Below are 121639 nucleotides of genomic sequence, written 5' to 3' on the forward strand. Positions count from 1 at the left end.
CCCAGCTCTCTTACTTGGTTCCCTTAGTGTCCAACAATTTATCAACCTCAGTTTTGAAAATATTCAACGACTGAGCAGCCGCCGCCCTCCGGGGTAGAGAATTCCAAAGATAAGCACAGTGATGTGCCACCCAGTGTATGCTGGTCACTGGAGGAATGCTGGGGAGGCACAATGCTAGCTTATTGAACATCAGTTGGACAATGCCACCAAGTGAAAGAATCTGTGCACTGCAGATTGACCAATATTGCTGCAGCCCTGACAGCAGCCTGAACTACAATCTGCATTGATATGGCACCGCTAGCATAAAGCAACAAAAAATATCCCTGGACTTCGCAGATCAACATTGAGCCAATGAAAATGATGCTAGAGTGGCTGGATGTAAGCTTGATCAAAGAGCTAGCACCGGGACATTGAGGTTGATTTTCCTGGTGTGCTTCAGGGCGCACTGACTGTCATCAGCGCCAAGCTGCACTGCATCACCCTCAATGGAGCTCACGGGCAAGTCTCTACAACCAGACCAGTGGTAAAGTGGAGTGGCCTTTGAATAGCTGCAGGATTAAAGCTTGCTTGGGGAAGGGGAAAAGTGGTCAAAGGCAAGGGAAGAGGCTGCAGGGTGAGGATTGCATAGGAGAAGGTACATACCCAGGGTATATGTGTGGGGCACATGTTGATCTGTGCAAGTGGCCTCAAGATGGTGAGGGTGGGCAGCACGGTGGCCTAGTGGTTAGCACAACCGCTTCACGGTGCTGAGGTCCCAGGTTCGATCCCGGCTCTGGGTCACTGTCCGTTTGGAGTTTGCACATTCTCCCCGTGTCTGCGTGGGTTTCGCCCCCACAACCCAAAAATGTGCAGAGTAGGTGGATTGGCCACGCTAAATTGCCCCTTAATTGGAAAAAATAATTGGGTAATCTAAATTTATTTTTAAAAAAAGATGGTGAGGGTTGAGACGGCAGTCTCTAGAGAAGATGAGGCCAGCTGGCAATGTGAGGGTGTGTGTAAGAGAGTAAATGGTGATGTGCCTTGAGCTGGCAGTGGAATGTGATGCCAGTGAATGCGTGATGGGATTTCGAGTGATAAGATAGTTGCCTTACACTGGCGGTAAGTTGCCTTACCCTGACCTCATCTGTGTAGCATTAGCACTGACCATCACTGCCACCGCCTCCCAAGCCGGAGTGGTGTGATTGCTAAACCTCCTACACCACTGCAGGAGTAGAACTTATTGCGACTGGCATCCACTGCATCCAGAAGATGTCCCTGGGATGTGTCACTGAAACAAGGGTCTACACGTTTTGTCTGTGAGGGGCCATGTTTTCATTGGAGTAGTCCTGGGCTGGAAACACTGAGAGGAGCATGCACTGCTGCAGTTCAAGTATAACTCCTGGCATGAGGAATAAACAAGGTGATGGCATGGCAGGTAAATCAAAATCCCTCTACCAGTATTGTTCTTTGTTCTTTCGGGTTTTGGCCAAGGGTGGTATCTGTTAGACGTATTAAATGCTGTGGTATGAAGAGACAAAAGTTCTGTTCCTTTTTCATCAACACACTTTTATTTCTTCCAACAGACTCTGCACAAAACTCGACACATCACCAGACCCAGAGGCCACCTGAAGCCCCTTTACATATCAGTGTCAATTATTGGACACTTAACATAAATGAGACAACTAATTGCAATGTCTCTTAGCCCATTACTTAACATTATCATGACCGGTACAGGCATGGAGGGCCGAAGAGCCTGTTCTTGTGCTGTATTGTTCTTTGTTCTTGTTCAGTGAGATGGTGTTTTTCCTGTGGCTGCATAATTAATGAGGCAGGATAAAATGTAAAAATCTACCATTATTTTTTTAAATATAAATTTAGAGTACCCAATTATTTTTTCCAATTAAGGGGCAATTTTGCATGACCAATCCATCTACCCTGCACATCTTTGGGTTGTGGGGGCGAAACCCTCGCAAACACGGGAGAATATGCAAACTCCATATGGACAGTGATCCAGAGCCGGGATCGAACCTGGGACCTCGACGCCGTGATGCAGCAGTGCTAACCACTGCGCCACCGTGCTGCCCGGAAAATCCGCCATGATGACCGTTGGGTAAATTTACAGTTTTCTCGCCCGCTATCGCACTAAGAGCAATTCTGCAACAATTCCGCCCTTGGTTCATAGATAGAATTTACAGTGCAGAAGGAGGCCATTCAGCCCAACGAATCTGCACCGGCTCTTTGAAAGAGCACCCTACCCAAGGTCAACAACTCCACCCTATCCCCATAACCCAATAACCCCACCCAACACTAAGGGCAATTTTGGACACTAAGGGCAATTTATCACGGCCAATCCACCTAACCTGCACATCTTTGGACTGTAGGAGGAAACCGGAGCACCCGGAGGAAACCCACGCACACACGGGGAGGATGTGCAGACTCCGCACAGACAGTGACCCAAGCCGGAATCGAACCTGGGACCCTGGAGCTGTGAAGCGATTGTGCTATCCACAATGCTACTGTGCTTTCCAATCTCGGTCTGGGTTTACTCGGAGACTGAGGGGAGCAGTTTCCTTTCTCAGTTTCCATTTTCATTTTGGGCGTGTCTCAAAAAATACAAGTTTTGAAAACACATATCCATCACACCAAAGATTTTGAGCCATCACGATCACCTCCTCTTTCCGGTTCACCTCGCTCACCTCCTCTTCCCAACTTACCCTCCCTCTCCATTGCCCCCTTCATTTGACGGTCCCTCACCTGCCACACGAGGGACAAAAGCTGTCACTGGAGGTAATGTTTTGAGTCCTTTTGGAAGTAGCAATGCTGTTAGTAGTGAACATGAATAAACACCAATGCTGGCATCATTCCTTCTGGTCATACTATGGTTGGCCATTAGAAAGGGCAGACAGCGAGTATGAAATATTTTTTTAGATTTCATTTGCTTTTACTTTTTTTTGTCTACTCAATTGTGCTAAGGTTCTATGCCAATTTCATTTTGTGTCCTCATGAAAATTGGCCAATGGGGGATGCGATTCTCCCAGCCCCTCGCCGGGCTGGAGAATCGGTGCAACCGTGCCATGCCGCCCCGGCGCGCGATTCTCCGAGGTGCGGAGAATCGGCGGCATTTGCGCCGGTCACGGGCCGCTGTCTGCGGCCGGGCCGCCGATTCTCCGACCCGGATGGGCCAAGCAGCCGCGCTAAAAAGGCAGAGTCCTGCCGGCGCCGTTCACACCTGGTCGCTGCCGGCGGGAACTCTGCGCGGAGGGTCGGGGGGGGGGCGGCCTATGGGGCGAGGAAGAGCGCTCCTTCACCGGGGAGGGGGGGGGGCCTCCAATGGGGTCTGGCCCGTGATCGGGGCCCACCAATCGGCGGGCCGGTCTCTCCCTCCCCGGGCCTACTTTGTTGCGTGGCCGGCCCCTGAATCCCCACGCCATGTTGCATCGGGGCCGGCGCGCTGAAGAAATCCTCCGCGCATGCGCGGTTTGGCGCGGCCCAACTTTGCATGCGCAGGTTGGCTCAGTGGCCATTTGGCACCAGGAAGGGAGGCTGGAGCGGCGTGAACCGGTAGTCCCTGCACCCGTTTCGCGGCGTCGTGAAATGCGACGGCGTTCACGACAGCGCGAACACTCTGTCTCCATTTTGGAGAATCGCGCCCGGGATTTCCCATTGGAAATCTTTCCATACCTGGAGGAAAAAGAGAAATATTTGAGGGGCTCTTTGGCATTGCCTCCAAATTGTATATATGGGAGCACTCTTACCGCTCAAAGCCAGTATTTTCTCATTGCTTCTCTGTCCAAACTTTCTCCAAACATTGAAGAAGCTTCATGGTTAGAAATGAACCTCACAATTGCAGTTTGAAACAACTAGGCATTGATAGTGGTTTCTTCATTGCCGCCTGTCCTCTGGTACCTCCCCTCCCCCTGCTCCCCCCACCCACCCACCCCCTACAATATAAATAAAGTGTGGCTTGCACCCCTGGGGGCACCAGAAAAGAATTCAGAACTAAATCAAGCAGAAACCTTTATTTTTTTTACACCATTGTTCATGGGTTGTGGGGGATTACTGGCAAAGCCAGCATTTAGTTCTCAACCCTAATTTCCCTTGAGAACATCTGCAATGCAAAAGGGCACAATGGGGGCACTCCCATTCTGTCAAGTCTGGCTGATGAGGCGCAAGGCTAAAAACAGAAATATTTTTAAGCGCGTTTACACCGGGTTAGGTAGATTGGCCATGATAAATTGCCCGTAGTGTCCTAAAAAGTAAGGTTAGGGGGGGGGGGGGGGTTGTTGGGTTACGGGTATAGGGTGGATACGTGGGTTTGAGTAGGGTGATCATTGCTCGGCACAACATCGAGGGCCGAAGGGCCTGCTGTGTGCTATACTGTTCTATGTTCTATTACTGGTGGAGAATTTCATTTTCAGTTCCTGAGGAGCACAGAGCTAGGGCAACAATTGTTCTCCCATTATTCACTCCATCCCATTTTCACATGAGGACCACACAATAAAACATTTGGGCACGGTGTGAAGGATGCAGCTGGTCAATCGCTTCCCACCCGTTGAAGTTGTGTAAAATACTTCTTCAGGACGGAAAAATTATGACCACAAGAGGGAGCCAATGCTCTAGTTGACAATCTAACAATCGCCACAATAGCCTTGGGCTGCCTCCTCCATTATTGAGACTATGTCCCCACGCTGGCGTCAAAACCGTGGAGTTTTGCTCCTGAAATTCTTGCAAAAAAGTGAAACAAATCCATAGCCCTGCAGGAGGCTAGCAGGGACCCGGAGTGAAACTCGCAGTTATTGCTGCAATTAAGGGCCCCCCACACTTCCGGGTCAGAGGCCACACATGCGCACGTCGACGGCCTCCAACAACTGCGCCATGCTCCATGGCAGACTCAGACCGCGGAGCCGGACCCAAGAAACAGACCTCCTGATCGGCCACGCGTCTGACCCTCAAACCCCGCACATTAATACCCCGGCTGCCTAGAAAGCCCTCCCTGGTCTCCGATCCGCCCGCCCCTGACCAGGGCAGCCGCTGACTGAGTCTGCAGCCGCCAAGCGAGAATCCCGACCGGCAATAGCAGGTTAGTTCCACGCCGTCGGGAACTCGGCCAGTCGGGGGCGGAGGATTGCTGATCGGACCTCTGGCAATGGCTCCCTGGTGGCACGGCTTACTCCCAGATGATGACGAATTTCGGTGCACGGAGAATCGCGAACAGGCGCTGGGCCCGATTATGGCGTCAAACTGGATTCTCCGCCCCGGCGCCGGCCGCGATTTCGGTGTTGGGGTGCGGAGAATTCATCCCCTTTTCCTATATTCTTCATCAAAATAGCATAGAATACAACATTTTGTCCACGCAAAGGTGGAAATTTGTCTTTGGGTTCATCTTAAATATAACAAAGAATCATACATTGATTGGTTAAAAACAGTAAATATTTCATGTATACCCCCAATCACACATTTGTGCACCTATAACACACGTCCAAGCCATGCAAACGTAACACATCGCACTCTGCCGTTAAATCACTTACTGCAGTTAAAATCAATAAAAACGGCAAGTTAAATTTACATTGGGTGGAATTCTCCTAAAAAACATCAAAATGTCATTTTGGGCAGTAAATCTGCGGCAGCATTCTCTGTCCTGCCGCACCCGTTTTCTGGTACGGGGCACCCTTGCTGGCAACTGGATTCTCCATCCCGGCAGCCGGCCAATGGGGTTTCTCATTGTGGGCTCCCCCACGCCGCTGGGAAATCCACGGGCGAAATAAAAGATCCCGCCAACGGAGAATCCAGCTCCTGAAGTGAGGAGCCGGTGTAAACCCCATCACAATCCGTCAACACGTAGTCATTTGTTTTGGAGCCAGAGGTGAAACACGCTGAAAAAGTGGTGGGTGGGACCCAAAGTGCACCAGCAAGCCCAGCTTCACAGAGATCGGATCCCCTTTTTAAAATGATGCCCTGATCTCAATGTGATAGCGCAGGCTTCCCTGCTCCCTGCCAACATCGCAGGCATCAGGGCTTCAGTGGCCCCACTCTACCTCACCGGCATCAAACTCCTCTGCCATCCTCCCCCCCCCCCCCCCCCCCCCCCACCCTCCAAGACTTCCTTCAGGCCCTGCCCCCTTCTCACAGACAAAGATTCCTCCCCCTTCTAGCCGGCACAATGCACCTCACACCTTCAATTGCCAGTACCAATGTGTGGTGAATGTCACTTAGTAATTCACACTGTATTTACCAATACTATTGTAAGCGCAGTAGCGTTATCCGACCACTAGGGGGAGTAGCTCTGGGAATGCTCAGGAGTTTGTACAGGGCTCCACCCTTGGCTCCGCCCACGACTCCTTCCCCTAGACTGCTGTATAAATATCCGTGTCCAGAGCCAGCCTGAGTTCATCGAGAGTTCAACGGGTAACAGGCTGGCTCTGAAGTAAGTAGATTAAAACCACTGTTCATATGTGAAAGCACGTGTCTCGTGAATTGATGGTTCCATCACAATGACCCACCCCCATGTGAGCGGCACCATGCTATTGGGCCGCCAAATGCTCCCCCTTCTTGCCTCCCCCCTTTATGCCCCCCATTTCATGCCCCCCCCCCCAACCTCTCCCCTTCATGGCCCTGCCTCTGCATAGCTCTACCCCTACATGGCCCATCCCTTTCAAGCCCCCTTGGCAGTGCCCCTTTAAAGTGCCAAACGCTGGGTGTCAGGAAGTAGAGTCAGGGTACTGTCCTGTCATGTTCTTGACCATCCGGGGAGGGGGCTCCAATGGCCTCTGAGCTCCCCAAGGTGGTCACCATGCCTGGTCCCCAGTGGTGAAGACCAGTAATGATTCCCACTGGCCTCATGCTGCGTTGGCAAGAGGAGGAGGATACCGGGAACTGGGAGAATCCAACTTGTAACTGACCAAGCATGTTTAAATATGCTAATCTGGTTATCGCCCAGTGAGGACGTGAACCAGATTAGGTCAGCTGCAGCGGGCCGGGAGCATTGTGCACTATTCAGTATGCCAGCGTAGCAGGATGTGGACCGGACACAATGCGGCCAAAGAATCGGCCCCATTATGTTATTTAGTAAGTTCATACAAAGCTTCGATCTGAATCAGGTGTATTTTGTGTTCAGTGGTGATGGGTTAAAAGAATACAAATTCTGTGGAATTCCCTGCCCTGGGCATCAGATAATGCTCTTTGATCCGATTCCCTTAAACGTTTGCTGACAATTATACAGAAACTCTGGATCCAAGGACAAACTGGCCATATGGGAAATCATGGACGTGCTCCATGATTGGTTCACAACATTGCATTATGGGAGACCCCTTCCATGAAAATCCCAAGAACCCTGTGCCCTTCCAGAGAATCAGCTTGCCATACCAGTTAAATTACAAGGATTTGGTCAGCTGAAAACACTTCATACACACAGTTTAATTTTCAGATCTATAATTCTGTGCCCACTGGATTGTTGCTCATCAAATAATATACAACCACCTAAAGTAAAGTTTAAAAGCATACTGATAAACATTAAGAAATGCAATGTTCACACAGAGATCAAAGGATACCAAGCAGAAGTCGCCAAGACCTTAGGCCAAGAACTTGGGTCAAAAGCTTAGGCCATGCTCTCATGCTCATCCAATTTCCAGACGTTACCTAGGGACATCACCGTCTGCAAGTTTCCCTCCGAGCCACACATCATCCTGACTTGGAAATATTTTGCCGTTCCTTCACTGTCGCTGGATCAAAATCCAGGAACTCCTTCCCAGACAGAACAGTGCTCTGGGTGTATCTACACCACATGGGCTGCAGCACTTCAAGAAGGCAGATAACCATGTCCTTCTCATGGGCAATTAGGGATGGGCAATAAATGCTCTCCTGGCCAGTGACATCCACATCCCATGAATTAATTATAAAAAGGATTTGCAAAGACCCAACGGAATGTGGGTCATACAGACCCATATCTCTGCTGAACGCAGACGCCAAAATACTGGCCAAAATCCTAGCCAAAAGGCTAGAAGACTGTGTACCTGAGGTGGTCACAGAGGACCAGACGGGCTTCGTCAAAGGTAGACAGCTTACCGCGAACATCAGGCGCCTGCTGAACGTGATAATGACCCCCTCCGGGGAGAGAACACAAGAGGTGATCGTCTCCCTGGACGCAGAAAAGGCCTTCGACAGAGTCGAATGGAAATACCTCATAGAGGTACTGGAGCGGTTCGGGCTTGGAACAGGGTTCACCGCTTGGGTAAAGCTCCTATACAACGCTCCCATGGCGAGTGTACGGACCAACAATACCAACTCCCAATACTTCCAGCTGCACAGGGGCACCAGACAAGGATGCCCACTGTCCCCGCTGCTGTTCGCACTAGCAATCGAACCGCTAGCAATCGCGCTCAGGGCAGCAAAAAATTGGAGGGGGATCCGAAGGGGAGGTAGAGAGCACAGAGTCTCACTCTATGCGGATGATCTGCTCCTCTATATCTCGGACCCACAAAGCAGCATGGACGGAATCATTGCGCTCCTGAAAGAGTTTGGAGCCTTCTCGGGCTACAAACTCAACATGAGCAAAAGTGAGATCTTCCCAGTACACCCGCAAGGGGGGGGGGGGGGGGGGGGGGGGGGGGGGGCAGCACTAAAGGGGCTGCCGTTCAAACAAGCCCAAAATAAATTCCGCTACCTGGGGATCCAAATAGCCCATGACTGGAAAGGGATCCACAAATGGAACCTCACCAGCCTGACGGAGGAAGTTAAAAGGACCTGCAAAGATGGAACACACTCCCGCTCTCCCTCGCGGGGAGAGTCCAGACGATCAAAATGAACGTACTGCCCAGGTTCCTTTTCCTGTTTAGATCCATTCCGATCTACATCCCCAAGGCCTTTTTCAAAGCGCTGGACAAACATATCATGGCGTTCGTATGGGGGGGTAAAAATGCTAGGATCCCAAAGAAGGTCATACAAAAAACAAAATCCAGGGGGGGGCTAGCCCTCCCGAATCTACAATTCTACCACTGGGCGGCAACAGCCGAGCGAGTAAGGGGATGGATCCAGGAGCCAGAAGCCGAGTGGGTGCGTGCGGAGGAGGCCGGCCTCCTGCATGGGAACCTCCCTCCGGGCCCTCGCCACGGCAGCACTCCCATCCCCACCCAAAAAACACTCCACCAGCCCAGTGGTGACAGCCACCCTCCAATCCTGGAACCAACTGCGGCAGCAATTTGGCCTGTACAAAATGTCGGACAAGGCTCCCATCTGCAACAACCATAGGTTCAAACCAGCACTGACCGACGCCACCTTCAAAAGGTGGAGGCAGGACGGGGGGACACTGACAGTCAGGGACCTATACACGGACGACAGGATCGCAACACTGGACGAACTGACAGAGAAATTTCAGCTAGCTGGGGGGAACGAGCTACGATACCTGCAGCTCAAAAACTTCCTACGAAAGGAGACAAGGACGTACCCACAACCGCCACGACAGACACTATTGGAAGACCTACTGGACGCAAGTATCCTAGAGAAAGGGAACTGTAGTGACATGTATGACCGACTGGTAGATAGGGACGACACCGTACTGGACGCAACAAGAAGGAAATGGGAGGACGACCTGGGGATGGAGATAGGGTGGGGACTCTGGAGCGAAGCACTGCATAGGGTCAACTCCACCTCCACGTGCGCAAGGCTCAGCCTGACGCAACTAAAAGTGGTACATAGAGCCCACTTAACGAGAAACCGTATGAGTAGGTTCTTCCCGGAGGTGGAGGACAAATGTGAGCGGTGCCAGAGAGGCCCGGCCAACCACGCCCACATGTTCTGGTCTTGCCCCAGACTTGTGGAGTACTGGACAGCCTTCTTCGAGGCTATGTCCAAAGTGGTGGGGGTGAGGGTGGAGCCATGCCCGATAGTGGCGGTCTTCGGGGTTTCAGACCAGCCAGATCTATTCCTGGGGAGGAGGGCGGACGCCCTTGCCTTTGCCTCCCTGATTGCCCGCTGTAGAATCCTGTTTGGCTGGCGGTCAGCAGCACCACCCAGAGCTGCAGACTGGCTGTCCGACCTCTCGGAATCTCTCCAAATGGAGAAAATCAAATTCGCCATCCGAGGGTCGGACGACGGCTTCCACAGAATGTGGGAGCCATTCATGCAACTGTTCCGGGACCTGTATGTGGCCAACGTACATGTGGAAGAATAGTCGGGTGGCCAAGAACCAGGGGAAAATGGACGGGAATCGGGGGAAGGTAGCCGGGGGGAGGGGGGGGGGGGGGGGCTACGGGCTCGGTATGGGGGTTTGATGGCAAGCCAAGGCCCAAAACCAAACTATAAATAAATGCCTATAAACATGTGCCTCGGCCATATTGGGGAATGTAAAATATGTATGCTGGCTAAAGGGGGCGGCCACAATTATTGTTATGAAGATGCTTACCTGTAAATATTCATGTTAAAAATTTTTGTGTTTTCCTTTTTTTTTTTTCTCTCTCTCTAATAACTTGTAATTTGTCATATATAAAATATGAAAACTCAATAAAAAAACATTTATAAAAAGGATTTGAGCATGTTGCACAATGGTTCCCTACCTTTTATATGTCATGGCACATCTCTGCAAAAACCACACCTCCTATTTTCTCTGTCTTCTTCCCTTAACGTGAACTTTGTTATTAACTTCTCCCCCTCCTCGTTCCTGATTTTTTTCACCTCTCCCTGTCTCTTATGCTTCTCCCGAGGCTTTTGCGCCTTTTTTGAGTTTTCGCTTTTTGTGCAGGTGCTTGGGACCTTTGTCTTCAGCTCCAAATACCAATGATCATCCGCATGGGCCTGACCAACATCAAAAATCTAAACCATGCCTGCGTGACTCTTTCCCAATCAGCGCATGCACGGGAGGCCTACGATTCTTCAGGTCTTGGAGATGCCAACCACAGAGCTAAAGATGAGGGTTAGTTTTAGTTTAATTACTTGAATTTTGAATCATTTTGAATCCTTTTTCATGGAACACTTCGGGGGGGGGGGGGGTGGGGGGGGGGGTCTTCACAGCACAACAGTGTGCTGGACCATTGATGTAGCCATCGAAGAAAATCCCTAAAACAAGAGTTTGGACTTAAACATGGGTAACCTTTATTCACATCGGTTTTACTTTCAATAAGACACAGCTGTTAACAATTTAGAGAGTGGGGCAGCACGGTGGCCTAGTGGTTAGCACAACCGCCTCACGGCGCTGAGGTCCCAGGTTCGATCCCGGCTCTGGGTCACTGTCCGTGTGGAGTTTGCACATTCTCCCCGTGTCTGCGTGGGTTTCGCCCCCACAACCCAAAAATGTGCAGAGTAGGTGGATTGGCCATGCTAAATTGCCCCTTAATTGGAAAAAATAATTGGGTAATCTAAATTAAAAAAAAACAATTTAGAGAGTTTTCCTTCAGCTCAGTCTGCCCAGGTTTTGGAGGTGGGGGTCTTTATACAGAAAAAAGGCAAGCACAATACATTGGCTTCATCTAATTTCCTATGTAAATGCAGTAACATTGATACTGATAAGGAAACTGAGTAAATTTCTTATCCTACAAAAATACATGGCGGTGTCATAATTTTACATAACTAATAATTAGAACCCAGGATGGATGGACGCATCAGTAATCAGTCAACAGATTTCAAGTCGCCACAAGAGGCATTGCATAGCAAAGGCGCTATTATACAAACGGCTTTGATCCTAGGAAGCTTGGCTTAAGACAGTGAGTTTCCCTTGCCACAGGGTTGAGTTTTGTCTAGTAAGGTCAACAATTTTGAGATTTCTTTAATCCTTTTATTGATGAATATTCTTTCTTATAGTGAGTGAGTTTACCTGGTATTGTTCTGTGAAGGAAATACATGAATAAAGAGATAGAATTCATACGTATAAGGGGCGAAATTCTCCGACCCCCAGCAGGGTCGGAGAATTGTCTGGGGCCGCCGAAAATCCGGCCCCCGCCGTGGCAGAGATTCTCCGCCACCCGGGAAGTGGCGGCGGCGGAATCTCGCCACTCTGATCGGCGAGGCCCGTGCGGCGATTCACGGCCCGGATAGGCCGAAGTCCCGCCGCTGGGAGGCCTCTCCCGCCGCCGAGGTTTGAACCACCTCTGTAACGGCAGGATCAGCGGCGCGAGCGGGTCCCCTGGGTCCTGGGGGGGGGGCGATCGGACCCCGGGGGTGCCCCGTCGGTGGCCAGGCCCGCGATCGGGGCCCCCCGCTCAGACTCCGGGCCAGTGCCCTGGGTGCACTATTTCTCTTCCGCGGCCGCCACGGCCTCCGCCATGGTGGAAGCAGAAGAGAAACCCACATCGCGCATGCACCGGTGGTGACGTCAGCGGCAGCTGGCCGCTGATATCACCGCCGGCGCATGCGCCGACCGGCGAAAGCCTTTCGGCCAGCCCCGCTGCCGGGGGCCCCGGTTTTTTGCGCCAGTTTTCTGGTGCCAACCGCTCCGGCGCGGGGCTGGCGCCCAAAGGTGGGGAGAATTCCCCACCTTTGGGGTGGCCCGACCCCTGAGTGGTTGGCGCCACTCCCCTACGCCGGGACCCTCCGTCACGCCGGGTAGGGGAGAATTCAGCCCAAGGATTATACTCCAGAGTTGAGAATGTGGGCACATATTCATGTTCAGCCATTTTTACCCTGAGGCCTTAAAGCATACACACGGGTAACACAAGCGGACAGCTTCGGTTTCAACAGGTGTTAAACAGATGTCGTCTGCACCACACATGAAGTAACACCCGGGCCTTTCAAATTTTCTTCACACTAAGGAAAGTTAAGAAAAAGCTCTAAAGTCATTTCCAAAGGAACATTAAAAGCCTGTATGGTAGTATTGTCTCTCCATATCTATTCAGACGACATTCTTAGAACTTACCTCAGCAAATTAGAAAAACAAACTTTAACAAACTATTCCTCTATTAAAAGTTTAAAATTACTTCTTTATAAAAAAGGAAACATTGGAGGTAAACAGGAAGGATATTAAGGACATGTTTAAGAACATAATGACCATGCGAGACTCTTTCCCAATCAGCGCATGCACGTGAGGTCTATGATTCAGGAAGAGGAGGAGGAGAAGTGCTTGCGGCTGAGGGCCTTATTTGCCCAGGTTTTCAGGGAACAATTTTACTACCTGACATCCAGATAGGAACAGTGTGTTGGACTCGCTGCGTCGCTAAGTATGTCCTCAGTTAAACCCACCAGAACGGCAACCCCACGCCACATCAATGTGATTGATTGTGCTAAGAACTTTGCACATTGAATTCCATCCAGGCTGGAGCTGGAGATATTTGCAACATCTCCACTGTTGTGTAAGGGAGGTCATTGCGACTCTACTCAAACAGAGATAACCACATTTCACTCTTTCTTGTCGAAGAACAAGAGACAAAGAGAATCAGCAGCTTTACAAGGACTGCAACTTTCCCCATGGTGCAGTGTGTCATTGATTGGGTACATGTTTCTGAATTGGCGTCATATGTCCAAGACAGGGATGAACCTCAAATTAAAAGGATTCTGCTCCCTCAATGTTTAGCTGATGCTCTGATGTGCATAGATAATCCCTTCTGTTGTTGGGGCTATTGTGTCAAAAATAGGTGCATGCACAATTTTTCTTTCGAGCAAAGGTCTTTTTATCTAGAGTCCAGAGCCTACATAGCAATATTAGCCTAAGACTTTGAATAGGATTCAATAAGATGCCACACAAAAGATTACTGCTCAAGATAAGAGTTCACGGTATTGCGATGATATAGTAGCTTAGACAGAGGATTGGTTAACGAATAGGAAATGGAGAATTGGGATAAATGGATTATTTTCAGGTTAGCAAACTGCAACGAGAGTAGTGGAGTGTCTTAGCAATTACAACTACTTATAATCTATGTTAATGTCCTGGATGAAGAACTCAACTGTAAGACAACCTAATTCACAGACAACTCTGTTGTATTATAGTATAATGATATAAAGGCACCAATCGATCGTAAGGGGTTGTGCAAACACATTGTGGACTCATTTATTAAGATTCGGTACATGAGAACATATATACATGGGTATAACGTTTGAAGACATCAGAGCTGTCTTTGTGTGTTCAGCTGAAAACAAATAATAAACTAAAACTGGATTGCATGACATACTTCCTTTCTAGTGATGCAATCCCATAAAAGCATTTTACAACACCCACTTTTCTTTTTGAAGGTATCCCCCTAACTTTCCAAAATGTATAACAATTTACAATACATGTTCACGTTTAGTTACCATAAAAAGGTGCATAGGCTGATGAATCTATGAGCCTCTAAAGCATAAAGATAATCTACTGGTACACCTTATCTTGCAATGGTAACGTTGCCTGGAGGTTTCTTCATTGCTCACAGTGATCTGTCAGATTGTTATTCTTGGATTTTGCTCCTGATTACATTTGGGATCTAGTCCTTGCTGCAATGGCACGGAGCGATGGTTGAGGAGCAGGAATGGGCCTGATTCGTCCATGGCTATTCTTCACTGTTCTGCCACTGTGGACAGGAGCGTTGGTTCTGAGGAGCGTTGGTTCTGAAGAAATCACTGTCTATGTGCATAAATCACTAAAGCTGGTGGGACAGGTTGAGAGTGTGGTTAATAAATCATGCACTATCCTGGGTGTTATTAATAGGGGCATAAAGTACAAGAGCAAGGAGGTTGTGTGGAGCTTGGATAAGCTTGTTAGACCTCAGTTGTAGTATTGTGCACAGTCTGGGCACGGCATTTAAGAAAGATATGAAGGCATTGGTGAGATTGCAGACGAGAATTACAAAAGTGATTCCAGGGATGAGTATCTTCAATTATGAACTAGGTTGGAGAAGTTGGGACTATTTTCCTTGGAGAAAAAAGGCCGAGAGGAGATGTGATGAATGTATTCAAAATCATGAGGGGCCTGAATACGATCAATAGGAAAAAACTGTTCCATTGACAAAAGGATCGTGAATCAGAGGGTACAGATTTAAGGTAATTGGTAAAAGAAGCAAAAGCAATATGAGAGAAAGCTTTTTCACACAGCGAGTGGTGAAGGTCTGGAATGCACAGTCTGAGAGTGTAGTAGAGGCAGGTTTAATTAAGGCATTCACAAAGGCATTCAATGATGATTTGAAAATAAACAATGTGCAGGGGTACAGGGAGAAGGCTAGAGAATGGCACGAGATGAAATGCTTATTCAGAAAGCTAGTGCAGGCACGATGGACTGAATGGCCTCTTTCTGCTTTGCAATAATTCTGTGACTTTGTGAAATCATTGTCACCTCAGCTGTCTGCCACAAGCATTCCGTGTGATCCTGGGTGCAAACTTGCAGTCCAAACTGTAAACTTGGAAATTCTATACCATCATTTTTATCATGCATGTTGGTTATCTCCTCGCGAGGTTTTAAACATTACTGTGTAGTTTCTGAGAGAGTAGAATTGATTAGACAAGGTAAATTGGTATATACTGGTTTGACAAACATGAACTGTGCCGGTGATGGAATAGTTCCACTGGAAGGTGTCACTCTCAGATGTATTATTGCAATGTCGAGATTTTGCCTGGCCATCTACATTTGAGAATTCTTAATTTCACCATGTGAGACATTAATTCAGCTTGGCCATTAGGAGAATGAGGAGAAGATGTAGAGTGATTGATATTCCACTTCATGCACATAAGCTGAAATCGCTTACCATTTTAAAAAATTTGTTCATGGGACATGGGCGTGGCAGGGCCTGCCAGCATTCATTTGTGGACCATTATCCATAATTATCACTCTAGGTACACCAAATAAACTTAAATTGGCACTCGCAACAGTTGTACTTGATGTATTGTGCAATTGTTGAATAATAGGCTAGGCTGGATTTCCGAGTCTCCGCACCGAAATCGCATTTGGCGCGGGGGTGGAGAATGGGCGTTTATCCGGAAATCGGGACAGCCGCTGCTTCCACTATTCTCCGGTTGCCGGAAAATCGCTCGGGAGTCTCTTGTGCGCGAACTACGCGGCGCGGGCAGGGGGCCATTGACAGAGGCCCCTCCCGCGATTCTCCACGCAAATCTGGCCGAGTTCCCAATGGCATGGTTCTAACCACCAATCGGCCGCCGGGAACGTCGGCTGGTGGCTGCGGACCTGGTGGTGGATTGATCACCGGGGGAGGCCTCATGGACGGTCAGGGGAGTGATTAGGCATCACGGACCCGCGGGCCTGCGTGATATCGGGGTGGCCTACAGTTATGATGCCGCTCCACGGTCCGTGTCCGCAATGCTGCCACCGTGCGCATGCGCGGACTCCCAACTTAAGGAAAGTCCAGAGTGAAACGCCAGCGTGGGGACATAGCCCCATTATTGGAGAATCCAGCCCAGGATATGTGGAAAAGTGGTCGATAATCAGGGTTAAATTAATTGGATACAATGGTTGTGCAAGGTTGGGTACGAAGTTCACATGGAATCAATGGTGCTTTCTGCTGATTTGGCAAATGCTCTTGATTTGCCTCAAACTTATTGACAATGACTAGACCTCAGCCTCCCAGACCCCGACTCAAACCCAGTCCTCTGGGCCCCGACTCGAACTCAGCCTCAGCAAACCCCAACCCAATCTCAACCTCCCCGGACCCAGCCTCAACCTCCCGGTCCTGATTCGACTTCCCAGTCCCCGACTCAGCCTCCCAGTCCCCGACTCAACCTCAGCCTCCCAGGCCCCAACTAGGCCTCAGCATCCCAACCTCAACTTGAGCTCAACCTCCTGGGTCCCGAATTGACCTCCCAGGGCCTGAATCAACCTCAGACTCCCACCCAAACTCCACCTCTGCCTCACAGTCCCTGACTTGACCTCAGCCTCCCAGGCCCCAATGACCTCAGCCTCATAGACCCCGACTTGACCTCAGCTTCACAGGTCCTGTCTTGACTTCTGCCTCCCGGCCCTGACTTGACCTTGACCTCCCGGGCTCCTGACGTGACCTTGCCCTCTTGGCCCCAACAGGACCTCGGCCTTCAAGTCCCGACTTGACCTCGGCCTCCCGGTCCTGACTTGACCTCAGCCACCCAGGCCCTGACTTGATCTCGGCCTCCCAGCCCCAACTTGACTTTGGCCTCCTGGCCCTGACTTCACATCAGCCTCCCAGGCCCCAAGTCAAGCTTAGCCACCCATCCCCGAGTTGACCTCAGCCTCCCAGGCTCTGACTTGACCTCGGCCTCCCGGTCCTGACTTGACCTGAGCCTCCCAGGCGCGATTCCGTAGCCCCGGCATTCTGGTAGGCGCGGGTTACTGTATGTACCGGTCCGCGATGTCATGCAGGGTGTCAGTCACTGCATGGATGCACCTGTGCACCGATGGCTGGGAGATGCCGGATAGGTCCGCACTCGGCGACTGGAACGACCCCGTGGCATATAAGATCAGGGCCACTGTCACCTTGACGACCACCGGGTGAGCATGTCCTCCCCCAGTGCCACGCAGTGCCAGGTATGCCATCAGGTGGCAGATATGTGCGACCGTTTCCCGACTCATCCTGAGTCTCCTCCTGCATGCTCTGTCCGGCAGGTCCTCGAAGGACATGCGGCGCCGGTAGACACATGGCCTCATCGGGAGCTTCCGGTGCCTTGGCACCACCACCAACTGCTCCTTCTCCTGCTCCCCCTGCTCCTCATCCACATCGTCATCCTGTGCATCCCCCTCGTGTTCTGGTCGTCGTCCGCTTCGGCCTCCTCCTGTGCCTGTCGGGCTGGCGTCCCTGCAGCCTGAGCGGGTGCCACCTGGCCTGTTGCATCCCGTCCCTCTGCTGCAGCCACTGCTGTAGCATTCGCTCTGAGCAGCATGCGCCGACACTGCCACAGGGCCACATGCAGGGCAGCGGCTCCCGCCATGGTGGCCAACATCACTGGCTGGTGCCCAAACATTATCATCTGCAGGGGGTAGGGGGTATACAAGATGTTTAGGGATGGCGCATGGGCTACATGTCTGCCCAAGTTGGCTGATTGCGCCATAGCTACGCATGCACCCAGAGCTCTGGCCACACCCTCAGTGCTCCGCCCAGTATTGCCCGTCCCTCCTGATAGCGCCATCGTTGGATGACTATGGCCTCCCTGGGGGCTGCTGTGGGTGCGGACCCGCCCCTTCCTGCCGATGGTTGCTGGCTGCTGAGAGATCTTCCCCTGGGGGGTCCGGCACCCATGGGCAAGGCCCGGGGCCATGCGGGCAGACAGCGCCCGGGGCTGGTGCCCATCAGCCTGGCCGCCGTACTGGCGACAGTAGCTCTGGCAACGCCCTGCCCTGGCAGGCCGGCTGGCATGTCATCCCGACGCACCCCCCCCCCGAACATGGAGGACCCATATCCAACACCACCCTCCTCCCCCCCCCCGAACATGGAGGACCCTTACCCAACACCACCCTCCTCCCCCCCCCCGACCATGGTGCCACGCTCCCCCCAACATAGAGGCCCGCCCCCCCCCGAACATGGAGGCCACGCCCCCAACATGAAGGCCCCCTATCCAACCCCCACGAACATGGAGGCCACGCCCCCAACATAGAGGCCTGCCCCTCAAACATGGAGGCACCCCCTGCCCCCTCACCCGCAGCCCCGTCTGTGTCCGTCCTGAAGTCTCAGAAGCGCAATACGCCTGCCGCTCACTTCCTCTCCCACATCATCTGCCGGCACGACTGGCTGACGATTTTAATTTGCAGAATCCACGGGACCCCGGAGAATCGCGAGACTTTCCCTCTCGGCTGAATCCCGGGATGTGCGATGCCGTTCACGATGACGCCGTTCACACCAGGTGAGGGAATAGCGGAACGGCGTCGGACCGGCGTCGCGTAAAAAATCGGCGCGATCGCTGATTGTCTGACCCGGTGCGGTCTGAGAGAATCCTGCCCATATTCTCAGTAACCTTTAGCTTGTATGGCACTTTATTTAAATGTCTGTACCTAATTCATTGTTGTGACAACTCATCAGGACACTTCGCAAACATATAAAGGAAACCACATACATACTGTACGACAAGAAAGTGCTGATTGGTTGTCAAGTAGATTCTGATTAGTAGTTGTGTTGCCATGGAGGAAGTGTTGTATTTTATATTTTCCCCGCGTCTTGACTGTGATAGAGAAATTCAAACAGCATTCATTAGGTAAGCAAAACTGAACTTTATTTCCGAATTTAGAACTGACTGCTAGCAGTATGGCTGAGATTTGAAGTCGGAAAGCAGTCAATTACAAACTGCAGAGTCCGTCCCAAGTCTGCGATAGTACAGAAAAGAAGGCGATTCTTATACATTATAGGATCAAGATAACATGAATACAGCTTGGTCAGGAATTTGATTGAAAGTAAAACATAAGTAATAATCGTTACAATGGCGTCACCTTCTGACCTTTAGGGGACTTGAGTTTCATATTATTATCTTGTCTTTGTTTTAAGAAAGGGAAGAAGTTGTTTAGGAACAGGAAGAGATAGTTGTTCAGCTTGTTATGTATTAAGACTACTTCTAGCTCCAAGCCTTATCTAGACTCTCAGAGTCACCCGGTTCCCATAGACAGGCTGTCTCGGTGTATTCTGTGCCTTATATGACATCAGTTTAAATTCACTTGTACCAAGAAGACTTGACTAGTTTTCCCATCATGCCATTATTTGCTTCACACAATACCACAGAAGCACCAGGGGACTAACAGTTAACTGTCATGTGTTGTTTCAAATTTAAACCAGGATTGGTCAAGGTAATGCCCTGAGGAATGAATCAGTGAATGGCTTTCACTTATTTTGTTTACAGGCGCAACGTTTATACTTCTGAGCAATTGCCATGCAAACCCTTACCTGTAAAGTTCTGAAGTTCCAAGAGGGGTTACCCAGTGCAGTTTTGGGGTGCCCCACTTCTCCAATCCCTGTTTGGGGGCTCAGACCTTACTGCCCAACATCAGGAGATATTAAGTCAGATGAACAAAAGCTTGATCATAGAAATTACAGTGCAGGAAGCCATTCGGCCCATTGAGTCTGCACCAGCTCTTGTAAAGAGCTCCCTACTTAAGCCCACGGCTCCACCGAGACCCGTAATCCAGTAACCCCACCTAACCTTTTTCTGGACACTAAGGGTAATTTTTTATGGCCACACCACCTAACCTACACATCTTTGGACTGTGGGAGGAAACCGGAGCTCCCGGAGGAAATCCACACAGACACAGGGAGGACATGCATACTCCGCACAGACAGTGACCCAAGCCGGGAATTGAACCAGGGACCCTGGAGCTGTGAAGCAACTGTGCTACCACTGTGCTACCGTGCCGGCCATTGATCAAAGAGTTAGGTTTAAAAAGTGTTTTAGTGAGGAAAGATTACAAGAGAGGTGAAGTGGTTTTCGGAGGACTTCAAGAGCTGAATTGCTACGCAACAGAAGGCATAGTCGCCAATGGTGGAATTAATAAAATCAGGGATGCTGAAGGGACCAGAATTGTAGGAGTACAGATAGTTCAGAGAGATGTAGTGCTGGAGGAGATTACAGAGCTAGGGAATGTCGTGTTAATCACCCTGGGATAACACAGACTGCAACTGGATGCAGTTGTACTTGTAAGTAGACTCCAAACATTGATGTTGGTTCAATACACTTTATTGAACTTGTTACTTTGACACTCTACTAATCTAAGCGTGCTTACTATAACTAACTAGACCAGACTAGCTCTGAGCCACGTCTAGAAGGTGCTGACTGATATATACACCCTGACTGTCACTACAGTTGTCACCAGTGGAAAGAGGCAGAGTGTTGATGTCTCGTGTATTTTATAGTGGGAGACCACCTTCTATTGTTCTGCCTGGTGATTGGTTGTGTTCTGTCCTGTGTGTTGATTGGCTGTACGGGGTGTCTGTCACTGCCTGTCTGTATCTCATTATGTGCATGAGTGCATATCATGACATCCCCCTTTAAAAAAATGTTTGTTGCTTGGAGCATATGCGACTGTATTTACATGTATAACTATTTACATTAAATGGCGAGTGGATGAATATATACATAAGAGGCGTCTAGCGTGCAGATGCATAACAAAATTTACCAGATAAATGTCTATAAGTCCAATCTTTGGGGCTTGCGTCTGATCCTTGTCGACCGCCTAAGAGGTGGAGGTGGGGATGACGGCGCCTTGACAGGCGGGATTGCTGCCAGATTGGTGGCCTTGTGGTGCGAGGTGTCCAGAGGAGGCATAACAACATATGGAAAAGTAGGATCTGGTGGTGGGCAGGCCCTTCTTTTTTTCTATAAATTTAGAGTACCCAATTAATTTTTTCCAATTAAGGGGCAATTTAGCGTGTTCAATCCACCTACCTTACACATCTTTGGGTTGTGGGGGCGAAACCCACTTAAACACGGGGAGAATGTGCAAACTCCACACGGACAGTGACCCAGAGCCAGGATCGAACCTGGGATCTCAGCGCCATGAGACTGCAGTGTTAACCTACTGAGCCACCATGCTGCCCTTGCAGTGCCCTTCTGTTGCACCTGACAATGAAGCCATCAGCCATACGAACTACAAGCAATCTGGGAACAGCCTGTTGAACAACAACAGCTGGAGCTGACCAGCCTCCATCGGGTAGCTTGATCCGAACAGCATCTTCCGGAGATAGCACAGGCAAATCGGTAGCATGAGCATCGTATGGCAGCTTTTGCCGGTTCTTGAGTTGCTGCACCTTTTGTGGCACTGGGAGGCGATCCAGGTCTGGTGAGTGTATGGCCGGAACAGTCGTTCGCAGGTCTCTATTCATGAGGAGTTGCGCCGGAGGCATACTGGTGGACCGGTGGGTTGCTCTGTACACCAACAGCGCAAGGTTGAAGTCAGAAGCAGAGTCCACAGCCTTGCAGAGCAGTTGCTTCACTATATGGACCCGTTTCTCAACCTTCCTGTTGGACTGCGGGTAGTGTGGGCTTGAGGTAATGTGGTTCAATTGGTCCGGCTTGGTGAAATTGGACCATTCTTGGCTTTGGGAGCAGGGACCATTGTCATTCATAACAGTGGGTGCAATACCATGCCTGGCAAATGTCTCCTTGCAGGGCTTGATGACTGTCCTTGATGTGAGGTCTGACAGCTTCACAACTTCCGGGTACTTTGAGATGTAATCTATGATGAGCACATAGTCACGCCCATTGGCGTGACAAAGGTCGATTCCCACTGCAACTGGATGCAGTTGCACTTGACAGTAGACTCCAAACTTTGATGTTGGTTCAATACGCTTTATTGAACTTGTTAAGCAGTGCACACAGTTCGCTTTAGGTTTGACACTCTACTAATCTAAGCGTCCTTGCTATAACTAACTAGCTCTGAGCCACGTGTAGTAGGTGTTGACTGATATATACACCCTGACTGTCACTACAGTTGTCACCAATGGAAAGAGGCAGAGTGTTAATGCCTCCTGGTGTTTTATAGTGGGAGACCACCTTCTAGTGTTCTGCCTGGTAATTGGTTGTGTTCTGTCCTGTGTGTTGATTGGCTGTTCTGGCTGTCTGTCACTGCCTGTCTGTATCTCATTATGTGCATGAGTGCATATCATGACAGGGAGGGGCAAGGCCATGGACTAATGCTAAATCAATGGTGATCCTTTTAAAATTGAGGCATTGCTCAACCAATAAAGGACAGTGAGTGCAGGAATGATGAAAAGAATTTGGTGCCAATTAGGATAGGCAGCATAGTTTTGGAGGAACTGAAGTCTTGGAGTGAAGGAAATGTCTGGAGTGCCTTGGATTAGCCAGATCTGGAGGTGCTAGGAGCATGGGTGAGAGTTTCAGCAACAGGAATGCTGAGGCAAGGACAGAGTTGGTGTTATGGTGGTGGTAATTATGTGTGGTTAGGGGCTTAGCTCAGGATCAGATATGACACAAACAGTCCAGTTCAGCCTCAGAATTTGATGACATTCTTAGATATTGATGAAACATATTCTAATGGAGCTTTCTAATTCTGTACGTCCTTTTGTTCGAACAACTGCCTTAACTAAATGCAATGTGATGGGGGTGGAGGGGGGGGGGGGGGGTGAGTGGGGTGAGAGGTGTGTGTGAAGGGTTTTTTTTTAAACAAGAAAATTAGTTGCTTTGGTAACAGGGTATTTCATTGTATAACAATGATGTCCAAATACCTGTGGCACGTACAATTAATTGCATTACTGTAAATAATCTATTTTCAGGTCGGCAGCTTTTAAAAAAAAAACTTTTGACATGTATTTCAATTTTGGATTTGTTGTCTCAAACTAAAAGCACGTGCCTTCACCAGAATCGAAACTGAAGCTTGTTCCCCATAATCAAAACTATGACATTTTTTTTGGAATGAGGCCAGATTTGCTGTATATAAAAACCCACAGTCCCTGATCACAAACAGACCTCAGCCAAAACTACGGTAAGGTATTTCAGTACTTTTGATGAAGGATTTGCAATAACCTATGAATAATTGGTGAGTGCAACGCATCTCTAATTTTCTCACTTCATTTGGGGTGCAAGCATAGGGGTCTTTGTTGTTTATTTTGGAGTGCCACGTGTATTGATGCTTTTTGAAATATCTCTGCAATTCTCCTCTTTTCTTTCTCTGCCAGTTATACCCCCATTTTCCTTCAGAGTGTCCTAAAACAACCAATGCCTTACTGAGCATGATCCAGCAGGGTGTCAGCTGTGCACTACTCTTACACTTCTTCATTATTTGTTAACTCAGATAGGATCACCAGATTGTTTAAACACAAGGAACATCCAGTCTTGTGTGACCCTCATCCAGGGTAAGATTTTCATTGTGTGCTCTTTATAAGAAAGTCTTAAAAGGTGTTCTTCAGGTTCATGTCCTCGCTGCACAATGCATGGAAGGGAAACTCTCTCTTCCACCCACCACCACCTCAGCCACCCCGGTAACCTCCAGGCATGTGAACCTCCAGGATGAGACATTGGATAGAGGTCTGGGGCTCAGAACCCCGTCTGACTACCCACCCCCCCCCCCCCCCTTCCCAGCCCGCAAGTGATATTGAGGTTGATTGAAGTAGCATAGAATAGAAACCCTACAGTGTAGAAGGAGGTCATTCAGCCCATCGAGTCTGCACCGACCCTCTGAAAGAGCACTCTATCTAGGTCCATTCCTCATCGCGGCATAGCCCCCTACCTAGGTCCATTCCTACATCCTATCCCTTCACACCACCCTCCTGGGAGGAGGCTCATGTGGAACAGAAACATCGGTGTGGGCTGACTGAGCAGGATAATCTCTTACTGTGCAGTATATCCAATGTAATCGGATCCTATGTGGTCGATCACTTGGCCTTCTCCTCAACAACATTTTCACTGTGTCTAAGCCATTCACATTTGTAACATTATCTCTGATTAAAAAACTCAGAGATATGCAACCCCTTTTGTCAGAGTGCATTATTTCTTAATGAAGCTTTCTGTTGCTGTTGGCTGATCTCGTTGCAACAGAAACAAAATCTAGTGCTTGTGTGCAATGCCATCTGCTCCCTGATGTGAAGTTATTTGAGAAAAACAGAAGATAAAATTCTTGACAATTCAAAGGAAAAAGTGGATGGAACATTTTTATTAAGAGAGTCCTTGTGTATATGCAAATGTAAAAATGTTAATTCTTGATGGCTCTGTGGTTAAATGACACCCAAATTATGAACTTGCCCAGAAGAGATAAACAGTAAAATGGGGAAATAAGAATACTGGTCCAAACTGAGTTTTTTTCTGGCTTCCAAGATCTGGGGCTGGATTCTCCGTCCCACCACACCTCATTTCAGGTTCACCCCACTGGTGGGATGCTCCATTACGCCGGCTGGTCAATGGGGTTTCCCATTGTGAGGCACCCCCACTCCGTCGGGAAACCCCTGGGCTGCCGGCAAAACGGAGAATCACGCCGGAGGAGAAACCAGCCTCTGATTTGATCAAATTGACTGAATATAGTTGAGGGGCACTAGAGATGGCGTCCCATGGACTGGTAGGCACAGTTCAGCCAGCATTTCTGCTCATTATCTTAATAATAATAATAATAATGATCTTTATTGTCACAAGTAGGCTTACATTAACAAAGCAATGAAGTTACTGTGAAAAACCACCTGTTCGGGTATATAGAGGGAGAATTCGGAACGTCCAAATTACCTAACAACACATATTTCAAAATTTGTGGGAAGAAACCAGAGCACCCGGAGGAAACCCACGCAGACACAGGGAGAACGCGCAGACTCCACACAGACAGTGACCTACGCGGGAATCGAACCTGGGATCCTTGAGCTGTGAAGCAATGGTGCTAACCACTGTGCTACTGTGCCACCCACTCCAAGGAGTGATAGCCATGGCTGAGGGCCTTGGTAGAATGTCCGACTCACTGGGGGATGTGACCCAGTACCAGGCTGATCTTGATGAGGTGCTATGGTACATGTCCCACTCACAGATGGTAATGGCTGAGGCATGGCTTGTCCCTGTTGCAGGTGGGCATTGCCCAAGCGCTGCAGAGCATAACCCAGTCACGGAGAAACATCCCCAACGGCATCAACACCTTGGTGCAGACATTGGGGAGCCACCACGGCTGGCAGAGCCAAATGATGCAGGACCAACTGAGGCTTGAACCAGCTGCCCCTCTGTCCCAAGGTGAACCCTGGGGCCCTATGGGCAACGAGCGGAATGCCAACCAGAACCCATCCCATGGAGTGGGGTTGGTGGCCACAAGCTCCCCCGAGTTCCAACCCTCTGATGAGGCCGCATCTCGAGGTCAGCACATGGGACAGGATAGCATGTTGACAAGTGAGCAGGCAGCCCGCCGGCCCCAGAGACGCCCACACGGACAGTGACCTAGAGCCGTGATCGAACCTGGGACCTCGGCGCCGTGAGACAGCAGTGCTAACCACTGTGCCACTGTGCCGCCCCTTAAAGTGTATTCTTTCAAGAGATATGAGTGCCGCTGGCAAGGTCAGAATTTGTTGCCCTTCCCTGATTGCTCTCGATCTGGGTGACTTACCAGGTCATTTCAGAGGGCAGCTAAGAACCAACCATATTGCCACAGGACTGGAGTCACACCAAGGTCAGATGAGGTAAGGTCAGCAGATTTCCTTCTCTGATTGGTGAAACAAATTGGGTCTCAGATCAATCAATGGCAGTTTCGTGGCCACCATTACTGATAACCGTTTTCAATTCCAGATTACTGCCACATAACTGCAGCTATGTTTCGTGGAACACTCAGTTTCTTCATTACCTACCTGCTATTTTCAAGCACATTTGCAACCACAGGTGAGTTCTCAATCACTGCCACAAATTACACCTTATCGCAACATAATTAGCCAATGGAGACTTTAACTTCTCGACCTTTTGATGTTATAAATGTACAATTGGACACACAGTCTGTCTATCACACTTCCTCACAAATCCTGTGTCACACACCACTAGTGTTATATTTCTGATAGGCGAATTTCATGTCACTTAGGCACCTGTTATTGGGTTATGTATTATGCAATTAGATACTGTACCGTCCTCAACTTGTTTTTGATTAACCTTGGGATTGGAAAGGAATTTCCCAGAATTTTGTTTCTCCCTATTGACCTGATTTTTTAAAAAATCTGTTTCTTTTCAATGCTCTACCCACCTGTTGGAAGGTGTGGAGCATTCAGAAATATGCTGTGTTGTTGCACCACATTTGAATAGAGGTGATGCTCATCTTCAATACATCTTTTCTGAATGGTTATGCCCTTCCTTATAATAGTAATGATGAGTCATTCCTCGATCCCAGAATTCCAGCAAGCAGTGCTCAAGTAAGAAACATGTCAGCATTTACCCTCCATGTGAGAAAATGGTCCTAATTGCATTTACTTGCATGTTTTCAAATCTCTTTACTGTCCACATTCACCTCTCCAATCACATTTTGAGCGTTGGCACAATTTATCTCAATCGTTAACTTTGGAAAATGGAGAACTATGAGCAGACAGAGCAATTTAAACTTTTAAAAACTCTTTCCTCTTCCTCAGATCCTCCCTTGGATGAAGATGACTCCTGTGGATTCATTGATGCACTCCCATACATTGTTACTGGTGGAGGTATGAACATCAGTTAATATTTCCAGCTCAGAGAAGCCTTGTCTCAATAATATTGAGAATCCATGAATATACAATCCATCCACCAAATGTATTGGATAGAATAGTGAACAGGTAATGCAATTATAAGGGACGGTTTTCTGGCACCGTTATGACCAGGTGCAAATCCAGTTATGGCCGGGAACTCTTGCGAGAGGGCGGAACAGGATTTGCAATGGAGAGATCTCAGAATGAGATCTTCCCATGCATCCGCCCCCCTCACCAGCGATGTACGGGCTGTGAACCTGATTACCATACATTTGAATATATTACAATATTCAAAATCGCTTTAACAATGAATCTTCTGGAAATGTCAGATGTTCCCACCCGCCGGAGTGACATAACACCAGTGGGAATTACTAATCATCTCCAAACAAGAGGCCAGACATGATGACCACATTATGGGCATGGTGGCCAGTCTAGCCCTTAGGTTGTCAGGGACATGGCAGAGAAATGCCCTGGAACTGTCCTCTGGCAGTGCCAACCTGAAGGGGGTGGGGCCTGAAGGGGGTTGTATCAGGGGCAGGGCCTATAGGGAGACCCATTGGGAGGGCTCCAATGCCTTGATGCCAATGATCCTTGGGGAGAGGGTAGAGTTGATGCCAGTGAACTTTGGGGTGGGGGGGTGGTTGATGTCGGTGATCATTGATGGGTGGTAACCTGATGTCCTTGATGGAGGAGGGGGTATTCAACTTAATTTTGAGATGGGGCACCCTTTAAAAATGCCACCTCAATCTTTGTGGAGCCCGGCTTGCCTGTGTCTTTAGGCCCCACCCCTCACAATGACAGCGCAAAACACTCACCCCTTCCGAAAAATGGGAAGATCTCTGGGGAGAAACATGCTGGTTTTCAGTCAGAACCTGGGAAAATTGCCCCCATAGTGTATTCTGAAAAAATGAGAAGGTAGCATGCTATACAACGTCAGCATTTAATTCATTTGTATAAAATTCTAATGGACCTAGCACTTGTGAAAAAGGAAGAATTATGTTATTTTTTTATAGGGAGATGTACCTTTTTATACAAGCACACACACCCTCTTTGTTGATCACCCTCCTTCAGAGTGCATACCTATTGTGCTCAATAGAATGAGCAATCTTGTTTAATGCAGCTGCACTTCATTCTTAGTTGCCATTCAAGATGCATGTGAGAATGGTTTGATATAGGCGTCGCAATCATTGCTTTGCTCTGTTGCCTCTGGGGAAATGTCTGGCTTTATTCATCTTCTTGTCAAAGCAAGGCAGTCGTCAAGAGTTCATTGGAGTTGTGAGCTGAACTGGCAACCCTTCCTATTCTGGCTGGTGTAAGTGAAAATTTGTTTGGATCCAGTTTTGCTCATTTTCAGGCTTGACCAGTGCAAGTCAATATGTGAGTTCACACTGGTTGCTTGCCTTATATGTGTATATGTATGGAAAATGGAAACAGTACACAAGCATAAATGCATGTATTCCATTTACATAAATTCTGCAAATTAGTTTTTGTGCGTTCTGCAGTAATATTATTTGCCCAGCAGCTGTTTGCCAACAAAGACAATTTATTGTTAATGCAATCGTTTTCAATTGTTCTCTCGGATTTTCCCTAACTTCTCTTCTCCATTCATCCTGAAATCCGTACCTCTAATTGGAGTCGGTTTTGTGGTGATATGCATTACTGTAAATACACAAGGGGTTAATGTAAATACACTACAACTAAGTAAACACAAGAGGGAGCACCAGAGACGTCAAGACATGCAGACATACAGCCAATGAATACATAGAATAGGACCAATGGGCAGTCAGGACACCCAGAGGTGACACTACCACAAGGGGGCATTACACAACCCATATATAAGGACAGGGCACACATGCTCTGCCTCTTTCCACAGGCGACATTTAGAGAGTAGGACAGGGGCAGATCAGAAGCATCACACCCACCACGTGGCTTAGAGCAGGCTGGTTAGTTAGACTGAGTTACTATAGCAAGATTAGCAAGAGTGTCGAACTCATAGAGAACTTTGCTAATGGTTCAATAAATCACATTGAACTTACTTCAAAGTCTGGAGTACCTTTTGGTCAAAGCTGCATCGAGTTGCAGCCTGTGTTATCCCAGAGTACATAACACAACAGGTTTCACAGCTGAAATTCAAATCTAACATCCAGATGCTCCACCTCAGCCTCACAGACCAGCAATAATGCCAGCCTCACACTCACATTTCATTGGCCCCACATACATCCAGGTACTCAACCATGGGAGGCACAGCATCCAAACACAGTGCAGATACATTACTCACATTCTGTCCTCTCTGCTGCATGCCTAAGTAACAGATAGTAGAAGGGAGCAGAGTGAAGCAATGGTTCATAATGAAGCCTGTTGTGCTGAGCCCTCCTGAGGAGATGCTGGCCCACAACATGGAGGCCAGCTGTGAAGGAGGATCTAGCTTGGCTGAGAATACTGAGGGTGATGGCTTTTGCCCCTTCTCAACTTCTGGCACATCTTCATCCTGCTATCTGGCAAAATGAGCAAGCTGCCGATGATGTGACCATGAACCTTTTACTTTGTACCCCAATGCCACCCCCCCCCCCCCCACCCCTCACCATCCCCTCTCCCACCCCCACTTAATTCCTTCACAGCAACCATGCTTCCTTCTGAATTGCTGCTTTTAAAGACTCAGGGACTGCTATCTAGCCAGACACAGCAGCCACAAGACAGAGGAGAGAGAGAGAGTGAGCAACAGCACAGCGCTACTGAAGAGGCCCTGTCACTTGGTCTGACACTCACAGCTCACATACTCAAATTGTATGAGTCTTAGAGTTTAGAATAGAGTTAAGAACATAATGTGGTGAGTGATCCGGGCACAAGTAGGCTCAAGTAGGCTATAAGCAGGCCAGTAGAAAAGAGTTGTTCATGTTCATCTGTCTGGAGGGTAAGGCAGCAGACATGTGTCAATCTGGCAATGCTAACCTGTGCTGGGGCAGTGCCGGCGAAGACCCTCTGGGGAGCCCAATTGGTAGGGTTCCTGCTATGTGAGGTAGGGGAGAAGGCCGAGGCCTTTGAAGGCGGACTTGGTAGTGACAAGGGGAGCAGGCAGTGAGGGGGTGCTGGCACTGAGGGGTGGGACCTGTCGGTCAGTTGCGGGGAAACCTGGCAGTGAGGGGGAATCTGGCATTGAGGGTCGGGCCTGGCTGTGAGGGAGGAAGCAATCACAATACTACCACATTGGTTTTGGATGAGGGGGGGGGGAGCCCCCCAATAATGGTGCACTAGAGGAGAGGGGGAAAGACACAGATAATTTTGCAATGGGGAGGGAGAGCCCCCAATAATGGTGCGGTAGGCGAGGGGGAGAGACCCCAATACCATTGGGGTGAGAGTGGTCAGCGAAATGGGGGCAGCTTAACCTCAGAGCTGATGGGGGCACCCTTTAAAGATGGCATCCGAGCTCTGTGGAACTGGCCCTGCTGGCTCTATCAGGCCCTGTCGTGCCAGACCAATGGTTAAATCATGGCACAGGAACCAGTGAGGGCAATGGTGGGGCTGCTGCATCGTTCCCTCAACACGGAGAAGATACTGAGGTTAGTGAAGGAAACAAGAAAGTGCACCTGGGGAGGAAACATGTTGAGGATTTACCATGACCTGGGTGCAGAGTTGGCCAAGTCGCGGACGGTTTCAATCGGATCAAGGTGGCCCTCTTCAAGAAAGAAGTGAAGTTTGGGGTGCTGTATCCTGCTCATCTGTGGGTCACTCACTGGAATCAAGAGTTTTATTTTGACACACCGGAGGAGGCGAGTGAATGTATGGGAGACTATGGGCTGGGAGGTGTGTGAGGACATTGAACTTCGGAGCTGCTAATGTTGAGGAAGTGGGTCTGCATTCCAGGCAGACCATTGTATTTAGTATGTCTGGGTGTGGAGTAGGTAAGTGTGTTTTACTGTTTTGGGGGAATCGCAGGTGAAAGGTGGCTAAAGGGAAGGGGATAGACAGTGGTCGCGAATGGGGGAAACCATGCTAACTGGTTGGCTAGTTAACATGGGTGAAGTTGGGGGGGGGGGGCTGATGTGTGGAAGGAGTGGGTGGGTTTGAGTTTTCTTTTTCTTTGTTTATGGGGAGCGACAGCAGTGGGGGAGGGGGATGCTGATGTGGGTGGAGTTGGTGTGGCGCAGTTGCTTAAGGGGAGATGGCGACGGACATCTCGGGGAGGGCCCAAAGGTGAACGAGGTGTGGACCTGGGGAGCTGGTTAAAGAGGGGCTATGGCTAATCATGTGGGGGGAGGGGAGGGGGGGGGGGGGCACACAACCCGGTTGATTACGTTGAATGTTGGGGTTTGAATGGCCCGGTTAAAATGTCTTGCGTTTCCGTGCATTCATTTAAGGGGTTTGAAGGCGGACGTTGTGTTTCTTCAGGCGATGCACCTGAAGCTGGGGGACCAGATGAGGCTGAGGAAGGGTTGGGTGGGGCAGGTATTTCATTTGGGTTTGGATATGAATACGACAAGGATGGCGGTCTTGATTAATAAGAGGATGGCTGTTGAAGTGGGATGTATTGTAAATGACTCAGTAGGTTTGTGATGGTAAGTGGAAATCTGGAGGAGAGGCCAATGGTGCTGGAGAATGTATATGCCCCAGATTGGGACGATGTGGATTTTCTGAGGCGGGTTTTAGCTAAGATTCCGAACTTGGGCACACACCAGCTGATTATGGGGGTGGATTTTAATACGGTGCTGGATCCTAGGTTAAACCTAGGTTCCTGAAGGTTCCCGCCATAACAAAGGAATTGTTGGGGATTCTGGAGCATATGGGGGGCCAGGCTGAGAGGCCGAAGTGAAGGAGTTTTAGTATTTCTCACAGGTGACCCTGTGCACTCCCGGATTGATTTCTTTGTTTTAGATAAGACGTTGGCGAGGGTGGTTGGATTGGAGTATTCAGCAATTGCTGTCTCTGACCACGCGTCACATTGGGTGGACTTGTGGGAAACGAAGGGGAGGCTCAGCAGCTGTAGTGGAGGTTAGATGTGGGGTCATTGGCAGAATGGTATTTCTGCCTTCCAATCCAAAATGCTACCTTTACTGGTTCCAGACTCTCAGTGCTGATACCACCACCACACATGTGGGGCGCGATTCTCCACTCCCCACGCCGGGTGGGAGAATCGCAGGAGGGCCGGGCGACTCACGACACCCGCCCCGCGATTCTCCCATCCCCCGCTCGGAAGAATCGGCGCTCGCCGTTTTTCACGTCGACCGGCGATTCTCCGGCCCGGATGGGCCGAGCAGCCTGACGTTCCCGACCAGTTCACGACGGCGGCAACAACACCTGGGCGCTGCCATCGTGAACATGGCGCCAAAGGCTCATTTGAAGCTTGTGGGGGGTGGAGAGGGGAGTGTGCACCACGGCTGTGCTCGGGAGGGGACTGGCCCGCGATCGGTGCCCACCAATCATCGGGCCGGCGTCTCAAAGCGACGCACTCTTTCCCCTCCGCCGCCCCGCAAGATCAAGCCACCACGTCTTGCGGGGCAGCGGAGGGGAAGACGGCAACCGCGCATGCGCGGGTTGGAGCCGGCCAACCTGCGCATGTGCGGCTGACGTCACATAGGCACCGCCGTCGCGTCATTCTCGGCGTGCCGCCTTGACGCAAGCGTCAAGGCCCGGCGGCCGACAGTTATGGAGCGCCGCTCCTAGCCCCCCAGGTGGGGGTGAATTAGGTGCGAGGAGCAGCCTCCAAGGCCGTCATGAAAATCGGCCGAATTCACGACGGCCTACCCGATTTATCACGGGAGCAGAGAATTCTGCCCGTGGAGTACCTGAACGTCGAGAACAGAAGGGGTGCCTACAACAGTGCCCTCAAGCTGGTCCCCTTACACGAGGCCACCTGCCACAAACCGACCGTAATGGTATTATCGCTGGACTAGTGAGGCCCAGAGTCATGTGCTGGGGACCCAGGTCGAATCCCACCACAGCAGATGGTAAAATTTGAATTCAATAAACATCTGGAATTAAAAGGTGACCATGGGCGGGATTCTCCGACCCCCCCCTGCCGGGTCGGAGAATTGCCGGGGGCCGGCGTCAATCCTGCCCCCGCTGTGTCCCGAATTCTCTGGCACCGGAGATTCGGCGGGGGCGGGAATCGCTCCGCGCCGGTCGGCGTGCCCCCCCCCCGGCGATTCTCCAGCCCGTGATGGGCCGAAGTCCTGCTGCTGTCATGCCTCTCCCGCCGCCGTGGATCAAACCACCTACCTTACCGGCGGGAGCAGGCGGCGCGAGCGGGCTCCGGGGTCCTGGGGTGGGGGGGGGGCGGGGCGATCTGGCCCCGGGGGGTCCCCCTACGGTGGCCTGGCCTGCAATCGGGGCCCACCGATCGGCGGGCGGGCCTGTGCTGTGGGGGCACTCTTTTCCATCCGCCTTCGCCATAGTCTTCACCGTGGAGGAGGCGGAAGAATCTCGGCCCATGAAACCGGTGTTGATTGTTGTAAAAACCCATCTGGTTCACTAATGTCCTTTAGGAAAGGAAATTTGCCATCCTTACCTGGTCTGGCCTACATGTGACGCCAGACCCACAACAATGTGCTTGATTCTTGAATGCCCTCAGATATGGGCAATGAATGCTGGCCCAGCCAGCGATGGCCACATCCCATGAACAAAATGTTTTAAAAGGGTAAAGGGGTTGCCGAAGTTTTTGTTTGTGCTCCAGAACCTCCCGCTTATTGTGCTCAAGTCCTTTTTAGGAAGGTTAATGGGATGATTTTGAGGTTTGTGTGGACGGGGAAGGCTGTTTCAGAAGAGGGATCGACGGGGGTGGGGTGGGGGGCGCAGTTAGCGCTGCAGAGCTTGTTAAACGACTACTGGCAGCAAAATTGCAATGGTTAGGAACTGGGAGGTGGAGTAGCGGTCAATTTGTGGCAGATGGAGGTGGCCTCGTGTAAGGGGACCAGCTTGAGGGCACTGTTGTAGGCACCCCTTCCGTTCTCGACATTCAGGTACTCCACATGTCCGGTGGTGGTATCAGCATTGAGGGTCTGGAACCAGTATAGGAAGCACTTTGGATTGGTAGGCACGTTTTTGTGGGCGCCGATTTGCAATAATCATAGGTTTGCGTCAGCGATGTTGGATGTGAGGATCTGGGGGTAGCGGCTGATGGGATAGACTATTTTAGGGATTTGTTTGTTGGAGAGATGTTTGGAGGCCTGGAGGAGCTGTAGGGTGAATGGGTACCAGTTGCCTAAGGAGGATGGGCTCAGTTATCCGCAGATTAGAGACTTCATGAGGAAGGAGGTGCTGTTGTTTCCCATGCTGCTGCCCCCGGTATTGCAGGATAAGCTTCTGTCCAAGGATGCAGGGTCACAGACATGTATGGAAAGTTGATGAAGAGGGAGAGTGCTCCCATGGAGGAGGTTAAGTGTACGTGGGAGGAGGAGTTGAGCGGGGCTTTGGGGGCCGGAGTGTGGAGTAATGTTCTGCAGAAGGTGAATGCCTCCTCATTGTGTGCAAGGCGAGGCTTCATCCAGTTTAAAGTGGTGCACAAGGCCCACAGTATCCAGAATGAGTCCGTTCTTTCCAGGGGTGGAGGATAGGTGCGGACAGTGTGCAGGGGGCTGACGAGTCATGTGCATATGTTTTGGGCGTGCCCGAGGTTGAGGGGATTTTGGAAGGGATCTTTAGACGTACTGTCAAACATTTTGGGTGTGGTGATAACCACTGTAGATATGCATACTTGCATTAGGGGGATGTATGGCTGTACCTGTAATACAGGTTCCTCCGGTAAGCCCCTACAGGCTAGCTCTGTCCACAGGGAGCTTGTGTATAAATATGCGTGTGAGTCACTCAGACTCTAGTCTTCAGTTGCAGCCAGAGGAATAGCATCACACAGCAATAAAGCCTTGATTGAACTTGTCTCTCGTCTTTGACTATAATTGTTAGCGCCACAATTTATTGCTGTGTGATTTTCCATACACCATGGACATCAGAATCAAGCCTGACCGTCTGCAGCTGGATCCGCAGTCGCCTCACGCCAGGAAAGACTTTGTTCACTGGCTTGCAGTTTTCGAGGCCTCTTCAGTGGACCCTCCCCTGACGGATGCTCACAAAAAGCAACTCCTGTACTCGAGACGTAGCTCCAGTGTCTTTCCGCTAATTCGAGATGCGCCTGACTACACCAGAGCAATGGGACTGCTCAAGGAGAACTATGCACAGTCGACGAACACCCTGTTTGCGAGACATCTACTCTCTACTCGCGTCCAGCAGCCGGGTGAGTCGATTGAGGACTTCTGGAGGGCCCTTATACCTCTAGTACGAGACTGCGACTGCCAGGCCCTCACAGCCACGGAACATTCCGATTTACTCATGCGGGATGCCTTTGTCACAGGCATTGCATCGGACCCCATCCGGCAACGACTGCTGGAAGGGGCCGCCCTCGACCTCGCGGCCACAAAGACTCTGGCGCTTTCCATGACGGCCACCTCCCGTAGTGGGCGAACTTACTCCGCTTGCCGCTCGGCCCACCCGTCCTACCTCTTGTGGACCCCGCAAACGGCCCCCCAGGCTAACCCGTCCTACCCCTCGTGGACCCCGCAACCGGCCCCCCCAGCAGCCGCCCCCGTGCACTACGCCTGCGCTGCCCGCCGTACCGCACTCCCTGGGGGTCCCCACTGTTACTTCTGCGGTCAGCAGAAGCACCCCCGCCAACGCTACCCGGCCCGCACCGCGACCTGCAAAGCTTGTGGCAAGAAAGGCCACTTTGCAGTGGTGTATCAGTCCCGGATGGTTGCCGCTATCATGCCCCCGTTCCCCGCGCCTCAGCCGATCGCACAATGGGCCCTGCCGTCCGCTTCCCCCGACCCCACTTGCGATCAGTGGGCGCCGGCATCTTTCGCCCCCCCCCACCACGTGCGCTCCATGGGCGCCGCCATCTTCATCCCCCACCGCCATGTGCGTTCCATGGGCACAGCCATTTTGTCCCGACCCCACAACGTGCGCTCCATGGGCGCCGCCATTTTGTCCACCGCCATCTTCTCCCACACAGGTACTCCAGACGCCGCCATTTTGTCCTCCTGGGATGGGGCCACGGGACACGGGTCACTACCGCTCCTCGTCGGACTCATCTGACTCAACTGCTGATTGCCCGCTACTCGCCTCCGTTACGCTCGACCAGTCGCGTCCTCGCAACCTGGCACCCTCTTGCACATCGGTGCTGGTCAATGGCCACGTGACCTCCTGCCTCATCGACTCCAGGAGCACCGAGAGCTTCATCCACCCGGACACGGTAAGGCGCTATTCCCTTGCGGTCCATCCCGCCAACCGGCAGATCTCTCTCGCCTCCGGTTCCTACTCTGTCCCGATCCGGGGTTTCTGCCTGGTTAAACTTACTGTACAGGGCGTGGAATTCGACCGTTTCCGTCTGTACATTCTCCCCAACCTCTGCGCGTCACTCTTACTAGGCCTGGATTTCCAGTGCAATCTCCAGAGCCTCACCCTCAAATTCGGTGGACCCCTACCTCCCCTCACCGTTTGCGGCCTCACGACCCTCAAGGTCGAGCCTCCCTCACTCTTTGCCAATCTGACCGCAGATTGCAAGCCCGTCGCCACCAGGAGCAGGCGGTACAGCACCCAGGACAAGGCCTTCATCAGGTCCGAAGTCCAGCGGATGCTTCGGGAGGGTATCATCGAGGCCAGCAACAGCCCTTGGAGAGCCCAGGTGGTAGTGGTTAAGACCGGGGAGAAGCACAGGATGGTCGTGGACTACAGCCAGACCATCAACCGGTACACGCAGCTCAACGCGTACCCCCTCCCCCGCATTTCTGATATGGTCAATCAGATTGCACAGTACCGGGTCTTCTCTACTATTGACCTGAAATCCGCCTACCACCAGCTCCCCATCCGTAAATCGGACCCTCCCTACGCTGCCTTCGAGGCAGACGGTCGTCTGTACCAATTTCTTAGAGTCCCCTACGGCGTCACGAATGGAGTCTCGGTATTTCAACGAGAAATGGACCGAATGGTTGACCGGTACGGACTGCAGGCCACCTTCCCGTACCTCGACAATGTCACCATCTGCAGCCATGACCAGCAGGACCATGACGCCAACCTTTCTAAATTCCTCCACACCGCATCTCTCCTTAATCTCACGTACAACAAGGAGAAGTGCATGTTCCGCACAGACCGCTTAGCCATCCTCGGCTACATAGTCCAAAACGGACTACTGGGGCCCGACCCCGACCGCATGCGCCCCCTCATGGAGCTCCCAATCCCCCACTGCCCCAATGCCCTCAAACGCTGCCTTGGGTTCTTTTCTTATTACGCCCAGTGGGTCCCACAATACGCGGACATGGCCCGCCCACTTATCCAGTCCACACATTTTCCCCTCTCGGCCGAGGCACAACAGGCCTTCGCCCGCATTCGATCTGACATAGCCAGGGCCGGGATGCACGCAGTAGACGAGACACTGCCTTTCCAAGTAGAAAGCGACGCTTCAGAAGTCGCACTTGCCGCCACGCTGAATCAGGCAGGCAGACTCATGGCATTCTTTTCCCGCACCCGCCACGCCTCCAAAATTCAACATTCCTCTGTTGAAAAGGAGGCCTAGGCAATCGTTGAAGTGGTGCATCACTGGAGACATTACCTGGCCGGCAGGAGATTCACTCTCCTCACTGACCAACGGTCGGTAGCCTTCATGTTCAACAACACGCAGTGGGGCAAGATCATAGAACATAGAACATAGAACAGTACAGCACAGAACAGGCCCTTCGGCCCTCGATGTTGTGCCGAGCAATGATCACCCCACTTAAACCCACGTAACCCGTATACCCGTAACCCAACAATCCCCCCATTAATCTTACACTACGGGCAATTTAGCATGGCCAATCCACCTAACCCGCACATCTTTGGACTGTGGGAGGAAACCAGAGCACCCGGAGGAAACCCACGCACACACGGGGAGGACGTGCAGACTCCACACAGACAGTGACCCAGCCGGGAATCAAACCTGGGACCCTGGAGCTGTGAAGCATTGATGCTAACCACCATGCTACCGTGAGGCCCCCTGCTACCGTGAGGCTTTTGTCAAGAATGACAAAATCTTGCGGTGGAGAATCGAACTCTCCATCTTTAACTACGAGATCTTGTATCGCCCCGGCAAGCTCAACAAGCCCCCAGACGCCCTCTCCCGAGGTACATGTGCCAGCGCACAAGTGAACCAGCTCCGTGCCTTTGCCATCCAGGGATCACTCGCTTGTACCATCTAATCAAAGCCCGCAATCTGCCCTACTCCATCGAGGAAGTACGGACAGTCACCAGAGACTGCCAGGTCTGTGCCGAGTGCAAGCCGCACTACTACCGACAAAATCGCGCGCGCCTGGTGAAAGCGTCCCGCCCCTTTGAACGCCTCAGCGTGGACTTCAAAGGGCCCCTCCCCTCCACCGACCGCAACACCTACATCCTTAGTGTGGTCGATGAATTTTCTAGGTTCCCCTTCGCCATCCCATGCCCGGATATGACGTCTGCCACCGTCATCAAGGCCCTGTTTGGTTTCCCCGACTACATCCACAGTGACAGGGGATCCTCGTTCATGAGCGATGAGCTGCGTCATTTCCTGCTCAGCAGGGGTATCGCCCCCAGCAGGACGACCAGCTACAACCCCTGGGGAAACGGGCAGGTAGAGAGGGAGAACGGGACGGTATGGAGGGATGTCCAGCTGGCCCTATGGTCCAGGAACCTCCCAGCCACTCGCTGGCAGCAGGTCCTCCCTGACGCGCTCCATTCCATTCGGTCGCTACTGTGCACCGCAACTAACAGTACACCCCATGAACGTGTTTTTGCCTTCCCTAGGAAGTCTACATCTGGGGTGTCGTTCCTGACGTGGCTCACGACTCCGAGCCCAGTCCTTCTCCGTAGGCATGTACGGCATCACAAGGCGGAACCCCTGGTGGACAAAGTACTCCTTCTCCACGCCAATCCTCAGTATGCCTACGTGGAGTTCCCCGACGGCCGCCACGACACAGTCTCGCTCCGGGACCTGGCTCCCTCAGGTGCCGATCCCATGCCCACGCCCCTTTTTTCCCCCGCGCCACCCTCTTTTTCCCCGGCGCGCCCCTATTCGTCCCCACCAGGTCCATCCCTCGTCCCCCTGCCCACACTGGAGGACACGGAAGATTTCGACTCGCTCTCGGAGTCATCCCGCCAGCAGCCAGCACCAACACCGCCAACACCTGCACCGACGTCGCAACTACAGCTACGCCGATCACAGCGGAACATTCGACCGCCGGTTCACCTCATCCTGTAACCTGCTGACCGGATGGACTCTTGGTTTTCTTTGTTTGGACCCTGTTGTAAATATTTCATCCTTTGTATCATAGTTATACATCACCCCCGCCGGACACATTTTTTACAGGGGGTGAATGTGGGATAACCAGTGTAGATATGCATACTTTAGTCTTCAGTTGCAGCCGGAGGAATAACATCACACAGCAATAAAGCCTCGATTGAACTTGTCTTTCATCTTTGACTATAATTGTTAGCGCCACATCGGGGGTGGAGGGAACCTCCGAGTCTGGAGGTGATGATATTTGGAGGATGGGAGTACAGGTGGGAAGAGAGGCCAACGTGTTGGCCTTTCACTCTCTGATAGCCCAGAGATGGATTTTGTTGTGTGGCGGGACTCGGAGCCGCCAAAGGCAGGGTTGTGGGTGAGCGATTTGGCAGAGTTGCTGGATTTGGAAAAGATCAAGTTCGCCATTCGAGGGGCAGACGACGTTTCACCTCGAGGTGGAAGTTGTTCATTGACTACATCAAGGAGTATTGAGTCATCAGCGACGGGGAGGGGGGCGCGGTTCGCTTTATTTCCTGTGTGGATGTGGGGTAGGGGTGAAAAACCGAAAAAGGGGAGGGCGGGGGGGGGAGGCGGGTGCCGGGTGGTAATGGGGTGGGTGGGGTTTGTTTCCTGTTGCTGCAGTTGGCTTTTGTATTTCTTGGTTATGTTTCTATTGAAAATGCCTTCAACAAAATGTCTCAGGACAGCACGGTGGCGCAGTGAGTTAGCCCTGCAGCCTCACGGCGCCGAGGTCCCAGGTTCAATCCCGGCTCTGGGTCACTGTCCATGTGGAGTTTGCACATTCTCCTCGTGTTTGCATGGATTTCACCCCTACAACCCAAAGATGTGCAGGGTAGGTGGATTGGCCACGGTAAATTGCCTCTTAATTGGAAAAAATGAATTGGGTACTCTAAATTTAAAAAGAACATTTAAAAAAATTAAATGTTTTAAACAAAAGAGTGGCTCAAGATCTGGTCTGAAAACCTGGAGCGAAACATACCAGTTTCAGTCAGAGCCTGACACTCTGACAAATTATGGGAAAATTCCACCCTGTATGACTTTAGGATAATGCTGCTTCTTGGGCTCCGAGTCACCCATGTGGGCACCATTTTGGTCATGTCTCATTGCACACCGAAAGCCATGGTGCCACTGTTTGTCCCTGGAAAAAGATTGCTGGGACTCAATAGCGCAGCCTTGTGTGACGCTACCGAACTGAACCTCTTATGTTTTAAAAACCCATAATTCCATCTGGTACTGTTACCATTTTAGCTGATCCACTGCTATCAACAACAATCAGTGTGTGCTCCATAGTATCCTTACAGTGCAGAAGGAGGCCATTCAGCCCATCGAGTCTATACCGGTCTTTGGAAAGAGCAGCCTACTTAAGCTTAAGCCACGTCTCCACCTTATCCTCGTAAATCCAGTAACGCCACTTAACCTTTTTGGACACTAAGGGGCAATTTAGCATGGCCAATCCACCGAACTTGCACATCTTTGGACTGTGGGAGGAAACCGGAGCACCCGGAGAAAACCCGAAATACTCAAGGAGAAAGTGCAAACTCTACTGTAAAGATAATTTACTGAGACTCTGAGGTGAATATGCGTAAAAGGTACATATAATTGAAGAATGACTGAACACAAATATATTATCTTTCCACTGGACATAGGAGTAGCTGCCTTCGCTGGTCCTGCATTTCTTGCAGCTCTTGGATTTACTCCACAGGGGATAGCAGCAACATCTATTGGGGCTTCAATGATGAAAATCGGTGCATGGTGGAATGGTGGAGGGGTGGTTGCAGGAGGTGTGGTGGCAACATTTCAAAGTCTTGGTAAGTTAGATAATTATTTGTTGCACAAAATTAATATCCTTTGTCTTCATCCAAAAATCCTCAATTGTGCTACACTATACACATGTGGGGCGGGACTCTCCGACCCCCCCCCCCCCCCGCCGGGTCGGAGAATCGGCGGGGGGGGGGGGGGGGCGGCGTGAATCCCGCCCCCACCAGCTGCTAAATTCTCCGACGCCGGAGTTTTGGCAAGTAAAGACCCCCCCTGCCCACGGATCAGCCCTCCCCCATCTGTAGCAGCTCTGGACTGAGTCTGCAGCCGCCATGCCGAATTTCCGACGGGTGAGACCATACGTGGCCGACGTCAATATGTGGCGCGGAGTACTCTCCGCGTATGCTGCTCTGGAGGGGGCAAAGCATCGAGAAAGCGGCGCCGTCCCCGATTGGTCGGGAACTGTGATTCTCCGATTGCCGAACGCGATGCCGGCGACCGAAGAGTCCAGCCCAATATTCCCAATTTTTACATTAATTCTTCAAGGAAATATCTGAGCATCAACTAAATAACTGTGCTTTCACCTAACAGGGGCAAAAGCTGGGACCACTACCTTGAGTTGGCTTGGAGCTAAAGCTGGATATAATTTCCATAAATATTTTGTGTGTGAAAAAAAGCAAAAATCATCTTCAACAGATGCACATTGAAGAGCATGGAATGTGCTGTTGCGGTAGATACTCATGATTTTATGATAAATAAAATAAATTGTGGATTTCAAACAGTTTGCATAGCTACCAGAGTAAGAGTATAATAACTGGTCTTCTTCCGATTCATTTTCTGACGTAGAATGTCTATTTTCGGATTACTGTTCGGTTTGGTGAACTGCTTTACTTTTTGCTGTCCTAACTGGTGAGCCTAACACACTTCACGTAACACGTGTCCAGTGCTGTCTGAAAACTTCAGCACGAGAATAAAATAATTGAACCTGAAAAAAGAATAAATTTATTAAGTTGATGCTGGTTCACTGGAATGGAACATGATTGCATTTCCAATCACACACAATCCACACAAGCAATGTACTGCATTTCAAAGGAGGAAACACTGTAAACAATAAAGAAGGAATTTCAACCACAAAAAAACATGTTGGGTTCAGGTTGGATAGGATCCAAATATTTAAAAATCTGAAACCTGAATGCAATACAAAGTGAACCCGCCCACTCCTATTTTTAATAGCGTCTGGACAAGGAGCAGACAACTAACCCCCTCCCATGAAGCAGATACTTCACTTAAATATTTTAGTTGGGCTGGACATCTCAGATTTTAATTCTCTTCCAGGATTGACACTTTTAGGCAGGCAATTAAATGACTTTCTAGCACTTCTTGTGAGCCAGAAAGACCTGGCGTGTTTCTTCAAGCTCCAAAGTTAGCCTGGATCACAGCCTCTGCATCACCGCACCTGGATTTGTAATCGTGCCCAACCCTTCACAAACTTGGGCCACCCCACTGCTTTTAGCAAACTCTTACTGGAATTAGAACTCTCCACCCCTCAGCCTCCCACAATCAGAACACCACTGTCCCTTCATCTGTCTCAGGACCACTTAGATAACCCCTCGACCCTACAATCCACGCTTTCCACTCACCCCATTTCAGGGTCTGTTCCCAGCAGCTCAAGTTTACCTGCTCCCTGGGTGTGGCCTCATCTGGGATATTCCCCACATGACCAGGAAATCATTCAGTCAATCAGCCTGGCTTCCTGGCAGAGCTCCTGTTGATTCTGCCTGGATACTTGCCCTGGCATTGATCATGCTATGTGGAGGTCAATTTTGACTTACGCATTGTCATGGCTTCTGCTATGAATTTATTCACTGTTAAAGTACTGTTACCTGGACGTCTTTGTTGTTGGTCAAACAGCTTGGGCTGGATTCTCTGATCGGCGGCGCTGAAAACACATTCGGCGATCGGCTGGAGAATCCCCGTTTACGCCGGAATCAGAGGCAGCGCCATTTTTACGATGCTCCACCCTTTCAAAAATGGCATACTCAGGGAGAATGCTGCACGCTGTATGGCCGGCCTCAGGACGTCACCTGGGACACGTGTGCTCACACCGTTCGGGGATCTCGAATGGCGGCTGCGGACTGTGTCCAGTGCCACCACAGTTGCTGGGGAGAGCCATTCCACTGGTTGGGGGGGCTTCAGCGGGGACTGAGGGGACTGGTGGAGGGTGGTCCAGGGGTGACGAGGCTGGTTACAGGGGGGGCAATTTTTGGCAGGCTGTATTGCACGGCACAGCCGCTGCAGGACGCCACCATGCGATGCGCAGCCATGGACCTGGCCATTCTCCAGCCGTATCCACATGCATATCCGGGGGCTTTACGCAGACGGAGGATCGGTGTGGGGGCGGCGCCGACTTTCTGATTGTCAGACCAGACAGATCCTGCGGACTTGATAAGGTGAACAATTATGTAGCACGTCATCAAAACGGTACTTCTTTCCGCTCAAACGTTGTAACCATTATAAAATTATTAATGCACCTGGAAGCAAAGGGGGATTACGCATAATATTCCACGATATTTTGAATGCACAGGTTATCAGAAATAAAGTTTTATTTTCTCTTAATGCGGGTACGTGACTTGCGAAGAGAGTGTTCGTCTTCTGAACGTAGTTCTCTTTAAGGAGTGCCATGGCGTCTGTGTAATTCGGGACATCCTGGATCAGCGGAAACACGCTGGAGCTCAACCTGGAGTATAGAACTTGGATCTTCTGAGCTTCCGTCGGCGCGGGGGTCGCAGCGTTGATGTAGGCCTCAAAGCAAGCCAGCCAGTGATTAAAGTCCTTTCTGGCGTCTGGCGAGTGCAGATCCCGCTGCAAGCGATCTGGTTTGATTCTGATGTCCATAATGCAGAAAATCTGACTGTAATAAATTGATGCACCATCAATTGTATGAAAGACTCGGATTGGTACAACAGAGGCTTTATTACAGTCAGATGAGTGGCCTCCTACTGCAGCTGGCAGAATGGCTGATCAGGAGGAGTCATGCATATTTATACGGCTCCTTGTGGGCGGAGCTAGCCGGCAGGGGCTACCGGCGAACCTGTAGTATAGGTACTACCATACATCGTCTAATACAGGTGCACACAGTTAACACAGTGGATCACCACACTCATGAATCCTGCCCCAGTGTCAACATTTAGTCTCAGGAATGTAAAAATCCGCTGTATGTTCTTGGATGAAATTCTTCAATTTGGGCTACTTACAAGGTTCATCAGGAGATACGAGGCAGGGTGACTTCCGGTCGGCGAGCGAAGCGGTCGCAGGCAGAGGGGCTCCCCCAAGCGGCAGAGAGCAGGGAAGGGACCCCCCCGGGCAGGCCGGTCGGCGGAGGATCATCGGCGGCGGCGGCGGCGGGGCTTGGTGGCGGCTGCGGCGGGGCTTGACGGCGGCAGGTCCAACCCGGTCCAACCAACCCCCCCCCCCCCCCCAACGCAGGCCAGGAGCGGTGCGGCAGCGGCAGGCCCTCCCTCCCCCCATCCCCCCCCAACGCAGGCCAGGAGCGGTGCGGCAGCGGCAGGCCCTCCCTCCCCCCTCCCCCCCAACGCAGGCCAGGAGCGGTGCGGGACCGAAGGGGGGGCCAAGCCGGAGGCAGCGACCAGGAGGTCGCGGGGTGCAAAGTGCGGCAGAGGGGACCCCCCCCCCTAACCGGCAGCGGGGACCCCCCCCCCCAACCGGCAGCGGGGACCCCCCCCGCAACCGGCAGCGACCACCGGCCCACCCCCCCCCCCCCCCAACCGGCAGCGACCACCGGCCCACCCCCCCCCCAACCGGCAGCGACCACCACGTGGCAAGAACAAAGGGACTGGGCAAAAGCCTCTCTCTCTCTCTCTCTCCTGGGTGAGTGAGGAGAAAGGAGAGAAAACAAAAAAAAGACTTATATTTCCGTTTTTAAAAAAAACCCAAAAGAAAACTGGTAAAGAGAAAGGGGGGAGTATATACTATTTTCTCTCTTTTTACACTCGCTCCCAGCAAAAGTAAGCCCATCGGAGAGGAGTTGCATAAAAGCGGGGAGGAGGAGAGAAAATAATTAAGAAATAAATAAATAAAATAAAGGGGTAAAGGAAAGAAGAGGGGGGGAAAAATAAATTTAAAAAAAGAATAATAATAAATAAAATAAAAATAGGGCGCGGAAAAGGGGGGAAAAGAAAAACAAGGGGAGAAGAAAAGATGAAAGGGAAGGGGGAGAAAAAAATGCCAGAAGGGAGCCAAGAGAAAGGGGGCACCAGAAGTAGACGGGGCAAAGGGCAAGCCAGCTCGGGCGAACGAATCAGCACACGAAGCGGCGGGAAGGATGTATCGCCGCATCAAAAAGAGCTGGACAGACAGGTACCCTCTCCCCTGGGGTTAGAGGGGGGCGTGAATTGGAAGGCAGCCTTTGCCGAGGTGGTGAGGGAGCAGCTGCAGGCAATCAAGGCAGAGTTGAAAGCGGACGGAGAGGCCGCAGTACAGACAGCAGTGGCCAGGGCCATGTCAGGGGTGCAGCAGGCTCTGACCAGATTGGAGGAGAAAGTGGATGCCCAAGGGGAGAAACTGGAAGCCCATGAGGCAACCATTAAAGAGCTGGAGAAAGCAGCGACCGACATGAGCGACCGGGTCACGGCCCTGGAGAGGGAAGTGGCGAGACTGGGTGCAACACAGGGGAGCCTGAAGGGCAGGGTAGACGACCAGGAGAACAGCTCGCGAAGGCAAAATGTTAGGATAATGGGCCTGCCAGAGGGGATCGAGGGCGGAAACCCCACAACATTCGTGGCTGCGATGCTGGGCTCCTTAGTGGGGGGGGGACACTTTTCCCACCCCACCGGAAGTGGACAGAGCTCATCGGTCACTGCGCCCGAAGCCCAAGGCAGGGGAACAACCGAGAGCAGTCATAGCCAAACTGCACCGGTACCGGGATAGGGAGACAATCCTGTGCTGGGCCAAGGAAAATAGAGCCTGCAAATGGAACGGGCACGCCATCCGAGTCTACGAGGATCTTGGATCGGACATAACTAAGAGACGGGCTGAGTTCAACAGAGTGAAAGCAGCTCTCTACAAAAGCAAAGTGCGTTTTGGTATGCTGTACCCAGCAAAACTCTGGGTCACATACCAAAACAAGGAATATTTCTTTACAGCCCCTGCTGAGGCGAATAGGTTCGTCGAGGAGCACGGGCTGGAAAAACGCCATGGGAGGTAGGGACGAGGGACCCATGGCAAGGAGATACGTCATGCCGACGGGGGGGTGGGGAGGGGCGAGGCAAAGCCAGCCCCCTCCCCCCCGGCAGGAACACCCAGAACAAAAAACAACCCACTGCCCAAGGGACCGCTCCAGGTGGGAGGCCAGGCCCCAGCACGAGGGAACAGGAGTATTGGAGAAGGGAGAGGAGAAGCGAGACAGCAACCTCCGAGAGGGGAGCCACTGCGCTAGCAGGAAAGCTAGCGACGGGGGCACGCAACAAAGCAGGGCCGCAGCGCACCCCCAACAGGGGGGAAGGCGCCAGGCAGGGGAGGGGGAGGATCACCCATCAAAGACGGGAGAGCAAATGGGGACAGGAATAGGGGATAGAGGGGCAAAGGAGGGGTATACAGGGGAGGGGGGAAAAGGGAGAGAGCGGGGGGGGGGGGCACTCGGGGTGCGAGAGACCAGGGAGGGGAAATGCAGGGACAAAGGGACAAAAGAGGCCAGAAAAGGAACAGGGCCACAAAGTGCCACAACCAAGGGCCCGAAACAGGGAACCGCTGCAAGCACCCACCCAGTACGGTCTGTGAGCAAAGAGGCCCCCCGGAGTGCAGGGGACTACCCGCGTGGCGGACACACAGTGGACGGCCATGGCGGGTGCCCCCGGGACCAGGGGAAACCCCGGAGCGCAGTGACCCGACCGCATGGGAAGAGCAGTGATAGTGGCCATCCTGGACGGCCCCCTAACAAAGGGAAACCCCGGAGGGCAGGGTCACGTCCACCAGATAAATATGGTTAATCCCACAGGAGCGAGGGGGCAGAAGCCCCCCACCAGGATAGTCACCTGGAACGTATATGCTCTTTTAAAAATTTTCTCTTTAAGGGGCCTCACGGTAGCATGGTGGTTAGCATCAATGCTTCACAGCTCCAGGGTCCCAGGTTCGATTCCCGGCTGGGTCACTGTCTGTGTGGAGTCTGCACGTCCTCCCCGTGTGTGCGTGGGTTTCCTCCGGGTGCTCCGGTTTCCTCCCACAGTCCAAAGATGTGCGGGTTAGGTGGATTGGCCATGCTAAATTGCCCGTAGTGTAAGGTTAATGGGGGGGATTGTTGGGTTACGGGGTTACGTGGGTTTAAGTGGGGTGATCATGGCTCGGCACAACATTGAGGGCCGAAGGGCCTGTTCTGTGCTGTACTGTTCTATGTAAGGGGACTTAACGGCCCAGTGAAGAGATCTAGAGTCCTCACCCACCTCAGAAACATGAGGGCCGACATAGTCTTCCTCCAAGAGACGCACCTGAGGGAGCAGGACCAATTGCGGGTAAGAAAGGGCTGGGTGGGACAAACCTATCATTCCTGTTATGGGACAAGGGCCAGGGGGGTGGCGATCCTGATCGGCAAGAGGACAATGTTTAGGGCGACAAAGACGGTTACAGACCCAGGGGGGCGGTATGTCATGATCAGCGGGGCCCTGGATGGGGCGCCGGTAGTTCTAGTCAACATGTACGCGCCCAACTGGGACGACACGAGCTTCATCCAAAAGACCATGGCAGAAATCCCGGACATAGCGACGCACCGACTAATCATGGGGGGGGACTTCAACTGTGTACAGGATCCAAAGACAGACAGATCAAACCCCAGAACGGGGAAAACCTCAAACATGGCAAAGGAACTCAGTCACTATATGGAGCAGATGGGAGCAGTGGACCCCTGGAGATTCGCCCACCCGGGGGAGAAAGAATTCTCTTTCTTCTCCCCAGTACACAACGTGTACACCAGAATTGACTTCTTTGTGGTGGGGAAAACGGTGCTTCCAGGGATAGACAAGGTGGAATACTCCGCAATTGTGATATCAGACCACGCCCCACACTACATGGACGTGCGGCTGGAGACGGGAAGGGCCCAGCGCCCCACATGGAGGTTGGACGGTGCCTTACTAGCTGACAAGGCCTTCAGCGAAAGGATAGCGCGGGCCATAGCGGAATACACGGAGAACAACCAAAATGGGGAGGTCTCATCCTCCACGTTCTGGGAAGCGCTTAAGGCCGTACTAAGAGGGGAAATCATTGCCTACAAAGCGCAAAGAGATAGGGAGGAAAGGGTGGCTAGGCAGAAGCTGGTCGACTCCATACTGGAGGTAGACCGTAAATACTCCGCGGCCCCGACCGTAGAGCTCCTGGCGGAGAGAAAATAATTACAAAGGAACTTTGACCTGCTCTCCACCAGGAAAGCAGTACACCAACTCCGCCAGGCATGCGGGGCCCTGTACGAACACGGAGACAAAGTTGGCACACCAGCTGAGAAAGCAGGCAGCCAGCAGAGAAATTGCGCAAATCAGAGGTACCAGAGGCACGTGGGAAACTGAACCAGAGAGGATTAACGAAACCTTCAAGGCCTTCTACCAAGAGCTGTATACCTCAGAGCCCCCAACGGGGAAGGCTGGGATGAACCGGTTTCTTGATGGACTGGACATACCAGTCGTGGGAGAGGGCAGAAAACGGGATCTGGAAGCACCACTAGCACTGGGAGAGATCATGGAGAGCATTAGCTCCATGCAGACGGGGAAGGCGCCGGGACCGGACGGATTCCCGGCGGACTTCTACAAAAAATTCGCGACAGCGCTGGCCCCGCACCTGCGGGAGATGTTCACAGACTCGCTAGCTAGGGGCACACTGCCACCCACGTTAGCACAGGCCTCAATCTCGCTGATACCTAAGAAAGACAAAGACCCAACGGAATGTGGGTCATACAGACCCATATCTCTGCTGAACGCAGACGCCAAAATACTGGCCAAAATCCTAGCCAAAAGGCTAGAAGACTGTGTACCTGAGGTGGTCACAGAGGACCAGACAGGCTTCGTCAAAGGTAGACAGCTTACCGCGAACATCAGGCGCCTGCTGAACGTGATAATGACCCCCTCCGGGGAGAGAACACAAGAGGTGATCGTCTCCCTGGACGCAGAAAAGGCCTTCGACAGAGTCGAATGGAAATACCTCGTAGAGGTGCTGGAGCGGTTCGGGCTGGGAACAGGGTTCACCGCTTGGGTAAAGCTCCTATACAACGCTCCCATGGCGAGTGTACGGACCAACAATACCAACTCCCAATACTTCCAGCTGCACAGGGGCACCAGACAAGGATGCCCACTGTCCCCGCTGCTGTTCGCACTAGCAATCGAACCGCTAGCAATCGCGCTCAGGGCAGCAAAAAATTGGAGGGGGATCCGAAGGGGAGGTAGAGAGCACAGAGTCTCACTCTATGCGGATGATCTGCTCCTCTATATCTCGGACCCACAAAGCAGCATGGACGGAATCATCGCGCTCCTGAAAGAGTTTGGAGCCTTCTTGGGCTACAAACTCAACATGAGCAAAAGCGAGATCTTCCCAGTACACCCGCAAGGGGGGGGGAGCAGCACTAAAGGGGCTGCCATTCAAACAAGCCCGACATAAATTCCGCTACCTGGGGATCCAAATAGCCCATGACTGGAAAGGGATCCACAAATGGAACCTCACCAGCCTGACGGAGGAAGTTAAAAAGGACCTGCAAAGATGGAACACACTCCCGCTCTCCCTCGTGGGGAGAGTCCAGACGATCAAAATGAACGTACTGCCCAGGTTCCTCTTCCTGTTTAGATCCATTCCGATCTACATCCCCAAGGCCTTTTTCAAAGCGCTGGACAAACTTATCATGGCGTTCGTATGGGGGGTAAAAATGCTAGGATCCCAAAGAAGGTCCGACAAAAAACAAAATCCAGGGGGGGGCTAGCCCTCCCGAATCTACAATTCTACCACTGGGCGGCAACAGCCGAGCGAGTAAGGGGATGGATCCAGGAGCCAGAAGCCGAGTGGGTGCGTGCGGAGGAGGCCTCCTGCATGGGAACCTCCCTCCGGGCCCTCGCCACGGCAGCACTCCCATCCCCACCCAAAAAACACTCCAGCAGCCCAGTGGTGACAGCCACCCTCCAAACCTGGAACCAACCGTGGCAGCAATTTGGCCTGTACAAAATGTCGGACAAGGCTCCCATCTGCAACAACCATAGGTTCAAACCAGCACTGACTGACGCCACCTTCAAAAGGTGGAGACAGGACGGGGGGACACTGACAGTCAGGGACCTATACACGGACGACAGGATCGCAACACTGGACGAACTGACAGAGAAATTTCAGCTAGCTGGGGGGAACGAGCTACGGTACCTGCAGCTCAAAAACTTCCTACGAAAGGAGACAAGGACGTACCCACAACCGCCACGACAGACACTACTGGAAGACCTACTGGACGCAAGTATCCTAGAGAAAGGGAACTGTAGTGACATGTATGGCCGACTGGTAGATAGGGACGACACCGTACTGGACGCAACAAGAAGGAAATGGGAGGACGACCTGGGGATGGAGATAGGGTGGGGACTCTGGAGCGAAGCACTGCATAGGGTCAACTCCACCTCCACGTGCGCAAGGCTCAGCCTGACGCAACTAAAAGTGGTACATAGAGCCCACTTAACGAGAAACCGTATGAGTAGGTTCTTCCCGGAGGTGGAGGACAAATGTGAGCGGTGCCAGAGAGGCCCGGCCAACCACGCCCACATGTTCTGGTCTTGCCCCAGACTTGTGGAGTACTGGACAGCCTTCTTCGAGGCTATGTCCAAAGTGGTGGGGGTGAGGGTGGAGCTATGCCCGATAGTGGCGGTCTTCGGCGTTTCAGACCAGCCAGATCTATTCCTGGGGAGGAGGGCGGACGCCCTTGCCTTTGCCTCCCTGATCGCCCGCCGTAGAATCCTGTTTGGCTGGCGGTCAGCAGCACCGCCCAGAGCTGCAGACTGGCTGTCCAACCTCTCGGAATCTCTCCAAATGGAGAAAATCAAATTCGCCATCCGAGGGTCGGAAGACGGCTTCCACAGAACGTGGGAGCCATTCATGCAACTGTTCCGGGACCTGTTTGTGGCCAGCGTACAAGAGGAAGAATAGTCGGGTGGCCAAGAATCAGGGGAAAATGGACGGGAATCGGGGGAGGGTAGCCGGGGGGAGGGGGGCGGGGTGGGTTACGGGCTTGTTATGGGGGTTTGCTGGCAAGCCAAGGCCCAAAACCAAACTATAAATAAATGCCTATAAACATGTGCCTCGGCCATATTGGGGAATGTAAAATATGTATGCTGGCTAAAGGGGGCGGCCACAATTGTTGTTATGAAGATGCTTACCTGTAAATATTCATGTTAAATTTTTGTGTTTTCTTTTTTTTTTTCTCTCTAATAATTTGTAATTTGTCATATATAAAATATGAAAACTCAATAAAAAAACATTTATAAAAAAAAAAGGAGATACGAGGCAAATTTTCATTCCTGGTTTTTGGCAGGAACACATTCAAAATGGGGGTATGCAATCTACAGTTCTACTCCACCTGCCACCATTTTGGATCTGTGCCGAGGCAGAGGTGTCCAAACTCCTGCCTGAGGCAGATGCTTCATAAAAGAATGAAGATTTGTGTCCAATAGGATCTCAATGCCATTTGCATTCACTTTATTGTGGTGCACACTCAATGTAAATATTAACTTGCTTCCACTTGCATTTAATCTAATAAATATTTCCAAGGTTCTTTAAAGGAGTGTTATGGAACAAAAGCTGACATTGAATTAAATGAGGAGCTTTTGGGTCAGATAATCAAAATCTTGGTCAAAGTAGCGATGGGAGGTGGAGGTTTGAAGGGAATTCCAAAGCTTAGGACCAAGCCGGCTGCACCAATGCCACTTATGGTGAAATAATTAAAATTAAAGATGCTCAAGATGCCAGAATTGAATGAGCACAGAAATGTAGGTGGGCTGAAAGAGAATACAGAGATAGTGAAGGGTGAGGTCATGGAGGGATTTGAAAGAAAAAAAAGAGAATAAAAAAATGTAAGCATTGCTTGACCTTTACAGTACTATTTCAAAGACACTCATAGACAAGTAGCCAAATCATTGTCATTTGTCTGAACAGTTGAAGGATCTTCACTGAGACGGGTTTGCTGAAATCTTTTTACCATCTTTCTCACTTCAAACATTCACCAATTTTCAGTGGCCAATTCTCAGTAATTCTGAGAATTCTTGCCGTAACGGAGGTCCTATATGCCCGGGCAGTGCAATATATCCATTCCCATGGGGACCGCGCCAAACTGGGTGCCTGGGCAGCAGGGTTCGCCGCCATTGCTGGGATGCCGCGGGTCCAGGGGGCGTTAGACGTGATACGTGTCGCCCTATGGGCACTGGCGGATAACAGGCCACAGTACACAAACCAAAAGGGTTACCAATCAATAAACATACAGCTGGTTTGTGACCATCAGCTGCACATCATACACTTCTGTGCCCGATACCCGAGCAGTGTGCACAATTCTTTCATTCTGGCACTCTCGGCGGTCCCTGATATGTTCGAGGGGCACCCCCGCGGCTGAGGGGTTGGCCCCTGGGTGACAGGGGTTACCCGCTGCGGCCGTGGCTGATGACACCTACCTAAAGGCCACAGACCGAGGTGGACACCTGCTACAACGACGCCCATACAGCCCAGTGTGACTGAGCGATGCTTCGGCCTCCTGAAGATGTGCTTCAGATGCCTGGGCCGCTCTGGAGGGGCCCTCCAGTATGATGCTGAGAGGGTCGCCAGCATCGTGGCGGCCTGCTGCATCCTCCACAACATCACACAGCAGAGGGGCAATGTGCTGAAGGAGGAGGATGATGAGGCAGGACAGGCCTCGTTCGATGAGGAGGATGCAGGGGAGGGGGACGATGAGCAGGACATGGGGCCCAGGCAGGCACGGGAGCCGCACAACGTCATTGCCAGGGCCAACACGCACGGGCCACTCTGTTCGCCTCCAGGTTCACCGACTAGGGTGGAGAGGGGGGTGCTGGACAGGCGAACGGACACTACATTCCAGATGCACATCCCCTCACTTCCCACACCGCCAATCTCCCCCGCTTGCGCACCCATCCATCATACATACCTGTAGCGCTACGAGCCGAGGGCTCTGGGTTGGCAGTAACAGTGGATCTGGTCCATGGGAAGGAGGATGATGACAACCTGTTCTGCGATGAGCTCTAGTGCTCCACATCATATGACTGATGCACTATCAATTACAACGAGACGAGAGTAGAGAGTAATCAAGGCTTTATTAAGCAGAGATGTGTTTCCTCCTGCAGCTGTTACCAGAATGGGAGCAGCTCGGTGTGCACACACATTTATACTCCGTCTACTGGGCGGAGCCAGCAAGCAGGGATCTACCCCCGTACCTGTAGTACAGGGCCCTTACCGTATTACCTCTAATAACAACTATTATACAATCAGTGGTGACTACCACATTCACCCCCTGTTAAAAGAGAGTCCGGCGGGGGTGGTGGAAAAAAATTTACAGGTTTGTGAAAATGTAAAGTTTAGCCTGGTTACCTCCTCCTCATTACCTCCTCAAACAATTCTAACAGATTTGTCAGGCATGACCTCCCCATGACGAATCCGTAATGACTCAGTCCTATTTGAAATGAAATGAAAATGGCTTTTTGTCACGAGTAGGCTTCAATGAAGTTACTGTGAAAAGCCCCTAGTCGCCACATTCCGGCACCTGTCCGGGGAGGCTGGTACGGGAATTGAACCATGCTGTTGGCATGCTTGGTCTGCTTTAAAAGCCAGCGATTTAGCGAAGTGAGCTAAACGAGCCCCTCATATCCCGAATCATACACTTCTAAGTATTCCGCAATCTCATTCTTAATAATAGACTCCAAAATCTTACCAACAACCAAAGTCAACAACCGATGTATAATTTCCTGTCTTCTGCTTCCCGCCCTTCTTTTTTTAATATAAATTTAGAATACCCAATTCATTTTTTACCAATTAAGCGGCAATTTAGCGTGGCCAATCCACCTACCCTGCACATCTTTTTTTGTGTTGTGGGGGCGAAACCCACAAAAACACGGGGAGAATGTGCAAACTCCACATGGACAGTGACCCAGAGCCGGGATCGAACCTGGGACCTTGGCGCCATGAGGATGCAGTGCTAACCACTGCGCCACCGTGCTGCCAGCCAAAAAAAAGAGGGTCATTAGGAAGACTAATAAAATATAATAATTTATTGTGAAGGGAATTGATTATAAATTGATTTATAATCAATTATAAAAATTGATTATAAAATTATTAAGTAGGGAAGGTTATGCTTACGTTGTACAGGGCACCGGATGGTATGTTCCCTCCTTGGTGCCAGGGTTAAGGATGTCGTTGAACGAACACAGGACATCCTGAACAGCCAGAGGTCGTAATACACATAGGTACTAACGGCATAGGCAGGAAGAGTGATGAGGTCCTGCAAAAGGAATTCAGGGAGCTAAAAAGCAGGATCTCTCGGGCTGGAATCTCAGGATTACACTTTGTGCCACATGCTAGTGAGGATGCTAGCAGCTAAATATATAACTGAACTGGTGATGTATGAGGAGGGTTTCAGAGTTCTGGACCACTGAGGTCTCTTACGGGGCAGATGGGACCTGTTCAAGAAGGACGGGTTGCATCTAAACTGGAGCATCAATATCCTGGCTGGGGGGTTTGCACGAGTCACTCGGGAGGATTTAAACTAGTATGGCAGGGGGGTGGAAACCAGAGCGTTAGCTTAGAAGGTGTAATAACTGGAGGGGAAATAGAGAACAAAAATAAGAGAACAACATCACCCTGTCCGCTCAAACGCAGTGGTTTCAAATGAATTTGTTTCAACGCCAGAAGTATAGCAGGTAAGGCAGATGAACTTAGAGCACTTATTAATACTTGGAATTATGATGTTGCGGCTATCACAGAAACATGGTCAAAGGAAGGGCAGGATTGGCAGCTGAACGTTGGATGATACAGATGTTTCAGGAGAGATGGAGGGGGATGTGAAAGGGGTGGGGGAGTAGTATTCCTAGTTCAGGAAAATATTATAGCCATACTGCAGGAGGAGATCTCGGAGGGATCAGACAATGAGGCAATCTGGGTAGAGCTCAGGAACAGGAAGGGGACAATCACAATGTTGGGGGTTTATTACAGGCCCCCCAACTGCCAGCAATAGGTAGAGAGATTGTGGATAGGTGAAAAAGTAACAGGGCGACTTCTGGTTGCAGCTATGCGGAGCTAAGCCGCACGTTCAGCAGCTCCCGCTACTTAAGGACTTTTGGGCCGATTTGAGGGCCCCAAACGGCGCTGTTTCGAAGAATCCCGGTGGGGGAAGGTGTCTAGAGGAGCATTCCCCATAATTTATGGTGCTCACCTGGAGTGGGGTAAAGGAAAAAGCTGCAGCTGCTCCCCAAGAAAAGCGGGGGCAGAAAGACAAAATGGCGGCCGGCGGAGCACCCGAGGACTGGTGGAAGTGGGCGCAGGAGCAGCAGGCCTCTCTTCTGCGCTGTTTTGCGGAGCTGAAGGCTGAGCTGCTGGACTCCCTGAATGCGACTACCAACAAGCTGCTTGGGACCCAGGCGGCCCAGGAGGCGTCCATTCGGGAGTTGCAGCAGCAGGCCGCTGAGAGGGAGGAGGAGGCCGTGGTCCTCGTGGGAAAAGTGGAGTTGCACGAGGCACTTCACAAAAAGTGGCAAGACCGCTTGGAGGAGCTGGACGTTCGCACGAGGCGAAGGAATTTGAGGATCCTGGGCCTGGCGGAGGAGCTGGAGTGGTCGGATCTCCCGGCGTATGTGACCACGATGCTGAGCTCGTTGATGGGAGCGGGGTCCTTCCATTTGCCCCTGGAGCTTGAGGGAGCTCACAGAGTGCTGGCCAGGAGGCCTAAGGCAAATGAGCCCCCGAGGGCGGTGCTGGTGCGGTTCCATCAATTCAGTGACCAGGAGTGTGTGCTGCGCTGGGCCAAGAAAGAGAGGAGCAGCAAGTGGGAGAATTCGGTAGTGAGAATCTACCAGGACTGGAGTGCGGAGGTGGCTAAGCGGCGGGCCGGGTTCAACCGGACGATGGCGGTGCTGCATGCCAAGCAGGTCAGATTTGGAATGCTGCAGCCTGCGAGCCTGTGGGTGACATACAAGGACCGGCACCACTACTTCGAGTTCCCGGAGGAGGCGTGGGCCTTTATACAGGCGGAGAAGCTGGACTCGAAATAGGGCCTGGAGACACACTATGGCCGTTGCTGTTTTCGATGTTGCTGTTCTTTAACTTTGACATGTGTGTTTTTTATGCTGGTTTTCTTTTTGCTCTGTTTCCGGGTGGGTCTGTCTGTTGGGTATGGGTGTGGGGAATGTTGGGGGTTTGTATTTTATGCGTTCTCTTCTGTACGGGGCTGGGGGTTGGGGTGAAACTGGATTTTGGGGAGCTGCATCAGAAGGGTGGGGTGTGGCAGTGTGAAAGCGCGGGCTTTCCTCTGGTTTCCTGCGCCGCAGGGCAGGGGGGGCGGAGCTGGCGATGGGGGCGTGACCTCTACTGGTTTTCTTTCCCGCGCTGAAGCGGTGCCAAGGAGGTGTCGTAAGAGGGGGATGACCCCATGCCAGGAGGGGATGGGTGTTGGCGGGAGCTGCCGGGGTCAACAGAAGTCAGCTGACTCACGGAAGTACCATGGAGGGTGCGTCGCGGCTAGGAGGGGTCCTAGCCTGGGGGGGGGGATACCAGTGTTTTTGAAAACTCACCACTATTCTTAGAATTCCCCCTATACCAAAAAGGGCCAATATTCTAAATGGTGAACAGGGATTCTCACTCCCTGACTCCGTGGCAGGCTTCGGTGGGTGCTATTCAGGTCAAACTATATTTTCAAGTTATCCCCCAGTATAACCCATACCTTCACCGAAGATTTTATCTACTTACCACTTAGTAGCATCGATGTCCTGGGTCCTGCATTGCTAAGTAAGTAACGTAGACTTCCAGGAATAAACCACTTTTTCAGGTTAAGTTAAATTATTTTATTATTATATTTTTTCTTTTAAAAGCTGCAAACACTTTCTTTACAGAAAGGTAAAACGATCTTGCTTCTGGATCCTGCTGGTTGGTTGTAGGGACCTTCAGGCCCACCTTGACACTCAATCTTTAAATTCTGGTCATTTTGGGATGTATTCGCTGGTTAGCTCTGTTGCTGTGTCTTGTTGATCCATGTACTGAGCTATAAGAGCTAACTCTGCTAGCTATCTCTAAGCTGACTCTGACTCCTGTTTAAATTCTAGTCTTCCTTAGATGTATAACTGTTTAAACTCGGCTGCTTGCCTTGTCTTTCCCATGACCGAGCTCTCTCTCTCTCTCTCTGAGTTCTCCACCCCTTCTCTCCTGTTGCTGTTTCTGTTGTTGTTGTTGCTGCTCCCTGGGTTTATATTCTCTTTCTAACAATTATTAAGTTTTTAGAGCCTTATTGTAAATTAACTTATTTCTCTTTGATAGTTAAAAAGTATCTTTAATGTAAATATTTGAATACAACTAATTATTCATTTTGGGCATAACGTCACCTCAGATCTGATTACATTATCCTTTGTGATGTTCAAAGTTCCTTTGGTTTCAATAGGTGTTACTTTTAATTCCTGTCTTTCGAATAATTTAATTTTATAATTGTACCCAGCTCATAACTTTGCCTTTGATTTTGACTTTAAATTATGTCTCTCGTAGACAGGTCGTCTCCAATTTTCTTTTAATTGACTTGATGTTCGTAGAATTTTACACTTTAGAATTGAAACCAAATTCGACTGAGCATCACCCATCCTTTCCAGCTGTTTACTAAGACAGTTTATTTCAATTAAGGTGTGAGACTTTGCTTTTAGCTGTATGCTAAAATTTAACTTGGTTATGACTTGAAAGACCTGCCTGTTTTAAACATTCGTCACTTGATTCAATTGAAACTCTCATCCATACCTTTCCAGGTGCTTCCTGAGATAGTTACATTCCATGAAGGTGTGAGCCATTGTTTTAGCTAACCACATGGAACCTGTGTGTTTGATAAGCCTGCTTGTGAGCAAGAATCTGTATTTTATAATCCTGCTCTTTGCAGCTGCTATTAACCTTTTGTGGGATCTTTTCCTCTATCCTCTCAGACCAGATACTGCCAGACTTCCATGTTTCAAATGACACATTTTTCTGTATTTTCAATTACACCGGGTTGCTGCTGGAATGGCCAGGAAGAAGCTGGTGTGGGCTGGGGGGGTAGAGGAGAGGCGTTATCGCCATGGGGAACAGGTCGGGCGGGGCGAGCTGGCCTGGGGCGAGCAGTCGATAAGCTGTGGCTAGCTGGCGGGGGAGGGGGGCGGGTTGCCCTCTGATCCGGCTGATTACCTGGAACGTGAGGGGGCTGAATGGGCCAGTTAAGAGAACTAGGGTATTTTCTCATCTGAAGGGGTTGAAGGCGGACGTGGCTATGCTCCAGGAGACCCACCTGAAGGTGGCGGACCAGGTTCGTCTGAGGAAGGGGTGGGTGGGGCAGCTTTTTCACTCAGGATTGGACGCGAAGAACCGGGGGGTGGTGATTCTGGTGGGGAGGAGGGTGGCATTCGAGGCGGCTGAGGTGGTGTCGGACAAGGAGGGCAGATATATTATGGTGAAGGGTAGGCTGCAGGGAGAGAAGGTGGTGCTGGTTAATGTATATGCCCCGAATTGGGATGATGCTGGCTTCATGAGGCGCTTGTTGGGCCGCATTCCGGACCTGGAGGCAGGGGGTCTGATCATGGGGGGAGACTTTAACACAGTGCTGGATCCCCCACTGGACCGGTCCAGTTCAAGGACGGGTAGGAGACCGGCGGCGACCAAAGTGCTGAGGGGATATATGGACCAGATGGGAGGGGTGGATCCCTGGAGGTTTGGAAGACCGAGAGCGCGGGAGTATTCCTTTTTCTCTCATGTCCATAGGGTTTATTCCCGAATAGATTTTTTCGTCCTGAGCAGGGGATTGATCCCGAGGGTGCAGGATGCCGAGTATTCGGCCATAGCGATTTCAGACCATGCTCCGCACTGGGTTGATCTGGAGATGGGGGAGGCGCGGGACCAGCGCCCGCTCTGGCGCCTGGATGTGGGGATGCTGGCTGATGAGGAGGTGTGTAGGAGGGTCCGGAGAAGTATTGAGGGGTATCTTGATACCAATGACACGGGGGAGGTGCAGGTGGGGATGGTCTGGGAGGCTCTGAAAGCAGTGATCCGGGGGGAGCTGATCTCCATCCGGGCCCATAGGGAAAGGAGGGAGAGGAAGGAGAGGGAGAGACTGGTGGAGGAGCTCCTGGATGTGGACAGAGATACACGGAGGCACCGGAGGAGGGGTTGCAGGGGGAACGGCGTAGTTTGCAGGCCAAATTTGACTTGTTGACCACCAGAAAGGCGGAGACACAGTGGAGGAGGGCGCAGGGCGCGGTATATGAGTATGGGGAGAAGGCGAGCAGGATGTTGGCGCATCAGCTCCGCAGGCGAGATGCGGCTAGGGAAATTGGCGGAGTGACGGATGGGGGTGGGAACGTAGTGCAGAAGGGGACAGAAGTAAATGGGGACTTCTACGAGGAACTGTACCGGTCGGAACCTCCGATGGGGAGAGGGGGGATGGAGAGCTTCATGAACAGGCTATGTTTCCCAAGGATTCAAGAGGAGCTGGTAGAGGGGCTGGGGGCGCCGATAGAGTTGGAGGAGCTAGTCAGGGGGATTGGACAAATGCAGTCAGGTAAGGCCCCAGGGCCGGACGGGTTCCCGGTGGAATTTTATAAAAAGTATGCGGATTTGGTGGGCCCCCTGTTGGTGCGAGCCTTCAATGAGGCATGGGAGGGGGGGGGGGGGGGGGCTTTGCCCCCGACGATGTTGCGGGCACTGATCTCGCTGATCCTAAAGCGGGATAAGGACCCCTTGCAGTGTGGATCATACAGGCCTATCTCGCTCCTCAATGTTGATGCCAAGTTGCTGGCGAAGATCCTGGCCACCAGGATAGAGGATTGTGTGCCAGGGGTGATACACGAAGATCAGACAGGATTTGTCAAGGGACGGCAGCTAAACACGAATTTGCGGAGACTGCTAAATGTTATCATGATGCCGGCAGTGGAGGGGGAGGCGGAGATAGTGGTGGCGCTGGATGCAGAGAAAGCGTTTGATAGAGTTGAGTGGGGGTACCTGTGGGAGGTGCTGGAGCGTTTCGGATTTGGGGAGGGATTCATCTAATGGGTGAGGCTGCTCTACGCGGCTCCGATGGCGAGTGTAGTTACAAATGGAAGGAGATTGGAGTACTTTAGGCTCTACCGTGGGACCAGGCAGGGGTTCCCCCTGTCCCCCTTGCTCTTTGCACTGGCGATTGAACCTCTGGCTATGGCGTTGAGGGAGTCAGGGAGATAGAGGGGTCTGGTGCGGGGTGGGGAGGAACATCGGGTATCGCTGTATGCGGACGACCTGCTGTTGTATGTGGCGGACCCAGAAGGGGGAATTCCGGGGGTGATGGAGCTGTTAGCGGAATTTGGGGGCTTCTCGGGATATAAGTTAAATTTTGGCAAGAGCGAGGTACACGCTTTGTAGTACACCCGGGAGATCAGGAGGAGGGAATTGGGAGGCTCCCGTTTAAGAGGGCAGTGAAGAGTTTCAGATATCTGGGGGTGCAGGTGGCCAGGAGTTGGGGGGACTCTCCATAAGCTTAATTTTACCAGGCTGGTGGAGCAGATGGAGGAGGAATTTAAAAGGTGGGACATGATGCCGCTATCGTTGGCGGGTAGAGTGCAGTCTGTCAAAATGACGGTTCTCCCGAGGTTCTTGTTCCTCTTCCAGTGTTTGCCCATCTTTATCCCTAGGGCCTTTTTTAGAAGGGTGACCAGCAGCATCATGAGCTTTCTTTGGGCGCATGGGACCCCGAGGGTGAAGAGGGTCTTCTTGGAGCGGGGTAGAGATGGGGGGGGCTGGCATTACCCAATCTCTCGGGGTACTACTGGGCGGCCAATGTGTCGATGGTGCGCAAGTGGGTGATGGAGGGGGAGGGGGCAGCATGGAAACGGATAGAGAGGGCGTCCTGTGGAGATACAAGCCTGGGGGCCCTGGTAACGGCGCCGTGGCCACTTCCTCCTACGAGGTATACCACGAGTCCGGTGGTGGCGGCTACCCTCAAGATTTGGGGGCAGTGGAGGCGACATAGGGAAGAAGTTGGGGGCTCGATGGAGGCTTCGTTAAGGGGGAACCATAGGTTCGTCCCGGGGAACATTGATGGGGGATTTCAGGGTTGGCACAGAGCGGGCATCAGACAGCTGAGGGACCTGTTTATTGATGGGAGGTTTGCGAGCCTGGGGGAGTTGGAGGAGAAATTTGGGCTCCCCCGGGAAACATGTTCAGGTATCTGCAGGCAAAGGCATTTGCTAGATGGCAGGTGGAGGGATTCCCTTCGCTTCCCGCGAGGGGGGTGAGTGACAGGGTGTTTTCGGGGGTCTGGGTCGGAGAGGGGACGATATCTGATATCTACAAGGTTATGCAGGAGGTGGAGGAGGCGTCAGTAGAGGGGCTGAAAACTAAGTGGGAGGGGGAACTGGGGGAACAGATCGAAGACGGGACATGGGCTGATGCCCTGGAGAGGGTTAATTCTTCCTCCTCGTGTGCGCGACCTTAGCCTCATCCAATTCAAGGTGCTGCACCGGGCCCACATGACTGGGACGAGGATGAGTAAGTTCTTTGTGGGTGAAGACAGGTGTGTCAGGTGCTCGGGGTGTCCAGCGAACCATGCCCATATGTTCTGGGCATGCCCGGCACTGGAGGAGTTCTGGAAGGGGGTGGCGAGGACGGTGTCAAGGGTGGTGGGATCCAGGGTCAAGCCAGGATGGGGACTCGCGATTTTTGGGGTTGGGGTGGAGCCGGGAGTGCAGGAGGCGAAAGAGGCCGGTGTGCTGGCCTTTGCATCCCTAGTAGCCCAGTGAAGGATCTTGCTACAATGGAAGGATGCAAGGCCCCCAAGCCTGGAGACCTGGATCAATGACATGGCGGGGTTTATTAAGCTAGAGAAGGTCAAATTCGCCCTGAGAGGATCGGTACAAGGGTTCTTTAGGCGGTGGCAACCTTGCCTCGACTTTCTGGCTCAACGATAGGGTAAGGGGACAGTAGCAGCAGCAACCCGGGGGGGAGGGGGGGAAACGGGGAGGGAAAAGGGCGGGGGGGGTGGGGGGGGGGAACGATGACAATGTTTGTTTATTTAATTTAAATTTATTTTTACGTTCTCTTGTTGGGGTTGGGGGGTGGGGGGGGATATGATACATGCGTTGATACGGTCTGGAGGGTGTTACAGTTCCAGCAGAGGAACTGTAACACCTAGCAGAGCTACTGATCAGCTGTTCTGGGGAAATTTGCATACGTGCAGTGCGGTCAGCCTAATTTGAAGGTGGTTTGTGATGGGGCTGTTGTCAAGTGACAGTTAAACCCGAAACACTTCGTCAGTGTTTCCCACCCTACCTCCTCCTCTAAGCAAAAAAAAACCACGGTTGTTGGGAAGCGGGAGCAGGGGCCTGTCGTGAAGGTGAGTGAGTGCCTTTAAATTTGCTTACCTTTCAGCGGGAGCAGGGTTTGAGGTAATATCAGGTAAGCTCTTCCTTTCTTTTCCTTTTTCTTGTTTTTTTTTTAAATCTAGAAGAGATGTCAGGGAAGGCAGTACAATGCGCCTCCTACAGAATGTTTGAGGTGAGGGACGCCGTCAGTGTCCCTGCTGATTTCATCTGTGGGAAGTGCACCCAACTCCAGCTCCTCAAAAACCGTGTTAGGGACCTGGAGCTTGAGCTGGATGAACTTCGGATCATTAGGGAGGCAGAGGGGGTCATAGATAGGAGCTTCAGGGAAGTAGTTACACCAAAGACTGGAGATAGATGGGTAACTGTAAGAGTGACTGGGAAGAAGCAGTCAGTGCAGGGACCCCCTGCGGTCGTTCCCCTGAGTAACAAGTATACCGTTTTGGATACTTGTGGAGGGGACGACTTACCAGGGGTAAGCCATGGGGTACGGGCCTCTGGCACGGAGTCTGTCCCTGTTGCTCAGAAGGGAAGGGGGGAAAGGAGTAGAACATTAGTAATTGGGGACTCAATAGTCAGGGGCACAGATAGGAGATTTTGTGGGAGCGAGAGAGACTCACGTTTGGTATGTTGCCTCCCAGGTGCAAGGGTACATGATGTCTCGGATCGTGTTTTCCGGGTCCTTAAGGGGGAGGGGGAGCAGCCCCAAGTCGTAGTCCACATTGGCACTAACGACATAGGTAGGAAAGGGGACAAGGATGTCAGGCAGGCCTTTAGGGAGCTAGGATGGAAGCTCAGAGCGAGAACAAACAGAGTTGTTATCTCTGGGTTGTTGCCTGTGCCACGTGATAGTGAGATGAGGAATAGGGAGAGAGAGCAATTAAACACGTGGCTACAGGGATGGTGCAGGCGGGAGGGATTCCGATTTCTGGATAACTGGGGCTCTTTCTGGGGAAGGTGGGACCTCTATAGACAGGATGATCTACATCTGAACCTGAGGGCCACCAATATCCTGGGGGGGAGATTTGTTAGTGCTCTTTGGGGGGGTTTAAACTAATTCAGCAGGGGCATGGGAACCTGGATTGTAGTTTTGGGGTACGGGAGATTGAGAGTATAGAGGTCAGGAGCACAGATTTGACTTCGCAGGAGGGTGCCAGTGTTCAGGTAGGTGGTTTGAAGTGTGTCTACTTCAATGCCAGGAGTATACAAAATAAGGTAGGGGAACTGGCAGCATGGTTGGTGCCTGGGACTTCGATGTTGTGGCCATTTCAGAGACATGGATAGAGCAGGGACAGGAATGGTTGTTGCAGGTTCCGGGGTTTAGGTGTTTTAGTAAGCTCAGAAAAGGGGGCAAAAGAGGGGGAGGTGTGGCGCTGCTAGTCAAGGACAGTATTACGGTGGCGGAAAGGATGCTAGATGGGGACTCTTCTTCCGAGGTAGTATGGGCTGAGGTTTGAAACAGGAAAGGAGAGGTCACCCTGTTGGGAGTTTTCTATAGGCCACCTAATAGTTCTAGGGATGTAGAGGAAAGGATGGCGAAGATGATTCTGGAAAAGAGCGAAAGTAACAGGATAGTTGTTATGGGGGACTTTAACTTTCCAAATATTGACTGGAAAATATATAGTTCGAGTACATTAGATGGGTCGTTCTTTGTACAATGTGTGCAGGAGGGTTTCCTGACACAATATGTTGACAGGCCAACAAGAGGCGAGGCCACATTGGATTTGGTTTTGGGTAATGAACCAGGCCAGGTGTTAGATCTGGAGGTAGGTGAGCACTTTGGAAACAGTGACCACAATTTGGTGACCTTTACGTTAGTGATGGAAAGGGATAAGTATACCCCGCAGGGCAAGAGTTATAGCTGGGGGAAGGGCAATTATGATGCCATTAGACATGACTTAGGATGTGTAGGTTGGAGAAGTAGGCTGCAAGGGTTGGGCACACTGGATATGTGGAGCTTGTTCAAGGAACAGCTATTGCATGTTCTTGATAAGTACGTACCAGTCAGGCAGGGAGGAAGGGGTCGAGCGAGGGAACCGTGGTTTACCAAAGAAGTGGAATCTCTTGTTAAGAGGAAGAAGGAGGCCTATGTGAAGATGAGGCGTGAAGTTTCAGTTGGGGCGCTTGATAGTTACAAGGAAGCGAGGAAGGATCTAAAGAGAGAGCTAAGACGAGCAAGGAGGGGACATGAGAAGTCTTTGGCAGGTAGGATCAAGGAAAACCCAAAAGCTTCTATAGGTATGTCAGGAATAAAAGAATGACTAGGGTAAGTGTAGGGCCAGTCAAGGACAGTGGTGGGAAGTTGTATGTGGAGGCTGAGGAGATAAGCGAGATACTAAATGAATACTTTTCGTCAGTATTCACTCAGGAAAAAGATAATGTTGTGGAGGAGAATGCTGAGACCCAGGCTATTAGAATAGATGGCATTGAGGTGCGTAGGGAAGAAGTGTTGGCAATTCTGGACAAGGTGAAAATAGATAAGTCCCCGGGGCCTGATGGGATTTATCCTAGGATTCTCTGGGAAGCCAGGGAAGAGATTGCTGAGCCTTTGGCTTTGATTTTTATGTCATCATTGGCTACAGGAATAGTGCCAGAGGACTGGAGGATAGCAAATGTGGTCCCTTTGTTCAAGAAGGGGAGTAGAGATAACCCCGGTAACTATAGGCCGGTGACCCTAACGTCTGTGGTGGGTAAAGTCTTGGAGAGGATTATAAAAGATACGATTTATAATCATCTAGATAGGAATAATATGATTAGGGATAGTCAGCATGGTTTTGTGAAGGGTAGGTTATGCCTCACAAACCTTATCGAGTTCTTTGAGAAGGTGACCGAACAGGTAGATGAGGGTAGAGCAGTTGATGTGGTGTATATGGATTTCAGTAAAGCGTTTGATAAGGTTCCCCATGGTCGGCTATTGCAGAAAATATGGAGGCTGGGGATTGAGGGTGATTCAGAGATGTGGATCAGAAATTGGCTAGTTGAAAGAAGACAGAGAGTGGTAGTTGATGGGAAATGTTCAGAATGGAGTTCAGTTACGAGTGGCGTACCACAAGGATCTGTTCTGGGGCCGTTGCTGTTTGCCATTTTTATAAATGACCTAGAGGAGGGCGCAGAAGGATGGGTGAGTAAATTTGCAGATGACACTAAAGTCGGTGGAGTTGTAGACAGTGCGGAAGGATGTTGCAGGTTACAGAGGGACATAGATAAGCTGCAGAGCTGGGCTGAGAGGTGGCAAATGGAGTTTAATGTGGAGAAGTGTGAGGTGACTCACTTTGTAAAGAATAACAGGAATACGGAATATTTGGCTAATGGTAAAATTCTTGGTAGTGTGGATGAGCAGAGGGATCTCGGTGTCCATGTACATAGATCCCTGAAAGTTGCCACCCAGGTTGATAGGGTTGTGAAGAAGGCCTATGGTGTGTTGGCCTTTATTGGTAGAGGGATTGAGATCCAGAGCCATGAGGTCATGTTGCAGTTGTACAAAACTCTAGTACGGCCGCATTTGGAGTATTGCGTACAGTTCTGGTCGCCTCATTATAGGAAGGACGTGGAAGCTTTGGAACGGGTGCAGAGGAGATTTACCAGGATGTTGCCTGGTATGGAGGGAAAATCTTATGAGGAAAGGCTGATGGACTTGAGGTTGTTTTCGTTAGAGAGAAGAAGGTTAAGAGGTGACTTAATAGAGGCATACAAAATGATCAGAGGGTTAGATAGGGTGGACAGCGAGAGCCTTCTCCCGCGGATGGAGGTGGCTAGCACGAGGGGACATAGCCTTAAATTGAGGGGTAATAGATATAGGACAGAGGTCAGAGGTGGGTTTTTTACGCAAAGAGTGGTGAGGCCGTGGAATGCCCTACCTGCAACAGTAGTGAACTCGCCAACATTGAGGGCATTTAAAAGTTTATTGGATAAGCATATGGATGATAAGGGCATAGTGTAGGTTAGATGGCCTTTAGTTTTTTTCCATGTCGGTGCAACATCGAGGGCCGAAGGGCCTGTACTGCGCTGTATTGTTCTATGTTCTATGTTCTATTTTGTTGCATTTCATTGTTTGTTGTTATATTTTATATTTTCTGTAAAAAATTCCGATAAAATTATTTAAAAAAAAAAGAAAAAGTAACAGGGTTATTGTGGTAGGGTATTTTAATTTACTCTATATTTACTGGGACTCACTTAGTGCTAGGGGCTTGGATGGGTCAGAGATTGTAAGGTGTATCCAGGAAGGCTTCTTGATGCAATATGTAAATAGTCCAACTAGGGAAGCGGCAGTACTGGACCAGGTATTGGGGAATGAGCCTGGACACGTGGTTGAGGTATAAGGAAGTAACATTTTGGGTGCAGTGACCACAATTCGATAAGTTTTAGGATACTTTTGGATAGGGATGAGGGTAACCCTCACATTAAAATGCTAAACTGGGGGAGGGCAAATTGCAATAACATTACACAGGAATTGAAGAATTTGGATTGGGTGCAGCTGTTGGAGGGTAAATAAACATCGGAAATGTCGGAGTCTTTCAAGCGACAGTTGATTAAGATTCAGGAAAGTCACGTTCCTGAGAGAACAAAGGATAAGTATGGGAAGCTTAGGGAGCCTTGGATAACGAGGGATATTGTGAACCTCGTCAAAAAGAAAAAGGAGGCTTTTGTAGGTCTAGAAGGGTGGGACAGTCGAAAACTTTGAGGGGTATAAAGAAAGTAGGAAGGTACTTAAGCAGGAAATTAGGAGGGCTAGGAGGTGTCATGATAAGTCCTTGGCAAGTAGGATTAAGGTGAATCCCAAAGCTTTTTATTCATATATATAAAAAGCAAGAGGGTGACCAGGGAAAGGATTGGGCCACTTAAGGATTTGTGATGAGCCAGAGGAAATTGGCGAGTACTAAATGAGTACTTTGCTCCAGTGTTGACCAAAGGAAAGGACGTTGTGGAAGATGATTCTTGGGTAGGATATGTGGACAGTCTGGGTCATGTTGACATCAAAAAGGAGGATGTATTGGGTCTTTTATACTGAGATATTGAGGTAGTTACCGTAAGTCTCCTGCGCCAGATGGGATTTACCCCAGAATACCGAGGGAAGGAAGGGAGGGAATTGCTGGGGCCTTGATTGACATCTTTGGCCTGGTGTCATTAAATTTACAGTGCAGAAGGAGGCCATTCGCCCCATCGAGTCTGCACCGGCCCTTGGAAAGAGCACCCTACTTCAGCCCACATTCCCACCCTATCCTTGCAACCCAGTAACCCTAGCTAACCTTTTTGGACACTAAGGGCAATTTAGCATGGCCAATCCACCTAACCTGCACATCTTTGGACTGTGGGAGGAAATCAGAGCACCCGGAGGAAACCCACGCAGACACGGGAAGAACATGCAGACTCCGCACAGGCAGCGACCCAAACCGGGAATAGAACCTGGGACACTGGAGGTGTTAAACAACTGTGCTAACCACTGTGCTACCAGGCTGCCCTGTTGGCATTGAGCCACAGGTGAGATCCCAGAGGACTGGAGAATAGCTTTTTAAGAAAGGTAGCAGAGATAATCCTGGAAACTATGGGCTGGTCAGCCTCACGCCAGTAGCAGGTAAATTATTGGAGAGAATTCGCAGGAACAGGATTTATACCCATTTGGAAATAAATGGACTCATTAGCAATAGACAGCATGGTTTTGTGAAGCGGAGGCCAGGCCTCACTAACCTGATCGAGTTTTTTGAGGAGGTGTCAAAGATGATTGATGAGGGGAGAACGGTGGATGTTGTTTACATGGACTTCAGTAAAGCCTTTGACAAGATCCTCCATGGCATACTGGTACAAAAGGTAAACTCACACGGGATCAAATGTGAGGTGGTAAGATGGATGTAGAACTGGCTCGGTCACAGAAGGCAAAGGGTAGAAGTGGAATGGTGTTTTTCTGAATGGAAGGTTCAAACTAGTGGTGTTCCACAGAGATCTGTGCTGGGGCCTCTGTTGTTTGTAGATAAATAAATGATTTGGAGGAAAATGTTGCTGGTCTGATTAGAAAGGGTGCAGATGACACCAAGGTTGGTGGAATGGCAGATAGTGTAGAGGATTGTCAGAGGATACAGCAGGACATAGATAAGTTAAAGACTTGGGCAGAGAAATGGCAAATAGAGTTTAATCCAGACAAATGTGAGGTCATGAATTTTGGTAGGTCTAACATAGAGGGGGAATATACTATAAATGGCAAAACTCTGGAATATAGAAAGTTAGAGAAATCGGGGCGTGCAGGTCCACAGATCTTTGAAAGTGGTAACACAAGTGGGCAAGGTAGTCAAGAAAGCATACGGAATGCTTGTCTTCATTGGACAGGGCATTGAGTATAAAAACTGGCACGTCATGTTACAGTTGTGTAGAACATTGGTAATGCCGCACTTCGAATATTGCGCACAATTCTGGTCGCCACACTACCAGAAGGATGTGGAGGCTTTGGAGAAGGTTCAGAGAAGGTTTACCAGGATATTGCCTGGCATGAGGGCGTTAGCTATGCGGAGAGGCTGAATAGACTCGGACTGCTTCCCTAAGAACGGCAAAGGTTGTGGGGTGACCTGATTACAGGATTATAAGGGGCATGCATAGAGTGGATGGGAAGGCACTATTTCCCAGGGTGGAGCGGTCAGTCACCAAAGGGAACAGGTTTAAGATCGATGGAGCAAAGCTTAGAGGATATGTGCGAGGCAGGCTTTTTACAAAGAGGGTGGTGAGTGGCTGGAACGTGTTGCCGGGGGAGGATGTGGAAACAGATTAATTAACGGCTTAGAGAAGGCATCTTGACAAATACATGGATAGGATGGGTATAGAGGGATACGGCACAAGTGTCATGTGTGAGAGTGCCTTTAAGAAATGGATGTTTATAAATGGATGTGTACATAAATATCTGTAGTGAGAGTACCTTGAAGAAATGGGTGTTTCACTGCAGTGATGTCAAAGAGTGGGTGGAGCTGGGCTGTCTGTCAGCCTTTTACTTTCATTTTGAGCAGGCTGCAGGGTGTGTTTTAGTTTTGTTTTCAGTGTTGGAGCTGAAGCCAGAACAAACAGGTGTACTGCTGTACTCTCTGCCATCAAAAGATTATCTCTTGATCATTTGGTGAATTCAGAATTATAAATGATTTCAGTAGTGACTTTAACCTGATGTGCTTCTGATAAAGGTTTTGTTTTTAAGTCGTATGGATGTTAAAAAGGAAAGATTAAAGGTTTACTTAGTGTTGTAGTCTTTGGGGGTTGTATTTGAATTAATGGTTGCTAACAGGGGCAGCACGGTAGCATGGTGGTTAGCATAAATGCTTCACAGCTCCAGGGTCCCAGGTTCAGTTCCCGGCTGGGTCACTGTCTGTGCGGAGTCTGCACGTCCTCCCCGTGTGTGCGTGGGTTTCCTCCGGGTGCTCCGGTTTCCTCCCACAGTCCAAAGATGTGCGGGTTAGGTGGATTGGCCATGCTAAAATTGCCCGTAGTGTCCAAAAAAAAAGTAAGGTTAAGGGGGGGGTTGTTGGGTTACGGGTATAGGGTGGATACGTGGGTTTGAGTAGGGTTATCATTGCTCGGCACAACATCGAGGGCCGAAGGGCCTGTTCTGTGCTGTACTGTTCTATGCTCACTGTATGTTATAAGAAGGTTAACTTGAGTTCATAGAATAAACATTGTTTTGCTTTAAAAAATACTTTTCCTTTTCTGCTGTACCACACCTGTAGAGTGGACCATGCTCTCCATACCACAATCTGTTAAAAGTTGTGGGTCAGGTGAACTCCATGATACACTTTGGGGTTCTCTAAACCCTGGCCCATAACAAATTGGGTGCTCGTCCGGGATAAAAGTCAATCTATTGGATTGGCTTAGTGAACTTAAAGACAGTGAGGGGTGAGCAAATTGTGGGTGCTTTTCAGGTGCGGTATTTTAATTTAAGTAGGGAGTGTGTTGTGAACAATGGCTCTTTTAGAGGCTCTGAAGTTTTTGGGGTGGAGACGGTCACACGCAGTACCTTATGGACAGAGACTAAAAGTAGACTGTTAAATTTGGCAAAAACATTGCAGTTAACATTACCTGACAAAATGCAAAAAGATGAGGCCATTATGGCGGTGGCTAAGCATTTAAAGTTGCCTGAGATACAGTTTGACTCATTGGAAATAGCAAAAATTCAGTTGCAAATTAAACAAATGGAACATGAGAAGGAATTAAAGCAGCTTGAATACCAAAGAGAGAGAGATGAAAAAGAAAGAGAAATAGAAAGAGAGAGGAAAAAGAGATAGAGGAAAGGAAAACAGTCAGAATAGCCATAGCAGAACAAAAAGAAAGAGAAAGGGAGATACAGATCAGGGAAAAAGATAGAGAGAGAGTTTGAACTTCAGAAAATAGCCTTGAAACATGACAGTCAGTTAAAATTGGCAGTCATAAAGGGAAACGTATAGTTAGTGGATAGTGATGAGGATAGTGAGAAAGAGCGTCAAAGTCGGAGGATTGGTGGGAATCTATTTAAATATGTCCAAGCATTGCCAAGGTTTGATGAGAAGGAAGTAGAAGCCTTTTTCATTTCATTTGAGAAGGTAGCTGAACAAATGAAATGGCCACAGGACATGTGGGTATTACTGATTCAAACAAAGCTGATAGGTAGGGTGAGTGAAGTGTTTGCATCACTACCGGAGGAGATATTTGGGACGTATGAGGAGGTGAAAAAATCCATCTTAGGTGCATATGAACTAGTGTCTGAAGCCTACAGACAAAGGTTTAGAAATTTAAGGAGAATTTGGTCAAACGTACGTGGAGTTTGAAAGGATCAAACAGAGTAATTTTGATAGGTGGATAAGAGCTTTGAAAATAGACCAAACATATGAAGCTCTCAGAGAAATTTTACTTTTGGAGGAGTTTAAAAATTCAATTGCTGATGTAGTGAGAACTCATGTGGAAGAGCAAAGGGTTAAAACTGCGCGATTAGCAGCAGTAATGGCAGATGATTCTGAATTATTTCATAAATCAACGCTTGGTTTCCGACATCAGTTTCAGCCTGTGAAGAATAGAAACTGGGGACATGAGAAATACTCAAGTGGTGAAGGTAAAGGTGATCTGATGGGAGACAATAAGGAGAGTATAACTCAGATTAAAAAAGAAAAAAGGAGGGTGCAAAAATGAAAAGTTCCAAATGTTTTCACTGTAATAAAGTAGGCCCTGTAAAGACATAGTGTTGGTGGTTGAAGGAAAGCACTGGGAAGGTTGATGTGGTAAAACAGGATAAGACAGTGGGGTTTGTGAAAGTAGTAAAGGAAAGCCCAAGTGAAGCGAAGGGGGTGCAAAAGATTGGACAGCCTGATCAAGAAGTGATTGATAAGAAGGTGCCAGATCTCTTTAAATAATTTACTTGTGTGGAAGTATACTCAGGTGGAGTAGATAAAGAAGTCACAATTTTAAGAGATACTGGAGCTAGTCAATCTTTAGTGGTAAGAGATGAGGAGTTATGTAGTTTGGGAAGAATGTTGCCAGAAAAGGTGGTAATATGTGGAATTCAGGGTGAGTGGAGTAGCGTTCAATTATATAAGGTAAGGTTGGAAAATCCAGTGAAGAGTGGTGAAGTGGTAGTAGGAGGAATAGGGAAACTATCTTCTCAAGGAATACAGTTTATCTTGGGTAATGATATAGCTGGATCACAGGTGGGAGTGATGCCTACTGTGGTTGACAAGCCAGTGCAAAATCAGACAACTGCAGTGTTGAAAGACGAATATCCTGGGATTTTTCCGGATTGTGTAGTAACAAGGTCACAAAGTCACAGGTTAAGACAAGAGGATAAATCAAAGAGTGAAGATGACGTTGAAGTGCAATTATCAGAAACGATTTTTGATCAGATGGTTGAAAAAGAACGAGAACAGGGGAAGATGAGGCGGATATTATTTGTTCAGGAAAATTGGTGGAGTTACAACAGAAAGATGTAGAAATAAAGCTGATGTATCAGAAAGCATACACGGAAGAGGAATCCTGAGTATATACCAAAGTGTTATTACCGTAAAAGTGATGTCTTGATGAAAAAATGAAGACCTTTACATATGCAGGCGGATGAAAAGTGGGCAGAAGTTCATCAAGTAGTATTGCCGGTAGGGTATAGAAAGGAGGTGTTGCGAGTTGCACATGAGGTACCAGTGGGAGGTCATTTGGGAATAAGGAAAATGCAAACTAAAATCCAGAAACATTTTTATTGGCCTGGACTACATAAAGATGTAGTTAAATTTTGTCAATCATGGCACACGTGCCAAGTGACAGGGAAACCTCAAGCAGTGATAAAACCAGCGCTCTTAATATCCATTCCAGCATTTGAGGAACATTTTACAAGGGTCCTAATTGATTGCTTAGGACCGCTTCCTAAAACGAAAAGTGGGAATCAATATCTTTTGACCATAATGGGTGTGTCTGCTAGGTTTCCAGAGGGCATTCCAGTACGTAATATTACAGCTAAAAAGATTGTGGAGGAGTTACTTAAATTCTTTACTAGATATGGACTACCCACAGAAATACAATCGGATCAAGGATCGAATTTTACCTCAAGGTTATTCAAAGAAGTTATGGATAGCTTAGGAATAAAACAATTTAAATCAACTGTGTACCATCCAGAATCGCAGGGAGTGTTAGAAAGGTGGCATCAGACATTAAAGACAATGTTGAGGGCTTATTGCCAAGATTATCCAGAGGATTGGGATAAAGGAATTCCATTCGTACTGTTTGCAATTAGGGATGCAGCTAATGAGTCAACCAAATTTAGTCCTTTTGAACTAATTTTTGGTCATGAGGTAAGAGGACCACTTAAATTGATTGAGGAAAAATTGGTGAGTGAGAAATCGGAAATTACATTATTAGATTACGTGTCAAATTCTAGGGAATGATTAAATAGAGCAGGCTAATTGGCTGGACAACATTTAAAAGTTGTACAAAATGTGATGAAACGGGTAGTGGACAAGAAATCCAAAGTTCGTAGTTTTGCCAGTGGAGATAAAGTTTTAGTGTTTTTACCAGTCGTAGGTGAACCTTTAAAAGCTAAGTTTTGTGGACCATATCAGATTGAAAGGAAATTAAGTGAGGTGAATTATGTGGTAAAAACACCAGATAGAAGGGTGGCAGATCAGGTAAGCTTAAGGAAGGGGTGGGTAGGACAGTTGTTCCATTCGGGGCTGAATGCAAAAAATCAGGGGTGGCGATCTTGGTGGGGAAGCGGGTGTCATTTGAGGCATTGAGCATTGTTGCAGACAACGGAGGTAGGTATGTGATGGTGAGTGGTAAGCTGCAGAAGGTGCGGGTGGTCTTGGTAAATGTATACGCCCCGAATTGGGACAATACGGGGTTTATGCGGCGCATGCTGGGCCGGATCCCGGATTTAGAGACAGAGGGCTTGATACTGGGCTGGGACTTTAACACGGTGCTGGACCCGACATTAGATCGCTCTAGGTCTAGGACGGGTAGGAGGCCGGCGGCGGCCAAGGTGCTGAGGGCGTTTATGGAGTAGATGAGGGGGTTAGATCCGTGGAGGTTTGCAAGGCCGGGGGCCAGGGAATTTTCATTCTTCTCCCACGTCCATAATGCCTACTCTCGGATTGAGTTTTTTGTAATGAGCCCGGGGCTGATTCCGAGGATAGAGGACACGGAGTACTCGGCGATAGTCATCTCAGACCATGCCCCACATTGGGTGGACCTCGTGCTGGGGGGAGGAGAGGGACCAGCGCCCGCTGTGGGGTTTGGAGGTGGGGCTGTTGGCGGATGAAGAGGTTAGCGGGCGGGTCCGGGGTGCATAGACAGGTACTTGGAGACCAACGATGACGGGGATGTGCAAGTAGGGGTGGTTTGGGAGGCGTTGAAGGTGGTGGTCAGGGGAGAGCTGATCTCTATCAGGGCCCATAAAGAAGGGAAGGAGAGGAGAGAGAGGGAGAGGCTGGTTGGGGAGATGGTCCGGATAGATAGGAGGTACTCAGAGGCCCCTGAGGAGGGGCTACTCAGGGAGCGGTGCAGCCTTCAGGCCGAGTTTCACTTGTTGACCACCAGGAAGACGGAGGTACAGTGGAAGAAGGCGTAAGGTGCGGTGTATGAATATGGCGAGAAGGCCAGCAGGATGTTGGCACACCAGCTTAGGAAGCGGGAGGCAGCGAGGGAGATGGGGGAGTGAGGGAAGGAGGGGGGTGCACGGTGCGTAGTGCGGCGGGGATTAACCGGGTCTTCAGGGACTTCTATGCGGGACTGTAGCGGTCTGAGCCCTCATCAGAGGAGGAGAGGATGGATCGTTTTTTGGACCGGCTAAGGTTCCCGAGGGTAGAGGAGGAGCGAGTGGCTGGGCTGGGGGCACCGGTTGGGTTGGAGGAATTGGTTAAGGGACTAGGGAGCATGCAGGCGGCGAAGACACCGGGGCCAGATGGGTTCCCAGTGGAATTCTATAGGAAATACGTGGACCTGTTGGGCCCGCTGCTGGTTAGAACATTCAATGAGGCAAGGGAAGGGGGGTCCTGCCCCCAACGATGTCTAGGGCACTGATCTCCCTGATCTTGAAGCAAGACAAGGACCCTTTGCAGTGCGGGTCGTATAGGCCAATTTCACTTCTCAATGTAGATGCGAAACTGCTGGCAAAGATATTGGCCACGAGGATCGAGGACTCTGTCCCGGGGATTATACACGAGGATCAGACGGGTTTTGTGAAAGGGAGGCAGCGGAATACCAATGTACGCAGGCTCCTAAATGTAATTATGATGCCGGCGGTGCAGGGGGAGGCGAAGCTAGTGGTAGCTATGGACGCGGAGAGGGCCTTCGATAGGGTGGAATGGGGATACCTGTGGGAGGTGTTGAGGCGGTTTGGGTTTGGGGAGGGGTTCGGCAGCTGGGTGAGGCTGCTGTACGAGGGCCCCGGTGGCGTGTGTGGCTATGAACTTTACCCCCCTGCTCTTTGCGCTGGCGATAGAGCCCCTGGCCATGGCCTTGAGGGAGTCTAGGAATTGGAGGGGATTGGTGTTGCGGCGGGGGGGTGGGAGAACACCGGGTATCGTTGTGTGCAGACGATCTTCTATTGTATGTGGCGGACCCGCTGGGGGGAATACCGGAGGTGTTGAGGATCCTCAGGGAGTTTGGGGATTTCTCCGGGTATAAGCTTAACATGGGGAAGAGTGAGCTGTTCGCGATGCACCCGGGAGACCAGGAGAGGGGGATTCGTGAGCTCCCGCTAAAAAGGGCAGAGATGAGTATTAGGTATCTGGGGGTGCAGGTGGCTGGAACCCTGCATAAGCTTAACTTGACGAGGCTGGTGGAACAAATGGAGGAGGAGTTCAAAAGGTGGGATATGCTGCCGCTCTCCCTGGCGGGTAGGGTACAGTCCATTAAAGTGACGGTGCTCCCGGGGTTTCCGTTTTTGTTTCAGTGCCTCCCCATCCTGATCCCTAAGGCCTTTTTTAAACGGGTTAACAGGAGTATCATGGGGTTTGTGTGGGCTAAGAAGACCCCGAGGGTGGGAAGGGTGTTTTTGGAGCGGAATAGGGACGGGGAGCGCTGGCATTGCCTAACCTCTGCGGGTATTATTGGGCTGCCAACGTGGTGATGGAGGGGGAGGGGGCGGCTTGGACCAGGTTGGAGATGGCGTCCTGTGTGGGCATGAGCCTGGGGGCGCTGGCGACGACACCGCTGCCGCTCCCTCCGATGAGGTACACTACGAGCCTGGTGGTGGTGGCGACCCTTAAAATTTGGGGGTAATTGAGACATCACAGGGGGGAGGTAGGGTCCTTGGTGTGGTCTCCGATACATGAGAACCATCGGGGTGCCCCGGGGAAAATGGATGGGGGGGTTTTGGAGCTGGTACAGGGTGGGTATTCGGAGGGTTGGGGACCTGTTCACTGACGGGAAGTTTGCGGGTGTAGGTTGGAGAGAGTAGGATCTCGTCAATTTACTAGTTGATTCAGGAGGAGGAGGAGGCCTCGGTGGAGGAACTGGGGGAGGAGATCGATGAGGATACGTGGGTGACTGCTTTGGGAAGTGTGAATTCTTCCTCCTCTTGCACCAGGCTGAGCCTGATGCAATTCAAGGTTCTGCACAGGGTGCATATGACCGGGGCAAGGCTGAGCCTGTTCTTTGGGAGTGAGGATAGGTATGTGAGATGTTCGGGGGGTTCTGCAAACGATACCCACATGTTCTGGGCATGTCCAGCGTTAGAGGAGTTCTGGAGGGGTGTAGCGAGGACGCTATCAAAGGTGGTGAACTCCAGGGTTAAGCCAGGCAGGGGGCTCGCAATATTTGGGGTGTCAGAAGAGCCGGGAGTACAGGAGGCGAAAGAGGCCGGTATTCTGGCCTTTGCGTCCCTGGTAGCCCGGCGAAGGATTCTGCTTCAGTGGAAGGATGCGAGGCCCCCAAGCGCGGAGTCCTAGATTAATGACATGGCAGGGTTTATTAAATTGGAGAAGGTGAAATTTGCCTTAAGAGGATCTGTGCAAGGGTTCTTCAGGCGGTGGCAGCCGATCCTAGATTTCCTGGTGGAGCGTTAGGGGATGGTCAGTAGCAGCAGAAACCCGGGGGGGGGGGGGGGGGGGGGGGGGGGGGGTGTCTGTGTTTGGTTGGCCATCCATTATTGTTTATTGGTCATTATTCATTGTACATTACATTGTTTAGTTGTTTATTTATAGAAGGAAGGCTCACCGAGTGTGTCATGTAAATATGCTTAAACGGTACTTTGAAAGGGAAGGGGAGAAAAAGGAGGTTTTAATGATTCTAACTCAAAATGACAAACCAAATCCAGATGGTTGAGAATTTGACATACCACAAATTAAATTGGAAATTGAATATGTTCTTAAAAATTGGGATAAATTGTTGAGTTACCTTCCAGAGGAAAAATAAACTGACCTGAAAGAGTTATAGATGGGCGATTTTTTGGAGATAAATTGTGAAGTACTAAAATGGCTATGCATGATGTAGATATGGGAAAGGCTGTTCCAATCAAACAACATCCATACAGACTTAACCCTTTAAAATTGGCGCAGGTTAACAAAGTGATTGAGAGTATGCTTAAAATTGGCATAATTGAAGTGGGTTGCAGCCAATGGAGCTCACCCATAGTGATGATGCCTAAACCAGATGGTACCCAACAGTTGTGTGTGGACTATAGAAAGGTTAATGCAGTTACAACAACAGACTGTTATCGTATCCCACATTTGAAGGATTGCATTGAGAAAGTGGAGCAATCAGCTTTTATTTCCAAATTGGATTTATTTAGAGGTTACTGGCAGGTACATTTATCCGAAAGGGCGAAGGAGATTTCAGCTTTTGTGACTCCAAATGGTATATACCAATTCAAAGTTATGCCATTTGGCATGAAAAACGCCCCAGCCACATTTTAATGGTTGACTAACAAAGTTGTTTCAGGATTACCCAATTGTGCGGTATACATCGACGATCTGGTAATTTTCAGCCAGACATGGACAGACCATTTGAAACATCTGATGGAGTTATTCGATCAACTTCACAAGGCGGGTTTGGTGATAAACCTAGCCAAAAGTGAATTTGGAAAAGCCAAATTTCCTTGGCCATACAATCAGATAGGGTCGAATGGTCACACGGGATGTGAAACCAACAGTTATTGAGGGGTTTCCGATATCCTCAAGACGAAGGGAAATTATGCGATTTCTTGGCATAAGTGGATTTGATCGAACATTTGTGCAAATGTTTTGCAGCGTGATTGCTCCACTGATGGACATGTTGAAGAAACATCGAAAATTTCAGTGGCGAGCGGAGTTTCAACAGGCATTTGACTGCCTGAAAGCTGTGATATCCAATGCTCCTGTGTTGGAGAACAGCAAGGAACTCTGTGATCAGATTGAACTAAATAATCTGACTTCAAAGAGAAATGCCAAGACGTAGTGAAATGGACGGATCGGGCAGAGACCTTCTTGTTTAAAGAGACTATCAATCGACAAGGATTTCAGTTGGAGGAAGAAGAAAAAAGATGGACTATGTTATTATACCTGTCTGAGTGCGTTTATTGAAACAAAAAGTATATTTACTGTGTGAAGTTCTTAAAGGATAGTGAAAAGGTGAAAAATAAAACCATCTTGAAGTTGGTGGCTTATTTTTTTTTCTTGTGGGGAGATGTCATGTGAGGGTACCTTTAAGAAATGGGTATTTATAAATGGGTGTGTACATAAATATCTGTAGTGAGAGTACCTTTAAGAAATGGGTGTTTACTACTGCAGTGATGTCAGAGAGTGGGTGGAGCTGGGCTGTCTGTCAGCCTTTTAATTTCATCTTTGAGCAGGCTGCAGGGTGTGTTTTAGTTTTGTTTTCAGTGTTGGAGTTGAAGCTGGACCAAGCAGGTGTACTGCTGTTCTCTCTGCCATCAAAAGACCATCTCTTGATCATTTGGTGAATTCAGAATTATAAATGATTTCAGTAGTGACTTTAACCTGATATGCTTCTGATAAAGGTTTTGTTTTTAAATCTTATGGATGTTAAAAAGGAAAGCTTAAAGGTTTACTTAGTGTTGTAGTCTTTGGGGGTTGTATTTGAATTAATGGTTGCTAAGATGTTTAATGTATATTTTAAAAAGGTTAACTTGAGTTCATAGAATAAACATTGTTTTGCATTAAAAAATACTTTTCCATTTCTGCTGCACCACACCTGTAGAGTGGGCCGTGTGCTCCCCATACCACAATCTATTAAAAGTTGTGGGTCAGGTAAACTCCATGATACACTTTGAGTTTCTCTAAAACCTGGCCCATAACACAAAGAAGTGCTGAGAGTTTTGGCCAATGTTGGTATCATGCCCAGGCTCAAAGGGCTGAAGGGCCTGTTCCTGTGGTATATTGTTCTTTGGTGAAACCATGTCTGGAATATGGTGGGATACAGTATTGGTCTCCTTATTTAAGAAAGGATGTAAATGCATTCAAAGCAGTTCGGAGATGTTTTACCAGTGTCATGTGAGAGTACCTTTAAGAAATGAGTGTTTATAAATGGGTGTGTATTTAAATATCTTTAGTGAGAGTACCTTTACGAAATGCGTGTTTATAAATGGGTATGTATATAAATATCTGTAGTGAGAGTACCTTTAAGAAAAGATGTGTTTACCACTGCAGTGATGTCAGAGAGTGGGTGGAGCTGGGCTGTCTGTCAGCTTTTTACTTTCGTTTTTGAGCAGGCTGCAGGGTGTGTTTTAGTTTCGTTTTCAGAGCTGGATAGCTGCACTCACAGCCAGAAGGTGTATGAACCTATCTCTGTAATCTAAAGACTATAAATCGATCCTGGTGATTTATAACTAATAACAGTAGAGATTTTAACCTGATAGGCTTCTGGTAAACGGTGTTTTAAGTCTTATGGATGATAAACGGAAAGCTTAAAGGATTACTTAGTGTTGTATTCTTTGGGGGTTGTATTTGAATTAATGGTTGCTAAGATGTTCACTGTATGTTTTTAAAAAAGGTTAACTTGAGTTCATAGAATAAACATTGTTTTGCTTTAAAAATACTTTTCCATTTCTGCTGTACCAAACCTGTAGAGTGGGCCGTGTGCTCCCCATACCACAATCTATTAAAGGTTGTGGGTCAGGTGAACTCCATGATACACTTTGGGGGTTCTCTAAACCCTGGCCCATAACTCCAGGTAAATACCAGGAATGAGTGGGTTGTCTTATGAGGAAAGGTTGGAAAGGCTCAGCTTGTATCCACTGAGGATTAAAAGAGTAAGAGGTAATTCGCTTGAAACTTTAAGATGCTGAGAGATATTGGGCGCGATTCTCCGAAACGGAGAGAAACAGCCGACGCCGGAGTGAAACCCGGAGTGTTTCACTCCGGTGTCGGAGGCCGCTCCTCGCCCCCTATTCTCCACCCCCCCCCCCCCCCCCCCCGGGGGGCTAGGCATGGCGGTGCGCGAATCACGGGCGCCGGGCAATGACGCGGCCGGCGGCGCCTAAGTGACGTCAGCCGCGCATGCGCACGTTTCCCGGCTCCAACCCGCGCATGCGCGGTTGCCGTCTTCCCCTCCGCTGCCCCGCAAGACATGGCGGCTTGATCTCGCGGGGTGGCGGAAGGAAAAGAGTGCGTCTCTTAGAGACGCCAGCCCAACGATCGGTGGGCACCGATCGCGGGCCAGTCACCTCCTGAGCACGCCCGTGGTGCTCGATCCTCCCTCCACCCCCCACATGCCCCACACTTACCTGTCACGCACTGTTCATGCCGGCAGCGACCAGGTGTGGTTGGCGCCAGCGTGAACAGGTCGGGTTCGTCAGGCCGCTCGGCCCATCTGGGCCGGAGAATCGCCGGTCACCGTGAAAAATGGCCAGCGGCGATTCTCCGAGCGGCGTGTCACAAAAGGCGACACGGCATTTTGGGGGGGGGGGGGGAGGGTGGGAGAATTGCGGGGGGTGCCAGGGCGGCGTGGCGTGATTCGCCCGACACTCCCGCGATTCTCCCCCCCCCCCAACGTGTGGAGCGGAGAATCGCGCCCATTGTCAGGCTGGGTGTAGAGAGAATGTTTCCTCTTGTGGGAGGATGTAGAACTAGGGGTGACAGTTAAAAAATATGGGGCTACTTATTTAAATAAGAGGGGCAGAGAATGTCTTTCTCTCAGTGGGGCATGAGTCTCTGGAACTCGCTTCCTCAAAAGGCAGTGGAAGCAGAGTCCTTGAATATTTTTAAGGCCGGGTTAGATAGATTCTCGATAAGGGGGTGAAAGGTTAACAGGGGCAGGCTAGATGTTGCAATGCGATCAGATGTGATCTTATTGAATGGCGGAGCAGGTTCCAGAAGCTCAGTGGCCAACACATACTCCGAATTCGTATGTCTGTCTGTATGTCTAATGTCCTTCAGGAAAACAAATCTCTCGTCTTTACCTTGTCTGGCATATCGGCGACTCCAGATCCACAAAAGTGTGGAACACTTAAACACCCGCAGGAATGGGCAATAACTGCTGGTCCAGCCAGTGATGCTCACTACTAACAATAATAATCTTCATTATTGTCACAAGTAGGCTTACATTAACACTGCAATGAAGTTACTGTGAAAATCCCCTCGTCGCCCCGGGACCCTGGCGCTGTGAAGCAACAGTGCTAACCATTGTGCTGCAGTGCCACCCATCCCATACATCCGCTTACATCCCATAAACAAATTTTAAAAAATGTTTGTATGATTTTTGATCTGGGCCATCGGTGCCAGGTGCCACCAGTTGGGGGAAAGGAAAGGAAGCTACACCATTTTTTATGGCACTAGCCATTTTTAATGGTCCAGCCACTTTGAGAAGTCAAGCAGTAGGTAAGTGTGTAAGTTGGTAGCATAGGGTGAGGTGATAGCATGAGTCGTGGGGGTGGAGGTGCTGCTGGTGGTGAGTGGGAGGGTGATTAGCGGGGATTGAAGAGGGGAATTGGGTGATCAATGAGGGTACTGATCAGTGGGGTGGTTGGTTCAGAGGGAAGTCGGGGTGAAGGGTTAGGTGTAACATTTGGGGATTCTCAGGGGATGTTCTGGGGATAGTTGGGGGTGGGGAGAGTAGTCAAGAGGTCTGGAGGATAGTCAAGGGTTTGGGACAGTAGTCAGGTGTGATGGAGTCAGGTGGGTAGTCAAGGATGGGGTGTCGCTGGGGGGTGGGGGCTGTCAGGAATGTATTTAGAGGTCCAGTCGGAGGTTGGTGAGGGACAGTACTATAGTTACCCAGGAGTTCGAAATGGTGGACAAGTGGAACCAACCAAAGTCACCCATTTACATTTCAAAATGTTTCAACTGGTTCCCAGTGCAGGGGAATTGCCAATAGAAGTTCAAATTTACTGGGCAACTACTATGCACATCGCGGGCTGAATTCTCTGCTTCAGTGGCTAAGTGCCGGCTCAAACAGAGAATTTGCGGGCATTTTACGACCTGAAAGTCAGCGCCGAACCCTCACCGATTCCGGGACCGGTGAGGGGCTAGCAGCGGCGCCGGTTGAAACTCCCGACTCCAGTGCCAAAACGGACAGAGAATGGCAGGGACTCTGGCCATGCATGCGCACGGCGACGACCTGCAGAGATCGCATCATATATCACGGCGCCTGCCATGCACGGATCCTCCCCTCCATCCGGTACCCATAGCCCACCCCTGTCCACCCCCCACCAGGCCTTGGAGAAGCCCCCTCGGCCAGCGGCACCAATCCTGGCCGAGTGTGGCGCCGCTGAACACAGTCCAAAGCCGCCATGCGAGGTTCCCTACCACTGAATCCCCATCCCCCACTCGGTCAGGAACTCGGCCCATCGAGGCGGAGCGTCACAAAAGGGCCTTCCGATGACGCACCAATGCCATTGCAATGGCGGGCGGCGACAATGCAATTGTGCCACTTCCAAGGGGGCGGAGCATGACTGACCACCATCAAACCGATGCTGGCCCCGATTTGGGCGCTGGAGTTGATTCTCCGCCGATCCCCAATAACGATATCAGCGTCAGGCAACGGAGACTCCTGCCCCTGGGGCAGGATTTTCCCATTCGGCGGCAGAGTGTCCATGCTGGGAGTACCGATAGGGGCCAGCACAGCGCTGGAGCAATTCATGCCACTCTAGCCTCCCATCCCGGCGCAAACTGTGCGCCGTGGGATCCGTGCATGAGCAGTGGCACCAGCATCAATGAGGCCATTTGCAGTGGCAGCGGTGCCAACCCGCGCATGCACGGGTGATGTCACTTAGGTGCCGCCGGCCATGTCATTCCGTGCGCACCACTTTGACGCAAGCGTCAAGGCCCGGCGCGCGAAATTCACGCGCCGCCGCTCCTAGCTCCTAGAGAGAATAGGGGGTGAGGAGCGGCCTCCGACGCCGGAGTGAAACACTCTGTCGCCCCTTGTCTTTTCGCCCCTGGGGCGAAATTCTCTGCAGACCGTCGTAACGCCGATTTCCGGCGAGAAAAATCGGTGTAGATGACTCCGGCGTCGGGGCCTTCTTTTAGGCCGCTATTCTCCGTTCCCGGAGGGGCCAGCAGCTGACTGACGCGATACGCGTCAGTTTCACCAGCTGCGGAAGTGGTGAGACCCGGCGTTTTGGGGGGGGGGGGGGGGGAGGAGGAGGAGAGAGACAGACCGGCGTTTTGGGGGGGGGGGGGGGGGAGGAGGAGAGACAGACCCGGCATTGGGGGGGGGGAGGGGGAGGGGGAGGAGGAGGAGAGAGACAGCCCGGCATTTTGGGGGGGGGGGAGGAGGAGGAGAGAGACAGACCGGCATTTTGGGGGGGGGGGGGAGGAGGAGAGACAGACCCGGCATTTGGGGGGGGGGGGGAGGAGGAGGAGAGAGACAGCCCGGAATTTTGGGGGGGGGGTGGGGGAGGAGGAGAGAGACAGACCGGCATTTTGGGGGGGGGGGGGGGGGAGGAGAGACAGACCCGGCATTTTGGGGGGGGAGGAGGAGGAGAGAGACAGCCCGGCGTTTGGGGGGGGGGGGGTTGGAGGGGAGACAGACCCGGCATTTGGGGGGGGGGAGGAGGAGGAGAGAGACAGACCGGCATTTTGGGGGGGAGGGGAGGAGGAGAGAGACAGACCCGGCGTTGGGGGGTTTGCGGCGTTGAGTTGAGAGGAGGGGGGGGGTTTGCGGCGTTGAGTTGGGGGGGGGGGTTTGCGGCGTTGAGTTGAGGGGGGGGTTTGCGGCGTTGAGTTGAGGGGGGGGGGTTTGCGGCGTTGAGTTGATGGGGGGGTTTGCGGCGTTGAGTTGAGGGGGGGTTGCGGTGTTGAGTTGAGAGGGGGGGCGGCGTTGGAGGGGGGGCGGCATTGGAGGGGGGTAGGGGTGGTGAAGGGGGTAGGGGTCGTGAGGGGGGGTTGGGGTAGGGGCAGCGGCGTGCAGAGGAGGGGGGCGACGGATGCCCGGGGCCAACGCACCGTCGCCCCCCCTCTGCACGCCGCAGCCCCTACCCCAACCCCCTCCCCTCACCACCCCTACCCCCTTCCCTCACCACCCCTACCCCCTTCCCCACCCCTACCCCACTCCAACACCGCACCCCCCCCACTAACGCCGCACCCCCCCACTAACGCCGCACCCCCCCCCTAACGGAGGAAGGAAGGGGAAGGAAGGGGGGGAGGAGGAGAGAGGGGGGGGGTGTGTGGGTAACGGCCTTCAGAGGGAGGGGGACGGGGTGTGGGTACCGGCATTGAGGGGGGGGGGGGAGACCCGGCGTTGAGGGGGGGGGGGGGAGACCCGGCGTTGAGAGGGGGGGGGACCCGGCGTTGAGAGGGGGGGGACCCGGCGTTGAGAGGGGGGGGACCCGGCGTTGAGAGGGGGGTTTGCGGCGATGAGGGGGGGTTGCGGCGTTGAGGGTGGGGGGTTGCGGCGTTGCGAGAGATGGGGGGGCGGCGTTGGAGGGGGGTAGGGGTGGTGGGAAGGGGGGTAGGGGTGGTGGGGAGGGGGGTGGGGTGGTGGGGAGGGGGGTAGGGGTGGTGGGGAGGGGGGTAGGGGTGTTGGAGGGAGGTAGGGGTGGTGGGGGGGGTGGTTGGGGTAGGGGGCAGCGGCGTACAGAGGGGGGGGCGACGGTGCGTTGGCCCCGAGCATCCGTCGCCCCCCCTCTCTGCACGCCGCTGCCCCCAAACCCCCCCCATGCCGCAACCCCCCCCCGTGCCGCAACCCCCCCCGATGCCGCAACCCGCCCCCCCCCGGTGCCGCAACCCCCCCGATGCCGCCGGCGCCAGCTGTTTTCAGAGGCTGCCGGCGGGATTTGCACAGCGCCGGTTTTTGGCCGGTGGGAGATTTAAAAACCCTGCGGGAGCCTGAATAACGCCGCTGCCGGCCGATTCTCCGACCCTGCGTGGGGTCGGAGAATCCCGCCACTGGTCTCCCACATACGCCCACCCATTATTAACCACCCCATCCCCCCCAAGTAACGCCTCTTTGTCATCTGACCCTGAAGTCAAAAATGTAACATGATTAACACAGCATTGTTGAATTAACATAACTATTAACCCTTTATTCTACACAGAAGTGATACTGATAATGTGCAGATTCAACACCTTGGGCGAAATTCTCCGCGGACCGACGTGACGCCCACTTCCGGCGGGAAAAAGCGGTGTGCATGACTCCGGCGTCCGGGCCTTCTTTTAAGCTGGCAATCTCCGTTCCCGGAAGGGCCAGCAGCGGACTGACGCGATAGGCGTCAGTTTCTCCAGCTGCGGAAGTGGCGAGTCCCGGCGTTTGTGTGGTGGGGAGAGAGAGAGACCCAGTGGGGTGGGGGGAGAAGAGCGACCCGGCATGGGGGGGGTGGGGGGAGAAGAGCGACCCGGCATGGGGGGGGGGGGAGAAGAGCGACCCGGCATGGGGGGGGGGGTTGGGGGCAGCGGCGTGCAGAGAGGGGGGGCGACGGATGCCCGGGGGGGGCGACGGATGCCCGGGGCCAACGCACCGTCGCCCCCCCCCCCCTCTGTACGCCGCTACCCCAACCACCCCCCTCACCACCCCTACCTCCCTCCAACGCCCCTACCCCCCTCCCCACCACCCCTCCAACGCCCCGCCCCCCCTACCCCCCTCCAACGCCGCCCCCCCTACCCCCCTCCAACGCCGCCCTCCCCATCTCTCGCAACGCCGCAACCCCCCCCTCTCAACGCCGGGTCAACCCCCCCCTCAACGCCGGTACCCACACCCCGTCCCCCTCCCCCTGAAGGCCGGTACCCACACCCCCCTCCCTCTGAAGGCCGGTACCCACACCCCCCCTCCCTCTGAAGGCCGGTACCCACACCCCCCCTCCCTCTGAAGGCCGGTACCCACACCCCCCCCTCCCTCTGAAGGCCGGTACCCACACCCCCCCCCCCCCTTCCTCCTCCCCCCTTCCTTCCTCCTCCCCCCCTTCCTTCCTCATTAGTGGGGGGGGGGGGTGCGGCGTTAGTGGGGGGTGGGGGGGTGCGGCGTTGGAGGGGGGTAGGGGTGGTGAAGGGGGGGATTGGGGTAGGGGCAGCAGCGTGATCAATGGTTGACGACGTTTTAAAGCAACTGTGACCCATCCGGGCCGGAGAAATCTCAGATCGGAACTGACTGAAACGCGGGCGGTGTAAAAAAATAAGTGACGTACCTGAACTTTGCACGAGGTACTGGGCGTAGCCTGTTGACTTTGGGGCGGGGAAACAGCAATTACGTGTCCTTAATTTGACAGCATCTCCGATCCTCGGCATTCAGGGTCCAGTATCTGCACAGGAATTGTATGGTCAACTGAGATCTGTGTGTGGGGCTCACTCCTTTGGGCAAGTCCAAGATATATCAGGTTTGGATTAAGATATGAAAGATAAATGTGAGGTGGTGATTTCGTGCAGCATTTTTAAAATCAGTGTGAAGACCAATATGTTCAGATGCTGTCTGTCTATTTTTGTTAGTTGCTCCGTCGCTTGTGCGATGTTGAAGCTGCTCCGTTACTCGATGAGAAATAGTTTTGTCTGATTCCCAGATTTGTCTGCTGAAAATGTTTTTCTTCTCCCGAAATTCCTCTCTTTGCATTTTTTTTTTGTTTTGTCAAAAGTCCCTTTCATATATCTCCGGATCTTGCGTACAGATCAGACGCGGCTTATGACCGGACAATATAAGACTGCTGATGGATATCAGCAAGTTTCAGAATACCCTGGACCCTCTATAGATTGAAATAATTAAATGAGAAAAATATTTGGCCAACTGTCGAAATCTAGTGAACAAAGAAATTGGGAGCACTGGATTGTGTCATCTTGTACAATCATTTGACGGAGCAGTTCAGCTCGAACCCTTGAATCATGGAGATGAGGGAAAGGGTCATAGGATTGGGAACTAGGATTGAAATGCTGGGAAAGATGAGTGAGGATGTCATAGAATACTAGAAGTTTCACCCAAAGGGTGAGCCCATGGACTCCGATGGGGATTTGGACCAGCTGTGAGAGATAGAAAACTCATTTTGTTGAAAGTGGTCATTGTTCAAAACGCCCAAGAGGTGGGCAGGGTGATCGAGGGAGTTTTGAAAAACAAAGAGTTACATTTGAAATGAAAATGAAATTTAAAGCAACACTGAGCTTTCAGATACCTATTCACACCAAGATTTAGGAAAATGTGGTCAGAAGGGACCTTTGCAGCATCACTTTTGATGAATATAAGGCTAAATATTCTGTGGTTATTTGTGTGCAACTGGAGCAGATGCAAAGTTAAACACTAGTATCTCTGGAGTTTCTTCACTTCACCATTAACTTTGTGAATATGGGTTGTTGGCTGCCCCATAATTAAATTACATTGAGCAGTGTGAAGCTGCTGCATCTGTGTGATAATATCACCTTTGGCTGGCAATCACTTGCTAATGAGTATGATTGTCCACCTAAGAAAATCCACGTCACTGGTCATAGGTTCTGTGGGTCAACATGCAGCTTATCCTAGAGCTGCATCTCTGACCACACTTACAAGTGTTTGCAGGAGGTGGGATAGGTAATTGGACTCTAGATCACTGGTATTCCTTTCTCAGGGTTCCTTATCTGGGTGTCCTCACAGAATTGTGTTCCTCTAAGTTTATTTTCTTCTGAGAAAAGGTCTCCCATACATTGATGCTATGTTGCATTTCTTGAGGTAAGCCTTCAATGTGTCTGTGAAGAGCTTCCTTTTGTCTTGTGTTTGGGAGCCTTCCTTGAGCTATGCAAAGATTTGCTTTAGCAGTTGGGACTCTTGCACATGGCTCACCAGGGGAGTTGGTTTTGGATGATCATGGTCACAATGCTGATGTTCTTCCCTTCATCAAGGATGCTGATGTCAGTATGTCTGTCCCTTGGCTGATGAGGAGAATCAATCTCTGACCATGTTGATGGTACCTCTCCTGGATCTTGGAGGTGGCATCTGCATATAGTCAAGTCTCTGAGCCATGTCGAAGAGTTGGGAGGATGACTGACTGCCTTGTACATGAGGATCTTGGTAACAGCATAGATGTTGCGGTCATTGAAGATTCTTGTCCTTGGGTGTTCAAAGGTGGCCATCTCCCAGGGTTTAACTTGCAACAAGTGAAGTCCATGCAAACTCGTGCAAAACACCGTGGCTGGAGGTTTTCCTCTGGGCTCATTAGTAGATTCATGCAGGATTTGCCATCCTCGGGTTTCCTCCCTAAAATGGGCTCTCCATCCTGATCAGAGTATACAAAAAGTCCGCTTAAATACGGGAGTACGATTTCTAGCACTGAAATGTGCAAAAGGAGAGCTGGTTGGCAAGCCGCCTCCTAAAACGCTTCATTTGGGTTCCTTGGCGATGGGGCCCCGCCCCCTCTCTGCTTTGCACACAGCGCATGATAGTGATCCTGACCTTTGCGCGTTCTCAACATGAGGTATCCAGTTGCACGTATTGGTTTCCTTGGCGACAGGGCCCCGCACAGATGCCCCACGCACTAACAGCACACGCATGTCGGGTGATCCTAACCTTCGTGCGGTCTCACATGAGGCATCAAGGTGCCTGTATTGAGATACAAATATCACATTGAGGGTGGACTACAGTAGCAACCCACTAGATCATCTACATCAAAGGCCTCTAGCATTGGGAATTGCACAGGGTGATACAGTGATGCAATTTGTAAATGTTTCCAGCTTAATAATTTAAAAACACGGAGCAATGGGTAATTTAAACCCTGCTGCATTTGTTCTCTGAGCAGTATTAGTGCCTTACATTACCATTTCCAGCTGCTTCTGTTTTGACTTTGTCAAGTGAGGAGGAAGCTAGCCACAGCAGGGCTGTTTGTATAGGAGTTACCAGTAGGCCTCAATTCAATCCTGTTAGTCTCTTGTACTGATGGCATAACTTGACTTAAGTAGCGATCATGACTTTGGTGCTAAATCTAGAAAACAGACTTTCGAGAAGGACTACACATCGAGATGGTCCTTTTTATTATACAATTAAGGACACTCTGTGATGTAATGTCTGCTCATTGGACTTCAGCATCGCTCACCAGTCACATGTGATCCAATAAACATCATGCTGAAGTAGTTAATTAATGCCAATTTAGGAGCCTCCTCTCTCCAGCCAGTACAACCAATCAACACACAGGACAGAACACAACCAATCACCAGACAGAACACTAGAGGGGGGTTTTCAACTATAAAACACACACGGCATCAGCATTCTGCCTCTTTCCACTGGTGACAACTGTAGTGACAGTCGGTGTAGATATCAGTTAGCACCTTCTACACGTGACTCAGAGCTAGTCTGGTCTAGTTAGTTATAGTTGGCACACTTAGATTAGTAGAATGTCAACCCACAGCAAGCTGTGTGCACTGCTAACAAGTTCAATAAAATGTATTGAGCTAACGTCTAAGTTTGGAGTCTGCTTTCCAGTACAACTGCATCCAGTTGCAGTCCATGTTACCCCAGAGTGAATAACACGACATAGTATCTGAGTGATTCAGTGACAACCAGCAAGTGCCTTCCAGTGGCATGGAGAAGATCCAGGCTCCTCCACAGCTACGGATCTCCGGCACACTCAGCACCAACTGGCGGACCTTCAAGCAGAGGTTCCGTCTCTACAGTGGGGCCTCGAGGATGCGTCCGATGCCAGTAAAATCGCGCTGCTCATATCAACTGCGGGGGACCAAGCCATCCAGATTTTCAACTCGCTCACCTTTGCCGACGGTGAGGACAAGACCAAATTCAAGACGTTGTAGCTAAATTCAACAGTCACTGTGATGTCGAAACAAACGAGAGCTTTGAGCGCTGTCTTCCAGCAATGCCTTCAGGGTAAGGATGAACCTTTCCAATCCTTCATAACTCATCTGTGTTTAGCACAGTTCTGCAACTATAGTGACACCACTGATTCCATCATCGGGGATCAGACCGTGTTTGGGGTCCACTCCGACGCTTTGCGGGAGCAGCTCAAAATTAAAAACATGATCCTGCCAGTCACAATCGAGACGTGCAAGTGCATGAACAGGCAAAGTTGGTACTCCCATTTCAAATCGGCAGAACATGAACAACTTGCCTCCCACGAGGCAGTGTGCACAGGCCATCGCCCGGATGCGGAGCATCAGTGTCGATGAAGGCGACCATTTTGCATGCTTTTCCCGGGGTGTCACACATGCGCACCACGAACGGGAGAACAAAGCAGCCGAAGACCAAACTCCGCAGGTACTAACATTGGCTAACCGCACTGCGCATGTGTGACGACGCATGGAGCGTGCCAACGTCATGACGTGCCCGATCTGCAGCACCGCCCACTTAAAGCAGCAATGCCCTGCAAAAGGCAGGCGATGTTTAAATTGTGGGAAGCCTGGACATTATGCAGACTTGTGTAGGTCTGCACCACAAGTCAAGGGCCAGCGATCCCATTTCCAACACAAGCGCGTTCGATGTGTACAGCAAGGGCTACGGTATTCTGCGGACGAATGGCGTGTTGTCATACATGTTAACCAATGCAGCACCCAGTTCAAGCTGGACACTGGTGCTTCAGCCAATCTCATCACTCAAGCAGATTTTGACCTATTAAAAAGCAACCCAAAATTCTTCCGCCAGCCTGCCAGCTCCTTGATAATGGCAATGCCATAATTGCATTAAGATCTTGTCATCGGTATTTCTCCAAGACCATCAATCATTGCCACACTGCGATTCAATGGTCCAGCCTGATAAAGCATCCCTGCTTGGTGCCCATGCATGCAAGCTACTCTACCTCGTACAGCGAGTCCATGCCATGTCCTCTGCCAATGTGGATCTTCAGGCTGACATTGATGACATCCTGGCGCAACACCCAGATGTGTTTAGTGGAATGGTTACGCTGCCATACTGCTACAAGATCTTACTCAGGCCTGATGCCATGCCTGTGATCCATGCACCACATCGGGTGCCGGCTCCTCTGAAGGAACGTTTAAAGGCACAGCTACAGGAGCTCCAAGACCAGGGCATAATCTCTAAAGTGATGGAACCGACTGACTGGGTCAGCTCGATGGTCTGTGTGAAGAAGCCATCAGGAGAGTTGCGGATATGCATTGATCCCAAAGATCTTACCGGAACATAATGTGGGAACACTACCTGATCCCAAAGCGGGAGGAACTGACCAGTGAGATGGTGCACGGCAAATTCTTCACGAAGCTAGATGCTTCGCGTGGTTTCTGGGAGATACAACTGAACGGGTCCAGCAGGAAGCTCTGCACGTTCAATACACCTTTCAGAAGGTACTGTTATAACCACATGTCGTTCGGCATTGTTTCAGCCTCTGAAATCTTCCACAGGATCATGGAGGGCATCGAGGGTGTGCGTGTCTATGTAGATGATGTAATCATATGGCCCACGGCCCCTGAGGAACACTTATCGCGTCTCAAACAAGTCTTTCGACGTGTCCATGCAAACGGCCTCCAATTGAACAACGCCAGGTGCTCCTTTGGCATGTCATCCATCAAGTTCTTGGGCAATCCGATATCCCCAACAGTGTCCAACCAGATTCTAACAAAGTCAAGGCCATTAACGCCATTAAGACCCCGGAAGACGCAAAGGCAGTACTCCGCTTCCTCAGTATGGTAACTTTCTTGGAAGTTCATTCCCAACCTGGCATCACACACCATGGCTCTCAGGCATCTGGTGAAGAAGTCCAGTGGCTACCCACACATCAAGCAGAGTGGCTCGAGCTAAAGGCAAAGCTCCCAACTGCTCCAGTACTAGCATTTTTTGACCCAGACAGGGAGACAAATCTCCACAGACGCAAGCCAGGACGGCATTGGTGCAGTGCTGCTCCAGAAGGCCGATTCCTCTTCCTGGGCTCCAGTGGCATATGCGTCAAGGGCCATGATTCCTACTGAACAAGAGTATGCCCAGATAGAGTGCCTGGGCCTCCTAACTGGTATTGTAAAGTTCCATGACTATGTTCCATGACTACGTCTACAGTCTACCAACCTTCACAGTGGAGACTGACCACAGACCCTTGGTCCATATCATTCATAAGGACTTGAATGACATGACGCCAAGGCTTCAGCGCATTCTCCTTCGACTCCGCAGGTACAATTTCGAGTTAATATACACACCAGGCAAGGAGCTAATAATTGCGGATGCCCTGTCATGCTCCATCACCTCTCCCTGGTGAACAGGTTGACTTCATCCACCAAATTGAGGCACAGATGCAACTGTGTGCCAGCAACCTCCCGGCCTCGGATGAAATCCTCCTCAAGCTAGATCGTATAGTTATTCCTCGCAGTCTGCAGAGCTTAGTGCTCAAACAAATCCACGAGGGACACCTCATTGTCAAAACGTGTAGGCGCAGAGCCCAGCAAGCTGACTATTGGCCTGGAATCAACCAGGACATATCCAACATGGTCCTCAATTGTGCGACTTGCCTGCGCAGGCGAAGGAAACACTCCAGCACCACGAGATCATGACCTCCCTCCGTGGTCCAAGTTTGGAATCTATCCTTTTCACGCCAATGGGCGTGACTATGTGCTCATCATAGATTACTTCTCAAGTTACCCAGAAGTTGTGAAGCTGTCAGACCTCCCATCAAAGACAGTCATCAAGGCTTGCAAGGCGACATTTGCCAGGCATGGTATTCCACTCACGGTCATGAGTGACAATGGTCCCTGCTTCCACAGCCAAGAGTGGTCCAATTTTGCCAAGTCAGACCAATTCAAACACACTACCTCCCACACTACCCGCAGTCCAATGGGAAGGTTGGGAAAGGGGTCCACATAATGAAGCTACTGCTCTGCAAGGCTGCGGACACTGCTTCTGACTTCAACCTTGTGCTGTTGACGTACAGAGCAACCCCTCTGTCCACCAGTATGTCTCCGGCTCAACTCCTCATGACTAGAGACCTGCGAACAACTGTTCCGGCCATACACGTACCAGACCGGGATCACCTACCAGTGCTGCAAAAGGTGCAGCAACTCTGGAACCGGCAAAAGCTGGCGTACGATGCTCCTGCTGTTGTTCGACAGGCTGCTTTATCGTTCGTATGGCTGATGGCTCAATTGCCGGGCACTATGCAAAATTGCCTGCCCACCACCAAATCTCACCTTTCCAGATGTTATGCCTCCTCCGGACATTTCTCACCACGAGGCCACCAATCCCGCCTGTCAAGGCGCCGTCATCCACACCTCCACCTCTCGGGTGGTCAGCAAGGATCCAACACCAGCCCCAAAGATTGGACTTATAGACATTTATCTTGTACATATTGTTCTGTATCTGCACGCTAGACACCTTTTGTACATATTCATTCACTCGCCATTAACTGTAAATAGTTATATCTGTACATACAGTTGCATATGCTCTAAGCAACCGACAAAACTTTTTTTAAAAGGGGGGATATCATGATATGCGCATAATGAGATAGACACCCAGTACAGCCAATCAACACACAGGACAGAACACAACCAATCGCCAGACAGAACACTAGAAGGTGGTCTCCCACTATAAAATACACGAAACATCAACACTCTGCCTCTTTCCACTGGCGACAACTGTAACGACAGTCAGGGTGTATATATCAGTTAGCACCTTCGACATATGGCTCAGCTAGTCTGGTCTAGTTAGTTACAGTTGGCACACTTAGATTAGTAGAATGTCAACCCACAGCAAGCTGTGTGCCCTGCTACAGAAGTTCAATAAAACGTATTGAACTAACGTCTAGTTTTGTGTCTACTTTCCAGTACAACTGCATCCAGTGCAGTCTGTTACCCCAGGGTGAATAACAACAGTGTGGAGGAACAACTGTTCGGTTCTGTGACGCAGATGTGAACGGGGCGATCAGTGTGCTACTTGAAACAGCGAAAGAGATCAAGCGGCAAAAACATAAATGTTTTAAGGAAAACAACATTCCTTGCAAAACCGTGAAATTTCTGCAGACAGCACGGCAATGATGATGGGAGTCCACAATTGTGTGGCTTTGTTTTCTGTTGAACGAAAACGCTGATATTTTCATTCTTGGATGTCCATGCCACCTTTCTTGATCTGACTGCAGAGAAAGGGGCAAGTCAGTTGCTATTCTCTCCAGTGGACCTGCTTGTACCAGTCTATTACCTTGAAGTCTAGCAGGCATGTGTCCCTCAATCAACATCGTAAATCAGATTATCTGTACATTATTGCATTGTTGTTTGTTGTAGCTTGCTGTTTCCCCAGCAACAGTCAATGTGTTGAGATACCCAGTGGCTGTGAAAGAGGCTATATAAATGCAAGCTTTCCTTTCTCTAATTGTAACCTAATGTTGTTAATTCATGGTAATGTATTGAAATGAAAGAACATTAACAAAGGTGTTGGTCTCTGTATGGGGGGTGTCTGGGGCTGCAGGGAGGGTCTCTGTGGATGTGGGGTGGGGGTTGCAGGGAGGATGAGCTATCTACAGTATTTGCCCTTATGATGTTTATGAATTGAGAGTTGAACATGAAACCTTATTCAGTTACAGAGTGAAAATCGGCAGAAATGTTGGGGAAAGTGGGAGTTGCTGCAGCAACTGGAGCAGTAACTGCAGGTAAGCCCTGTTGAGCATGAAGTGATGGGCAACAAAAATCCTGGGGAGGGTGCTACTAAAGTGCATCTACAAATTGTGACATGTGCAATAGTTTTATAGATCCCTTTTGCATTGGTAGCCTGAGGATATCCTCTTTATAATATTTTATTGTCACAAGTAGGCTTACATTAACACTGCAATGAAGTTAGTGAAAATCTCCCAGTCGCCACATTCCGGCGCCTGTTCAGGTACACCGAGGGAGAATTCAGAATGTCCAAATTACCTAACAGCACGTCTTTCGGGACTTGTGGGAGGAAACCGGAACACCCGGAGGAAAACCACGGAGACACAGGGAGAACGTGCAGACTCCTCACAGACAGTAACCCGAGCCGGGAATCGAACGTACCACCCTGGAGCTGTGAAGCAATAATGCTGTCCACTTGTGCTTCCCTCTGAGTCTGAAGGTTTTGTTCAACAGAGACTTGAACTAATAGCCTTGGCTGAAAAGTTTTTGCAGGACCTGAGGAGTGTGGGGAATTGCCAGGAATGTTGTGCTGTTAAAGCAAGGTGCATGGAATAATCTGCTCTCAGTCACTCATTGGTCCAAATAGGGGGCAAAACAACTGACTTTCTGAGGTGAGAAATGTGTCCTTGACGTCAAGGCAAAATTTGCCCAGTGTGTTGGGGCCCAAGCAAAATTGGAATCAGCTGGGAGGGGGGTGGAAATTACCCAGTGCCTGGAATTCTAACTAGAAGGAAGCAAGGTGGCTGTTGGGAGGTCAATCATCGCACTCTCTGATATTGCTGTAGCAGTTCACCAGGCTGCTTCATCAATGACCTTTCCCAAAGTTGGAATGTTTTGTTATTTCCATGTTGGTTCCTCAGATAATGAAATAATTTGTGCCAGCAAGACCTGGGCAACATCCAGACTTTGGCTGATAACTGGCAAATAATACTGATGCCAGACAATGGACAGTGATTATTTCTTTTTTTTAATAAATTTAGATTATCCAATTAAGGGGCAATTTAGCGTGGCCAATCCACCTACTCTGCACATTTTTGGGTTGTGGGGGCGAAACCCACACAGACACGGGGAGAATGTACAAACTCCACACAGACAGTGACCCAGAGCCGGGATCGAACCTGGGACCTCAGCGCCGTGAGGCGGTTGTGCTAACCACTAGGCCACCGTGCTGCCCGGCAGTGATTATTTCTAACAAAACGTCTAACCACCCCCTTGCCATTCAGTAGCATTTACCATCACTGAATCCCCAGCCTCAATATTCTGCGGTTCACCATTAACCAGAAACTTAACAGGACATGCCATATAAATACTGTGGCTCAAACACAACTGGGATTTGCTGAAACTGAACCTCCCGAGGAGGATTCGGTGGAATCTTCAGCTTGAGTAAAGCTCCTTCCACCTTGCTCTTTATTTTTTTCCTCGAGCTTTTTCTGGAGACTTTTCTCCACGTCTGTAGCTTTGGCCATCAGCAAGGCCAGAAATTCCTGATTGAAGCAATGGCCAGAAAAGTTCATTCTAGTTTGGAGGGGTCAAAACAAGCCTGCGAACACAAGGCCAACTCCTTCACAAAAGCAAAGAAAAGTATTCGGGTAATAATGCATGCTTTCTTCTTGTAATAAATTGTTTCTTTAAAGCCTAATTTTGTCTCACCAGAATCTCTGTATAAAATACTCAATGAACCCAACTCTTGTTTTCTTTCCCAGACCCTTTTTAATATTCAAGAATATTCCAATCTTGATAAAGATTATTTAGAATTGGGAGAAAGGTAAAACTCCTGGGGTGGGGCTAAGTTTGAATCACTGAATCTCACAACCAGCTTGCAAAATAAGACCAATGCATCTCACAAGCCACTTCTATTCTATTACAGACTGGGATGAAATCCATCAATACCTGAGTCTGAGCAGCCCACAGTGCCAATAATCTTTGCAGTACCACCACCTTGGTGATTACAATTTTCCTGGTCTGCCCTTCCATTGCCTGATGTGTAACTATTTCTGGAATGATACTCGTATGCAATCCATTTATCTGTCACATCCTTATTTTACATTATGGCATGCCAAGAAGACATGAAAGAAAAAACTATATTTCCATGCAAGTTTCAGCGGTGCAGTGGATGAATGAGTAGACCTGAGTGGAGTGCTCTTTCGGAGGGTTGGTGCAGACTCTTGGCCTCCTTTTGGACATTCAAGTGCACCTCTACTAGAATTCCAGGCATGCCACTATGAATTTCACTGATATTATAAAAGGCTGTTAGAGAATTGTGACATTATACTGTTGTTTATTTCAGGCTTTCAGCAATATTGTTAAATTGCCTGAGTGAGACTAGGTGAAAACAGTATTAATTGAATCCCTGGTGTTTAAATATACAGACACTTAATGAGGGGAGTGCCATGTTTAAATTTTTGTCTTTCAGCTGGTGCTATCGTTGCTGCTCCAGTGGTTCTGGGAGTAGTAGGATTTACCACTGTTGGGATAGCAAGCGGCTCCATTGCAGCAAGTATGATGTCTTCAGCAGCTATTGCCAATGGAGGAGGTGTAGCAGCTGGAAGTCTGGTGGCTCTCCTTCAATCTGCCGGTAAAGTTCAGGAACGGCCATTTGTTTAAAGCCTCTCTGATAATGTTTGACTTTCTAACATTCATGAGAGTGCAGAATAATTTTTATATTGCACCATTGCCTTGAACCTGATCTGTTATGTTTTAACATCAACAATTGACTAATGATATGTTGGTCTTTTTGTGGATGCAAAAGAAAAATCGAGGGCGGGATTCTCCGTCCCTGTGCGGTGCAATCCCGGCATTCTCTGTCTCGCCAGCCGGCCAATGGGGGCTGGATTCTCCATTTATTGAGACCATGTCCCCACGCCGGCATATAAACGGTGGAGTTTTACTCCTGAAATTCCTGCAAAAAAATTAAACTAATTCCATGCCCTGCAAGGACCCGGAGTGAATCTCGCAGCTTTTGTTGAAGATATGGGCTCCCACACTTCCAGGTCAAAGGCCACGCATGCGCACGGCGGCGGCTTTCAGCAGACTCGGAGCGCAGAGCCAGACTGAAGAAAGAGACCCCCCCCCCCTCCCCAATTGGCCACGCACCTGACCCTCAAACCCTGCACATTAAATCCCAGGCTGCCAACAAGGTCCCCCCTGGTCTCCGATCCACCCGGAGTCCGCAGACACCACGCGAGCATCCCGACCGGCAATAGGTGGTTAGCTCCACGCTGTCGGAACTAGGCCGGTCAGGAGCGGAGGATTGCTGAGTGGGCCTCTGGCAATGGCCCCCTGGCGGCGCGGCGTACTCAGCGGTGACGCCGATTTTCAGTTCCCGGAGAATCGCCGAACTGACGCCGGGCCCGATTACGGCATCAAACTGGATTCTCCGCCCCAGCACCAGCCGCAATTTCGTCGTCGGGCTGCAGAGAATCCAGCCCGGGGTTTCCCGTTGTCGGCAGCCCCACTCCGTTGGGAAATCCCCAGGCTGCCAAAGTAATGGAGAATCCATTCTATAGTATGGATTCTGTCTTTCCCTGGGATGCTGTTTAACCATAGAATCATAGATGTGACAGTGCAGAAGGAGGTCATTTGGCCCATTGAATCTGCACCAGCCCTTGGAAAGAGCACCTCACCCAAGCCCACAGCTCCACCCTATCCCCGTAACCCATCCCAATCTTTTTGGACTCTAAGGACAATTTAGCATGGCCAATCCACCTAACCTGCACATCTTTGGACTATGGGAGGAAATCTGAGTGCTTGGAGCAAGCCCACGCAGACATGGAGAAAGTGCAAACTCTGCACAGACAATGGCCAAGCTGGGAATCGAATCTGGGATCCTGGAGCTGAGAAGCAACTATGCTAACCACTGTGCTACCATGCCCCCTACGGTTTAGTTCTGGATTATGAGAAATGTTAATTGGTCTCATAGTGTGCAATTAATTGGTCTCATAGTGTGCCATAAATTCACTGTTATATTTTCCTTTCTTTTCTCTTAAGGAGCTGTTGGGTTGTCAGCCGGAGCCAAAGTTGTTCTGGGAATTGGAAGTGCTCTTGTAGGTTCGATCTTCGGCGCTAAAACAGCTGGAAATAAATGAGTGCTTCTTTCATTCTTGGAAGGGAGACAATTTTAACTGAAATTTAATAAAATGCTCGACATGATTTAATTTAATTTTGGTTTTTCTCTTTTTTTATATTGAGGTAGATGGTTTTATTAAATTTTGTTCCAGGGTGTTGCCCCAGCGACCGTGAAAGGACAGCGATATATTTCCAAGACTAAGTGGTGATTCACTGGGAGGGGAATCTCCAGGTGGTGGGGTTCCCAGGTAGCTGCTGCTCTTGTCCTTCTGGATGGTAGTACCCCAGGGTTTGGAAGGTGCTGTCTGAGGAACCTTGGTGCGTTACGGTGCATCGTGTAGCCATATCTAATTGACGTAGCGAATATGCAGTTGATAATTTTATTAAGTTTGTTCATCACGATGTGGATGCCACTGGCTACGCCAGCATTTATTATCTAACTCGAATTGACCTGCTGAAGATAGTGGTGAGCCACTGCCCTGAACTGTTGTTGTCCATGTTGTAAGTGTGAGGAACTGAGTTCCAGGCTTTTGACCCAAACGCAGCAACAGTGCAAGAATGGATATATTTCCAAGTCCGGATGGTGGCGTTCCTGGGCATCTGCTGCCCCGAATTGAGTGGTTCAAGTGGAACCCATGGTGTGTCAGGTGGAAGGTTATTGCTGAGCAACTACTGTTTGATAGAACACTGACGACACCTTTCATCGCTTTGCTGATTGAGAATAACCCAATCGTGTGGAAATTGGCTGGGTTGGATTTCCCTGGTTTTTGTGAATAGGATATAGCTAGGCAACATAGTAGATGCCAGTGTTTAGCTGTACTAGAACACCATAGCCAGGGCACAGCTAGTTTTGGAATACAAGTCTTCAGTGCTATTGTTGCCAGGGTCCATGGCCTTTGCAGTATCCAGTACCATCAGCCATTACCTGATTATATTATATTTTATATTATATTATATATTCAAGAGTAAATAAAATTTGGCTGAGCACTGACATCTGTGAAGACGGGGGCCCCCGTGAGGAGGTGAGATCATCTACTTGGCAATTCTGGCTGAAGATGGTTGCATATGTTTCAGTCTTGTGTCTTTTACACGGATATGCTAGACTTCCCTATCATTGAGATGGCTCGGGACATTTCTGGAGTCTCTTCCTTCTATCAGTTGTTTGATTTTTCCAACCACCATTCACAACAGTGACAAACTGCAGAGCTTAGATCTGTTGATTGCTGGATCACTTGGCTCTGTCTATAACATCTTGCTAATACTGTTTGGCATGCAAGTAGACCTGTGTAGCTTCCCCGTATTGACACGTACATCTGGTTTTCTTCCTGTGCTCTTCGCTGAACCAGGAATGATCCCCCACAATTGTGCTCATTGTAGAGTGATGGATATCTTGTGCCACTGACCTCATTGGTGCCTTTTTTTTTACATTGCTTGACCTGTTTTAAATCTCTCCCAGTTAGCACGGGTAGTAGTGCCACACAACAGGAGGATATCCTGTGTAGATGCGACACTGTTGCATCAAAGCCTGGGCATGTCATCGACAGATTCATCTGTGACCGGTAGATTGGAGAAGAGGAACGTAGGGTTTTCCCTCTGTTATGAAACCCAAACTTACCTTGGTTTTCCGGCACCATAGTTCAGGACCTCTAATTCCAGATGGATGTTTGACATTTTGTGCATGCACGCACCAGGGGTGGGCTGTCCATGCGCAGTTCAAAGCTTTCACGTGCTATGGGCCCACTGCAAGAAGGAAAACTGGGAAAAAGCTCAGGTCAGGTAATTGGGTGGTGCATTATTGTCAGCCAGTATCCCAGGGAGAAGGCCCACAATGATGTCCCAGATAGGGGGGCTTGGTAGCATTGGCTGGGGGAAAATGAATTCTGATATTTACAGGTATGGGACTTTCTGCGGAAGCAGGTACCAACCTTCCCACTCCTGCCGCTAAGGGGGATTCAGGATTGGATGTTCTCCAGAGGATGGATAGGGGTGGGGAGCGTCTCGGACATATATAGGGAGCTTATGGGTTCGGAGGAGACCCAAACCGAGGAGCTGAAGCAAAAGTGGGAGGAGGAGCTGTGGGGGGGGGGGGGGGGGGAGGGAGGGAGAGAAGTAGAGGAGGGCCTCTGGGCGTATGCGTTAGGAAGGGTCAATACTACCGCAACATGTGCCAGGCTCAGCCTTATCCAATTTAAGGTTGTTCACCGTGCTCACATGACAGGCCCGGATGAGCAGATTCTTTGGGGTGGAGGACAGGTGTGGGAATTGCACAGCGGGGCCAGCAAACCATGTATATATGTTCTGGGCATGCCCAAAACTGAGGGGATTTTGGCAGGGGTTTGCTGACGCCATGTCCACAGCATTAAATATGAGGTTGGCAATGAGTCTGGAAGTGGCGATTTTTGGGGTATCGCAGGACACGGGAATCCAGGAGGAGAGAGAAGTGGATTTTCTGGCCTTTGCTTCCCTGGTAGCCCGGAGACGTATATTGCTGGCATGGAGGGACTCCAAGCCCCCGAAATCGCAGACCTGGCTTTCAGACATGGCTGGCTTCCTCTGCCTGGAGAAGATTAAGTTCGCCATGAGAGGGTCTCTGCTGGGGTTCGCCCGGAGGTGGCAACCATTCGTCGACTTCCTTGCAGAGAACTAATCGTCAGTGGGGAGGAAGGTGGTTAGGTTAGCGTAGGTTCGGGGGGTGAGTAATGGCAAGACCTGTGGGAGAGGGAGGTGGAATTTGCACTAGGTTTATATTTTTCTTGTTTTATATATATATTTGTTGTTGTTGAAATGCAGAAGAAATACCTCCATAAAACGTTTATTAATACTAATAATAGTTTTCTATTTCTGCTGTACCACACCTGTAGAGTGGGCTGTGTGCTCCCCACACCACAATCTATGTAAAGTTGTGGATCAGATGAACTCCATGATACACTTTGGGTTCTCTAAACCCTGGCCCACAACAAATTGGGGGCTCGTCTGGGATAAAAGTCTATCTATTGGATTGGATTAGTGAATTTAAAGACCGTGAGGGGTGAGCATATTGTGGTTGCTTTTCAGGTGTGGTATTCCAGTTTAAGTGGGGAGTGTGTTGTGGACAATGGCTTTTTCAGAGGCTCTGAATTTTTTAGGGGTGGAGACGGTCACACGCAGTACCTTACGGACAGAGACTAAAAGCAGACTGTTAGCTTTGGCAAACACATTGCAGTTAACATTACCTGACAAAATGTGGAAAGCTGAAGTCATTATGGCAGTGGCTAAGCATTTAAAGTTGCTTGAGCTACAGTTTGACTCATTGGAAATAGCAAAAATTCAGTTGCAAATTAAACAAATGGAACATGAGAAAGAGTTAAAGCAGATGGAATACAAAAGAGAGAGAGAGGAAAAAGGAGAAAAAAATAAAGCAGGTGGAATAAAGTGATGTACCATCAATTGTACGCGAGGCGAGTGATTTACCAAAGTCTGGCTTTAATTGACTAGAACACAGCTCTGCGATCGTCTACAATGGAAAGGGATGACTTCCTGTGGAAAACAAGAGGACGTTCATGAGGTGTCTGATTAGTTGCAGTACAGAGGAGTGAGCGGATAGAGTGCAGGGCATCGGGGATCACCTCTTGCCATCGGGCAATAGGGAGATTTCTGGACCGGAGGGCCAGTAGTATGGTCTTCCAGATGGTACCATTCTCCCGCTCAACCTGTCCGTTACCCCGAGGGTTATAGCTGGTCGTCCTGCTAGAGGCGATACCCCTGTCGAGCAGGAATTGACGCAGCTCGTCGCTCATAAATGAGGACCCCCGATCGCTGTGTATGTACGTGGGGTAGCCGAACAGTGAGAAGATGGAGAGTAGGGCCTTAATGACGGTCGATGTGGTCATGTCGGGACAGGGAATGGCGAAGGGGAAGCGGGAGTGTTCGTCGATAACCGCCAGGAAGTAAATGTTGTGGTTGTTAGAGGGAAGGGGCCCCTTGAAGTCAATGCTAAGACGTTCGAAGGGGCGGGATGCTTTGATCAGGTGTGCGCGCTCGGGGCGGTAGAAGTGCGGTTTGCACTCGGCGCAGATGTGGCAGTCACGGGTTACTGACCTGACTTCCTCGATGGAGTAGGGCAGGTTGCGGGCCTTAATGAAATGGTGTAGGCAGGTCACCCCTGGATGGCAGAGGTCTGCGTGGAGGGAGCGGAGGCGGTCTGTCTGCGCGCTGGCGCAGGTACCGCGGGACAGGGCATCAGGAGGCTCATTGAGCTTCCCAGGACGATACAAGATATCATAGTTGTACGTGGACAACTCGATCCGCCACCGTAAAATCTTGTCATTTTTGATCTTGCCCCTTTGTGCATTATCAAACATGAAGGCTACTGACCGTTGGTCTGTGAGGAGGGTAAACCTCCTGCCGGCCAAATAGTGCCTCCAATGTCGCACGGCTTCGACTATGGCCTGGGCTTCCTTTTCCACAGAGGGGTGGCGGAGTTCGGAAGTCTGGAGAGTTCTGGAGAAGAAGGCCACGGGTCTGCCCGCTTTGTTCAGGGTGGCCGCCAGAGCTACTTCTGATGCGTCGCTCTCGACCTGGAAGGGGAGGGCCTCGTCGATGGCGCGCATCGTGGCCTTTGCGATGTCCGCTTTGATGCGGCTAAAGGCCTGGCAGGCCTCCGTCGACGGCGGGAAGGTCGTGGTTTGCATGAGGGGACGGGCCTTGTCAGCGTAATTGGGAACCCATTGGGCGTAGTATGCGAAGAACCCCAGGCAGCGTTTGAGGGATTTGTGGGTATTGGGGAGAGGGAGTTCCATCAGGGGGCGCATGCGTTCGGGGTCGGGGCCTATCACTCCGTTACGCACTAATGGCTAGGCGGTCGGTGCTAAACACGCATTTATCCTTATTGTACGTGAGGTTAAGGAGTTTTGCGGTTGGAGGAATTTCTGGAGGTTGGCGCCATGGTCCTGCTGGTCGTGGCCGCAGATGGTGACATTATCAAGATACGGGAAGGTAGCCCGTAATCCATACTTGTCGACCTTTTCGGTCCATCTCCCATTGGAAGACCGAGACCCCATTTGTGACACCAAACGGAACCCTAAGGAAGTGGTAGAGGCGCCCATCAGCCTCGAACGTGGTGTACAGTCGGTCACTCGCGCGGATGGGGAGCTGGTGGTAAGCGGACTTAAGGTCCACAGTGGAGAAGACCTTGTATGTCGCGATCTCGTTTACCATGGTAGAAATACGGGGGAGAGGATACGCGTCCAGTTGCGTAAACCGATTGATGGTTTGGCTATAATCGATGACCATCCGGTTTTCTCCCCCGTCCGGACCACCAGCACTTGGGCTCGCCAGGGGCTGTTGCTGGCCTCGATGACCCCTTCCGTCAGCAACCTCTGGACCTCGGACCTGATGAAGGATCGGTCCTGGGCGCTGTACCGTCTGCTCCGTGTGGCGACGGGTTTGCAATCGGGGGTGAGGTTAGCAAACAGGGAGGGGGGATCCACTTTGAGGGACGCGAGGCTGCAGACAGTGAGGGGGGGTATAGGGCCGCCGAATTGGAAGGTCAAGCTCTGCAGGTTGCACTGGAAGTCCAGTCCTAGGAGTGCCGGTGCGCAAAGGTCAGGGAGGACAAGGAATTTCTAATTTAAAAAAACCTTCCCTTGGACCGTGAGGTCCGCGATGCAGCACCCGGTGATGTGGACGGAGTGCGAACCTGAGGCTAAACCGATTTTGCGTGTTACGGGATGGACAGGGAGCGCGTAGCGTCTTACCGTGTCAGGGTGAACGAAGCTTTCCGTGCTCCCGGAGTCCAGCAGGCAGTCCGTCTCGTGGCCGTTGAGGTGGATCAGCGTTGTCGTTTTGGCGAGCGTGCGTGGACGAGACTGGTCGAGTTGAACGGCCGCGAGCCGTGGAGTCGATGCTGGAGGGACCTTGCGTGGCAGACCCGGAAGTCGGTGGCCAGGATCCATATGTGAGGTCTGCTCCCCAAGATGGCGGCGCCCAGGATGCACACGTGGGGTCGGGCCCCCAAGATGGCAGCGCCCAGGACCCGCACGTGGGGTCGGCGCCCCAAGATGGCGGCGCCCAGGAAGCCCTTGTGGCCCCTGGTGGCGGAGCTAGCGTTGCCGGCGCTGCGAGCGGATGAGGTGAGGCGCGCAGGCCGGGTGCAGGAGGTGAGTTAGATGCATCAGCTGCGAGGACGCGCAGGCCGGCTCCAGGAGGTGAGTTAGATGCATTAGCTGCGGGAGGAGGTAAGGCGCGCAGGCCGGGTATGGGAGGCCGGGGGCGGGGGGAGCAGAGTCGCGCTGCGGGCAGGCAGGGACCGGGAGGGCCCGGAAAGGCGAGCCGGTCGGGCGCCGGGGCCCGGGGGCGGGGGGGGGAAACGTGCGGGGCAGGCCGGCAGAGACCTGGAGGGGCCGGGGAGGTGCGCTTGTCGGCCCGCGGGGCGCGAGTCGGGAACGGCTGGGGCGGCCCTGGGGGAGAGAGAGAGGCACACAGGCCGTTCGCAGAGGTCTGGGGGCGGGGGGGAGAGTGCTGTGCAGCTTCCAGAAGCGCCGCAGCCAGCGTTCTGGCCTGGCAGACCGTGGAGTAGTGGCCCTTCTTCCCGCAGCTCTTACAGAGGGCGGAGCGGGCTGGGCAGCGCGAGCGAGGGTGTTTAGCGTACCCGCAAAAGTAGCAGCGGGGCCCCGCGGAGTTATCGGGGCGTCCCGCGGCACAAGCCTGAGGGAGGCCGGGAGCGGCGGGTGGCGGGTGGGAAGCGTGCCAGGAGGAGGCCTAGCCAGGGTCATAGGTGCGAGCGCTTAGATCTGCGACCTCCAGGGAGGCGGAGAGAGTCAGCGTCTCAGTTAAACTGAGTTCGTCTCTTTCCAGCATCCGCTGGCGGATCACGGGAGACAGCATCCCAGCCACGTAAGCGTCTCTGACGAGTAGCTCCATGTGCTCTGTAGCGGACACCGCTACACAGGAGCAACCTCTCCCCAGGGCATAGAGGGCCCGGGCTTATTGGCCTAGAGACTCACCGGGGACCTGCTTTCTGGTGGCCAGCAGATGTCGAGCGAATACCCTGTTGATCGGTTTGATGAATTGTCCTTTTAGCTTTTGTATAGCGTCATCATAATCCGTTTCCTCTTTGATTATTGCGTAAGCGTCAATACCCACGCTGGAGTGGAGGACGTGCAGCTTCTGTGCCCCGGTGGGGGGGTGGTTGTAGATGCTAGGAACCCTTCGAGGCAAGTCAGCCAGAGTTGGAAAAGTTCTGCAGAGTTCGGAGTTTGCGGGCTGATGCGGAGGCATTCGGGCTTGATGCGGAACTCCATCTTCAAAGTCGTAGTCAATTAAATTGAGGTACCATCAATTGTACGCGAGGCGAGTGATTTACCAAAGTCTGGCTTTAATTGACTAGAACACAGCTCTGCGATCGTCTACAATGGAAAGGGACGATCGTCAGTCATCTGACCATTTATAACTCGCTAATAGAGGCGTGGTTAACTCAGCCTCTCGGCCAATCGGTCAAGAGGCACATGACCGACCAGGGCCAATGGTAAGCCGACGTTCTGGCCCAATGGCAGACGAGTATGCAGATCATATCACCACATAAAGCAGGCGGGATTCTCCGATAATCGGTGCGATGACCGAGAAACGGCACGGATCACTCTGGCGTCGGGCTCCCCCAAACGTCGTAAATTCTCTGGGCCCGAATGGGCTAGCAGCGGCGTGACTCCATTCGCGACGGGGTCACCCGCTGTGGACGCAGCACGTCACAACACCGGGTGGCGTAATCAGCGTCACAGCACAAAAGACGGCCTCCTTCTCCCCCCCCACCCTCCGGAAGATCACCAAACATGGCCGTCTGCTGCGCAGCCCCGAGGTTCCAGGAGTGCGTCATCGAGGCGCTCCTGGACACTGTACAGGAAAGGAGGGAGGCCCTGTACCCCGGACATGGCCGCAGGGTCACCCCATGCCTCAGCCGGTGCCTGTGGAGAGAGGTGGCAGAGGCCGTCAGCGCTGTAGCTGTGACACCGAGGACAGGCACCCAGTGCCACAAGAAGGTCAACTACCTCGTCAGGGCAGCCAGGGTGAGTCTTCCCCCCCCCCCCCCCCAATGAGCGGCGCACACACCCACATGCAACTAACCTTGACCCTGACCCTACCCTTACCCTATCCTTGACCCTGACCGTGACCCCACCCTTACCCTACCCTTGACCCTAACCCTACCCCTGACCCTAACCCTTACCCTAACACTCACCTTGACCCTAACCCTACCGTTGACCCTACCCTTACCCGGACTCTACCCTTGACCCTGACCTCACCCTATCCTTACCCTACCCTTGGCCTTGACCCTAACCCTGACCTTGATCCTGATCTTGACCCTACCCTAACCCTAATGTGTTGCGACCTCTGCCAATATATGCGCAATATATTATTCAAATTTTCAAGAAAAAATTAATTAATTAACACCCGTCATCAACACGGAACAAATATACACACCCCTTCAGAGATGAAACCCCCCCCCAATTGCTGCTGCTGTTGGCCTTTTTCTACCGCTCTGCCATGAAATCTAGGAATGGTTCCCACCTCCTGTAAAACCCCTGCACCGATCCCCTTAGGGCAAATTTCACCCTCCAATTTAATGAACCCTGCCATATCATGGATCCAGGCCTCCACGCCCGGGGGCCGCGCATCCTTCCACTGAAGAAGAATCCTCCGCTGGGCTACCAGGGACGCAAAGGCCAGAATACCGGCCTCTTTCGCCTCCTGCACTCCCGGCTCCTCTGCAACCCCAAATATTGCACGCCCCCAGCCTGGTTTTACCCTGGATCCTACCACCCTCGACAGCGTCCTTGCTACGCCCTTCCAGCGCTGGGCGTGCCCAGAACATATGGGCATGGTTTGCTGGGCTCCCTGAGCACCTAACACACCTGTCCTCACTCCCAAAAAACTGGCTCATCCTTGTCCCGGTCATGCAGCACATTAAATTGTATAAGGCCGAGCCTCGCGCAAGAAGAGGAGGAGTTCACCCTTCCTAGGGCATCTGCCCACGTCCCCTCCTTGATCTTCTCCCCCAGCTCCTCCTCCCATTTACCCTTCAGCTCCTCCACAGAGGCCTCGTCCTCCTCCTGCATCACTTGGTACGTTGCCCAGATCCTCCCCTCTCCAACCCACACCCCCGAGAGCACCCTGTCCTGGACCCCGCGTGGCGGCAGCAGTGGGAACTCCGCCACTTGCCGCCTGACAAACGCCCTTACCTTCATATATCTAAAGGCGTTCCCCGGGGGGAGCCCGAACTTCTCCTCCAACTCACCCAGGCTCGCAAACGTCCCGTCCACAAACCGGTCACCCGTCTTTCTAATACCTGCCCTGTGCCAACTCAGGAACCCGCCGTCAATTCTCCCCAGGACAAACCGGTGGTTCCCCCGTATTGGGGACATCACCGAAGCCCCCACCTCCCCCCTGTGCCGCCTCCATTGCCCCCAAATCTTGAGGGTAGCCGCCACCACCGGGCTCATGGTATACCTCGTTGGAGGGAGCGGCAGCGGCGCCGTCACCAGCGCCTCCAGGTTCGTGCCCACACAGGACGCCATTTCCATCCTCTTCCATGCTGCCCCTTCCCCCTCCATCACCCACTTACACACCATCGCTGCGTTGCCAGCCCCCCCCCCCCCCCCATCCCTGCCCCGCTCCAGGAACACCCTTCTCGTCCTTGGGGTCCCCTACGCCCAGACAAACCGTGTAATACTCCTATTAACCCGCCTGAAGAAGGCCTTCGGGATAAGGATGGGGAGGCACTGGAACAGGAACAGAAATCTTGGGAGCACCGTCATCTTGACTGACTGTACCCTACCCGCCAAAGTAAGAAGTCTTACAACACCAGGTTAAAGTCCAACAGGTTTGATTCAAACACGAACTTTTGGAGCGCAGCTCCTTCCTCAGGTGAATGGCGAGGTATGGTACCTGAGGAAGGAGCTGCGCTCCGAAAGCTCGTGTTTGAATCAAACCTGTTGGACTTTAACCTGGTGTTGTAAGACTTCTTACTGTGCTCACCCCAGTCCAACGCCGGCATCTCCACATCATGGCTACCCGCCAAAGACAGCGGCAGCATGTCCCACCTCTTAAACTCCTCCTCCATTTGCTCCACCAGCCTCGTGAGGTTAAGCTTGTGCAAGGCCCCCCCGCTCCTGGCCACCTGGACCCCTAAGTACCTAAAGCTCCTCTCCGCCCTTTTTAATGGGAGCTTACCAATATCCCCCTCCTGGTCCCCTGGGTGAACAATGAACAGCTCGCTCTTCCCCATGTTGAGCTTGTACCCTGAGAAATCTCCGAACTCCCTGAGGATCCTCATTACCTCCGGCATTCCCCCCACCGGGTCCGCCACATACAACAACAGGTCCTCCGCATAGAGCGACACTCGGTGTTCCTCCCCACCTTGCACCAGCCCCCTCCAATCCCTCGACTCCCTCAATGCCATGGCCAGGGGTTCAATTGCCAGCGCAAAAAGCAGGGGGGACAAGGGACACCCCTGCCTCGTCCCTTGGTATAGCCGAAAATACTCCGACCTCCTCCTATTCGTGGCCACACTCGCCACCGGGGCCTCATGTAGCAGCTTCACCCATCTGACAAACCCTTCCCCAAACCCAAACCTTTTCAGCACTTCCCACAAGTACCTCCACTCTACCCTATCGAAGGCCTTCTCCGCGTCCAGCTCCACCACAATCTCCGCCTCCCCGTCTACCACCGGCATCATTATAACATTCAATAGCCTCCGTATGTTAGTATTCAACTGCCTCCTTTTCATGAACCACGTTTGATCCTCGTGAATAACCTGCGACACACAGTCCTCTATCCTCGTGGCTAAAATCTTCGGCAACAACTTGGCGTCTACATTTAAGAGTGAGATCGGCCTGCATGACCCACCCTGCAGGGGATCCTTGTCCCGCTTAAGGATCAAGGATATCAGCGCCCAAGACATCGTCGGAGGCATAGCCCCTCATTCCTTTGCCTCGTTGAAGGTCCTAACCAACAGAGGGCCCAGCAGGTCTGCATACGTCTTATAGAATTTGACCGGGAACCCATCCGGCCCCGGCACCTTCCCCGACTGCATGCTCCCTATCCCTTTGACCAACACCTCCAGCCCAACCGACGCCTCCAGTCCCTCCACCTGTCCCTCCTCCACCCTCGGGAATCTCAGCCGGTCCAGAAAACGCCTCATCCCCCCCTCCGCCAGTGGGGGTTCGGACCGATACAGTTCCTCATAGAAGTCCCTGAAGACCCCATTAATGTCTACCCCCTGCGCACCACCTTTCCTCCCCTATCCTTAACTCCACCAATCTCCCTGGCCGCGTCCCGCTTATGGAGCTGGTGTGCGAGCATCCTGCTCGCCTTCTCCCCATATTCATACACCGCTCCCTGTGCCTTCCTCCACTGAACTTCCGCCTTCCTGGTGGTCAATAGGTCGAATTCGGCCTGAAGGCTACGGCGCTCCCTAAGCAATCCCTCCTCCGGAGCCTCCGCGTACCTCCTGTCCACCCTCACCATCTCCCCCACCAACCTCTCCCTCTTTCTCTGCTCTCTCCTCTCCCTGTGGGCTCGGATGGCGATCAACTCTCCCCTAACCACCGCCTTCAGCGTCTCCCAGGCCGTCCCCACTCGGACCTCCCCATTGTCATTGGCCTCCAGGTACCTCTCAATACAACCTTGGACCCGCCTGCCCACCTCCTCGTCCGCCAGCAGCCCCACCTCTAATCGCCAAAGCGGGCGCTGGTCTCTCTCCTCCCCCAGCTCGAGGTCCACCCAATGCGGGGCATGATCAGAAATGGCTATCGCCGAGTACTCGGTATCCTCCACTCTCGCAATCAGTGCCCTACTCATAACACAAAAATCAATCCTGGAATAGGCCTTATGCACATGGGAGAAGAATGAAAATTCCCTGGCCCTCAGTCTCGCAAACCTCCATGGGTCAACCCCCCCCATCTGGTCCATAAACCCCCTCAGCACCTTAGCCACCGCAGGTCTCCTACCCGTCCTGGAACTGGATCGATCCAGGGCCGGATCCAGCACCGTGTTGAAATCTCCCTGCCTGATCAGGCCCCCCGTCTCCAAGTCTGGAATCCAGCCCGACATGCGCCGCATGAAACCCACATCGTCCCAATTCAGGGCGCATACATTGACCAGCACCACCCGCTCCCCCTGCAGCCTGCCACTTACCATCGCATACCTCCCACCGCTGTCTGCCACAACGTTCGACGCTTCGAACGACACCCTCTTTCCCAGCAGGATCGCCACCCCCCGATTTTCTGCATCCAGCCCCGAATGAAACACCTGGCCTACCCATCCCTTCCCCAATTTAACCTGATCCGCCACCTTGAGATGCGTCTCCTGAAGCATGACCACATCCGCTTTCAGCCCCTTCAGGTGTGCAAACACGCGGGCCCGTTTGACCAGCCCATTCAGTCCCCTCACATTCCAGGTTATCATCCGGATCAGGGGGCTACCTACCCCCATCCCCCTCAGACTAGCCCGCCACGTGCCTGCACCCCTCTCTCGGCCCGTTCCCCACGGCGGCAGGCCCCCATCCCGACCTCCTCTACTTGCTCCAGTTCCCTCTTGGCCATTACAGCAGCAACCCGGTACACCACCCCCCCCCCCCCCCCCCCCAGCTAGGACCCCCTAGCTGCATTGCTCCCTCCATTGCACTCCCGTAACCCCTCCAGCATGGGGATTCCCCTCCTTCCCATTGCCCACCAGCAGGTTCTCCTCCTCCCCCTACCCCTCTCAGCGCAGGAAAACGCCCGCGCTTCCCAGCTCTGGCCCCGCCCCCTTCAGCCCTCAGCGCGGGAAGAAGCCCACGTTTTCCTCCTACCCGACCCCGCCTCCTCTGAAGCCGCTCCCTATACCGGCCCGGTCCCTATCCCACCATCAGCCCCCCACATTGCAGGTCCGCCCCCCTGCCCGAGCCCATCCGACAGACCCAAGCAAAAACAGTGCCCCACCCACCCGAAAAGCAACAAAAAATCAACAATAAACAGAGAACCCCCTCCCCTCAAAATGTAACACAGCTACACGCAAACCCCCGTACCCAACCCTCAGTTTGAGTCCAATTTTTCGGCCTGTACGAAGGCCCACGCCTCCTCCGGGGACTCAAAGTAGAAGTGTCGGTCCTTGTAGGTGACCCACAGATGCGCCGGCTGCAGCATGCCGAACTTCACTCCCTTCCTGTGTAGCACCGCCTTCGTCCGGTTATACCCGGCCCTCTTCTTTGCCACCGCCGCACTCCAGTTCTGGTAGATCCATACCTCCACGTTCTCCCACCTGCTGCTCCGCTCCTTCTTGGCTCACCTGAGCACACACTCTTGCTAGAATTCTGTGGGCCCCCTCCAGCTGGAGGGGCCCCTGGAAGGACCCAGCTCCCACCAGCGAATTTAGCATGGTGACCACATAGGTCCCCACGTCCCACCCGTCCAGCCCCTCCGGGAGGCCCAGGATCCGCAGATTTTCCCGCCTTGACCGGTTCTCCATCTCCTCGAACCGCTCCTGACATTTTTTATAGAGCATGCGCCTCCACCTTCACCGTGAGGTCTAAGATCTCGTCCTCGTTTTCAGAGACCTTTTGTCAGACCTCTCGAATCACCACCTCCTGGGCCATCTGTGTTTCCAGCAGCTAACCAATTGAAGCCTTCATGGACTCCTGCAGCTCCGTTTTAAGCTCCCTGAAGCAGCGCTGAAGAGCCTCCTGCTGCTCCTGCACCCACTACATCCATGCCGCCTGGTCACCGCCCGCTGCCATCTTGTGCTTCTTCCTTTGCTTCTGCTTTGGCTTTGCTACCACTTTTTTACTCGCCCCACTCCTGGTCCAGGCCATACACCGCTGGGGGAATGTTGCTGACTCCTTCCCACACCGGGAGACGTCGAAAAAGTTCCGTTGGGGGCCCTAAAAAGAGCCCAAATGTTTCTTCCTAGCGGGAGCTGCCGAACGTGCGACTTAGCTCCGCATAGCCGCAACCGGAAGTCATCTCTGTAATCATTGACCTGCCTCTACTGCACCACTGGACTCATCATCTACTCGTGCAGTCATATACCTGTCTAACACTGTTGTCCTTTACCCCTGCCACCCACTCGCCCGCCCCCCACAGGAGAAGTGTGCACACAACAACAGGGTGCATCAGAGGACTGGAGGGGGCATAGCTGATGAGAGACCACTCTCCGTCCATGAGGAAAGGGCCCTGGAACTGGCAGGCGGACCTGAGGACTGGGAGGTTGCCAATGCAGAGGTCAGGGGCCCACCAGAAAGTGAGCCAACCACGGCTCTTCCCACCCTCCCCATATCCCCTCTCCCCATATTCCCCCTCCCCCATATACCCCGATCACCGCCCGCGTGTCTAACTATGCATGCTGTATTGTGTATTGCAGGACCAAACGTTGAGGCACCTGTCCCTGCAGATGCCGATCGCCCGCAGGACGCCCCAGGGTGGCCACGAGAGAGGGAGAGACCCGGCCCCTCTGGCGTGCGATGCCCGCAGGCCCCCCCAGGGTGACCACGGGAGAGGGAGAGACATGGAGCACCACGGAGACGACACCCGCGTCTCGTGCGGGTGCGGCGAGGCAGGCGTGTGACACCCAGCGATGAGCGGAGCAGCCACAGGCCCCCGACGCAGCTGAGCCAGGACATCCCTACCCAGGATAGCCCTACCCAGGACACACCTACCCAGGACACACCTACCCAGGACACTCCTACCCAGAACACCCCTACCCAGGGCACGGCCACACATGACACTGGAAGACAGGACAGTGACACACAGCGGACAGATGGAGACGAGGCGCCACCCCAGGGGACCTGGACTCAGAGTCTGATGATGCGCACGACACAACGCCACTGCTTTCTCCAACACCCTCCACCATTGCAGAGACACTCACCTCGGTTGGGCACTTTAGTGATGAGGCTTCTGGTACACTCACTGGTGCGCACAACACTGCTGTACCGGTACAGCAGGTGGAGGTAGGAGCAGCTGAGGGGCCAGGAGGTCGGAGGGCATCCTGGCGCAAGCAAACATCTGCCGCCCCGACGGGAGTTATGTAGTTTGGCAAGAATATTGCCAGAAAAGTTGGTAATATAGAACATAGAACATAGAACAGTACAGCACAGAACAGGCCCTTCGGCCCTCGATGTTGTGCCGAGCAATGATCACCCTACTTAAACCCACGTAACCCGTATACCCGTAACCCAACAATCCCCCCATTAACCTTACACTACGGGCAATTTAGCATGGCCAATCCACCTAACCTGCACATCTTTGGACTGTGGGAGGAAACCGGAGCACCCGGAGGAAACCCACGCACACACGGGGAGGACGTGCAGACTCCACACAGACAGTGACCCAGCCGGGAATCGAACCTGGGACCCTGGAGCTGTGAAGCATTGATGTTAACCACCATGCTACCGTGAGGCCCCTCTGTGGAATTCAAGGTGAGAAGAATAGTGTTCCATCATATAAGGTAAGGTTGGAAAGTCCAGTGAAGAATGGTGAAGTGGTAGGAAGAATAATAGAGAAACTATCTTGTTCAGGAATACAGTTTATCTTGGGTAATGATATAGCTGGATCGCAGGCAGGAGTGATGCCTACTGTGGCTGATAAGCCAGTGGAAAATCAGACAACTGAAGTGTTGAAGGACGAGTATCCTAGGATTTTTCCAGATTGTGTAGTAATAAGGTCGCAAAGTCACAGGTTAAGTCAAGAGGAGAAATCAAAGAGTGAAGATGAAGTTGAAGTGCAATTATCAGAAACGATTTTTGAACAGATGGTTGAAAAAATACAAGAACAGGTGGAAGATGAGGCGGATATTTTAAGTTCAGGGAAATTGGCAGAGTTACAACAAAAAGATATAGAAATAAAAAGAATGTATCAGAAAGCATACACGGAAGAGGAATCTGAGTGTATACCAGAGTGTTATTACCGTAAAAGTGATGTCTTGATGACAAAATTGGATTTACTTAAAGGTTACTGGCAGGTACCTTTATCCAAAAGGGCGAAGGAGATTTCAGCGTTTGTGACTCCAGATGGTATATACCAATTCAAAGTTATGCCATTTTGCATGAAAACGCCCCAGCCACATTTCAACGGTTAACTAACAAAGTTGTTTCAGGATTACCCAATTGTGCGGTATACATCGATGATCTGGTAATTTTCAGCCAGACATGGAAAGAACATTTAAAACATCTGATGGAGTTATTCAACCGACTTCAGGAGGCGGGTTTGGTGATACACCTAGGCAAAAGTGAATTTGGAAAAGCCCAAGTCACTTTCCTTGGCCATACAATCGGGCAGGGTCGAATGGTCACACGGGATGTGAAACCAAAAGTTATTGGGGAGTTTCCAATACCCTCGACACGAAGGGAAATAATGCAATTTCTTGGCATGAGTGGATTTGATCGAACATTTGTGAAAAAGTTTTGTAGCATGATTGCTCCACTGGTGGACTTGCTGAAGAAACGTCAAAACTTTCAGTGAACAGCGGACTTTCAACAGGCACTTGAGTGCCTGAAAGCTGTGTTAACCAATGCTCTATGTGTTGGAGAATTACAAGGGACTCAGTGATCAGATTAAACTAAAGTATCTGACTTTAAAGAGAAATGCCGAGGCGTAGAGAAATGGATGGATCGTGCAAAGACCTTCTTGTCCAAAGAAACTAAACAAAAAAGTATATTTCCTGTGTGCATTTCTTGATCGATAGTGAAAAGGTTAAAAACAACGTATGCTGGCAGGTAAACTTTGCAGGGAGGCAGCGGCGAGGGAAATTGTTCAGGTTCAAAATGGGACATGGAAGTTGGTGGTGGCTCCAGATGAGATTAATAGCCTTATACAGCCACAACAGTACATCCCGGCTCTTGTATTCTAGCCCTCTCAACATGAATGCTAACATTGCATTTGCCTTTCTTGCTGCCAACTGAACCTGCATGCTAACCTTAAGATAATGCTAAACTAGTACTGCTAAGTCCCTTTGGGCTTCGATTTCCAAAGCTTTTTCTCATTTAGAAAATATTCTACGTCTCTATTCTTCCTACCAATGTCTATAACCTCACAATTTCAACATTGTATTCTACCTGCCACTTCTTTTTCCATTCTCCGAGCCTGTCTAGGTCCTTCTGCAGCCTCCCTGCTTCCTCAACACAACCTGTCCCTCTTCATACCTTTGTATCATCTGCAAACTTCACTACAATGCCCTCAATTCCTTCTTCCAGATCATTAATGTATATCGTGAACGTCTGTGGTCCCAACACTGACCCCTGTAAATCACCACAAGGCACCAGCTACTATCCTGAAAATTGATAATTAACATATAATCTACACTCATTTACAAAAAAAATCTTTTGATCCAAATGATAAGGGGAAGCACGGTAGCATTATGGATAGCACAATTGCTTCACAGCTCCAGCGTCGCAGGTTCGATTCCGGCTTGGGTCACTGTCTGTGCGGAGTCTGCACATCCTCCCCGTTTGTGTGTGGGTTTCCTCCGTGCGCTCTGGTTTCCTCCCACAGTCCAAAGATGTGCAGGTTAGGTGGATTGGCCATGATAAATTGCCCTTAGTGTTGGGGGGGGGGGGTTACTGGGTTATGGGGATAGGGTGGAGGTGTTGACCTTGGGTAGGCTGCTCTTTCCAAGAGTTGGTGCAGACTTGATGGGCCGAATGGCCTCCTTCTGCACTGTAAATTCTATGAAATAAGTTTCACACTATTATTAACTATGATCTGCTCTCACTCACACTATCTTCCCTTCGGTCTATACTCTAGCTATCGCCTTCACTTTTCTCCCCCACAAGGCTTAGCATCAATGTCTTATATACTTGTTACTCTAGCTCCCTCTAGAAGCCGATCTAGACATTTCATAAACCCTTTCAGTCCTTACATTTATGATAATATCATATCCCGCTTATATAATTTATGATTTTTTTCTTTGAACATTACATGAGCGAGTATTAATCCATTAAAAAATATATTTTTATTCACCTTTAAACATTTTCATCAAATTTACACCCACCACCAAATAATCAACAATTATTGGCAATCCCATCGTCAACAATCCCTTTGTCCCACCTGACTCCCAAACAACCCCAATAGCCGAGTGAGCTATCCCCGACTTGGATTCACATGAATTGATAGTGGGTGGAGATTGGAACATGGTGCAGGAGTCAAATTTGAACAGGTCATGACCACGATAACTTACCCAGTTAGGGGGAGCAAAGGTGGAAATGGGAGGAGTGGATCCTTGGAGATTCTTGCACCCGGAGATGCGGGAGTATTCTTTCTTCTCTTCAGTTCATAAGGCCTATTTGTGGACAGATGTGTTTGGTGGGGAAGTCGCTGTTGGCCGGGGTCAAGGGCTCGGAGTATTCGGCAATTGAACCACCGATTCACTGGACCAGGTGCCACACTGGGTTGATATGGGTTGAAGAAGGGAATAGTGCAGAGGCGGAGGTGTAGATTGGATGTCGGGCTGTTGGGCGACCGAGGGTTTTATGATAAGATTGGAAAAGTGATTGAGGAATATGTGCAGATTAATTGTACAGGTGAGGTCTTGCAGGCAGTGGTATGGGAAGCTTTGAAGGCAGTGATGAGAGGCAAGGGTATCTTTGTGCGTAGACAACTTGCTATTGTATGTGTCAGAACCAAGTGTGTCGATGGGTGCTTTATTGGAGATGCTTTGAGTGTTTGTGACTTTCTTGGGGTATAAACCAAATTTGGACAAAAGCAAATATTTTGTGTGTCTCGGCCAGGGGTGGGAGCAGGGGTGGGGGGGGGGGGGGGGGCTGCCATTCCATAGGGCAGTAACCCACTTTAGATACCTGGAGTGCAGGAGGCACAAAATTGAGGGGAGCTACATCGATATAATATCACTAGTTTGGTGGGGAGGGTGAAAGCGGATTTGGCAAGATGGGATTGTCGTCCTCGGTGGCAGGTTGTGTACAGGCAGTTAAGGTGAATGTATTGCCGCGGGTTTTGTTCAGTTTTCAGTGCCTGCCGATCTTTTTAATCATAGGCATTTTTTAAGGAAGTAGAAAAGATGATTACCTTGTTTATTTGGGGGGGGGGGCAGGATTAGGAAGGTGCTGTTGCAGAGAGGACGGCAGTCAGGGGGTTTGGTTTCCGCATTAACTATATTATTACTGGGTGGCGAATGCGGAGAAGGTGAGGAGCTGGGTGAAAGGGGCGATACACTCAGTGGGTTAGAATGGAGGAGAGTCTATGCAGGGGAGCGGGTTTGAGGGCATTGGCAACAGCGTCGCTCCCGATGGTCCCAGGGAAATACTCAGGGAGTCCAGTGGTAGTGGCAACGCTCAGGATCCGGAGGCAGTTGCACCAACACTTTAGGTTGTAGGCGGGGTCAAGGGAAATGCCAATTCGAGGGAATCATAGATTTTAACCTGGGATGTGGAATGGGAATTTTCGAGATGGGAGTAGAGGGGAGTTAGGGTATTAAAGGATTTGTTTCTGGGAGGCTGGTTTGAGAGGTTGGAGGAGCTGGGGAAGAAATAGGGGTTGGGGCAGGGGGAGATGTTTAAATAGATGCCAGTCTGAAATTTTACCAGGAAGGAGTTACAGAGCTTTCCAACTGCACCAGCCCCACACTGTTGGAAGAGATAATGATGGCTGGGCTTGGGGGGAATTGGAGAAGGGCCTGGTGTCGGCGATTTATGGGGTTATTCTGGGGGAAGATAAGGTATCTCTGGATGGGATAAAGGCAAAATGGGAGGAAAAGTTGAGGGAGGGCATGGAGGAGGCATTGTGTTGTGAGGTGCTTCGGAGGGTGAATGCCTCAACTTTGTGTGTGAAGTTGGGGCTGATACAGTTGAAGGTGGTGTATAGGGCCCACCTCACAAGGGTGAGGATGAGCTGACTTTTTGAGGGGGTGGAGGACGTTTGTGAACACTGGGGGGGGAAGTGGGGCCGCAATCACGTTCGGTATTGCCCAAAACTGGAGGGGTATTGGTGGGAGGTCTTTAGGGTAATCTCAAGGGTGGTGCGTGTGAGACAAGAATCAGGTCCCCTATAAACCATATTCAGGGTGTCAGATCGGCCGGGGTTGAAAGCGGGTGTGGAGGCAGATGTCTTGGCCTTCGCCTCACTGATTGCCCGAAGGTGGATTCTGTAGGGGTCGAGGTCGGCTTCTCCGCCCTGTGCCTCGGTGTGGTGGGAGGACCTGCTGGAGTTCTGAACGCTCGCGTAAGTAAAGTTCGAGTTGAGGGGGAGGATGGAAGGGTTCTACATCTCATGGGCCTTGTTCATCATGCATTTTCATGAACTGGAGGACATCGAACATTAGGGAAGTGGTTGGGGAGGGGTTTGGAATGTATAAATTAATGATCTTTTTCACGGGTGTTTTGTATTCAAAATATTGGGAGCTGTTTGAGGGTGGGTGGGATGAGGGGGTTGTTGGCTAGGGGATTGGCATTGTATTTGTTATTATTGTTAATTATTTGTTGTTATAAATATGATGAAAATGTAAAAATGGAGAATAAAAATATTTATGAAAAAAAAACCTCGGTCCCCCAACAGCCCCACTTCTAATCTCCAACCCGATCTCTGCACTGCCCCCTTCTCCAACACCATATCTACCCAATGTGGAACATGATCCGACATCGCAATTGCTGAATATTCCGACCCTTTGACCCCGGCCAACAGCGCCTTCCCCACCACAAAAAAAAATTATCCACAAATAAACCTTATGAACCGAAGAGAAAAACGAATACTCCCGCTCCCCTGGGTGCAAAAGCCTCCAAGGGTCCACTCCTTCCCTTTCCTCCATAAGTCCAGTCAATGACCTCTCCCCCTGTGACTGGGCAAGCGACGGTGGCCACAACCTGTCCAATCTTGGTTCCTGCATCAAGTTCCAGTCTCCCCCCCCATCAATATCAACTCACGTGAATCCGAGTCGGGGATGGCCCCACACACTATCTGTACAAACCCTACATGATCCCAATTGGGGCCATACACGCTTACCAATGCCAACAACCTCCCCTCCAATGCCCCTGTCACTATCACATACCTACCACCCTGATCCACCACCACTTTCTCCATTTGAAACCTCACTCTCTGATTCACCAGAACCCTTCCCCCCTGCACTCCACCATCAAAATCTGAGTAAAATACCTGACTAACCCAACCCTTCCCAAGCCTCACCTGACCATAGTGTGGTCATAGGGAATGTGGGTTGGGGAAAGAGTCTCTTGGGAGTGGAACAGGGTGGCACAGTGGTTGTGGGCAGCAAGGTAGCACAGTAGTTAGCACTGTTGCTTCACAGCTCCAGGGTCCCAGGTTCGATTCCCCGCTGTGTCCCTCTCTGTGTGGATTCTGCACGTTCTCCCCGTGTCCGTGTGTATTTCCTCCGGGTGCTCTGGTTTCCTCCCACAGTCCAAAAATGTGCAGGTTAGGTGGATTGGCCATGCTAAATTGCCCTTGTTTCCAAAAATGGTTAGTTGGGGTTACGGTGATAAGGTGAATATGTGGGCTTGGGTAGGGTGCTCTTTCCAAGGGCCGGTGCAGACTAGATGGGCCACATAACCTCCTTCTGCACTGTAAATTCTATGATTCTATGATCCTTCACCCTCAAGTGACTTTGCTGCAGCATCGTCGCATCAGCCTTCAAACTTTTCAGGTGCGCAAGCACCCTTGACCTCTTCCCTGGGCCTCCTAACCCTGTCACATTCCGCATAACTATCCTAACAGGGAGTCTCCCCCATCCCCCTCTCCTCATTCCTATCGACCATCATCATATCGCTGAGCCCTGTCCACTGGGCCTGGCTCACCCATTTCCATTGTTAACATCGAACCCCCTCTCCCCCCGCCCCAGAATCCCCCCTAAACTTCCTATCGAAAATGCCTCACCCAGTATCGATCCCCTCCCCACCCCATCTGCCCCAACCTCACACCTCCTAGGCCCATTGAACCCTGCTCACCAGGCTTCAATGTCAGCAGCCCCTCCCCTCACCACACCTCCATTCACTAGTTGTCTAAATGTGCTAGTGCCGTGGCCACTGCCCAGCCACTCCCCCCCCCCCCCCCCCCCCCCCCCGCCCCCACCCCCCGTCCCCGGTTCCCTCCCGTCCAGTCCCAGGAAAAACAACCAGACATACATATCTCAGAAAAAAACATTGCTACAAAGAACAACAATAAAAACTTAACCTCGAAAACAGCATGAAGTAAGAACATAAGTCAAAACTACATATATGCACTCTCCCAACTCCCGTTCCACAGTCCACCACACCTTTTCAGTCCCATTCTTCACTTCTGCCCCAAGCCTTCTGCCTTCACAAACGCCTCTGTCACCTCTAACATCTTAAAATAAAAGCCTCTGGAGTTGTAGGTCACCCTCAACTTCGCTGGATACAAGACTCCAAACCGCACCCCACTGTTGTACAATGCCGACTTCACTCGGCCTAAAGACGCGCGCCTCCTAGCCAACTCCAGTCAAGTCATGTTAAATGTGAACTCCAGCACCAGCCCACTGCACCTCCCACTTCTGTTTCGCCCATTTTTACACCTTTTTCTTCGTGTTGTACCTGGGAAAACAGATGATCACTGCCCTTGGCGGCTCGTTCAACTTTGGTTTAGGCCTCAACGATCGATGAGCCCGGTCCAGTTCATACCGAGAGGGATCCTCTCCCTCCCCCATCAGTTCCGCCAACATCTTGCCAAAGTACTCTGTCGGCCTTGGGCTCTCCACCCCCTCGGG

At 51.1% G+C, this 121639-nt stretch overlaps 2 protein-coding genes across 3 annotated transcripts; both read left to right on the plus strand.

Annotated features, from left to right (window-relative positions):
* Positions 1-1350: 1350 nt before the first annotated feature.
* Positions 1351-41996, plus strand: LOC119961851 (interferon alpha-inducible protein 6-like). The gene is made up of 8 exons (XM_038789319.1): positions 1351-1414; positions 10712-10882; positions 19605-19615; positions 23573-23633; positions 26026-26115; positions 26847-26915; positions 40884-41045; positions 41587-41996. The coding sequence occupies exons 1-8, from the start codon at positions 1351-1353 to the stop codon at positions 41700-41702; spliced, it is 744 nt and encodes a 247-aa protein (XP_038645247.1). The 3' UTR covers positions 41703-41996.
* Positions 41997-86566: 44570 nt separating this feature from the next.
* LOC119977611 (interferon alpha-inducible protein 27-like protein 2A) lies at positions 86567-99050 on the plus strand. Of its 2 annotated transcripts, none has more exons than XM_038818745.1 (4): positions 86567-86730; positions 94816-94887; positions 97305-97466; positions 98879-99050. In XM_038818745.1, the coding sequence occupies exons 2-4, from the start codon at positions 94839-94841 to the stop codon at positions 98974-98976; spliced, it is 309 nt and encodes a 102-aa protein (XP_038674673.1). In that variant the 5' UTR covers positions 86567-86730; positions 94816-94838; the 3' UTR covers positions 98977-99050. The 2 variants fall into 2 exon arrangements, with proteins under 2 accessions (XP_038674673.1, XP_038674683.1); XM_038818755.1 differs by having other exon boundaries at positions 86581-86710.
* Positions 99051-121639: the final 22589 nt, after the last annotated feature.

This window comes from Scyliorhinus canicula, chromosome 1 (assembly GCF_902713615.1).
Source record: "Scyliorhinus canicula chromosome 1, sScyCan1.1, whole genome shotgun sequence".
Taxonomy (NCBI): Eukaryota; Metazoa; Chordata; class Chondrichthyes; order Carcharhiniformes; family Scyliorhinidae; genus Scyliorhinus; species Scyliorhinus canicula.

Excerpts from the sequence above, each read along its gene's own strand:
- LOC119977611 (XM_038818745.1), top strand. The coding sequence starts at position 94,839 with ATGTTGGGGAAAGTGGGAGTTGCTGCAGCAACTGGAGCAGTAACTGCA. Across the intron at positions 94,888-97,304 it reads AACTGGAGCAGTAACTGCAG|CTGGTGCTATCGTTGCTGCT; the intron begins GTAAGCCCTGTT and ends TTTGTCTTTCAG. Across the intron at positions 97,467-98,878 it reads GGCTCTCCTTCAATCTGCCG|GAGCTGTTGGGTTGTCAGCC; the intron begins GTAAAGTTCAGG and ends TTTTCTCTTAAG.
- LOC119961851 (XM_038789319.1), top strand. The coding sequence starts at position 1,351 with ATGCACTGCTGCAGTTCAAGTATAACTCCTGGCATGAGGAATAAACAA. Across the intron at positions 26,116-26,846 it reads AAGCACATTTGCAACCACAG|ATCCTCCCTTGGATGAAGAT; the intron begins GTGAGTTCTCAA and ends CCTCTTCCTCAG. Across the intron at positions 41,046-41,586 it reads GGCAACATTTCAAAGTCTTG|GGGCAAAAGCTGGGACCACT; the intron begins GTAAGTTAGATA and ends TTCACCTAACAG.